Raw genomic sequence first — 144179 nt, 5'->3', positions numbered from 1 at the left:
TCCCTTCGGAGCCGGCTTCATTGTTGAAGGGGCTTTCCTGCTGGGCCGGCGGGCGGCCTTCTGGCAGTCGCCCGCTGGCCCAGTGGGAAAGTCAGAATGACCGCCGCGGTCATTTGACCGCGGTACGGTCTTTTGGCGGTTCGGCCAGGCAGGCGGCTTCCGCCGCCCGCCGGGGTCGGAATGATCCCCAAAGTGTTTTATTTACCAAAAATTATACTTGGACTTGAGTTCACCGATGAGATACTTATGAAATAATGAAATTGCTTTTTCAAAACTCATGAATGTGCCGGCCTATCTGCATGCATATGTTTCATAATTAGGGTGCACATATTTACGGTTTTTATCAGCAACAGAAAGTTTACAATACAGAAGCCAGAGAGGAGATACAATCACAAGAAGAGTACTTGAGACAGGGAAGAGGAACGTTTACAATGAGATGACCCATTTAGGTACTGTGACGTGGAAGAACCTCTTGTTACATTCGGTATGTAATTGATGCTTTTCTATATAAAATGAGTGTTTACCTTTCTCACACACCATTGTCCATTGGGCAATTGTAAATACAGCTTCTACAGGGCATAATTTAAATGCTTACATACAATACTAAAGCTCAGCTGAAGTGGTCACTAAAGTATACTTTTGTAACTACATTTCTCAAGAAAATTACATTGCAAGCTTTTGGATAATGTTACCATATAATTACATTGACACAAACATTTAGCAAGAGTATCTTTTATGGTATTTTAAGTAAACGAACATAGACAACCAAAATTTGAAGTTCTCGCAAAGATGAACCACCAAGATACAGCTATCCCCATTAAGCGACTGTTTTAGAATTGATGAACATCCCAATATATGAAAATATTCCCTATTACAACATATCACATAAATGCTATTAAGTTGGGTAAGAAAGCTATCACACATATGTCAATGAGCCATTGAGATCTCGGAGGATGGAATACTCGTCACAAATGTGATGGGTGTCCCATCTGCCGTATTATGATGTCCGTATGATACAGGTATAATGAGACATGGCGGACGGGATATCTGTCACGTGTGTGACAGAGTATTCACCTCCGCCGGGATCGAAATCAGGGCAAATATGTTTTGTTTGTAATGCTGGCCACCATTTGTAACTACAAATTCATTTTCAGCTGGTTCCTTTCACCCGAACTGACATCTTTTTAGCACAAAATCCATCTTTTTTCGTTTTTTCAGAGGAAGTGCCATAGAGAGTGATGCTCTGAAGACTCCTCCCTCACCTTTGTTGATTACCTGGTCATTTTAGATTTGGGTTTTTGAGGGAAAGCATCAACCTGTCTTTCTTTGTAATTTCTTCTGCATCACCCGCCCTTGAGTGTTTTGCATTTTGTTTTAGAAAATCATGTAAGCTCAGATCAGTACTTTACAAAATATTTGATGTTCGAGGGAGAGCATGCACCACCATTTATGGTTATCTTTTTTTCATTTTATAATTGTGTTTGTTGCTGGATGACCTACAGTTTGGATCTGGGGATTCAGAGGAGGCTAATTTAGGGAATAAAGGATGAGCGTTTAAGGTCAATAGGTATTTTGATTTATGTCAAAATATCAACAACAGGAACATTGGACCAGTTGAAGATCATGGACAAAATATGGATGAAAATATTGTGACGTGAAGGTGCATACATTAAGTATAGATTTATAATTTTTTACTCCTTATTTACGTACCTTAAAGATATGTATCATCAAGTTACATGTACGTGGAGTTAAGTAAGGTAAATCTATACTTATCTATGTAAACCTACCTTCACAATAATTTGGTTGTGGATATTTTGTTCTTGATTTTCTGGTGGCAAGATTTTCTGGAGTCAAAATTAAGGAGGAATTAAAGGTATTTTGGGGTGGTTGAGAAGCCTAGGGACACATGTTCTCCTTTTTCATATACTTATGTCCAGATTTGTCATTATATTGACATATACTGGAGGGTTGTAAAGTGGAGTACAGTATAGCACAGTGAAGGAAAGTGTTGCAGAGTCTAGTGTCGTAGAGTGGAGTATTGTAGAGTGGAATAGAGTGAAGTTAAGTACAGAGGAGTGACATAGAGTACAGTGGAGTAAGGTATTACATAGTGGCGTGGCATGGTATGTCATATTGTGGAGTGGAGTATCGTAGAGTGGAGTGGTGTGTTGTACCATTTAGTGAAGTGTTGAATAGTAAGCTGAGTGTTCTACAGTGGAATGTCATTGACTGGAGTGTCATGAAATGTAGTGTGGTGGAGTAGAGTGTTATAGAGTGGCACAGAGTGTATCAGCGTGTTGTAGAGTGTACTGACATAGAGTGGAGTTCACTCGAGGAGAGTGTTAAATAGTTCAGTGTTGTCGAGTGTAGTGTTGTGCAGTAGAGTGGCTGAGAGTCTTGTACAGTGTCATTTTGTACAGTAGAGGATAGTTATTTGTAAGAACACAGTGCATAGTAGAGTGACAAGTTATAGTTAGTGTTGACTGGCTAGCGTGCTGAAAAGAATGTGTAATGAGGTCCACTACTTATAATAGTTTGAAAGTGGTGGATAAATTGTAAATGGAAATTATAATTTAATAAAAATGTTCAGCAAAGCCTAGAGTTCAGTGGAGAGTTGTTATATGGAGTGTCATACAGTACTGTGAAGAGTGTTGTTTTAAAATATATTGTCTTAGACTGGATTATTGTAGATTGGAATTGAGTGGAGTGGAATAAAGTGTATTAGTGTATCGTACTGTGCAGTAACATGTTGTATAGTATAGTGGTATGGTGTATCATATAGTGGAGTCAAGTGTCGTAGACTGAAGCTTCAACTTGTACAGTGGAATGACATGTCAAACAGTTGAGTGGGGTGTCATAGACTGCCATAGAGTGGAGTAGAGTGTTTTAGAGTGGAGGAGGGTGATGTAGAATGTCATAGAGTGGAGTATCACCAAGTGGAGTGTCGGAGAGTACAGTGGAGAAGAGTGTCATACAGTGGAGTGCCGTGTCATATAGCTGAGTGGCGTATCATAGACAGAAGTTGAGTAACGTATCGTCAAGTTTGATACAGTGCAGTACAGTGACGTAGAGTGGATGGGCATAGAGTGAAGTACAGTAGCATATAGTGTACTAAAGTGTTGTTGAGTGGAGTTGCATACAGTGGAATAGAGTGTCGGGCAGTGGAGCGGTGGAGAGCGGAGTATAATATAGTGGCATAGAGTGGGATAAAGTGTAGAAGAGTGGGGTATAGTGACGTTGAGTACACTGGAGTGGGGTATTGTACAGTGGAATAAAGCGTCATAGAGTGGAGTGGCATGTTGTAAACCATAGGGATGTGGAGTGCAGTAGAGTGGAATGGTATAGCATAAAGTCAATTAAAGTGTCATAAATTGGAGAACTGTATTATACAGTAGAATGTAGTGGGGTGTAGTGCTGTGATATAGTCTTCAGTAGAGTACAGTGTCATACAGGCTAGTTGATTTTTGTAGAGTGGATTGGTGTACAGTACAGTACAGTGTTGCACAGAGTGGTACAGTGGATTGACATACAGTCCTCTGGAGTACAATGGCAATGAGTGTCACAGAGTGAAGTGGAATACAGTGGAGTAGTGCACTAGAGTGGAGTGCTGTGTTAGACTAGAGTAGAGTAAAGTGGTGTGGGGTAGAGTGTAATAGTATAAAGTGCACTGCCATACATTGAAGTGAGGTCCAATCGAATAGCGTAGAATGAAGTTTTTGTAGAGTGGACATCCATTCACTGGAGTGGTGCAATGGAGTTGCATACAGTCAAATAGTGGACAGTGAAGTATTGCAAAGTGGATTGAGATATTGTGGAACAGAGTAGAGTGGAGTGACGTATAGTAAAATTCCATAGAGTGAAATAGTGTATAGTGGGGTAGTGTCCAGTAGAGTGGCATACTGTGGGGTGACGTAGACTGGAGGGCATAAATTGGTGCTGCATACAGTGTATTAGAGTGGAGTGGCGTCTGGTACAGTGGAGAGTCAAAGGGTGAATTAGCATATAGTGGAGTGGCTACAGTGGCGTGGCATACGAATGTGTGTTACAGCAATGTAGATTATGGTATGCAAAGTAATGCAAAACAGTGAATTGCGCTTTTTTACGTTTCTCCAGATTTGCCAATCAATTCAGGGCCACACATGGTGGCTTTGCATTTCTTTGTAAATCTGAATTGAGTATTGCATTGCCCGTGTGACACCATGAGTGATGCAAGATTATCACAATTCAATAACACGGCTAGGCCTCAGTCAGTTATATTTTGGGCCATAGTATTTTGTGATAACTTTGCAGTATACCATGGTACATGGTAATGACAAACCAGTATACAATTGCCCAATGGCTGCTTTTTGAGAACGAAGAGGCTGCCATATTGTTTTTACTACACTTTGGCTGTGTTCAATGTTAGAGCCTCAGATATAGGTAAGTAGTAAGTCCCTACCAATTACCACTTTACTAACTAGCAATCTGCAGATTCTTCTGACGTTTTAAAGAAAAAAAAGCTTTTAATGCTTTGAAGACCGGGCGGGGTCCCTCTCGGACCCCAGTTGCAGAGCTAAGGGGTGAGGGTGTCCCTCCTCTGGCCCCTTTACTTTTTTAAAATCTTTTTTTCTTGGATTTGGCTGAAGCCAAGTCCTAAGATGGCTGCCAACACTTCCTTGTTCAAGTATTGCCACCCAATCCGATGTCTGCACAGGGAAAGTCGGATCTGTGTAGGATCTGCGTCCCTATATCTCTATACTTTTCAAACTCTTAACTTGTGAAAAACTACACTAAATCAAAAAAGCTTGCTTTTCGGGACCAAGACCTAGCTTTCTGCCAAATTTGGTGTAATTCTGTTCAGCAGTTCAGGCTGTAGTCTTTTAAAAAATCCCATTGATGTAGAATGGGGAAAAAGTGTTTTGGGACCCCCCTTTTTCTTGGCCCCCGTTCAACAGATCACTCCGAACCGTTCTAGACATCAGGTGAAATGACCAAAGAATACATTTGAAAATTACCTGAAGATTCATCCGGCGGCACCAAAGTAATTGGCCCAAAAAAAGGATCCATCTATGGCAAAAATGATCCTTACTCTAACTACCAAGTGGCGACACATGCACATATACATATATGTATGTGTATATTCTGAACTTGAGATTTTGAAGAAAAAAAACGGAGAGACTGATTTTCCCTATTGTCTTACTTTAAAAAGAGGAAATTTTAGGCAGGAGATAGATATAATAAAGGCCTTTTGGACTTAAACACATTGATCGGGTCTCTTGACATGTTTGCTTGGACTGCCAGTGCCTCCTCCTTCTTCCCTTAATGGTCTGTTATATTGCCACAACATCTCTTCCTGGTCCTACATGGTTGGTTTTTTGCTCCTGCCACCCTCTCCCTAGCCCTCCATTGTCCGTTGTGCTGCCACTGCCCCTCCCACCTGCCCAGTGTGGTCAATTTGTGCCTCTCCATCCTCCTCCCTTCCCTCAATTATCCAAGTCCATGCCCCTGACCTCTGCCTCCTGAGAGTGCTCTAGAGAACAACTAGATTATTTACATTCCATATTTAATATATACATGTGGCACAACTGATGTCATCTTGATGTAATAAAAACTGTAATGCCTAAAGTATTTCCTTTAGAAATTATAAAAATGAGAGGGTCTTATTCCCATAGTAATTATGTTTAGTGCTCTAAAAAACTAAAATGAGGACATATCTTCTGAGTTGTGAAATAGTGACAAATTTATTATCTTTTTGTTTTTTTATCCAGTTGATCACTTGATTATATGTTACAGTTAGGGTAGAGGATGTGGCGTTATGGCCAGAGCTGCAGACTTTGCAACTGGGGAACAAATTTCGGTGTCACCTCGATATCCTGTTATTCTGGGTAAATCACTTAGGGGGTCATTCCAACCTCAGCGGTAAAAGGTGCTTACCGCCGTTCAGAAGACCGCCATAACACCACCGCGGCCGCGGTAAACCGCCACGGTCATTCTGACCCACAACAGTCAAACCGCCAAAATACAGACATCCACAAAAGTCCGCCACACCAAAGGGCAGCGAGAAACTGGCGATGACCAAACCTCCACTACCACGCCAACAGAAATACGCCCACACTATCACGACACACGAATCCACGCGGCGGTCTTTCAACCGCGGTATTCCATTGGCGGTTAACACCGCCGCGCTCAAAATACACACACACTTACAAAATACAACCACATTGGACAATTCAAAATACACACACCTGAGACACATACACACACCACTCCCACACACCCAATTAAATATAAAATACACACCCACATCACCCACAAACCTCCACTCCAAGAGATTCGTGAACACGCACCGAGAAAAGACATCCGAGCACCCAGACGCCCAATTCACTGTCACCCAGCAATATTTGCACGCACTTCACACAACACAACAATACACATCACCACACTTAGCACCACACAATCCACCCTACACATCACCCACACCACCCCATGGCACCGCAAAGACACCCCAGGTTCTCTGATGATGAACTCAGGGTCATGGTGGAGGAAATTGTACGAGTAGAGCCACAGCTGTTCGGGGCACAGGTGCAGCACACCACCATTGCCAGGAAGATGGGGATATGGAGCAGAATAGTGAACAGGGTCAACGCTGTGGGACAGCACCCAAGAAATCGGGACGACATCAGGAAGAGGTGGAACGACCTACGGGGGAAGGTGCGTTCCATGGTATCCAGGTACAACATCGCGGTGCAGAAGACTGGCGGCGGACCCCCACCTCCTCCCCCAGAATTTACAACATGGGAGGAGCAAGTCTTGAACATCCTGCATCCTGAGGGCCTCGCAGGAGTAGGCGGAGGAATGGACTCTGGTAAGGCAAATCTTAACTACTTCTTCCCCCCACCCCACCTGCATGCCAACTCATACCCCCACCCTCACCCTCACCCACATCACATCCTACTCCTTGCAACTGTCTCACCATCACAACCCACCCATCTCAACACCTAGCCCTGCATGCGTCCACAAAGCATGAACACCCATCACCTAAGCATGCCCACTGCACATACACATACAACCCCCCCCCAACCACCGTCACAACAGCCCCCACAAAGGAATGCCAGCACTGGGGTACACGGGCACCCACCCATTGCACGCTATGACACACACAGAAGCAATAACCATACTTTTATACCCCTGCAGGACCCGAACGCCACGTCACCGCGCAGGAGGGTCCACAAATGTCCCCTCCACCCCCAGAAGAAGGCCCACAGTGAAGACAGCAGCTCTGTCTCCCTGGATCTAGATGACCAGCCCGGTCCATCAGGGACCTCGGGACAGTCGGTTCCCCTCACACAGCCACAGGCCACAGTAGACCTTCCCCCCTCTGGGAACACCAGCACAGCACCCACCCAGCGGGCCCATACCTCTGTCCCCAGGACACGTCAATCAGCGGTGTGTCCACCACTACAGGGAACCCAGGCTAACCCACCACCCCAACAACAACAGGGACCTGGGGGCAGTGGTAGTGGGCACACGGTATAGGGGACAGAGGCCCAGGGAAACAGGGGAACTGGGAGGGCTGCTGTGCGACAGTGGGGGGACAGGCCCAGGGAACCCACTCTCCACGAGGCCCTCTCCTCCATCATGGGAGCATACCGCCGCTCCCAGGAGACGATGGCGACGGTCCTGGCCAGGCTTCAGGAGATCCAGCTTCTGCAGGAGCAACAGTATATGGGGTTCAGGGAGGAACTAAGAAACATCAGTTCCGCCATGGGTACCATCGTAGTGGCCCTGAATGAGGTAGTCACGACATTGCGGGACACTGTGGTACCTCAAAGGGCCCCTGACACTAGCATGCACCAAGAACTGCCTACCACCTCCGCCCACGCTAGTGGACAGGAGGCCCCGACACAAGACCAACAGGCCACCAGAACCCCACCCCCTGCAGAAGGAGAACCACCCCGCAAGCGGGCCCTGAGATCCAGGAAGAAGGCAGAATAAGATGTCATCCCACTGTCCCACATTGTCACCCTGTCCAACCTTAAACTGCCCCTGCTCCACTTCCCACAGGCATTTGGACAATGCACCTGTGAAACTGATAGTCTGGACTCTGCCATGGACAATCCTCCACCATCACCCCTCACCGATTTGCAACCACCCATCCAATTTAGAGCACTTGAATAAAAACACTTATTGCACAAAACAATCTGGAGTCTGGCTGTGATTTAGAACAAATGTATTAGACATGACCGTGCCAAAATGTTCATTCACATTGTGATGCTAACAAACCGCTGTCACACAGCTGTAGTCCATGGGGAAACAAAGCAGATGTCACGCAGTGGGGCCCACATCTCTGAAAACGGAAGGGAAAGTCACAACACAGTTACCATACACTGGGGGAAAAAGTCAGACAGTAGAGAGGTAGGAGTCATTAAGTAAATGTAATATGCCGGTGTCTACTCTTACCTGTGTGTCACTGAAAATACTGCTGTATTACTGTTTTCCTGTTCTCTATGTCGTCCTCTTCGGCTTCCTCCTCTTCACTCTCCACAGGCTCCACAGCTGCTACAACACCCCCATCTGGACCATCCTCCTGCAGAAAAGGCACCTTGCGGCACAAAGCCAGGTTGTGAAGCATACAGCAGGCCACGATGATCTGGCACACCTTCTTTAGTGAGTACATTAGGGATCCACCTGTCATATGGAGGCACCTGAACCTGGCCTTCAGGAGGCCAAAGGTTCGCTCGATCACCCTCCTAGTCCGCCCATGGGCCTCATTGTACCGTTCCTCTGCTCTTGTCCTGGGATTCCTCACTGGGGTCAGTAGCCAGGACAGGTTGGGGTAACCAGAGTCCCCTAATAGCCACACCCGGTGCCTCTGGAGTTGACCCATCACATACGGGATGCTGCTATTCCGCAGGATGTAGGCATCATGCACTGACCCAGGGAACTTGGCATTAACATGGGAGATGTACTGGTCAGCCAAATACACCATCTGTACATTCATGGAATGATAACTCTTCCGGTTCCTGTACACCTGTTCACTCCTGCTGGGGGGGACCAAAGCAACATGTGTCCCATCAATGGCACCATTGAGGTTGTGTATATGTCCAAGGGCATAGAAATCAGCCTTCACTGTAGCCAAATCCCCCACCTCAGGGTAGACGATGTAGCTCCGCATGTGTTTGAGCAGGGCAGACAACACTCTGGACAACACCTTGGAAAACATGGGCTGGGACATCCCTGATGATATGGCCACTGTTGTTTGAAATGACCCACTTGCTAGGAAATGGAGTACTGACAGCACCTGCACTAGAGGGGGGATCCCTGTGGGTTGGCGGATTGGTGACATCAGGTCTGGCTCCAGCTGGGCACACAGTTCCTGTATAGTGTCTCGGTCAAGCCTGTATGTCAGTATGACATGTCGTTCCTCCATTGTCGACAGGTCCACCAGCGGTCTGTACACGGGAAGATTCCTCCATCTCCTCGCATGTCTCAGCGGACGGTGCCTATGAAGGACAACAGCGAGCACAGAGTCAAGCAACCCACAGGTACGTAACCACAGCTTGCACATAACACGATTCCCAATGCATTGAATGGCTTGTATGAGTGTTGGTGCATGGCCTAGGTATGTGTGACGCAGTTGGTAATTAGGCCATGTGGGCCCTTGAAATGGCGGCTGCCTGACCTGTGAAGTGCGACAGTGGGATGTGAGGTCAATGCGCTGGCGTGGCACACCGCAGCGGTAGGCGGTCGAAGACCACGGCGCTAAGCCGCATTGGTTAACATTGAACCCTATGGGTTTCAGGAGCCAATGACGATGTGCGCCGGCGGTCGCGGTACGCACCGCCGGGGTACGCACCGCCGTGGGCGTGACCGCCATTTTCTATCTGCATAATCACTCGATACCTGATCTTCGACAGGAGAGGACCTACAATGCAACTTCGGCTGTGACCTCTGTCTGGAAGAGACAATGGCTCATGCGACTGGGGAAAGGGCCCCTGCCTTCACTGCGGAGGAGTTGGAGAAACTTGTGGATGGGGTCCTCCCCCAGTATGTGCTACTCTACGGTCCTCCAGACCAACAGGTAAGTACACTGGGACCATGCTTAGTGGGCAATGCCTGGGTTGAGTGGGGTGGATGAAAGATGGTGGGGAGGGGAGCGATTGAGGCATGCATCAAACGACAGATGAGAGCATGTGCCTCATGGCAAGGGTGGGGATGGGGGCCCACTCACATCGAGCATGCATAAGGTGATGACAATTTTTCTCTCCCTGTACATGTCACATAGGTCAGCGCCCACCAGAAAGTCGCGATTTGGCGTGCCATCGCCAAGGACGTCTGGACCCTGGGGGTCCACAACAGACGGGGCACCCACTGCCGGAAGAGGTGGGAGGACATCCGACGCTGGAGCAGGAAGACGGCGGAGGCTCAGCTGGGGATGGCCTCCCAACGTAGGAGGGGTGCCAGTCGTCATTTGACCCCCCTGATGTCCCGGATCCTGGCAGTGGCCTACCCCGATTTGGATGGGCACGTGAGGACATCACAGCAGACACAAGGGGGTGAGTACAAATACATTCTGCTGACTTTGCGCGCAGTGGAGGTGTCTGGGTGGGGGAGGAGCCCTTCATCTCAAGCACCGCTGAACTGGGCCCTTCATCTCAAGCACTGCTCCGCTGGGCACCGCCGTCTCAAGCACTGCTGAACTGGGCCCTTCATCTCAAGCACCGCTGAACTGGGCCCTTCATCTCAAGCACCGCTGAACAGGGCACCGCCGTCTCAGGAACCGCTGAACTGGGCCCTTCATCTCAAGCACCGCTCCGCTGGGCACCGCCGTCTCAAGAACCGCTGAACTGGGCCCTTCATCTCAAGTACCGCTAAACTGGGCCCTTCATCACAAGCACCGCTGAACTGGGCCCTTCATCTCAAGCACCGCTGAACAGGGCACCGCCGTCTCATGCACCGCTGAACTGGGCACTTCATTTCAAGCACTGCTGAACAGGGCACCGCCGTCTCATGCACTGCTGAACAGGGCACCGCCGTCTCAAGCACCGCTGAACAGGGCACCGCCGTCTCAGCCACCGCTGAACAGGGCACCGCCGTCTCAAGCACCGCTGAACTGGGCCCTTCATCTCAAGCACCGCTGAACTGGGCCCTTCATCTCAAGCACTGCTCCGCTGGGCACCGCCGTCTCAAGCACCGCTGAACTGGGCCCTTCATCTCAAGCACTGCTGAACAGGGCACCGCCGTCTCAAGCACCTCTGAACAGGGCCCTTCATCTCAAGCACCGCTGAACTGGGCCCTTCATCTCAAGCACCGCTGGCCCATTGGCGGAAGGGGCAGGCCCGCATCTGTGTCGGGCAGGGCTGCACGAAGCACTCTGGGCACTAGTCCCCCTCCAGTACCAGTGGAGACTGTTATCCACTTGAGAGACTGTGGCTTTGCACTCCCCAGGATGGCACAGTGGGCAACCCACCCACTGTAGAGACTTGAGAGACTGTGGCTTTGCACTCCCCAGGATATGGCAGTGGGCAAGCCACCCATTGTAGAGACTTGAGAGACTGTGGCTTTGCACTCCCAAGGATGGCACAGTGGGCACCCCACCCACTGTAGAGACTTGACAGACTGTGGCTTTGCACTCCCCAGGATGGCACAGTGGGCAACCCACCCACTGTAGAGACTTGAGAGACTGTGGCTTTGCACTCCCCAGGATGGCACAGTGGGCACCCCACCCACTGTAGAGACTTGAGAGACTGTGGCTTTGCACTCCCCAGGATGGCACAGTGGGCAACCCACCCACTGTAGAGACTTGTGAGACTGTGGCTTTGCACTCCCCAGGATGGCACAGTGGCCATGGAGGCCCCTCGTGGATCTGGCGTCGTGGACTCATCTGGCTGAGGTGCCCCCCCTTCCCTTCCCCCTGAGGTGCAGCTAGTTTTCCTATCTGATGCCCCTGCAGTGTTCTCTCCGTTGGAGGCAGGTATCCTGTGTGGGCTTTGCCCATGTGTTTTGGCCCAGTGGCCCACGAACAATGGCTGATAGACATATCGGACTGGACAATTTATGTATATAAAGTTATAGATGTGTGATATATTTTATACTCAGTCTTACAATATAATTCTATATTTATAATCATTTCCTTTTGGCTTTGCATTCTTCCGGGGGGTTTGGGGGTGTAACTGTGATGTGTTGCTATGCATTGTTGTGTGCTGTAGTGGTTGAGGGTAAGGGTAGGTGTGTCGCATATGTGTGTCCCCGTAATTTTTTGCCTCCCCCTCCCCTGTGTCGTAGGTGCAGTACTCACCGTTGTCTTCTGCGCCGGCGTTCGTGCTCCTGGTAGAGGAGCAGGAAGACAATGGCTGGTAGGATGTGTAGTTCGGGTTCCATGCTGTCCAGATTCTTCGTGGGGTGTATGGAGGTGAGCGTTTTCCGTTTGAAATGGCTGTTTCCGCCGTGTTTTTATCGGCGGGGCTACCGCCCCGGAAAAGGTGGCGGATTGGTGGGTTGTGATAGGGTGGGCGGTACATTGTCTCCCGCCTGTCTGTTGGCGGTGACCGCCGCGCTGTTTGTTTGTCCCGCCGTGGCGGGCGGTGTGTTAAAGTGGCGGTCTCTGTTGGCGGTTTCCGCCAGGGTCGGAATTGCATTTTTTTTACCGCCAGCCTGTTGGCGGTTTGACCGCCACTTTAACACCGACCGCCAGGGTTGGAATGACCCCCTTAATCTCCCTATAACTAACACCAAAATGAATATGTCCTTATGTAAGGTAACTGATGCTCATGTAATGCACTCCAATACCTTAAGGTCAAGTCTGTGCTATATAAAACTGCAAAACACAAATAAATAAGTGTTTTGCACACTTCTGTCATTCGGCTATACTTGGGCTACATTTGGGTGATATTTGTGTTACAATTGAACTCTTTTTTTCTCTGGTGACCGTCTTGGGAGACTTATTTGTTATGAAGCTCTCTAATTTCCTAAATTACTGCAGTGTCCTAGGTAGAAAATGCTTTCACTTTTTGACTTCCACTCCATCAAGATAGCATTCAGATGTGCCACACTTTTGGCCTAAATTCATAATGTTAGCCCTCTAGTCGCTCATTAGAACAGTGTAGTAAAGCTGCTGATCACAAGAAAGTTATCTGGCAGTCTGCTGCAGGTGTTTCCGCAGTGGTGTAACGAAACTTGACGGGCTCCTCCTGCAAAGTACATGGAGGGGGACCCCTCCAAACTCACTCAGGAGCTCTCAGGCCAAGGTACTGTGTTGAGGGTCCCCCTGGAGCTTGCGGGCCCACCAGCATCACAGGAGCTGCGGGGGCCTTTGTTACGCTACTGTGTGTCAGTCTGCATATCAGAATGTTTTAATGAAATAGAAAAGGAAAGTATTTGAGAACTCACTCAAAACATGTCCTAATTGTTCTCTCTACAGCACTAACCAAAATTTCTATGACAAAATAAACCCCCTCAATTTGTTCCTTTCTAAATAAAATGTTTTAAGTTTGACCAGTTTGATTCAATCAAGATGGCCTCAGGTGTGCCAGCCTGTTAGCATTCTAGTTGTTCTTTAGAACACTCTGGGAGACTGCAGTAGAAGACAATGGAATCAACTGGCAGGCTGCTCCTGTTGGAAGTGCATGTTTTACTGAGAATGTCAGACTTCATTCTCATATGGCTGAGTATGATAGAGTGAATTTACAGAACATATGCTCTCATTTTAGCTTCTGGAGCATCTTCCATAACCTCTATGGGAATATCATGAGAAAACAGTTTTCTCTCAAGCGTAATTTATGAAGTCCCAGCAGAATGCTTTTCCACACGGTAAAATCACATTAGAACACACCACAATTCTTAAACTTAGTATGGTACCATCAACAAATAATTTATATTGTCACTAAAATCTGTTGTCACCCTTAGCACGTTTGCCTTTTTTGGACCCTCAAAACCTGCCATTCACTAGACTACATATTAATGGGGAGGCTATCATGTATATTGGTTCCAAGATGGCTGCCTTCACTTCCTGGTTGAAGTGCTGACAGCAAAACAAATCTTACCTTGAGATCTGCGCTTAGGCTCCACCCAGATATACACATTTCGTCTTCCTTTGATATCTCAAAACCTACTCAACGGATTTGCACCAAGTAACAAAGAAGGCATTTTTTGGACCAAGAGCTAATATTCTGTCAAATTTGGTGTAATTTCCTCCAGCCGTTCGGGCTGTAATCATGTCTAAAAAGCCCTATGGAAATTGCATAGGGAAAAAGTGTTTTGAAAACCCCCTTTATCTCGGCTCCGGCTTGATGGATCACCATGAAACGTTTAAGAGAGCAGCTGAAGTGATTGGCAAACTCATTTTCGTGAAGATTCGTGAAACGGCACCAAAGTTATTGGCAAAAGAAAAAATGCTTTTCCAATGCAAACTAGGCCCTAACCTATCGGAGACTACTAGTAGGTTTTTTATATAAAAATCAGCGATGCGTCGATTTATTACTCGCAAGTGAGGTGGTGCTTCATTTCTTCACCGGTTATGTAGGTGATGCGTTGTTTTTTCTCTCGCGCTAGTGAGCGATCTGTTGATTTCAGGAAGGGCACCTCAGGTCTGGGCAAGTTCCTGTTAATTTTGACACCCAGCGACTATGCGTGCGAAATCCGGCCACACAGTGATGAGGATCTGCCCTGCGTGGGGCTTGCGACAATTTCAGCAACCACAAGCAGGTGTTGCGTCGTTTTTCCAGCCACTATGCAATCGATGCATCAATCAATCAATCAATCGCATTTATAAAGCGCGCTACTCACCCATAAAGGGTCTCAAGGCGCTGGAGGGGGGGGGGTCAGTGCTCGAAGAGCCAGGTCTTGAGCTGCCTTCTGAAGGAGAGGTGGTCAGGTATGGCGCGAAGGTGGCTGGGCAGAGAGTTCCAGGTTTTCGCTGCTAGGAAAGAGAAGGATCTTCCTCCGGCGGTGGCTTTGCGGATGCGGGGTACGGCTGCCAGGGCCTGTCCGGTCGAGCGTAGAGTGCGCGGAGGGGTGTAGAAGGAGACGCGGTTGTTGATGATTTTGGGTCCGAGGTCGTGGAGGGCTTTGTGTGCGTGGGTGAGGAGTCGGAAGGTGATCCTCTTGTTGACTGGGAGCCAATGAAGTCTCTTCAGGTGTCCGGAAATGTGGTGGTGGCGGGGTATGTCCAGGATGAGTCGTGCGGCAGCGTTCTGAATCCGTTGTAGTTTCCTCTGCAGCTTGGTGGTGATGCCGGCGTATAGGGTGTTCCCGTAGTCCAGGCGGCTGGTGACGAGGGCGTGGGTGACGGTCTTCCTGGTGTCTGTGGGGATCCAGCGGAAGATCTTGCGGAGCATGCGGAGGGTGTTGAAGCATGCCGAGGTCACCGAGTTGACCTGTCTGGTCATGGAGAGGGATGAGTCCAGGATGAAGCCGAGGTTGCGTGCGTGGTCGGTGGGTTGGGGAGTGCTGCCTAGGGCGGGGGGCCACCAGGAGTCGTCCCAAGCGGCGGGAGTAGGGCCGAGGATGAGGACCTCCGTCTTATCTGTGTTCAGTTTAAGCCGGCTGTCTGTCATCCAGTTCGCTACTTCCTTCATTCCTTCATGTAGTCTGGTCCTAGCTGAGGTGGGGTTGTTTGTGAGGGATAAGATGAGCTGGGTGTCGTCGGCGTAGGATATGAGGTCGAGTCCGTGTTTGCGTGCGATGTTCGCCAGGGGGGTCATGTAGACGTTGAAGAGAGTGGGGCTGAGGGAGGATCCTTGGGGTACGCCGCAGATGATCTCCGTGGCTGTGGATCTGAAGGGGGGCAGGCGGACTCTCTGAGTCCTTCCGGAGAGGAAGGAGACGATCCATTCCAGGGCCTTGCCTCTGATGCCGGCGTTGCTGAGGCGGTGTATCAGGGTGCGGTGGCAGACCGTGTCGAAGGCTGCAGAGAGGTCCAGGAGTATGAGGGCCACGGTTTCTCCCTTGTCGGTCAGGGCTCGGATGTCGTCCGTGGCTGCGATGAGGGCGGTTTCGGTGCTGTGGTTGGCCCTGAAACCGAACTGTGTGGGGTCGAGGGAGTCGTTGGTTTCCAGGGCGGTGGTGAGTTGAGCGTTGACGATTTTCTCAATCACTTTGGCGGGGAATGGAAGGAGAGAGATGGGCTGGAAGTTTTTGAGTTCGGTGGGGTCTGCTGTAGGTTTCTTTAGGAGGGCGTTGAGCTCTGCGTGTTTCCAGCTCTCCGGGAAGGTGGCGGCGGTGAGGGAGGCGTTGATGACGTCTCGGAGGTGCGGTGCGATGATGTTGTCGGCCTTGTTGTAGATGTGGTGCGGGCAGGGGTCTGATGGGGATCCGGAGTGGATCGAGTTCATGACGCGGGTGGTCTCCTTGGTGGTGGTAGGGCTCCAGGTGAGGATGGTGGTGATGTCGGTGGCGGGTTCCGGGTGGGGGTTTGCATTGGGGGTCGGGAAGCTGTTGTATATGTCGATGATCTTGTGGTGGAAGAAGGTTGCGAGGGAGTCGCAGAGGTCCTGTGAGGGGGGAATAGGGTTGTTTTCTGCGTCCGGGTTGGAGAGCTCTTTGACGATGCCAAATAGTTCCTTGCTGTTGTGGGCGTTGTTGTCAAGTCTGTTCCGGTAGGCTGTTTTTCGTGCGGCGCGGAGGTGTTGGTGGTGTTGGCGGGTGGCGTCCTTGAGAGCTGACATGTTCTCTTCGGTCTGGTTGAGGCGCCACGCCTTCTCGCGGGCGCGGCATTCTTTCTTGGAGTTCTTGAGGTCGGGGGTGAACCAGGAGTTTTTCTTGTGGTTGTTGGTGTTGGCTTGAGTCTTCAGGGGGGCCAGGAGGTTGGCGCAGTCGGAGATCCAGCTTGTGAGGTTGTTGGCAGCTTCGTTTGGGTCGGTGGTGCTGGTGGGTTGGTTCTGGGGGAGGGTTGATGCGAGCTGTTCAGTGGTGATACGATTCCAGTGTCTTCTTGGTGGTTGCTGGGTGTGGTGAAGCACGGTGGTCTTCTTGAAGCTGAAGTGGACACAGCTGTGGTCCGACCAGGTGAGTTCGGTGGTATGGCTGACGGTGATGTGTTTGCTGGAGGAGAAGATGGGGTCGAGCGTGTGTCCGGCGTGGTGGGTGGGTGTGTTGACTAGTTGTTTCAGTCCCAGGTTGGCGAGGTTGTCCAGTAGGGCGGTGGTGTTTTTGTCGGTGAGGTTCTCCAGGTGAAAGTTGAGGTCTCCTAGGAGGATGTAGTCGGTGGACAGGAGTGCGTGAGGGTTGACAAAGTCTGCGATGTCTTCGCTGAACTTGGCGCGGGGTCCTGGTGGTCTGTACATGAGGGTGCCTCTGAGGGTGGTCTTGGGGTCGCTGTGGATCGTGAAGTGGAGATGTTCGGCGTCGGGGAGTGAGTCGTCGGTGTGGGTCGAGATGCGGATGGAGTTTTTGTGTGCGATGGCGATGCCTCCTCCGATGCGGTTGGTGCGGTCTTTCCGGATGATTTTGAAGCCGTCGGGGATGGCTATGGCGATGTCGGGTGCCGAGGAGGGGTTCATCCAGGTCTCGGTGAGGAAGGCGATGTCCGGGTTTGTTGAGTTGATGAGGTTCCACAGTTCGATGGCGTGCCTGTGGATGGATCGGGTGTTGACCAGGATGCAGTGGAGATTGCTTCTGGGGGGGTTGTTCTTGGCGGGAGCGGAGTGGGCCCGAAGGCAGGTGAAGCGGCAGTTGTTGCAGGTGAAGGATCCGTGGGTCCGTTTCGGGGTGGCGCGATAGCAGCCCGGCGTGCGGCCAGGGTTGAGTTTGGTGAGCGTGGTGGAGTCGTAGGTCAGGCGGGAGGCGCGGGGACCAGGGGGTCGGGCGCTGGGCGTGGTCCAGGCGCGGACGGGCGCAGACGGGCTTGCCTTAGGCGCGCCTTTGGCGCGCCAGCGGCGCGCCCGCTGCGCGCGTCCGCTGCGCGGCCTCGCAGCGGCCGCCATTTAAGGGGTAGCCGGGGAGGCGGGGTTAGCTGGGAGGCGGGAGGTGAGCGGGTAGGTGAAAAAGCGGGAAAGCAACGGCGGGAAGCCTCGAGAGTGGCGAGGAGGCCTATAAACGAAAAAGTACCGAAAAAGGTACGAAAAACGTGAAAAAAACCGCGGAAAAACGAGGAGAAAAGGCGGCGGAAGGACGGGGGGGGCGGCGGGGACACTCGGCGAAGGCAGGCACTCGGGGTACACGGAGAGAAGGGGGGCGCGATCACAACAAGCAGGCAGCGAGGGGCACACACAGGCAAAACCAAGCAGGCAGACAGCAAAGGGCACACACTCGGGGTACACGGAGAGAGGGGAGCGCGATCACAACAAGCAGATAGCAAAGGGCACACACAGGCAAAACCAAGTGGGCAGACAGTAATAGGGAGAAGGCACACAGGTCTGGTGGCGCTGTGAGGACGGGGGAGCGACCTACCCTGGGGTCAAGGGTCGCTACTACGGCCTCGCAGCGGCCGCCATTTAAGGGGTAGCTGGGGAGGCGGGGTTAGCTGGGAGGCGGGAGGTGAGCGGGTAGGTGAAAAAGCGGGAAAGCAACGGCGGGAAGCCTCGAGAGTGGCGAGGAGGCCTATAAACGAAAAAGTACCGAAAAAGGTACGAAAAACGTGAAAAAAAACGCGGAAAACGAGGAGAAAAGGCGGCGGAAGGACGGGGGGGCGGCGGGGACACTCGGCGAAGGCAGGCACTCGGGGTACACGGAGAGAAGGGGGGCGCGATCACAACAAGCAGGCAGCGAGGGGCACACACAGGCAAAACCAAGCAGGCAGACAGCAAAGGGCACACACTCGGGGTACACGGAGAGAGGGGAGCGCGATCACAACAAGCAGATAGCAAAGGGCACACACAGGCAAAACCAAGCGGGCAGACAGTAATAGGGAGAAGGCACACAGGTCTGGTGGCGCTGTGAGGACGGGGGAGCGACCTACCCTGGGGTCAAGGGTCGCTACTACGGCCTCGCAGCGGCCGCCATTTAAGGGGTAGCCGGGGAGGCGGGGTTAGCTGGGAGGCGGGAGGTGAGCGGGTAGGTGAAAAAGCGGGAAAGCAACGGCGGGAAGCCTCGAGAGTGGCGAGGAGGCCTATAAACGAAAAAGTACCGAAAAAGGTACGAAAAACGTGAAAAAAAACGCGGAAAACGAGGAGATAAGGCGGCGGAAGGACGGGGGGGCGGCGGGAACACTCGGCGAAGGCAGGCACTCGGGGTACACGGAGAGAAGGGGGGCGCGATCACAACAAGCAGGCAGCGAGGGGCACACACAGGCAAAACCAAGCAGGCAGACAGCAAAGGGCACACACTCGGGGTACACGGAGAGAGGGGAGCGCGATCACAACAAGCAGATAGCAAAGGGCACACACAGGCAAAACCAAGCGGGCAGACAGTAATAGGGAGAAGGCACACAGGTCTGGTGGCGCTGTGAGGACGGGGGAGCGACCTACCCTGCATCAATTTCCCAGCTGAAATGCAGGTGGTGCGTCGATTTCTTAGCCATGATGCAGGTGGCACATCGTTTTTACATCTGCGTTGCAGGTGGTGCGTTGAAATTTTCCCCGACCCGCTCCTGTGTGTGGATTTTCACCTTGGTTCCACCAGCTTCTCCTTTCAAGGGCCTGGAGACTGGATAGGGCACCACTTGGCAGGGTAGGAGTCTCAGCAGAGAGTCCAGGTGCTGGTAGAGGAAGACTTTGATGGCCCTGAGACTTCAAAACAGGAGGCAAGCTCAGTCCAAGCCCTTGGAGACACTTCACAAGCAGGAATATACCACAATGTCCTGTCTTTGTCCTCTCGCAGGCAGAAGCAGCAACTGCATGCCAACCCAGAAAAGCACAGTCACAGGCAAAGGGGCAGTACTCCTCCTTGGAAGATAGAAGATATTTAAAGGTAGAAACCCAGTTAACCTATGAGGGAGATAGGCATTGCAACAGTGAAAACGAATTTGACAGTATTTCACTGACAGGACATTTAAAACACATCAGAACAGGTCCTACCTTTAATATACACTGCACTCTGCCCATGGGGCTACCTAGGGCCTACCTTAGGGATGCCTTACATGTATAAAAAGGAAAGGTTTGGGCCTGCAAGTGGGCTGAATTGGGAGTTTAAAACTGCACACACAGACACTGCAGTGGCAGGTCTGAGCCAGGTTTACAGGGCTACTGATGTGGGTGGCACACCAGTGCTGCAGGCCCACTAGTAGCATTTGATTTACAGGCCCTGGGCACCTCTAGTGCACTTTACTAGGGACTTACTAGTAAATCAAATATGAGCCATCTGTGCTAGGAGGGAGGGGAGGAATGGTCACTTACACCTGAAAGGGCTGTGCCTGCCCTCACACAATGCAGTCTCCAACCCTGTGGTGAGTGTCTGGGGCCTGGCCTTGGCAGGATTTCACATTCACAAGAGACTTTGCTTTGAAGTAGGCATACTTCAAAGGAGAAATTGGGTATAAGAAGGGCACCCAAAACTACAGACTTTAGAACACTTCTAGAAACAAGAGGAACCTCTGCCTGGAGAAGAGCTGAAGAGCTGAGGAAGAAGAGCTGCCCTGCCTGTGACTGTGCTTTGTGGAGTTATCCTACAGTTGCTGTTTCTGCCAGAGTAAGAGGGCAAAGACTGGACTTTGTGTGCCTTCCATCTTTTGAAGAAATCTCCAAGGGCTTGATTTAGAGCTTGCCTCCTGTTTTTTGAAGTCTCAGGGACAGCAAAGACTTCTTTCTGCCAGCACATGGAGTCTCTGGAGAGACTCCTGCTCTGACAAGTGGTGCCCTATCCAGTCCCTGAGCCCTTGAAAGGAAAAGCTGGTGAAAATTCAAGGAAATCGACTTGGGATGACTCCAGACCGACGCCGCTGCTGAATCCGGTGACGCTGCCTGCAACCGACTCCGTGATCTTCGCTGGAACGCGACAACCTTCGCAGGTCCGACATCGCTGCGGCCCTGCTGAAGTCCCCGACTCTGTGGAAGTCACCGCACCACGTTGTGACCGACGCTGCACGAAGTGCGCAGATTCAACGTTTCGCACAGACGCCGCGATCCCCGACTTCACGCATCGGCTCGTTTTCATTTCTTCACCAAGGTACTGTACCTGGGGGAACGCCACTAGGTTAAATGTATATATATATATGTGTGTGTGTGTGTGTATATATATATATATGTATATGTTTATATTTATATTTATATATATTATTATATTATATACATATACACATTTTATTGCACTTTTTGAGCTGAGTTTAGTAAGCTGTGGAATCCATAATTATTATTTTTTATTTATTTTATCAATTTTTGCCAGACTCTCCCAGCTCCTATAACGATTCCATGGGCTCTGGATGGATACTACGTATTATTTCCCATTTACATTTTCTTCAATATTTTCTAATATGTTGACTTGGTCCCTTGTGTTACTATTTTAACTTTAACCTATTTAATTGATTATGCCAGCCTTTCCAGGGCTTCCATAAAGATTCCAGGGGCCCTGCAGTGACACCATTTATCACTTAATATTTTTTAGAATTGATTTTGTAATTTTCTACCATGTGCAATGCTCCTTGTGGGCCATAGTTATTATTTTTAATTAATTTAATATTTCTTCCATTTTCCTGTGTTCTCACAGAGTACAAACGGACCATGGGACGACACTGCATATTATTTCACATTTTTAATAGATTTCTGGGCATTTTCTGCTAAGTTGCTTGAGCGATCTGATGCATAGTTATAATTTTCAAACATGGCAGATGCGCACCAGAGCCTTAGGGCCTTCACCAGAAGCTCCGATGAAGGCAGAGAGAGATCACAGCACGGCTGGCAGTAACCTCCAGATATCCCAGATGGTAGTCTGGCCAGAGGGCTAGAAGTAAGGACTGCTGGCACCATGATGGACTATGGCCCACCTGCTATACCTTTCATCATATCTTTTGGGCCCCATTATGAGTTTGGCAGTCATGAGACTACCAAAGGACCTCTGTCCCCACTGGGAACATAATTCCCGATTGCAAGACAGCAGTCGAGCTTGCAACCAGCCGTGGTGGCATTGAACTTAGGGACGCCTGTCTGAGTGCCACTCTGGGGGGCCCCTGCACCATGCCATGGGCAGTGCAGGGGCCCCTCTGCCCAACACCTTTGGAATGCACACTGTCTGCTTTGCCAACAGTGTGCTTTCCGAGAATGCTGGAGTGTTAGGATATTGGCCTCAGCTTTCTTGTGGGAACCAAGGCTAATATCCTAACACTCTTCACGCCGGTCAGCTCAGTGGAAACGTGTATAACAATGTTCCCGCTGGTGACCTGGCAGTAAACATTGTAATACACTTGGGTTGAACGTCTCCGCTATAACGGTGGCGTCCTCCTCTGGAGTTTGGCAGTCCCATGGTGGGACAGCCAAACTTATAATCAGGCCCTTCGTTTTTGACTTACTAGATTTGTTACATAAAGTTCTGTCTGTAGCTGGTACGAGAAAAGGTGTTCAACAGCCAGAAAATACCTATAAACTTCTTTGACCCTGTCACCAGGCAGGTCGCTCCCCCCATCTGCCACGCAGCCCCCTGTGGGTTGAACCTCCGTTGCCGCTTTTGCCGCCTGACTGCTTGCTCCCTTTTTTCTGTACCCCTGCGCTTGCCTTCTGTGCCACTTTGTTTTTTCATTCTGTGCCCCTGTGTTTTGCTTTCTGTACCCCTGTGCTCTGTTGTCCCTCTCCCGCCGTCTTTTCCCGCCGTTTTTTCCCCGGGTTTTCCCCCGGGTTTTTCCCCAGGTTTTTCCCTTGCTTCTGAGCCCCTGCTGCCCCGCCCCCTTCACTCCCATTGGCCGCCCCGCTCCCACCTCCCAGCTGCTCCTCCCTCTGCCCTCATATGGAGGCCGCTAAGCGGGCGCGCCGCTGGCGCGCTGAAGGCGCGCCTGAGGCAAGCCCGTCTGCGCCCGTCCGCTCCTGGACCGCACCTAGCACCAGAACCCCTGGAACCCGCACCCCCGCAACGCCAGACTGCACTACGACGCAAGCACCCTCCACGCACTCAACACCAGACGAGACCACCCCTGCTACCGGGCCACCGGGCCAACCCGAAACGCACCCAGGGGCCTTTCACCTGCCGGAACTGCAGATTCACCAGCATCCAACCCTCCACACCACCAGCCAGAGAACCCAACCACCTCAGCTGCATCCTCCTCAACACCCGCTCCGCTCGCAAGCACGCCATTGAACTTTGGGACCTCCTAGACTCCACCGCCCCGACGTCACCTTCCTGACGGAGACCTGGCTGAACGCCACCTCAGCACCAGACATCGCCATAGCCATCCCACAGAGCTACAAGATCTCCTGCAGAGACTGCACCAACGGAGTGGGAGGAGGAATCGCCATCATCCACAAAGACTCCATCAAAATCTCAACGAACACCGATGACACCCTCACCACCGCCGAGCACATGCACTTCCAGATCCACACCGACCCCAACACCACCCTCAGAGGAACTCTCATCTACAGACCTCCCGGACCCCACCCACAGTTCAGTGACACCATCGCCGACCTCATCAGCACCCACGCCCTCGCTTCCATGGACTACATCCTCCTCGTGGACCTGAACTTCCACCTCGAGAACAACAACGATGCGGACTCCACCGCCCTGATCGACAACCTCGCTAACCTCGGACTCAAACAGCTCGTAACAACACCCACTCACGCCACTGGACACACGCTTGACCCCATCTTCTCCGCAAGCCCCCACGTCTCCTTCAACCACACCACCGAACCACACTGGACCGACCACAGATGCGTCCACTTCACCTTCAGAAAACCCACCACACACCACTGCACCCAACAGCTACCACGCCGCTGCTGGGGCAAGGTCACCGAGGACCAACTGACTACCGCCCTCGCCCTGAGACCACCCACCGACCCAGACACCGCTGCGACCAACCTCACACAGTGGATCAACGACTGCGCCAACACCCTCGCCCCTCTCAAGACCTTTACAACCAACCACACCAACAAGAAAGCCGTCTGGTTCACCGAGGACCTCCGGATCTCCAAGCACACCTGTCGGAAGCTGGAGAAGAAATGGCTCCACAACCGAACACCAGACAACCACACAGCCCTCAAGAGCGCCACCCGCAGACATCACCAACTCATAAGGACCGCCAAGAAGACCGCCTTAAAGGACCGCCTAGACAACAACGCACACAACACCAAAGAGCTCTTCAGCATCGTGAAAGAACTCTCCATCCCCAGCTCCATCACCAACGGTATCCCGCCATCTCAAGACCTGTGCGACTCCCTGGCCACCTTCTTCCACCGCAAGATCACTGACATCCACGACAGCTTCAAGCCCGACCCCCCCGAACACACCACCGAGTCCACCACCCCTGCGACTACCACTCGCACCAGTCGCCTGACCGTCTGGTCCAGCGTCAGCGACGAAGACACCATCAAAACCATGAACTCCATCCACTCCGGATCCCCATCGGACCCCTGCCCTCACCACGTCTTCAACAAAGCCAGCGCAGCCATCGCGCCCCACCTCCGGAAAGCAATCAACTGTTCCTTCGAGACAGCAACCTTCCCAGAAAGCTGGAAGCACGCCAAGATCAACGCCCTTCTGAAGAAGCCCAAGGCGGACCCCAAGGACCTCAAGAACTTCCGGCCCATCTCCCTGCTCCCTTTCCCGGCAAAAGTGACCGAGAAGATTGTCAACAAACAGCTGACCCGCTACCTCGAAGTCAACAACATCCTGGACCCTTCCCAATCGGGTTTTCGCAGTAACCACATCACCGAGACCGCCCTCATCGCCGCCACTGACGACATCCGGACCCTGATGGACAAAGGAGAAACAGCCGCCCTCATCCTCCTGGACCTATCAGCAGCCTTTGACACGGTCTGCCACCGCACCCTATCAGCACGCCTCCATGATGCCGGTATCCAAGAGAAGGCCCTGGCCTGGACAACATCCTTCCTCTCCAGCAGAACCCAGAGCGTCCGCCTCCCACCCTTCCGCTCCAAAACCACCGAGATCATCTGCGGCGTCCCACAGGGATCCTCCCTCAGCCCGACACTGTTCAATATCTACATGGCCCCACTCGCCCATGTCGCACGACAACACAACCTCAACATCATCTCCTACGCCGACGACACCCAGCTGATCATATCCCTCACCGAAGATCCCCACACCGCCAAAGCTAACCTCCACTGAGGAATGAAGGCCATAGCCGACTGGATGAAGGACAGCAGACTGAAGCTGAACTCAGACAAGACGGAGGTCCTCATTCTCGGACCCACCCCATCAGCCTGGGACGACTCTTGGTGGCCCACGTCACTAGGCACAGCCCCGGAACCCACGGACCACGCACACAACCTGAGGGTCATCCTCGACTCCACTCTCTCCATGACCAGGCAAGTCAACGCCATCTCCGCGTCCTGCTTCAACACCCTCCGTATGCTCCGCAGGATCTTCAAATGGATCCCCCTTGACACGAGAAAAACCATTACCCAGGCCCTCATCACCAACAGACTCGACTACGGGAACGCCCTCTACTCAGGAATTACAAAGAAGCTCCTGAGACGACTCCAACGCATCCAGACGCCTCGGCCCGACTCATCCTCGATGTCCCCCGCCGCAGCCACATCACACTCCACCTGAGAGGCCTGCACTGGCTCCCCGTCAACAAAAGGATCACCTTCAAGCTCCTGATCCACGCGCACAAAGCACTGCACAACACAGGACCCACCTACCTCAACAACCGACTCAGCTTCTACACCCCCACCCGAAGCCTCCGCTCAGCCAACCTCGCCCTCGCCACAGTCCCCCGCATCCGAAAAACCACCGTCGGCGGCAGATCCTTCTCCTACCTAGCCGCCAAGACCTGGAACACTCTCCCCACCATCCTACGACAGACCCAGGACCTGCTGGCCTTCAGAAGACTCCTCAAGACCTGGCTCTTCGACCAGTAGCACCCCCCTCTCCCCAGTGCCTTGAGACCCTCGCGGGTATGTAGCGCGCTTTACAAATGCAGTGATTGATTGATTCTCATTTAAAGATGGTTTTGAAAATGATGAAAATTGGTCCAAATAATCTATACACAGATACAGGGAGACATTCAATATCAGCTCTTGATATTAATCATTCAGGAGTAAGCCGTTTGTTACAATTACAGAATATAATCTTGAGTTGTAAGTCATCCTTCACTTTTGGTAAGGATGCTACTTGATCACAGCTACAGAAAGGGACAGAAACAATCATAGTTAAAGCTCAGCCCAGAATGCGAAAGGGAGATCAGTTTGGCAAACAATGGTAGTTTAGACAGCCACTCAAATATCTCTAATATGAGAACAGAACTAGTGGGAAGTTGTTTATGTTGATAGATGGGTCATTAGTTGTGTGGCCTTCACAAGTAGTGGGTCCGCACACGACCACCACTAGGAACCAAACACCCCATTGTAGTGCTTGACTCACATAGGGTAGCGTTGCAGAGCAGTCCAAGGCTTCCTCAAGAGAGGTGGTGTGGGGTAGTAATCCCCATTCACGAGCACACAAGCATGACATTCAATAACTGGTTGCTCAGTCTGTGCTTTTTCTTTTGATAAGGTAAAAGTACATTTATTACATACACACTACTCAATACTATGCAACAAATTACAAATAAACACAAATTGATGGCTCCCTAAGCGCAGTTCTTGGGATGCACATGCCAGGAACTCTCACCACGCAGCCCTTACATGAGTGCAGACGTGTGTGCACACATGATCTCGTGAAGCTAGCCCGGGGCCTCCTACTATTGCTGCATGCACCACAGTAGCTTTTCCTTACTGTGGGGGGAGTCCCTGACTAGTAGGCCGAATCACAGTAAAAGGTCAAAAACCAGGTGGTCAAAAAGCAAAAAATCAGGGTGGACCAGATGGTCAGAACCGTCCTCTCCCACTTTAATATCCAGATATTTTTTCTGGCCATATGACAAACGTATCCTCAGACCATTAGTATTATAAATTCTTCCCTTTTGCATCTTGGTGTTCTCTATGAGCAGCTAGTAGGAACCTGGAAACTATTGGCCCATTAGCCTAATAGCCTAATAGACAATATGCAAACTCTCCAGTAAAAAGATTCTAAATAAAATAAAACCCTGGATGGCTGAACAAACGTTGTCCAATTTTCCAGTGGAATTCATGGCAAAGATGAGCACCACTGATTAGGTCATATGCTTTGTTCTTCTTTTAGGGAAGGTGAAGAGGGAACTGCTCTATGTCTTGTTTAAATTATTTGAGATCCACCTTTGATATGGCCCTTTGCAAATAACTATGGGAGGTTTTAGGTGGTGTAAGGGAACTGAGGGACTTATTCTCATTCTCATTAATAATCTGCCTCTATTCTAACAACATTGCAAAAGTACACTGGGGGTCAAATGGAGAAAACAGAGAAACAAATTACTCTATAAAGATCAATAAGGGAGTTTGATAAGAAAATTCTCTACCATACTGCCTTTTTAAATTTACATTAATGGAGCAATTGACACTTATCTAACTGCCAGAATTCTTCTTCTTCCCTGGCTGGATAGAAAATGCCTGTATTAATATTTGCTGACAACATTTTATTAATGTCTGAAACACTGATGGACATCCAAATTCTGGGTACAAGATTTCATTTAGCTCAGCACATATTTTTGGAAATTGATGCCTCAAAAAGGATGTTTATGGCCTTCAACCCTCACAGATCCTTTTGTGGCATCTAAGTTACGGATACAATTCCTCAAGAAAAGATAGTTGAATTTGACTAGCCAGGATTAAGGTAGCCAACTCATTATTTTGGTCACCTAAATATTAAAAAGCCCACTGATATTACTACATGAAGTCGCTTCTCTATACCTTAAGAGCTAACTTTGTGAAAAGGCTTAAATTTCATACCATTCCTCAAAATGGATAAAGCAAAAGTGGTGGCAGCTACTCTATATGGCTGGGAGATATGGTCTGCCTAAATTTGATCTGGGGCCACTTAAATTTGAAAAAGTCATTTGTCATACAGAATTGTTTCATTAAAACTCTTCAGAAGTTTATTCCGAGTGAGCCAGTACACATGGATCTGGCCTCAGATTTATATATTTTACTGCTAATCTTAGACCAGTTCCATATTGTGTACTGATAAGGTCTAATTAAACATTGGACCCAAATAGAAGGACACTCTCTGACATTGTCCTTGCTTTTCCCTCATTTCCACTGCTTTCTTCTCGCTTTTTCTACCTGTTTTTTGTGTGCCTTCTCCTTGCTGTCCCTCATTTTCACTGCTTACTCCGTGTTTTTTCCCTCATTGCTGCTCCGCCTGCTGCCTGTTATTTCCCATCTGCCGCCTAGCACTGTCCATCACCTCCCTGGGCCCCTCCCTCCTCCCAGGATCTACTTAATGGAGGGAACAGCATGACCACACAGCATATGCGTGCAGTGACCGTGCCACCAGTGGACTGAAGGCATGCAACAGGAAAGCCCATCTATGCCTGTCCGAGCATAGACCGCACCCAGTGCCAGGACCCTGGTTCCTGGCCCACCCACAGCTACGATGCTGCCACCCTCCAAGCCCTAGACACAGAACGACCCCACATACGCTGCTGCCACGCCACACCGCACTCAAAGGTAGGGCCGTCTTTTGCACCTGATGCACCTTCTCCTGTACGACCAACATCATGCCAGACAGCTCCATGCTGAACTCTCACCACAACATGCCAGAAACAACACACCAACTTCAATGCCTGCTCCTCAACACACGCTTGCACTCCACCAAACTATAGGAACTCATCACTACCCTCACACCTGACATCCTCTTCGTCACTGAAACCTGGATCAAACCCACGTGGACCCCAGACATTGCCACAGAAATCCCCGATGGATATAAAATCACTCATAAAGACCACACCAGCAACCCAGAATGAAGAACAGCCATAGTCTACAAAGAAACCATATAGTGTACAGCCTCCACCAACAACACTACCACCCCAAATGAGCACCTCAACTTCAAACTTCACAAGGATAATAATACTACCATCAGAGGTACCCTAGTATACCAGCACCCCCCAGGCCTATGCGCCAGCTACTGCAACACCATAACAGACATCATCGGGCCCCTAGCCTTAGAATCCAAGCACTACATCTTTCTTGTGATCTTAACTTCCACATCAACTACCCCAACGGCAACAACACAGCGGACCTTCTCAACAGTATGAACCCAGATATGTGGTGGTTTTATCATTGTTTTTAGTGTGTAAAGTGGGGTTTTATTTTATAACTTTATGTGTTTATATTAATTAAAATTATATTGTTTATCATTGATTCCTTTATTTAGATTGATCATTATAGGCATTAAGTGGTTGAGACTGTGTGCCGTGTAAGGGTGAGTTTAGTTTATCCGATTGGGGAATTTCCTTTTTTCACCCCTGAAGTGAGAACAGCTAAACAAGACAACAAACAGCTGGAAAGGAAGTGGTGTGCCATCAAAGACATGGCAGCTTTCAAGACCTCCCTTAACCTCTACCACCTCCTGCTGAGAGCAACAAAGAAGGCAGCGCTAGTCACGCATATCAAAAACAGCAGCAACAGCACCAATGAACACTTTTACATCATGAAGCAATTCTCCAACCCGGCTGTCAGTGAAAACAACATCCCACCCTAAAAGGAGCTTTGTGATAACCTTGCTAATTTCTTTCGTAAGACTGCAACCATATACAGGAACTTTGAACCCCAACCTACACCTACGGTCTTCATCCACAGAGTTGCCACCACCACGACCAACACCCACCACACCTCTCCACCAAGGACCCCAACTCCCCCATGAAACCCATCAACTTAGGAGACCCCACAGACCCCTACCCGCACCACATCTACAACCTCAGAAACCGAAGGATTAGCCAGGAACTCACCATTGTACTCAACACCCCCATCACAACCTCAACTTTCCCTGACATTTGGAAACATGTCGATGTCAAACAACAACACAAAAAACTCACCGCAGACCCCACCATACTCAAAAAATACCAGCCAATCTCCCTGCTCCTTTTCCCAACTATGGACTGGAAAAAATCATCAACAAGCAACTCATGATCTACCTGGAGCAGAACCAGCTACTCAGCGCTTCCCAAACTGGCTTCCAAAGAAATCACAGCACTGAGAGCACCCTGATCGCAGCCATGGATGACATTAGTACCCTCCTTGACTGGGCAGAAACAGCAGCCCTGATCGTCCTCGACCTCTTGGAAGCCTTTGATACTGTATCCCACCACACGCTGATCAAAAGACTCCACCACATCGGCATCCAAATGGACACGCTCAGAGGGATCACCTCCTTCCTTACATGAAGATCTCAGAGGATTCACTTACTTTCTTTCACCTCCGAACCAAAAAACATCACCTGTGGGGTCCCCCAAGGATCATCACTCAGTCCCACACTTTTTAATGCATATATGATCCCACTAGTCAACCTTGTCACATCACACAGCCTCAACATAATCTCTTAAGCAGACGGCACCCAAATCATTTTCTCGCTCACCAATGACCCCACCACAACCAAAATCAACTTCCACAGATGCATGTGAAACATCGCCAACTGGATAAAAGAAAACTGTCAAGAATTAAGTTCTGAGCTTCAGCAAGAGCAGCAACACTCCTAAGGTCTTCTGGTGGCCTTCAGAGCTAAGACCCCACCCACTCCCTCCGAACACACCAAAAACCTCAAAATCATTATTGACAACAGGCTCACTATGGAATCACAGATTAACACTGTCTCCTCTGCCTGCTTCCTCATTCTTCACATGCTACATAAGATCTTCAAGTGGCTACCCCTGCACACAAAACACACTGTGACACAGGCCCTCATCACCAGTCGATTAGACTATGGCAACACCCTCTTCATGGGAATTGCCTTGTCACTCCAACAAAAGACTTCAGACCATACAGAACTCCACGGCCAGACTCATCCTCGACCTTCCCTGATCATCCCACATCACACCACACCTCAGGCAACTCCCCTGACTCCCAGTGTAGAAGAAGTGCGTATTCAAGCTGCTGACACAAAGATCTACACAACCAAGGACTCACATACCTCAACCCCACCTGAATTTTCACTAACCATCAAGAAGATTATACTTTGCCTCGCTATCACTTGCCCACACTCCACGCACACACTGAAGCAGAAGTGTAGGACGTGCCTTCTTTCACATAGCAGCAAAAACCTGGAACAGCCTCCCCTCACATCTTTGGATCATCACCTCTCATCCAGAATTCTGTAGAGCCCTCAAGACCTGGCTATTTGAACGAACTGCTGAGATACCTTTGAGGCTGATTAGTTTACTTTAAAAATCCTGTTTGCAGTGGTGACTGGGGACATTTGAAAGTGGTGGAGTTAAAAAGTTGCTGCTGTTGACTCAGCATCTATCTATCTATCTATCTATCTATCTATCTATCTATCTATCTATCTATCTATCTATCTATCTATCTATCTATCATATATATATATATATATATATATATATATATATATATACCGGCTTGCTCCTAATGGCTAGTGGTGCAGTCGGAAAAAATATTTGATTCCGTTTTATTTTGGTACAGGCATCAATCAGCACAGGACATGTTTCAGGTGTTTAAGTCATTGTCACACTTAAAGAGCACCCTATTTAAAACAGTACATATTCTCTGCATATGAGTGAAACTAAACAGCGTAGACAATATTATTCTGCATTCTTGTACCCAGCCCATAAAACGGTAATTCTTTTAAAAGAATGCTGCATTGGGGCTTGTGTGAGTGCAGCTACAGTGCTTAATTTTAGCTAGTCGTTTCCGGTGAGGGGCACTGGCACTTTTATTTCAGAGCCAGGCCGGAACTGAGTTTTCTGCATCAGGCATTTACTGCAAGCAAAAGACACACATGGGAAAGGCAAAGTAAGAGAAAAACGAAAAAGCATCACAGAGGGAGAAAGCAGAAAGCTGCAAGAGTGAGCTCAAGGGGCAGGGAGTGGCTGTAAATGGATAGAGACCGGAGACGGCTTTAGGATTACTTGCTTAGCAGCATTCAGTGCTCATACTTTTAAATTCAGCAGGTTTCAAGGGAGAGCCTTGGGCACAGGCACGTTTTTATTTACAAATTAAGCACTGGGCACCTATACTGGAGAAATACCAAAACACTGATTCCACTTGGGGGGTACATAAAAACAGATAAACAGATGATGTTGGCTAAGTTCAGAGGCCAATATATTTACATTATAAAGTCTGAGTTACAGTTTAAAATAAACATTGCCCAGTGGGTTGTATCTTAAACATTAACTAAAAGTAATGCAAACATTCTCAAACGGTAGAGCAAAAGGAGGGTGAGATTATATGTTAGCTGTAGGTGATTCCACTGAATCATGCCTCACACTTTGAGTAACAGTGAATGGCCCACTGAAATGTACCTCTCAAAAAAGTGCGCAGTGCAAACACAGTGAGTTCACGATGAGAATGGCAAGGTCATGCATCCGAGAATCCGTGGGTGTATTTATGTGTGCCTGCTCAATATAGTAAGGCCTAATGAAGTCCTCTAGGAAAAGTTAGTTTTGAATGCACACATGTCTTCCAATTTCTGAAACACTTGTAATTCCAGTAGGAAACAGAACACTGCCAACTACAAATCTCTGGACCGCAAAGTGCTACCAACCAAAGCACTGCCTGCCAAGCACATGATACAAGAGCAGAGTGGATAGTGGAACACTCCACACTAGATACATATTATTTCAGGGTGCAATCAACGATAATTCACCACTAGAACCATCAGGGTTTGATTCAAATCACTTGATTCACTTGCTAACGATGGTAATGATGGTATACGTGAACTGTTGTTGATTAAAACCTTACTTAACTTTACTCATTTTATTTTGGCACGTGCCTTGAAAATAACATTTCTATTTCAAAGGTGTGGCCCATCTGCCTCTGGTGTGCTGAGGGGGAGTGCAACAGGGTGGCCGAGAGGCCCAGCAACGGTAGAAATGGCCAATCACTGCAAGGCTTGACATAAGCCATTGCAGAGATTGGCCATGCTCTATGGACACAGCCTCCCACTTCCATGGTACCATATGCACAGGTCTACACCCAAGGACTAGACTGACTAGGCCCAGCAACCACATCACTGAGCCAATCCAGACACTGCTCCGTTGCTGTAACACAGCTTAAGAGCAGCACCAAGATTGGCTTGAGTGGGAAAACTCACCACTCATTAGGAGACTGGGGTTCTGTGATTTTGAGCAACCCCGACTCCATGGGAGGTAGAGAGAAGCATCTAGTACACGGCTAGAGAAAGGCAGCCATCCAACCCAACATGAGCACTTTGTGGCTTAGATGCCATTCGCTGGCTGCTACTGCAAGCGTGCCTGGTCCTTAGTATGTAAACTTACAAGGGGACACGTATAGGTCGATGAACCTTTTGAATCACATGGAGTATCCTAGTCATGCAGTGATTAATGGAGACAACAATAATCAGCATAAACTACCATTAATAAAACATCTCCTCATGAATAACCACAACTCGGTAAAGAGTTAAACAATTTTTATTTCCCTATTGATTACAATTCTAAATCATCCATTAGCTCAACCTTTATTCAATCCACTCAATTATTTTTTTGTTAATGAAAAACATCATCACATAATTTGAAGAAAACCATATGCGTAAATGCACTTACATATGCCAAGAATACCAGCATTAATAGCAGAGTTCAGCAAATACCTTGTCGATCAATTGTCACTGTCAACGTCACCCTTAACAGCCTACCTAACGAAGCATCGGCATGTGGGGCTTCATGCAAAACAATTTAGAAAAAAACATTAATTTGGAAAATATCTATCTAAGTGAGAATTCTCCAATCAGCACAGTTGGTACGTAGAAGAAAAGGCACAAATTTGTCAGTCATGAGCCCAAGGACAGAACCTCGGACAGCATCTCCTGGCGTCATCAATTCTCCCCTCACATCTGAAGTTTTTAACCCCTTGTCATGACTTTTTATTAGGGTCTCCCAGTATATCCCCCTAATTCCTAATTGGTCAGTCAGTCAGCAGATATGACTTTAAGATATAGGCCCTCATTTCAACTTTAGCGGGCGGCGGTGAGCAGCTGCACTCCTGCGGTCTATTTTGAGGTCCCCGCTGGGCCGAGGGGCAGAAACCTGGTTTCTGCCCGCCGGCCCAGCGGGGATCTCGGCCGCAACACGGGAGCCGGCTCCAAATGGAGCCGGCGGTGTTGCGGCTGTGCGAAGGGTGCAGTTGCACCCGTCACACTTTTCACTGTCTGCTATGCAGACAGTGAAAAGCTCCATGGGGCTGTGGCAGGGGGCCCCTGCACTGCCCATGCCAGGGGCCCCTGCGACTCCCCTTTCCACCAGCATTTTCATGGCGGTTCATACCGCCATGAAAAGGCTGGTGGGAGGAGGACTCGTAATCCCCTCGGCAGCGCTGCAAGCACCGGTGCCCTGGGGGAATTACAACCGGCAAGACAAAAGTGGCGAGAAACTGCCGGTCCCGGCGGTGCGACCGCAACTGTCAGCCTGTTGGTGGTACAAACTCCAAACAGCCCTGGCGGTCTTTGACCGCCAGGGCTGTAATGAGGGCCATAGTATTTGTTTACCAAATCTACCAATTTCAATATCAGTCTATTCACAAGATGCGGATTGGTCCGCTATACGATGTCCTCATCATCCGGCTCTTCAGGTATCAAAATTGTTGCATGTTCCTCTTCAGTCAGTACCTTCATTGTTCAAGTCCTGAGAAAGTACATTTAGCCTACTCTACACACAATTGTATCAAATGGTCTTCATCATGTCCTGTCTGCCAGTACATTGCAGAAAATTCCAGCGAAGCAACTTTAACATCAGGTGAGTCAAGGACTGGTCGTAGCTGGTCGGTTATTATGTCTGCTCTCAGTGTGCGAGGTCTAGGAAGAGTAGGCCTTAAATTCAGCTAAGTTAACACTACAAATTAAAGTAAAACATAGGGTATACATTTCAATATGACATATTACTACATTTTTCACATATATTTTCATTATTTTATACAGTTTCAGTTATTTTAGTACAATCTTGAATACATGGCTGACATGCCTCGAGGGCACATTTTCAAACGTGCACATTATTTGTTCTACGATTAATTTCTCTTCACACTTTTCATTATTTAAACACATAAACATCATTAATAATTTTTTTCATTAGCATATCTGCTTCAACAGTCCTCTTCTGATGACTAAATATGTCATCACACCTTTCTTTACCAACACTTCACAATTCCGTCTCTGCTGTATTTTGTCTTCTTCTTAAATTTTTCCTATAGATTCTTCCTCTAGGTTGTTCTTCCCTCCTCTGATTAATTTTAGATCTTCTTAATTTTACTCTTTGCCATAATTTGCATATGCTTCATAATCCTAATATACAAGCAATCACAATTAATATTCCCTGTAAATTTTTTAATAATACCACATTCCAAATTTTACTAAACCAATTACCCAGTGGGGCAAATCATTTTCCAACCTTTTCACAAATCCATGGTTCCTTCAATTCTTTCAAATCCTTACTTGAATTAGTTAAGTTAGTAAGTAAAGGCCAGATGTATCAAACTAATTTGCATTTGCAAACGGTGCGATTCGCAGAAATCGGCCGTTTGCGAATGCAAAAACGTGATTTGCGATGTATGAAAGGCATTCGCAGGCCAAAAACAAAGAATCACAAAAATTGGAAATTTTTGTGAAGCAACATGGTTTTGTGTGTCGCATTTTGCGTATCGCATTTTGAGACATGAAATACCAAATCGCTATTTGCATATCTCAAATTGCGAGTCCGAATAGTGACTCGCAAATACAGATTTGGTATTTCTTATCACAAATTGCGATACGCACATTGTGACACGCAAAACCATGGTGCAATTCGATGCATCAAAAATTTGCAAATTGCAAATATTCGCAGAATGGCCTTTTGCGCATGCAAATTACCACGTATTGAAACCAGGTGGTAGCTAGACGATTTACAGATCTGCAAAAGCCATTGACCATTCCCATGAATTGCCTTTCGCGCCTGCGGTGGCTAACTCGCTCATGCCTGATCTCAGTACAGAGTTCCTTAATGGCACTTGTCAGTTCGTTGGTGTTCTCCGCAGCTGTTTTTCTGTCCCTCATGCAGCTTGCAGATGTTTGTATTCAGACACTCCAAATGCTTGTGCAGCCCCCCCATATTGGCATTGGGTGACTGCAACTGCCTGTGTATTACCCTCATGTTTTTGTATTGCAGGCGCTGCACTTTGAGCATGGATGCTTCAAGGCCACCAAAGAATGATGGGCCCTCACCTCCATCTGTGTGCTGTGTGCCTGCATCATGAGGCCTCCTGCGGGGAGTTGAGTGGCACTGGGGCAGGGACTGCTGCCTTCCAGTGGATCTAGCTTCTGGGGATGGTGTGTGGCCTTCATCCGGCATGTCATCGGAGTCCTGGTTCAAATCGTGGAGAGGTAACACCCTTGCCCTGCGTCTGATTGGTGCTATATACAATGACTCGCTGGTGTTGGAGTTGGACAGAGGCTGTGTTTCTGCATCCCCCACATTGGCACATTCTGCTGCTGCTGGGCCTGAGCCTTCTGCAACGACAATGTGCAGCATGTCATTTATGTATGTATCACCAAATGTGACACAATGGCAATAAATGTACACTTACATCGTATCACTATGAACTGGGGCCCGTATTTATACTTTTTGATGCTAAACTGCGCTAACACCATATTTATACTTTGGCGTTAGACGCGTCTAGCGCCAAAGTATGAGGAATGAGCGTAATTTTTTTGCGTGAACGCCTTCCTTGCGTTAATGAGATGCAAGGTAGGCGTTCCCGTCTAAAACAATTACTGCGACGCAAATGCGTCGTATTTATACTCCCGGCAAAAATCACGCCCGAGAGTGGGCGGGGCAAAAAACCCCGCATTTGCGCCTCTTTTTAACGCCTGGGTCAGGGCAGGCGTTAAGGGACCTGTGGGCTCAAAATGAGCCCACAGCTGCCCTCCCATGCCCCCAGGGACCCCCCCTGCCACCCTTGCCCACCCCAGGAGGACACCCAAGGATGGAGGGACCCATCCCAGGGACATTAAGGTAAGTTCAGGTAAGTATAATTTTTTTTTTTTTAATATTTTTTTTTGGCATAGGGGGGCCTGATTTGTGCCCCCCTACATGCCACAATGCCCAATGACCATGCCCAGGGGACATAAGTCCCCTGGGCATGGCCATTGGGCAAGGGGGCATGACTCCTGTCTTTACTAAGACAGGAGTCATGTAAATGGCGTCTGGGCGTCGTTAAAAATGGCGCAAATCGGGTGGAGGCGATTTTTTTGCGTCAACCTGACTTGCACCATTTTTAAGACGCCCTAACGCCATTTTCCCCAACGCCGGCGCTGCCTGGTGTACGTGTTTTTTTTCCACGCACTCCAGGCAGCGCTGGTCTGCTAGCGCCGGCTAACGCCATTCAATAAATTCGGCGCCCGCATGGCGCTTCAGAATGGCGTTAGCCGGCGCTAATCTTTTTGGTGCAAAACTGCGATAGCGCAGTTTTGCGTCAAAAAGTATAAATATGGCCCTTAGTCTCTTATCTCCTTCTCATTATTGGGAATATATGAACAGCAATACCTAGCATTAATCATCCTACAGACTCCACCATCTTTCACAAATAATACGGCTAAAGCAAACCAATTTTGAAGCGTCATAGCTCTGTCTGCAGCTAATTCAGTATCTAACAGGAGTATTGCCCCTGTAAAGTTTGCCAGCATGTTATCCACAATAGTAGACAACTTTTGTATCTTGACTGCATTCAAAATAACTCCTACAGAAGGAATTACTGCATCAAAAATATCTCCCACAATTGCAGAAGAGGTTTCCCTCCTCTGTCGCTTATGATGTAATTCAGTCACTTTCGGAAACTTCTTTAAATCATCCATCTGATAAATTTCAGGGAAAACTATCCCCAAATAGCATGTCCCATACCATCCTCTAGGAAGACGGTAATAAGTATTGAGTCAACAAATATAGTAGATTCCAGGAATCGCAGGGTCCTGACCATTCAGCATAAATGTCCATTTAGTCTGAAACAGAAACACATGCCTACATTCACTCACAAATAAAGTGTCAGTGAATGATTTTGGCCTATATATACAAAGCTTCCCTACATGTAATGCATCTAAAGCGAATTTCCCTTGCGTTTTAAGAGCAGTGTGAGCATACACATTCTTATAAGTTCTCTTTACTAATCCTTTCTCTAACTTCTCCTTCAATGCCTTTCTTCTGTCATCAGTATGCCCTATAAAGCTCTTTTCTATTGGTGTAAGTAAACATGTCAAGTTATTCCTGTGTGCGTATGCGGTGCCAAACATTAATGTTGATTCAAAGAAGCCTCTAACTAATACTACATCATGCGCTTTAGCTATTTTACTTAGATATCTAATAATGGGAACAAAAGAAAACACTAAATCATAATTAGAATAAAAGAATGATATGTACTCTTGGTTATAGAGTCTTGTTAGTAGCAGACTACAGCTTATGCCATATGTTAATGGCAGACCATGGTACGTAACCCTTTCTTCCACTGAGGAAGGATTTTGTGTACACACAAGACAATTCCTTGCATCCATCATCTCAACATACTCACTCAACAAGCAATAGAATACATTAGAAGAAAGCTCTCCTTGTGCATTAGTATAGTCATGCAAGTATTTCTCATCTAACTTAAACCTTTCTAAAGCTGTTAATGTAGTAGTTTCAGGAATAGAAACAATAGTAGCCTCCTTCATATCATGAATAGTCATTCCCACAATCATTATTATAAACATTATTCCACACATAATTGCTACTCCAACACTCAAATACCTACAATGCCTAACATTCCTAACTTGGTTATTTGGCTCAACCATGATCTGTAAAGAATCAGAAAGTAGAAGCAACTCTTAGATAAAGTGCAACAGAAAAAAACAAAAAATGAATAAAATATCTCTCTTCTCACAGTTCAGTTTCACATCCAGGAACCCTTTCTCCTTTGTCAAAATCGATTAGCAGCTTGTCACATCCGGTTTTCAATTGTCATATCAGGTTATCAATGTCTTTTCCGGTTTTATTTCAGCAGTCTCTCTTTTCAGGTTTTTGTTTAGATCAGCTCAACAACTCAGTTTCTGGATCACGTTCAGGTCACATCAAATTACTGACTCAGAACTTCTCTATCAAAACAAAAGGATATAACTCGTGTTGCCATTCATTTGTAGCTGCATATGCCCACTCAGGACCTGCGTATCTTTGACTTGCTATTCTCGTCCTTTTCAACCTTCGTTCACCACCTAATTCTCCTTCACTCAATTCTTCCTTTCTCGTAGTATCCACTTCTTCTTCTATTGTTTCTTTTATGACCAATTCCTTCTTCTGCCCAATTTGTGATTCAGGCCAATTATCTCCTTTTCTTGTTCCTTCTGTCAATATTCTCCTCAGGATTGGACTCTTTTCCTTTTCTTTTTCTATGGTGTTTTATCTTGATAGACTTGCAACGGGTTCACGAGTAGTCAAATCACTTTGGCTTTGATCTGTCTCAACTCTTTCACCCTCTTGATCTGGCACTCGCTCTGTTTGATTTTCAGCACCGTCTGCTTCTGGGAGAACCTCTGCTGTGCTTGGTTCTCCTGTTGTCTCCGTTGAGATAGGCTCTTGCACACCGTCCTGTAACTCTTCACTCTCATCTCTTACAGGGGTAATACACAAGCTCGGGTTTAACCTCAGGTTCAGCTTACTTTTGTTCTGGTTCATTTGTAGCCACTTGTTTCACTGCTGTTGGTGCTCTCAACAACACTTCTTCATGATCTTGCGGACTCATCACTCTCTTTGTATGACTTGCATGTATCCAGTTTGGCAGTACTGCACACTTTACAGCTGTCGTAGTTGTTATCATTACCTGGTAGGGACCTTTCCAATGCAGTTCCAAACAAGTCTTGCGAACATGTTTCTTAATGACGACCCAATCTCCAGCTCTCAGATTGTGACCTGGGTCATGGATGGGTGGCAGGGTGGTGGCCTGCACCTGCTGAGAGAAAGAGCAAACCATATCAGCCAGACCTTTGCAGTAGTCCAACACCATATCATCTGTAATATTGACAAGTGCATTGGCTGGAATTGCTGGCAATCTCATTGCTTTGCCCATGAGGATCTCATGGGGCGACAGCCCTGTCTTCCTTTCAGGCATGTTTCACATTGACATCGACACCAAAGGTAATGCGTCCGGCTATTTCAGATTTGTAGCGGCACACAAATTGGCAATTCTTGATTTCAGTGTACCATTCATTTGACCACTAGTCCTGATGCTTCAGGGCGATAGCTACAATGCAACTTCTGCTCAATGTTTAGTGCTGCACATAAGAGTTTAATCAGCTCATTATTAAAGTGAGTTCCCCTAACTGATTCTAAAGAGATCGGAAATCCGAACCGCGGTATTAACTCTCTAAGCAACAGCTTTGCTACTGTGAGACTGTCATTCCTTCGTGTGGGATATGCTTCAATCCAATGACTAAAGACACACACAATCACCAACACGTACTTCAGACCACCACATGCAGGCATCTCAATGAAATACAATTGCATTCTGCTGAATGAACCTCCTGCCCTTCCAATGTGGCTCAAATTCACCACTGTCCATTTTCCCACGTTTAGTTGCTGACAAATTACACATCGATTACATACTGCCACTGCTGCTTGCCTGAATTTAGGATTGAAACAATCAACCTCGAACAACCTGACCATGGCATCCGTTCCAATATGTGTCTGCCCATAATAATAGCTGCCATCTGAGACAATAAACTATTGGGCAACACCGTCTGACCCTCCTCAGAAATTTAGATTTCATCAGGCCTTTGAATGCACTTCAGTTTTATTCACAGTCGTTTCTCCTCCGTATCTGCATTTTCCTGCAATATTTTCAACTCCTCCAGAGTATCGATCACTTTTAAGGAAAAACTTGTGCGATTGATTTCTTCCTCAGGCATCAATTCCCACTTGTCCTTAAACGATATACAGTTCAATGTACAAAACCTTGCGACTTGATCCGCATATCCATTCCCCAATGAAATGTAATCCTGCGTCTTTTGATGTGCACTGCATTTAACCACTGCAATTTCTTCAGGTAACTGTATTGCGTACAACAACTCTTTTATTTTGTCACCATTTCTCACTGGTGTTCCAGTAGAAGTCAGGAAACCTCTTTACGACCACAACTGACTAAAATCATGAAAAATTCCAAATCCATATTGACTGTCTGTATAGATTGTGACTCTTAGTCTCGCAGAAACATGGCATGCTCTAGTAAGAGCTACCAATTCTGCCACTTGTGCAGAATGTACACTTTGAAGCCAGGAGGCCTCAAGACAATCATGCTCAATTTCTTCTTCTTTTTCAATTTCAACAATATCACTTGGAAGCAATGTTGCTGGATTCAGCACTGTACATCTTTTTAAAGTTACATTTGGAGCATCCAATATGCTCGTCTCATACCTTGTCAGTCTTGCACCAGTCAAGTATTGCGTTTTCGTCCTTGTCAGTAAAATTTCAACAGAGTGTGGTACCATTAACGTCAAAGGGTATCCCATGACTACCCCCTCATATTGAGAAAGCCTTTGACCAACTGTGGCTACTGCATGCAGGCAACCTGGTAAAGCTGCTGCGACCGGGTCCAAGGTAGCTGAAAAAGGTAGCTGAAAAATAGGCTACTGGGCGATAAGCACTTCCATGGACCTGTGTCAAAACAGACAAAGAACAAGCATCACGTTCATGACAAAACAATGTGAATGACTTTGGGTAATCAGGCATTCCCAATGCTGGAGCTCTGCACAAACTCTCTCTCAGTTCAGTGAACGCTTTTATCTGAGCTTCATCTAGGGAAATGGGATCTGTAACTTCCTTATTTGTTAACTGCTCAGGGGTTTCGCAATCTCAGCAAAGTTTGGAATCCACTGTCTACAGTACCCCACCATTCCCAGAAACATTCTGACCTCTCTCTGTGAAGTCGGAGGACTTCTTTGCAATATCATGGTATTTCTCTCCCTAGAGATTCTCCTCAACCCTTTTTTCAATCTGATGTCCCAAGTATTTCACTGATTTCTGACAATTCTACAGTTTTACAGGTGACACCTTATGTCCAAAATTTCCCAAATGATTCAACAGGGCAATCGAGTCGTACTTAGACTTGTCCCTTGTTTTGGATGCAATCAGCAAATCATTACTGCATTGCACTAGAGTCGATTTGTATGGTAATTCCAATGACTCCAGATTCTTTTTCAAGATCTTATTAAACAGTGATAGTGACTTCATATACCCTTGTGGAAGCCTGCACCAATTGTAGACTCTGTCTAGGAAATTGAAACTAAAAAGAAACTGACTATCCTCATGAAGAGGCACAGAAAAGAAAGCTTGTGACAAGTCAACCACTGTGAACCACTCTGCATCGCAAGGAATCTGAAACAGTATCACTGCTGGATTTGGCACCACGGGACAACACTTGACCACCAGATCGTTCACTTTTCACAAGTCCTGCACAAAGCGCACTTTCCTACACGGCTTCTTTAAGCCAATTATTGGTGAATTACATGAACTGCTCAACACTTCCTTCAAAACCCCTTGTTTTAGAAAAAACTCCAATTATTTGTGCCACCTTCATCAGAACATCTTGGGGCATGTTGTACTGTGGAGGTTGCGGTAATACTGCATTCGGCTTCAAAGTGATCTTAATCAGCTCCACTCCTTTAATCAAACCCAGTTCTTTACCTGTCAGGTCCCAGACATATTCTTTCACTGTTCCCTGTAAATCTGCATGCAATTCTCTCACAGTAAACATTGGGAAAAACTCAATCAATGGGTATTCCTCACTAGCATTGTTGATCACCGCTTCAGCCACCTGTTCTTCTTCACCATCACTATTAGTTTGAACTTCTATTCCAGTGTCTGAACAATTAATGGAGCATTTTGTCTTACACAATAAGTCTCTTCCCAGTAGGGATACTGGACTCGAGTCACATACTACAAACCTATGTAGACCCTGGTAATTACCAATTTCAACCGGCACTGGATCTGTGATTGGATTTGTCAACTGTCTGTTCTCCACTCCCACAACTTGAACTGTTGTGCCTGAAAGAGGTAAATTCGGAACTTCCACTTTTCTTACTGCAGAGCGTGTAGCTCCTGTGTCCACCAAAAATGAAACCTTATGACCCATCACCTTTCCTTTCACAAAAGGACCTGTCTGATCTACTTCTAAGGATGCGGCAAGCATACATGGTCCCTCATCCGAACTGTCACTCATCCATTCTTCGTTTATTTCATCCTCACTGTAAAATGGAAATTGGTGTACTGTGTCATGACTTCAGTCTTTTGTCTGACCTGTGACCTGCTGAGTAAGCATCACCTGTTGCTGCTCCATCGGGGCTTGAAGTATCTGCATTTGCTGTCTAGATACCATGGGAACCTGCTGCTGTATTGGTTGCAACTGTGTTAGTTATGCACGGGTTGGAAATTCTGTACTCAGTTCTGAACATTGGGAATAAATAAATACATTCTGCAAACGCGGTTATTATTTCTGCTCTCAGTGTGCGAGGCCTAGGAAGACTAGGACTTAAATTCAGCTAAGTTAACACTACAAATTAAATTAACAAATAGGGTATACATTTCAATATGACATATTACTACATTTTTCACATATATTTTCATTATTTCATACAGTTTCAGTTATATTAGTACATTATTTAAGCACATAAACATAATTAATAATTTTTTTCAATTAGAATATCTGCTTCAACACTACCATGTTGTGTGTCTATCAAATGGAGGCCCGCCCCCTTCAGAGCCACCACAGCACCCACAACTGGAAGGTTAATTGACATGTTAATCTGAATGATGATGGCTACTGCTGCACTGATTTCAAAGTAAGGTAGTGCATATAATTTCTATGTAATGGGGGTCAAAATACCAGGAGGTCAATGCCCTAAGGCAGGAACCCCCCCTGTCTGTTTGATTGATTGAGGCAGCCAGGCTGCTGGATTGTCACTCTGGCCTGGAACCCCCGAACACATTGGTATGAGACTAATTGCATTATTCACTACTGGGATGATGAGTTGAAACATGCTAGCCCAGTGGTTCCCAACCTGTGGTCCGGGGACCCCTTTGGGCCCACGAAGCTTCCACAGTGGGTCAATGACTCCTTAGAAAATTAAATATTATTAAAAGATTAGTAAAGTGTATACAAATAAATTGGCTTAATGTACAACTAAAAGTTGTAAAAAGTACAGAAAATGTTAAGGAAATTGAAATTGGAGGCTAAAAATGAAATTAGTATTGATTGATTCGTGGGAGCAGCGCAGGTGCATCAACAGAATATAGTATGGACTATGTGTGGCTTCAGTTGTATTAAAATTGTTATTTTTTAATTTTATTTGTTTGCAAGTTAAATTAAATGTGTTATCATTTGTGTATGTTTTTGATGGAATGATTGTTTCTGTGTTTTTGTTTTTGTTTTGCTGTTCAAATCATTAACAGTGTTTAGTACTGGGTCCCCAGCTTCCAGCACTGACTCAATGAGGGGTCCTCAGATTCCAATAATGATTCAGTGGGGACCCCAAAGTTCCAGTAATGATAACATGGGCGTCCACAGAAGTCATGAGGTTGGGAATCACTCTGCTAGCCAATATCTGAAGGAAATTAACACTACTGTTACCTTGTACATAGGGGGAACTAATGAAAAATATTTTACTTTTAAAAAGAGAACATCCTAAAAGAGTCTTTCATGACAATAACAAGAAGGCCATGACTATATGTCTTCTCCAGAATTCAACAACCACTGATGATCGTATGCACTCAGTATTGTATTTATTGGGGCATTCTGCACTGAGCTGGCAATGGGGCCAAGCACAGGAGAACGACCTTCCCAGCTATAATTTGCAGCAGAAATGCAGTTCTGGGAATAAGTTATAAAATTCAGAACTACAATTATAATTATAATTTTGAGCTTGACGCAGTTTTCACCTTCCTTGTATTTTGGTGTCTTTATCCGTATTTTCTGTGAGGCCTTACAATTACATTATATATACAGAATGCAAGACAACAACTGACTTTATCAACGCTTGTTAACACAGATTTAAATTTTACACAACATCAGATAAACGAGTAACCACTGTTTTTCACACCAGTTTCCTGTGTGATATTCCTCTCACAGATAGTGCCTTATGATCTTTTTTGACACATCTTTTAGTGTGACTCCTTCACTTGCTTTTTGATAGAATTGCAATTACATGTGGCACATATGTGATCATCGCTCTTTGCCCTCTGCAGAGGCCATAGACTGAATGAGCATATAGTCAGAAAAACTGAGCTCTGAATCCTGCCCAATCATGAACTTCCATCCACAACTTGACTCACTCAGTCACCTAGATGCAACTCAATTCACTGTTACGTGTGCTATACAAGACTCAAAAGTTGCACGAAGGGGCATGGCTTGGTGCCGAAACATGATGGCCGCGATTTGATTTCTTTTTTAAATGGTGGCGCTGCTGCTTTGATTGGGTGAAAGACGTGAGATTGCCTCAGCTACCTGCAGGTTTGTTTGGCCAAAGACACTCTTGGCTGTATCTCCCTTCGATAGAGTGGGTGTGCTGAACCTATGATGGTCAGATGGAAACAATTTTGTACATGAGACCTACTCTTTATTCTCTCAATGCAATGGCCTTTTTCATCCATGTTCTTTTAAAGGAACTTAGAAAAATAAAACTACTGTATATAAGGACACCAAAGTACTACATTGTTTTCTCAATAATGGTAGGGGAGAAGAGATGGACACCTCAAAACAATTGTTGACTTGAACTCAGTTAACTGTTCCATTTAATTCTAGACAAATCTTACTATGCCTAATTTCGATGGCATTATTAGTACACACAATCTATATATTTCTTTCCCCATGTAACATACATTTTTTAAGAACCTTTTGTTTTTATCACCTTATTCCAGACACTGGGGGTCATTACAACTCTGGCGGACGATGTTAAAGGTGCGGTAATAAAATAAAAATAAAATAAAAAAAAGGGAATCATGACCCTGGCGGAAACCGCCAACAAAGACAGCCACTTTAGCACACCGCCCGCCACGGCGGTACAGACAAGCAGCGCGGCGGTTACCGCCAACAGACAGGCGGGGGACAATGTACCGCCCACACTATTACAACCCGCCAATCCGCCACCTTTTCCGGGGCGGATGCACCGCGGATAAAAACACGGCGGAAACAGCTTTTGCTATGGGAAAACGCTCACCTGAACACATCCTACGAGGAAGGAGGACACCATGGAGCCGGAATTAAAAATCCTACCTGCCCTTGTTTTTCTGCTCCTTTACGACCAACAGCTACGTAGGCGCAGAAGATACCGGTGAGTACTGCACCTACGACACGGGGAGGGGGGAGGCAAAAGTTAGGGGGACACCCACCAAACACCCCCACCCCCACCCTCGCATATCACAACATACACACCAATGCAGTCACAAAAATCACAGTAACAACCCACAATCCCCCCGGAAGAATGCAAAGACAATGCGAAATTCGGGCAAACATTGTAATGTGCCAATATACATGTCATAAAAAAATATACAGATATATATATCTCAAAATCACTCTTATTTACACATACAATCCGAGAAGTAGTGCAGATATGTACACAACAATGTCCGTGCACCAACAGTCCAAAAATGCATGGGCGAGGCCCACAATAGATACCTGACCAAAATCGGAGAGAACACTGCCGGGGCATCAGATAGAAACACTACAGGCACCTCAAGGGGAAGGGAAGTGGGGGCACCTCAGCCAGATGAATGCGAAGCCAGATCCACGACGGGGCTCCATGCCCATTGATGTATCCTGTGGAGTGCAAAGCCACAGTCTCTCAAGTCACTACAGTGGGTGTTTTGCCCACTGTGCCATCCTGGGGAGTGCAAAGCCACAGTCTCACAAGTCTCTACAGTGGGTGGGTTGCCCACTGTGCCATCCTGGGGAGTGCAAAGCCACAGTCTCTCAAGTAGATGCAGGTCTCCACTGGTTCTGGAGGGGGACTGGTGCCCAGACTGGATTAGTCTCCACATGAAAGTACCTGTCCTGGCACTGTCCCAGCTGCACATGGGATAAGGATGCCTGATGTGGCGATCCATTCATTCCTACACGGTGCATGCCCTGTTCAGCAGTGCTTTGCCATGGCGGTCTTTGGCCTGTTCAGCGGTGCTTTGACATGGCGGTCTTTGCCCTGTACAGCGGTGCTTTGCCATGGCGGTCTTTGCCCTGTTCAGCGGTGCTTTGACATGGCGGTCTTTGCCCTGTTCAGCGGTGCTTTGCCATGGCGGTTCTGGACAGTTTAGCGGTGCTTTGCCATGGCGGTCTTTGCCCTGTTCAGCGGTGCTTTGCCATGGCGGTTCTGGACTCTTTAGTGGTGCTTTGCCATGGCGGTCTTTGCCCTGTTCAGCGGTGCTTTGACATGGCGGTTCTGATACGGACATTGGTGTGTGGCATGACGATCTCTACACTGGGCATTGGTGTGTGGAATGACGATCTCTACACTGGGCATTGGTCTGTGGCATGACGATCTCTACAATGGGCATTGGTGTGTGGCATGATGATCTCTACAATGGGCATTGGTGTGTGGCATGACGTTCCATCATTGCCCAGCGGGGCTGTGGCATCCTGGCCCCTCCTGGGCTGTGACTCCGGCGGTGGTCTCTGGACCAGAGACAATACTTGCGCCCTCCTGGGCTGTGACTCCGGCGGTGGTCTCTGGACCAGTGACGATACTTGGGCCCTTTTGGGCTGTGACTCTGGCGGTGGTCTCTGGACCACTGACGACGGTGCTGGCGGTTGTGTCTGGACTGCCGGAAATGATGGCGCACTTCTCCGCCGTGACACTCACAACAGGCTGGGCAGACTTCCTCTGGACCTTCCCCACCTTTGTTGGAGTTACAGCTGACTCACCAATCGCCTTCGATCCCATGTCACTTGTTGTCCCACCGGGGTCTTAAGACGGTCCCGTCGTCCACTCTCCATTTTCAAAGCCTTTACAGGGGGTGGGCTGCCAGTGCCTTGGCTCCGGGTCCTACTGCCTGCCCTTGTGGCCGGTGCACTCCAAAAACCTGGAACACGCACCACTGGTACTGGAGGCTTTTTGGCTGAGGCGCTACGACGGGACAGATTAATTGGAGGGGGGGCAAAAAGGTCAATTTGACAGAGGGACAGTTTCTGACGAACACTGGGATGGGTAGCTGGAGGGGGTCTGGGAGTGGAGGAAGAGGAGGTGGTTGTAGGAGGTGTCACTTTAGCTGTTTTGGGTGCAGGTGCAGGTACTGGAGGCTGTCGTGAGGTGGATGGATGTTGGGTGAGTGATTGCCGGCGTTTGTGTACTTTGGGAGGGGGCGTCACAGACACATTGGGAGAGGACACAGGGGACGTGTAAATGGCAGTGGAGGTGGTGAGTGCAGGTGAGCGGCTTGTGGTGCTGGGTGTCCTGGTGCGAGTCCTAGTGCCTGTAGATGTGGTGCATGCAGGTGTGTGTGTAGACGAGACTGGGAGGGAGAAGGGAGAAGAGGAGGAGAGGGACACAGTGGAGACAGTGGATGTTGCTGTGTCTGTATGTGGGTGAGGCTTGCGTGAGTGCCTGTGGTGTGTGTGGTGCCTATGTTTGCTTGAGCTACTTGTTTGTGTTGACTTGTGTGCATGCTGGTCTGTAGGTGTGCTTGGGATGGGCTGGGGTACAGGAGATTGGGTCTGGGTGGAGGAAGTTGGAGGGGGGAGGCTAGACACAGGGACAATGGCTGCCATCAGTGCTGAGGCCAGAGATTGCAGGGTTCGCTGAAGGACAGCCTGGCCAGAATGAATGCCCTCCAGGAATGCATTACCGTGTTGCAACTCCCTTTCTACACACTGGATGGCATTCACAGTGGTAGCCTGCCTAACAGTGAGTGACCTGAGGAGGTCAATGGCCTCCTCACTGAGGGCAGCAGGGGTGACTGGGGTAGGGCTTGAGGTGCCTGGGGCGAAGATGATGCCCACCCTCCTGGGTGAGAGGGCACAGGGCGAACGCTGAGGGGCTGCTGGGAGGGCGGTGCTGGTAGGGGGGTGGCGGCTGTACCTGTAGAAGTGTGGAGCACAGGTGGTGCCGCCACCACAGGGGAGGTCCCATCGGCGGACGAGTCCATGTCGCTGGTTGGTGATCCGGTGGCCGACGTGAAGCTCCCCTCGCCCTCCGTCCCACTGGTGCATTCAGAGTCTGTGGTGTGGCCCTCCATGGCCATGTGGGACGCAGCTCCCTCGTGCTCCGGTGCCACTGTACCTCTGCCTGATGATGCTGATGTACAAAAGGACAGGGAGAGCAGGAAAAGGGGGGGAGATAGAACAAAGAGAGTTTTAGTGCATGGCATGCCGCTACCGTTGGCGGACAAGACAGACGCAGCAGCCCCCTGCATTACACCGTGCTCCTGACCTCTGCACATGCAATTTCTGGGACATGGCCTACATGGCAATGGTGGAAATCTGCGCACATGGATGCCACAGGGGCAACTATACCTCAACTTGGCACTCTGCTGAGGTGGGGTTGAGTGCCACATGGCCTATATTACGGAGGGGCCTTGCCTACCCAACTCGCCCTGGCCTAGGGACACCCACAGCCCACCTCCCCCACCCAGAACCCTACACTGCACGCAAAGTCCGCTGAATGAGGTTGTACTCACCCCCTTGTGTCTGCTGTGATGTCCTCAAGTGCCCATCCAACTCCGGGTAGGCCACCGCCAGGATCCGGAACGTCAGGGGGGTCATGGTACGATGGGCACCCCTCCCACGTTGGGAGGCCATCCCCAGCTGAGCCTCCGCCGTCTTCTTGCTGCAGCGGCGAATGTCCTCCCATCTCTTATGGCAGTGGGTGCCCGTCTCTGGTGGGCCCCCAGGGTCCGGACCTCCTTGGAGATGGCACGCCAAATGTCCCTCTTCTGGTGGGCGTTGACCTACATGACAAGCACAAGGAAAGAGGAACAGTCATTACCAACTGCACCGTCAATGTGAGTGGCCCCCTCCCTACTCTGGCCATGTGGCCCATTCATTCCCATGCATAACTGTTCTATGTACTCTGCCCCCTTCCACCCAGCCCTCTCCACCCAGGTCTAGCCCATACAACGTGCTCCCTGTGTACTAACCTGTTGGTCTGGAGGACCGTAGAGTAGCGTTTACTGGGGGAGGACCCCATCCACAAGTTTCTCCAACTCCTGTGCAGTGAAGGCAGGGGCCCTTTCCCCAGACGCAGCAGCCATCGTTGCTTCCAGACCGAGGTCACAGCAGCACTAGCAGTGTAGGTCCTCTCCTGTCGAAGGTCAGGTATCTAGTGAGTAAACAGATAGAAAATGGCGGTGAAGTCCGCGGCGGTGCGCATCATCACCGCCGGCGCACCTGTTCATTGGCTCCTGGGACCCATAGGATCCAATGTGAACCAATGCAGCATTGCGCCGCAGTCTACGACCGCCTACCGCAACGGTGTGCAATGCCAGCGCAGTTACCCCACAATCCCATTGTCCCAGTTTAGAGGTCAGGCAGCCGCCATTTCAGGGGCCCACATGGCTTCATTTTCTACTGCGTCACGCATAGCTAGGCCTATACTCTACACACATACAGGAAGGGTTTTTTGTCTGGTGTAGTCTTGTGTGTAACTGTGGGTACATACCTGCAGGAATAGTGACTGGTTCTTCGCTGTTGTCCTTCTTAGGCACCGTCAGCTGGGACATATGAGAAGATGGCCAAATCCTCCGGTGTACCGATCGCTGGTGGACCTGTTGACAATGGAAGAAAGACATATCATCGGCACCTACCGGTTTGACCGTGCCACAATCCAGGAACTATGTACCCAGTTGGAGCCAGACCTGATGTCACCAATCCGCCATTCGACTGGAATCCCCCCTGACGTGCAGGTGCTGTCAGTGCGCCATTTCCTTGCAAGTGGGTCTTTTCAGAAAACAGTGGCCATGGCATCAGGGATGTCCCAGTCTATGTTTTCCAACGTGCTGTCCAGAGTGTTGTCTGCCCTGCTGAAACACGTAAGGAGATACATCATTTTCCCTGAAGTGGAGGATTTGCCTACAGTGAAAGGTGACTTCTATGCCCTTGGACATATCCCGAACGTCATAGGTGCCATTGATGGGACCCATGTAGCTCTGGTCCCCCCGCTGGAGTGAACAGGTGTACAGGAACAGGAAGAATTATCATTCAATGAATGTCCAGATGGTCTGTTTGGCAGACCAGTACATCTCGCAGGTAAATGCAATGTTCCCTGGCTCTGTGCATGATGCCTACATCCTGCGGAATAGCAGCATCCCTGATATGATGGTTCAACTCCAGAGGCACCGTGTATGGCTATTGGGGGACTCTGGTTACCCCAACCTTTTCTTGCTATTGACCACAGTGAGGAATCCCACGACCAGGGCAGAGGAACGGTACAATGATGCCCATGGGCGGACTAGGAGGGTGATCAAACGCACCTTCGGCCTTCTTAAGGCCAGGTTCAGGTGCCTCCATATGACAGGTGGATCCCTATTCTACCCACCGAAGAAGGTGTGCAACATCATTATCGCCTGCTCCATGCTCCATAATTTGGCATTGCAACGCCAGGTGCCTTTTCTGCAGGAGGATGATCCAGATGACGGTGTTGTGGCAGCTGTGGAGCCTGTGGAGACAGTGGACAGTGATGAGGATGAAGCTGAGGATGAAGAAAACGACAACAGGGAGTCAGTCATACAGCAATATTTCCAGTGACACACACGTGAGAACATTTTCTGGTTTAACATTACATTAACTTTCTCACGTCTACCTCTATCCTGTACCTACATTTCACTCACTATTTGTTAATTGAGTTGTACCCTTCCATTTCAGTTTCACAAGTGTGGTAACCTACGTGTCAACTGCTTGCATCCTTCAAGGGCTTTTGATGTGTGACATGGTATGTTAGCCTTACAATGGGTAACCCATTATGACACTGTAATTGATAATACAAAGTTCCAAATCATAGACTGACTCCAGATTTTTTTGGCTTTCAAGGGTGTTTATTTAAGTGCTAAAAGAATCAAGGAAGGTTGTAAAATGGGGATGGGTGATAGTGGAGGAATGTCCATGGCAGAGTCCAGTCTATTAGTCTCACAGGTGCACTGCCCATCTGGGCATTGGAAGTGGAGCTGGGGCAGTTCCAATCTGGACAGGGTGACAATCAGGGTGGTCTTATTTCCTGGTGGGGGTCTTGCCATCTTGCTCTGTCCTGTTCCTGGATCTCAGGGCCCGCTTGCGTGGTGGTTGTCCGTCTGCAGGGGATGGGGTGCTGGTGTGTTGGTCCTGTGGCGGGGCGTCCTGTCCACTAGCGCCGGCGGAGGTTGTGGGCAGTTCGCCGTCCTGGCTAGTGTCAGGGGCCCCTTGGAGTGCCACGGTCTCCCTCAAGGTCTTTTGAATGTCCGTTAGCACCCCTACGATGGTGCCCAAGGCGGAGCTGATGGTCCTGAGCTCCTCCCTGAACCCCAAATACAGTTCGTCCTGCAGACGCAGGGTCTCCTGCAACTTGTCCAGGACCGTCGCCATCGTCTCCTGGGAGTGGTGGTATGCTCCCATGATGGAGGATAGAGCCTCGTGGAGAGTTGGTTCCCTTGGCCTGTCCTCCCTCTGTCGCACAGCAGCCCTCCCAGTTCCCCGGTGTTCCTGTCCCTCCGTCCCCTGGACCGTGTGCCCACTACCACTGCCCCCAGGTCCCTGTTGTTGTTGGGGTGGTGGGTTAGCCTGGGTGCCCTGTAGTGGTGGACACACCGCTGATTGACCTGTCCTGGGTAGGGAGGTTTGGGCCCGCTGGGTGGGTGCTGTGCTGGTGTTACCAGAGGGTGGCAGCTCAGTGTTGGGCTGTGGCTGGGCAAGGGGAACCGAATGTCCTGAGGCCCACGATGGTCCGGGCTGGTCATCAGGATCCAGTGGGGCAGAGCTGCTGTCGTCACTGTGGGCCTCTTCTGGGGGTGGAGTGGTGTTGTCTGGACCCTCTGGTGTGGTGACGTTCCTTCGGGTTCCTGCAGGGGTATAAGAACATGGTTATTGCATGTGTGTGTTTCATGGTGTGAAATGGTTGGGTGTGTGTGATCCCCAGTGCAGGCATTCCTGTGTGGGGGCTTGTGTGGTGATGGTTGGGGGGGTGTTCTGGGTATGTGCAGTGGGCATGCTTTAGTGAGGGGTGCCCATGCTTAGTTGTGTCATGCAGGGCTTGGTGTTGGGATGGGTGGTTGGTGTCATGGGTAAATTAGTGAGGATTTGGGGTGATAGGGGAGGGTGGAGGGGTGTGATAGCATGCAGGTAGGGTGGGGGATGTGATAGTTAAGATTTGACTTACCAGTGTCCCATCCTCCACCGACTCCTCCGAGGCCCTCAGAATGCAAGATGGTCAGGACTTGATCCTCCCATGTTGTTAGTTGTGGGGGAGGAGGTGGGGGTCCACCGCCAGTCCTCTGCACCGCGATGTTGTGCCTGGACATCGTTGAACGCACCTTCCCCCGTAGGTCGTTCCACCTCTTCCTGATGTCCTCCCTATTTCTTGGGTGCTGTCCCACGGCGTTGACCCTGTCCACTATTCTGCACCATAGCTCCATCTTCCTGGCTATTGATGTGTGCTGTACCTGTGAGCCAAATAGCTGTGGCTCTACCCGTACGATTTCCTCCACCATGACCCTGAGCTCCTCCTCGGAGAAGCGGGGGTGTCTTTGGCGTGACATGGGGTGTTGTGTGTGATGTGTGGGGTGGTGTATGTGTTGATGAGTGTGGTGAGTGTAGTGGTATGTGGTGTTTTGTGCGTGGATGTAGTGTGGGTGATGGTGTTGTGTGCCTCTGTGTGATGGGGTTGTCAATAGCTGTGCTGTCTCTCTGGCCTTCTCTCAGAAATTCTGGTTGTAGGGGTTTGTGTGTGATGTGGGTGTGTGTTTTATGTTGTGTTGGGTGTGTGGGAGTGGTGTGTGTATGTGTATCAGATGTGTGTATTTGTAATTGTCCAATGTGGCGGTGTTTTGGAGATGTGTGTGTATTTTGAGCGCAGCGGTGTGTACCGCCAATGGAATACCGCGGTTAAAAGACCGCCGCGTGGATTCGTGGGTCGTAATAGCATGGGCGTGTTTCTGTTGGCTGGAGGTGAAGGATTTGTTTCCGCCAGTTTATCGCTGACCTTTGGTGTGGCGGTGTTGTGTGGGTGTCTGAATTTCTGCAGATTCCGTGATGTGTGTGATAATAGCTGAGGCGGTCTACCGCGGCGGTGTATTGGCGGTCTTCTGCACGGCGGTAAGCCCCTTATACCGCCAATGTTGTAATGACCCCCACTGTGTCATACATGCCCAAGACTATTATGGGGGTTATTACAACTTTGGAGGAGGTGTTAATCCGTCCCAAAAGTGACGGTAAAGTGACGGATATACCACCAGCCATATTACGAGTTCCATAGGATATAATGGACTCGTAATACGGCTGGTGGTATATCAGTCACTTTACGGTTAATTTTGGGACGGATTTACACCTCCTCCAAAGTTGTAATAACCCCCTATGTCATTATTAGTGTATGTGGTTTGATTCCTCTTCTGTCGACTCCGTTGAAGTTCCAGTCACGCCATCTCCCTTATGTGGTGTCACCACCCTCAACTTTTTATGTGTTTTATAGGTATGTTAATTTTGTTTGTTTCTGTTTCATGTCTTTTATTTTTTCCTTATCACTGTTCGTCTCAATTTCCTTTTCTTCTTTTCTTTTTTCTCTTCTTTCTTTCCCTTCACATCCTTTTCTTTTAGAGTTCTTTTAGTTATATATACTGTTCTTTTTTCCTTTTTAATAATAATACCCAAACATTCCTTCCTTTTCTCATATTTTTTTAACTGATGTATACTGTTAATATATGCCATTTTATGCAATTATTATGATTCAATGGTATTTTATGTACATGTTCTTTCTTTTTATTCTACTGTTAATCTAACTGTTACTTCACTTGCTCATATAAGTATCGAATATAGATATAACGTTAATCTTAAAGACTTTGTTAGACCTAATCTACACTATTATTTATGTCTCTCTGAGTAATTACATGGAACATTAAGGGGTTAGGTTCACCCGTTAAAAGAGAAAGAGTACTTACAAATTTAGCCAAATTAAAGGCAGATGTTGCGTTATTACAAGAAACACACATAGGGGGTCATTACGACCTTGACGGGCGGCCGCAAATGTGGCCGCATTCTCGCTGTGGCCATTAGGAGATCTCCGCTGGAAACCTGGTTTCTGCCCTCCGGCCCAGCGGGGATCTCAGCTGCAACACAGGAGCCGGCTCCAAATGGAGCCGGCTGTGTTGCGTCTGTGCGACGGGTGCAGTGTACCGTTTGCACCTTTCACTGTCTGCATGGCAGACAGTGAAAAGCTGCACTGGGCCATGGCAGGGGGCCCCGCAACTCCCTTTTCCGCCAGCCTTTTCATGGTGGTGCAAACCACCATGAAAAGTCTGGCGGGAGGGGGACTCGTAATCCCCTAGGCAGCGCTGCAAGCAGCGCTGCCCCGGAGGATTACTCCCGCTGAACTAAAGTGATGGGAAACCGCTGGTCCCGGCGGTGCGACCGCGCCGCTTACGCCGCAGTCGTAATACCAGGGATTTCAAAGCCAGCCTGCTGGTGGTGAAATCTGCCAAAACAACCCTGGCGGTCAAAGACCGCCAGGGTTGTAATGACCCCCATAGTTGACTAAGATGTTTGAAAATATATCCATAATTGGGTAGGGTATACTTTTACATCCCCAGGGAAGGTTAAATGCAATGGATTGTAAAAAGAAACTTTAGATATTAAATTGCTATCACAAGAAATTTACACAGAAGGTTGATGGCTACTTTTACAGCTTACTATTAAAAACAGACCAATAACAATATTCAGTGTGTATGCATGCACTTGTTTGGATGAAACCTTTTGTCTAATTATTACAAATAAATTGATGTCTATTACAGATGACTATTCATTTTTGGAGGATATTGTAACCTTGTCTTTGATTCATTTTTAGATTGTTCCTCTAAAACTAATTTTACCCCTACTTCCATGCATAAACAGTTTACTGCAACTATTTCACAGGGTGCCCTTATTGATCTGTGGAGACTTAGTAATCCTATTTTACGAAAATATACCTTTTTCTCTCCTGTCCACTTCTCCCAATTTAGGATTGTTTATTTATTTGTATCCAAACCATTATCGCAGTACATTTTACGTGAAGAGATTGGAACTATTTTAATTTCAGATCATGTCCCAGTTGCTTTAGATTTAGAATTGCCTCCTGTTACTCCCAAAATTAAATGCTGGCAGTTTAACGCTTGTTTTAATTTTTTTCATCAGACATCACTTTTACTAAAACTTTTCCAGATTTTATACACAAATATTTTCTTTTGAATGATTCATCTGAAATCTCCTTTCATATAACTTGGGACAATTGTAAAGCAGCCTCACATGACTTTATTTTATCATAGGTCTCTAATAAAAAGAAAACAAATGCTAAAAAGGCCCTTGACATTTTCAAACATATTAAATCCCTTCAACATACTTATCACACATCAAAATCCAAATCCTGTCTAAATGAATTAGTTAAAGCTAAATTACAATTCAATACATTTTCCACAGACAAATCTGCTTTTATCTCCTTAGATCAAGCACTAAATGTTATGAAAGACAGAATAAAGCTGGCAAATCCCTAGTGAATTATCTGAAAAATCTAAAAAGAACAAGCTAAAATCAAAACAATTCTGCTTAGTGGCCAAACCCCAGTAGCTAATGATAAAGACATTTTGCAAGATTTATCTGATTAATATAAAAATGTATATACACCAGAAAATATTCCATCTAGTTTAGATATTGATAATTATTTAACTTTTCCTCTCTTGATACAAATATCTCTACCCAAGACATTCAGATAGCAATCAGCTCTATTAAAAATAAATAAAGCCTCCGGACCTGATGGTTTCCCTGTTGACATTATTTATATTTCTCAAAATTATTAGTCCCCAAATTACACACACTGTTTACCTTTTTTGCAACAACCAATTCAGCATCCGGCATCTTTCAAGATGCTTTTATTTGTCTGTGGCATGGAAAAGGTTTATTATGGATCCATCAACTAATATATAATCATTCAGTGCTCCCTTTCACACAAGCCAAACAGCTATATAATTTCCCTAACTCATATCAGACCAAGTATCAACTTTTAATTGTAGCTCTTTCACAATCATACAACTTTCTCCTTCTCCTATCTATATCTTCCCAAACTCCTACACATTCCCTTTTATTACAAAAATTACCACCTTTCCCTCAGCTTCCAAAATATACACTCATCTTATCTCCTCACCTCAACCCAGACAGAAAACATCCCTGGAGCTACATTGGGAAAGTGATTTACAAACGTCTTTCTCTATTTCTTTGTGGAATAAGATCTGGACTAAAATTTGCAAGACTTCATGTGCAGCCAGCACTACTCAAACATTATTCTTCATATATAACAGACTAATGGTCACACTACATATTTTAAATAAAAATAATTCTAACATGTTGTCAATGTGCTGGATGTGTCAAATTTTTATTTCAATATTAAAATATCTGTTATTTGAATGTCCGCTTACATATCAATTTTGGCTTCAAGTTTGGGCACAAATTAATTGAATCTTTTATACTTACATACTATTTTCTTTCACAAATATATTTTTAGGGAGCCTCTCTGAAGCATGGGCAAATTGTGAAATTAATGTACAAATTGTGGGCTTATTAATTGCTATAGCATTTAAACAAATAAAAAAGAATTAGAAAAATTCACTCAACATTTCTTTTCAAGCATCGTGGTAAGGTGTTTGTTATAAGCATAGATCAGATAGCAATTTTGTCACTTCAATATCCTTGGCTACCAAAAGACACGCCCTTTGGTCACTAGTAATTAATATGCTGAACTCATGTTTTAACGGCTAATTTACAACAACCCATCATTGAAGAAGTTTCAAAACCTCCTTAACTTTCCTCCTTTTACTTATTCTAATGTTAATTGTTATAATTGTTTTTTTAAATCAAATTGTATCTCAGTCTATAATACCAATATATCTTTATATTATAAGGAATGTTAATTTTTCTTTCTATTTTCTCCCCTTTTCTTTTCCTTTACTTTCATACTACTTTTTGATTTGTAAAATCTATATTGAAACATATCACTCATATAAAAAGTAATTGTATTATCTTAAACTTCATACCATTGTTTATCATTGTTCCCATTATTCTGATGCTGATATTTATATCTTAATAAAATGTGTTTAAACTTAAAAAAAGGTTGCACGAAACACAAAATAACAGAAGCATCTGTGAGAAGAAGCATCAGAGGCACGTACACCATGCAACATGAAGATAAATATTAAAACAATGACTGAATTCATGACTTTGATTATATTAGCTGTTTTTTGCATAACTCTTTGAGAATGAAAAAAGGGTGAAAAGTGAGGTGTTTGTATAAGGGGTGGCTCCACCAAAGTCCATGGGGGTATTTGACATGTGTGAAGGGATGGACACAAACATTCCAACGCATACTTACTTGAAGGGTTGCCCTTCCAACATGGTGGCTGACTCCGTTTTCTACCATCTGAAAGATACAAGCATGCTTTCAATAGGGCCTGCATGATATTGTGTTTTTTAATATTTCATCTTGATAACATTCTAGGTTAGAGCAGAATTTATAAACTATTTCATAGTCATATACGTTTTAGAGGCAGTTTAGCTTCTGTTATCTCAGCTTTCATGACATGGTATTTTTCACACTTTACGATACCCTGTTTACACCAATTGAATTCAGTATTTTTTCAAACCTGCTTAATGTCTGTGTTCATATTCCATAGAAACACGTCCAAAAAAATATCAAATGTGTTAAGCTTGCAGCAATTATATTGAAGGCAATTGGAAAGTGAAGCATGCATGATCTGAAATAAATGTACGTAGAGTAAAGGAACAAACTACCGTATTTGTAAGGGAATAAAACAGCAAAATATCTTACCTGGAAAAGAATGGAAATATTCCCTTTCTGTTGGATTTGTCAATGTTCACAGCTCTCCTGTACAAAAGACTGTTAAAAACACATCCACCACCTCCACCACCTCCACCACTATCGTTTTGTTCTTTCTGAACCGTATGAACTAGTGTCCAGCCCACTATTTTGAAACATATTTAAGTTTCCAGTCAGACACTTTCTCTGAGCATCAGAACTAATATTTTCATGTGAACAGCATTGATTTAACTGGTTTTGGACTTATCTAAATGAAACATAATGGCAGTTCCTCTCTATTATTTATCAATCTATCCTAGAGACGTGTTGTTTGGCTGACCTTCTGAATATAGTAAGGTACTAAAATGCTAACAACTCATATTTCAGAATTGTCTTACTACAGTGAGTTTCATATAATACTGCAATTTCCTTATTAGAACATTGGACTGTTGGGAGCTCCATTGAAGACAGTGGAGTGCTCTGGGTCTCAAATGGCTGGTGGAAGCCCGGAGCACCAACATTCCAATGTTTTTCACACAGCAACAGCAGTGAACAAAAAGCCCAAGGGAGTTTCAATCCATTAGGCTGCATGAAGAGCTTGTTTTATTCATTAGAACAGTCTGCCCTCTAGTGGTGGAATATTCTAATAGCCTTGTAGCCCTTTCTAGCTGGGCTATACCGGCCATTAAAGTCATGCTCCCTTGTTAAAGACCCTCACCACTGGAGCAGGCCTTTAGTGGCCGGTATAACCGCTACGGCATCCAATGGCTAAAGCCCACTGGGGAAATGTCCAGTAGAATAAATGTCCTGTCCGGTCCTACCAATTAGTTGTGTAACACGTCCACAGGCCTGTTCCTTCATTACTGCACTGATCGTCATCATAGATTTATTTTCACTCTTCTGACGGTGATGAAGATGTAAATCACAAAGCAAAAAACACGTTTATTCCCCTCCTAGCAAACTACAAGCAAAATCTAGTCACAGCCCCATTCTAAGAAATCTTCCAACCGAAATCCATGAAGAATCGAAGGCAAAGACCCTGGGGTTGGTTTATTAAAGGTTATTCCAGCATGTAATCACACAAAAAATTGTGCAGTGAGAAAAAATGCACTTCAGTCTCACAATGCTAGTTAGCAATAAGTAATTATTTAACACAACTTCAAACAAATCATGATCATTTTCCATTACTGTGATTTTTATGCAAGCACTGGTTAACGCATTATAAAAGGTCATGCTTTCAGTAGAAATTAGGTTACATTCTCATTTCTTCCAACACACTACCGGCTGTAGCCTCCTTTTTAAGTCAAGTATAGCAGCACACAAGTGCTGCTTTTCCGATATGTTGTTATCTATTTGGGCTTTTAACCATGCCCACCGAACCCCCATCACTATCACTGGTTCATGGGCTTGCCCTTCAAAAATCCTTTGATTTCATTGGTAAATGCTTTAGTTTGTCCCTCATTGGGGTGGTTTGGTTACGTCTTGGACATAGACCCTGTTACATGGCCAATTGCACTTTTGGCAATACGTTTGCCTGCAAATTTCATTTTCCTTTCCTGTGTCTCCACTCTCAAGCGCATGGGGGCCGTGGCGCTTTGAATCTGCTCGCTTATGTAAAACTGTTTTACTTTTAATTTATTTCCAATTTACGTGACAATAAATGTCTGGTTAGGAGTTTACAACGCTAAAATCTATAACTAGAGCAAATGCGAGACCCAGAGCATTGCAAATGCCTTTTCTATGAGGTGCCAGCCTACTCCTTATTTTAATTAGGGCTTGGAAAAACCCTCATATATTTCCTTAAGTAAACATTCGCTTTGCATGTCTTATCTTAGTTTCCACTTCACCTGTTAAGTGAGGCACATAACACCCATTAACAGCGACAGCTCAGAGTGGTTTTAATTCTTAATATTATTTCCACTCACTGCCTGTATTCAACAGACTGCCTCTCCCTCAACCACACGTGCACCAATTCTGTATGTGCTACATTAAAAGTGAAGGGTAAATAGCACATGATGGCTATTCAGACAGCTCCACACCGTTTGAGCAGGTGAGCATGCGCTTCTCTGTTGAACATAAATAAACACCGAGCTGCCTCATGTGTTCACAGTTGTGCCCGAGGCACATACTAGATGAGTAATTTACTGAAGTGCCATTTAAAATGTAAAACTGCAGCAGAAGGCCACACACATTTTACACTTAATGCATTTATAAAGGTATCTAAGAGCCCCTAATTCTGCGAATATAGATATATGAAACTATAGCATTTTTAAAGCCAAGATGCACCGATTTTCTGCCTGACAAGGATAAGAGTAATCCCCTGTAGGCTGCACTTCTGTGTCATATCACAACCATAGATTTTAAATACCTACACATCCTAAAGTTATAGCTGGATGCCAGATCTCTCTCACCCTAATTGCCGGGCCCGAAGAGCACACTGAACACGACCTCTAAAAGGTTTTAGCATTTGTTCCAAAATATGGTAATTCATCACCCTGCAAAATCATACTCTCCCCATAGATCTCCAAGTTTGGGGGTTCCAGCCATAACTAGGTTTTCTATATGTTTAGGTTGCACACGGGCAATAAATTGGGTGCTGTGCATTTTGGAAATTTGGAAAACAGCTGTAAGTAAAATGTCAGGTTAATCTATCAGCCCTTTGGTGGCAGGCATCAAACCTGGTTTGTATTGAAACTTACTTCAACCCTATATTTTTAACATATTAATGTTTTATTTAATGGGCCCTAGACAACCCTATTGCTGATTGACTGGCTGGGAGGTTGCAATAAACATGACCTTTCTGAGATTTGTATCAAAAACAAAGTGATGGATGGACTGCTTGAATTCATCTCAGCCACTGACAAACACTAGGGCACGATTCCACTCCATCGTTTTTTGTCCACCATGCCACTTCAGTTTGGACCCAGCCATATGCAAATCAGTCTTGACCCTGCTCCAATGTGAACCGTTCAGTTCTCAACCATCAGCTCAGCACTTTCTTGCACTGGAACACAAGCAACCTGTGAGTGGTTTTGCCCCAATTAGAGCTCATCTGCCAGGTGTTGGTTAGTTTCAGTGGTACAGTGAGCATGACACCCACATCTGGGATACATGTCACTCTCAGGTCATCAAAAAACAAAGAGATGGGTGGAATGATTGATTTAATTTCTGCCACTGGCAATCACTTGGGCTGCATCCCAGTCCATATTTTTTGCTCACTAAGCAACCTCACTTTGGACCTAGCTTTGTGCATGTCAATCATGACCAATGTTTCCTGTAAGGCGCGCACGCGAGCGCGCGCGCACCTTTCCTTCTCCCATCGCGCAGGCCCCTTCGGCAAGCGCGCACATTAATAAATAAGCCTTTTAGAGTGATAGTCGTGCTCTCCTATTGCAGAAAATGCTCATATTTGAATCTGCATTGAAGTCAATGAAAACAGCGTTTAAAGGCCGCGGGGTGTTTTAAACATCATTTGGAGTACTTTAGCATACAAGCGAGCAAGTGATATTTATGTTGAAAATTAATGGTTAATGAGCTAGGAAATGCCTCAGAACAGTAGGAAATGTGCTGTTATCAACTTTTCCATCATTGTCATACTTCATAGTTGTTTATATGCATTCTCACTTTCTCAGCTCAAATAAGCCTTTTAGAGCGATAGTCGTGCTCTCCTATTGCAGAAAATGCTCATATTTGAATCTGGATTTAAGTCAATGAAAACAGCATTTAAAGGCCGCGGGGAGTGTTTTAACCATCATTTGGCGTACTTTAGCATACAAGCGAGCAAGTGATATTTATGTTGAAAATTAATGGTTAATGAGCTGGGAAATGCTTCAGAACAGTAGGAAATGTGCTGTTATCAACTTTTCCATCATTGTCATACTTCATAGTTGTTTATATGCATTCTCACTTTCTCAGCTCAAATAAGCCTTTTAGAGCGATAGTCGTGCTCTCCTATTGCAGAAAATGCTCATATTTGAATCTGGATTGAAGTCAATGAAAACAGCGTTTAAAGGCCGCGGGGAGTGTTTTAAACATCATTTGGCGTACTTTAGCATACAAGCGAGCAAGTGATATTTATGTTGAAAATTAATGGTTAATGAGCTAGGAAATGCTTCAGAACAGTAAGAAATGTGCTGTTATCAACTTTTCCATCATTGTCATGCTTCATAGTTGTTTATATGCATTATCACTTTCTCAGCTCAAATAAGCCTTTTAGAGCGATAGTCGTGCTCTCCTATTGCAGAAAATGCTCATATTTGAATCTGGATTGAAGTAAATGAAAACAGCGTTTAAAGGCTGCGGGGAGTGTTTTAAACATCATTTGGCGTACTTTAGCATACAAGCGAGCAAGTGATATTTATGTTGAAAATTAATGGTTAATGAGCTAGGAAATGCTTCAGAACAGTAGGAAATGTGCTGTTATCAACTTTTCCATCATTGTCATACTTCATAGTTGTTTATATGTATTATCACTTTCTCTGCTCAAATAAGCCTTTTAGAGCGATAGTCGTGCTCTCCTATTGCAGAAAATGCTCATATTTGAATCTGGCTTGAAGTCAATGAAAACAGCGTTTAAAGGCCGCGGGGAGTGTTTTAAACATCATTTGGCGTACTTTAGCATACAAGCGAGCAAGTGATATTTATGTTGAAAATGAATGGTTAATGAGCTAGGAAATGCTTCAGAACAGTAGGAAATGTGCTGTTATCAACTTTTCCATCATTGTCATACTTCATAGTTGTTTATATGCATTATCACTTTCTCAGCTCAAATAAGCCTTTTAGAGCGATAGTCTTGCTCTCCTATTGCAGAAAATGCTCATATTTGAATCTGGATTGAAGTCAATGGAAACAGCGTTTAAAGGCCGCGGGCAATGTTCCTCTGTTTTCTTTAACTGAGGTGTAGGTGGCACTTAACAGGTCATGTCCTTGGGGTGTGCAACCAGGTCACAAAACTGCCTTGATGCCCTATTGCATGGAGCAATGATATCCCTTTTTTGCTTTAGTGGTATGGAGAGGCTAATGCCAAAGATCTTGGCTAGTTATGCGCTGCGTGCGTGAATGGTCAATTTCTTGGCGCACGTATCCTTGGCTGTAGCGCACAGAGACCGCACACTGCCGCACACAGTGGAAAAAAATTAGAGGGAACATTGATCATGACCATGCTCTTATGGGAACAATGCACCCAGAACCGCCATGCAAGGTCCTCCATGAACAAAACAACACAAGCAACAGAGGACTGGTTACACCCTTATTATGGATCATCAGCTAAGTGTTACTTGGTTCCAGTGTCACGGTGAGCATGTGACCCATGTCCACCTTTGCTCTTTCTTTTGCTTCAATTTCTTTCCCAGTGTTGACACTCTGATGCGTCTGATTTCTTTTGCTATCATAAACCTGCAGGTCTTAGAAGTTTTTCAGCGTTATAGCAATGTATGACCCAGCGCACTGGTATATACACCCATACAATCCTGATCATCAATACACCTCACCAGCTCTCATCAACAAGACCCCAACATAGACAAAGCTCACCTATCATTTCCCACTCCTGCTCTCAAATGTGGCTCTGAACAAAGGACCTGGGATCAATTTATAGTCATGAGAATATCAAAAAGATTAGTTCTGTGCAAGAGAGGGCAGAAGACCTTGTGGCTATCCAAGCATATGCAAGAACTACTCAGCACTTCCAAAGCTCATGGAACTCCTGAGTGCTTCTCCACACAGATGATTAGGTTGTAGCTGAAAATTTGGTTTCCAGAACTCACATGACCTTGGGGGTGTACGTCAAAGTGGACTTCTCAAACAATGCATTAGTACTTCACTGAGGTAATCAGCACTTGCAGTCTTACACAGGGTGGCCAATAACATAACGTTGTCTACATAACACTAATAATATTAATAGCTCAGCATGATTTTCATCGAACCTAAGTAGCTTTTTTTTATTACAGAAAAGGTTGGAGACCCCAGATCTAGCTGATGCATTACGCAGCAGTCACACCGTCATTATGGAAGATTACCGGGTGTGCAGCCTTCAAGCTATTTCAGTCGATTAACTTTCAACATGGGTACGTTTTAACACAAACCTGACATTTGTAAATCATCCATTGCCTGTAGAGTACCGTCGAACAGAATAAATACAAAGAAGAAAAGACCAAATTACTACATGTATCTGCCAGAAAGCTAGTTCAATGATATCGTTTTTAATACAAACAGACAGGCCTTTGTTGAAGCAACGCGCGCGCATCACATGGGTTGTTACATTTGCTGGAAGCTTGCCTTAGGTAGGGACACATCTGCTTATGTCAGGAATTCAGTCAAAGCATGGAGCCTGGCTGAATCAATTCACTGGATCTTATATACGTAGAAGAAGAGAAACATTCAGTCAGAATGGTTGCCTCAGGTCCTTTTACTACAAGAACGCTCTTCAGTTGACCTTAAAAGATGAGATGTGCCCGCCTCTTCTAATAGCGTTGCCTATTATAACTCCAAACACTGATTCATAGAAATAGTACGTTTCAGAAGGAATGTTGTAAACTCTGATCTCAGCCCTGCAATGTGGAGAACAGAGTTAATCTGCTGGTGACTTTTATACGCTCCTCTGTGGCTTATCAAAGTAGAACTAGCAATGGGGAAGGGGTGAAACTACAAACTACAAACAGATGTGACTAACAGACACTGGGTTTATTTTCAGTGGAATATCTAGTTGATCCAAATGCATTCTTTTTGCATAAAACAATGAGGGCATGGGAAATGGCACCCATATCTGGCGATCCGACGTAGTTGTTTCAGGAAAGGTTACACCCCTCTGACTTTGGTTCCGCAGTTATGTTGGCCTTCACTTGGAGAGAGTCATAAAAATAATACCAAAACCTAGAAAAAGTATTACTGCACTCAGTATTCACAGTACTGACAAAAGTATTACTTTAAACATGGAATGACATGGATGAAATTGTATTTCCATGTATTTTTCCAAGCTTAAATGCTTATAGAGTGCATCAGCTTTTTGCAGTTATGCATAGGCTCTTTGTCTCGGGCAGTGGTATTAGCCAGCGTAAACAATGATACTTCCTTTCCCTTGGTGGTATTAACTCCTCTTCCCAATGTCCTCAGGTTAGAATTAGGAACAAGGGACAATTCGCTAATATCACAGATTTTTCCTATTTTGCAATTACACTATTCAGAATCTTGCATGATCATTGCAAGCTTTATGCTCAGCTGGCCAAATTTTCAATAACTTTAGAACGGGTTTACGTTACTGTTGTAATGCAAACCGAGCAGAAAGTGTTGTCATGGTGTTTACTTTCTAACACAAATTAAGCTTTGCATTGGGAAGTTAGCCAGAGTAATGCTAACTAGCACTATGTGCTACTTTGCATCGAGAGGACATATAATGAGTAGGACATTGGCATTCCCATGCAACCACCCATGGACTTTGATACAAAGCCCCATCTACTACTATTGGAAGATAGGGATTTTTGCCTTGAAGGATGCGTTAACTGGGAACCAACTTTTCAAACTATGCATTCTTTTCCAAATTTGCATGTGTGCTCAGTACTGTACAGCACACATACAAAGTGGGAAACTTATTAAAGTATAGTTTTTGTCCTGCATAGGGCCCCTTCCAGTATACAACCTATGCTTGATGGAACGTGAACACCCTTGAACAACAGTGCAAGGGTGTGTGCATCAGTGCACAGCAGCCTTAAGTGTGCCAATGCAGGGAGTGAGGAAAACAGAACTATAACTTAGTAGATATGGCACTGTCCTGCCCTCTTGATTTCACACAGCACAGAGCAGCAATTTTGGTAGCTGTGCTGCATTGTTTGAAAAATTAGTAAACCCGACCTACATGTTATCCCTATTCAGATCCAATCTCCTGTTTGCATCTGAATCAGGTTTGGTAGGTCACTTGGAATGATTTCCTGAATTTAGGCCCACATTATGCTGCTGGATGTGCAGAAATAATTGGCATCTGCTTTCACATCCAAAGATTCACGTTACCTAAATAGACTGTTCTTTTTGACCACCAGTCAGAATCATGCAAATTGATTGTGATTTCACATTCCTGGATTAGCAAACTGGAATTAGATGCTGACTGCACACCACCTGATTTGCTCACTGATAGAAATAGCTTTTTTGGTTGGCAGTCAGGTTACCCTCTGTCCAAGCAAGAACCCTCACTCTAGTCAGGGTAAGTCACACACAATCCAAATTATCCTGTGCCCACCCTCTGGTAGCTTGGCATGAGCAGCCAGGCTTAACTTAGAAGGCAATGTGTAAAGCGTTTGTGCAGTAAATCATAGAATAACACAATATAGCACCACAAAAATACACCACACAGTGTTTAGAAAAATATATAATATTTATCTGGGTATTTGCAGGTCAAAACGATCAAAGATGCAATATGAATTTGTAAAGATATCACTAAAAGGTGATATAAAGTGTCTTAAGTCTTTAAAAAGTAAACAAAGGGGGTCATTCCGACCCTGGCGGTCCATGACCGCCAGGGCCGGGGACCGTGGAAGCACCGCCAACAGGCTGGCGGGGCTTCCTGGGCCATTGTGACCGCAGCGGTAAAGCCGCGGTCAGAAAAGGGGAACTGGCGGTTTCCCGCCGGTTTTCCCCTGGCCCAGGGAATCCTCCATGGCGGCGCTGCTTGCAGCGCCGCCATGAGGATTCCGACCCCCTTCCCGCCATCCCGTTCCTGGCGGTTTTTACCGCCTGATACAGGATGGCGGGAACGGGTGTCGTGGGGCCCCTGGGGGCCCCTGCACTGCCCATGCCACTGGCATGGGCAGTGCAGGGGCCCCCTAACAGGGCCCCATAATGATTTTCAGTGTCTTCAGTGTCTGACCCGTCGCACCCCAGCAACTCCGCTGGCTCCATTCGGAGCCGGCTTCATCGTTGCTGGGTCTTTCCCGCTGGGCCGGCGGGCGGCCTTTTGGCGGTCGTCCGCCGGCCCAGCGGGAAAGCCAGAATGGCCGCCGCGGTCTTTTGACCGCGGTGCGGTCATTCGGCGGTTCCTGCCAGGCGGGCGGCGGTAGCCGCCCGCAGCGGTTGGAATGACCGCCAAAGTCTCTTTCAAGCACAAAGTACCTGGTTTGGAGTAGAAAAATGGTGTGTGCGTCGGTTTCGCCCCTTCACACACGGACTTGCGTCATTATTTTTCACTCGGGGAAGATGTGCGTCTCCTTCTATGGATCGCGGGGTTGCCAGATGTCCCAGGGTCTGTGCGTGGATTCCTCGGCTTGTTATCCGGCTGCACGTTGTTCGGGGAGGCTGTGCGTTGAATTTTCTTTCTCACGGCAGGCTTTGCGTCGATTTCCCTTCTGGAAGTCGGGCGGCATTGTCCATGCGAGGCCGTGCGTCGAAGTTCCGGTCGCACCGCAGGCGTTGCGTCAAGTGGCGTCTTTCTGGATTGGCGTGCGGTGAATTTTTCACCGTGGAACAAGCTGTGCGTCAACATTTTCGGCGCACGAAGAGTCCAAATGAAAAAGAGAGGTCTTTTTTAGCCTGAGACTTCAGGGAACAGGAGGCAAGCTCTATCCAAGGCCTTGGAGAGCACTTTTACAGCCAGACAAAAGTTCAGCAAGGCAGCAGACCAACAGCAAGGCAGCAGTCCTTTGTAGAAAGCAGACAGGTGAGTCCTTTGAGCAGCCAGGCAGTTCTTCTTGGCAGGATGTAGGTTCTGGTTCAGGTTTCTTCTCCAGCAAGTGACTGAGGTGGTAGGGCAGAGGCCCTGTTTTATACTAAATTGTGCCTTTGAAGTGGGGGTGACTTTAAAGAGTGGCTAAGAAGTGCACCAGGTCCCCTTTCAGTTCAATCCTGTCTGCCAGGGTCCCAGTAGGGGGTGTGGCAGTCCTTTGTGTGAGGGCAGGCCCTCCACCCTCCCAGCCCAGGAAGACCCATTCAAAATGCAGATGTATGCAAGTGAGGCTGAGTAACCTGTGTTTGGGGTGTGTCTGAGTGAATGCACAAGGAGCTGTCAACTAAACCTAGCCAGACGTGGATTGTAAGGCACAGAAATATTTAAGTGCAAAGAAAAGGTCAATTTCTAAAAGTGGTATTTCTAGAATAGTAATATTAAATCCGACTTCACCAGTCAGCAGGATTGTGTATTACCATTCTGGCCATACTAAATATGACCTTCCTGCTCCTTTCAGATCAGCAGCTGCCACTTCAACAATGTATGAGGGCAGCCCCAATGTTAGCCTATGAAGGGAGCAGGCCTCACAGTAGTGTAAAAACGAATTTAGGAGTTTTACACTACCAGGACATATAAACTACACAGGTACATGTCCTGCCTTTTACCCACACAGCACCCTGCTCTAGGGGTTACCTAGGGCACACATTAGGGGTGACTGATATGTAGAAAAAGGGGAGTTTTAGGCTTGGCTAGTACTTTTAAATGCCAAGTCGAAGTGGCAGTGAAACTGCACACACAGGCCTTGCAATGGCAGGCCTGAGACAAGGTGAAGGGGCTACTTAAGTGGGTGGCACAACCAGTGCTGCAGGCCCACTAGTAGCATTTAATCTACAGGCCCTAGACATATATAGTGCACTCTACTAGGGTCTTACAAGTAAATCAAATAGCCAATCATGGATAAAACAATCAACAGTACAATTTACACAGAGAGCATATGCACTTTAGCACTGGATAGCAGTGGTAAAGTGCCCAGAGTTCAAAAGACAGCAACAACAGGTCAGAAAAAAATAGGAGGAAGGAGGCAAAAAGTTTGGGGATGACCCTGTCAAAAAGCCAGGTCCAACATGACCCCCCCACCAGCCTAAGCCAGGGGAGAACAATCACTATCCTGATGTACTTCCCTGTTTGAGGCGATAGAACAAGGACCCAGGCCCACAACAGCAGGGGCATGCTCCAGTTCTTCGCCTTCCTGACTCCAATTGGATCCCTCTGTCCATACTCTCAGGGCCCACTGAGCCAACCCATGGGGAACCTTTCTCCTTACCTGCGGATACCTTCTATGCAGCACCTAACCTTACTTTGCTCACAGACGTATCCCAGGAGCAGGATAGTACCACCAGGCCCAACACAGTGGTGTTGCCCACTCTACCCCTGGGGTGTGACACTTGTCCCCTCCCCAGGGATAAGTCTGTCCACTCGGACAGCAAGTCACAGTGGTTACGGACAGCTGTCAGGGATGAGAGCCAGACCCCAGGCCTCTCAAAGCTCTCCAACCACTGTGGCTGTGGAGAGTGGGGCGCGGTAGCCCCAGGTGCTGGGCACCCTTTAACCACTCTCCCTTCCACCAGGTCAGGGATGACAGTCTGAACCTGGTCCTCCCCTCTGGGGCTCTGTACCCTCCCTCCTGGAGTGGTACCCCCAGAGTCCAACATGGTCAGGGTGCTTATAGAAGCTGCCCTGCACCACTCCTCCACCAGTGCAGGGCTGTTAACCTGCCACTGGCCCTCCAACCTGTGGTCTGTACCTTCAGGTTGGACTAGGGCCTGGGGTAAGGCTTCCCTCCCCCTGCCCTCCCTTCTGGGGTCCAGCATCCTCCAACTAGGAGTGGCCTCCTCAGAAGACAACATGGTAGGGGCACTGTTATCAGTAGCCCCTCCCTCCAGGTCCGGGGGGACACCCTGAACCTGGTCTTCCAGCCCAGGGTCTGTGCCCTCAGACTGGAACACTGCCTGGCAAACAAGGACTTTCTGGGGGGCACACCTACCCCCCACCAGGTCAGAGTTTAACCTCTGAACCTGACCATCCAACCCAGAGTCATCACCCTGAGGTTGAACAATTGCCTGGCACACCAGGACTTCTTGGGGGGCACACTGACCACCCACCAGGCCAGAGTTTAACCCCTGAACCTGGTCATCCAACCCAGAGTTACCACCCTGAGGATGAATAATTGCCTGGCACGCCAGGACTTCCTGGGGGGCACGGTCACCCCCCACAAGGGACACACCATCCCCAAAGGCAACACAAGAGCCTGGTTGGCGCAGGCCTCCTGACCTCTGCCCATCTGTCAGAGCCTGGATCTCCCCCAAACCAGAAACGGTTTCACCTGGGTCATTCCTGGGGGGCTCTGCTCTCAGAGCGGACCCCTGACTCTCCAGGACCTCCACTGGGGTCCACAACCCCCTCTCAACCCTCTGTCTGGACTTCTGCACCCCCTCACTAGGAGTGGTACTGCCAGACATCAGAACTGGTGGGATGCTGGATACAGTCACCCCCCCAAGTTCTTCTGACACTGCGGGCCTCCCTCATCAGGTGGCCCTACGGTACAGGCTAGGCTTCCTGGCGTTCCCTCATGGAACCCTCTAGGACCTTGGACCTACCTGGGACACTACAATCCTCACCCACCTTACTTGGTTGGGGAACACCTAGACCACTCCCTTCTGGAGCACCCCCAAAAGCCTCTTCAGACTCTCTGGTATTCACCCAGAAGTCTGCCTCCATTGTATGCTCCCTGTGGTCAGAGAACTCACACTCCACCTGGTGTTGGCGTAGCTCTGGAAAATAAGGACCAGACATATGCTCTCCAGCAATTACATCACTGTGCCCTTCACATGTATTAACCACAGTACCCTTCACCCAACCATCCAGTGACTCAGCCTTGAAAAAAAAAGAACTCTACATCACCCTCCTGAGACTGGTGAGACAGTATTTGACTGTCCCTGACACTCAAATCATACTCTTCTGGGATGTCTCCACATTCTATATCCAGGACGTCCACCAGGGGGGAACCCTTTTCCCTGTCACTCTCTTCTAGAGCCAGTAAAGTGTCCCTTCCCCCAGTAGGAATATGACTCCCTGTGCCAGTTCCCCAATCCTTCTCAGGGACCCTGTGCATAACGGGAACTACCTCATATTCTTGAACCATCTGGGGTGTGTCAACTCCCTTCTTCAAGTTGGGCACCACATCTCTGGGCTTGTGCACTTCTTCAGCAGAACTGGATGCAAGATTGTTCCTGCCACCATCTGAACTGGACTCAGCCCTTCCGGCCTCCAGTTTCAGCTCTTCACAGCTCAGCTCCTGAGCTGCAATCCTTTCTTTTTCCGGGGCTAAGGCTCTTGCTGCCTCAGCCCTTTCAATAAAGTCATCTAACTCCTCCAGCGACCGCTCTGCCTCTAGGAGCCATTCATCTCTCACTGGTTCTCTTTCCTCATCTGAGTAGTCCTCCTCCTCATCTGAGCAGTCCTCCTCCTCATCTGAGGAGTCCTCAGTCGTTTGTTTTTTTGCTGCCTGTTCCTCTGCCCATCTTTCTTTCCCCAAGGCTATGAAGATATCTAGCAGTTCCATCTTAGTGGATCTCCTTAACATAGGAAGTCCCCATTTTCTGCAAAGCCTCCTTAGGTCAGCCTTAGTGAGGGATTCAGTAGGCACAACGTATGACACACGGTAGATACCCATTCCCAATCTGATAATGTATCACATACAAAACCAAAATCCAAAGTCCAAAATATCAATAATATATCCAGGAGGACATCAGAGAACCAAAAGCAAAAAGATGAAAAATCAAGTTGACCTTCAACTGTGGGTAGGTAGTGAAATACTTAGCTACTGTATGTCACTGCACAAATACAATTCCTATCCTCACCGCTGATCACCAATGTTAGAAATGGGGTTTTTGGTTGGCAATCAGGTTACCCTCTGTGCAAGCAAGAACCCTCACTCTAGTCAGGGTAAGTCACACACAATCCAAATTATCCTGTGCCCACCCTCTGGTAGCTTTGCATGAGCAGTCAGGCTTAACTTAGAAGGCAATGTGTAAGGCGTTTGTGCAGTAAATCATACAATAACACAATTTAGCACCACACAAATACACCACACAGTGTTTAGAAAAATATATAATATTTATCTGGGTATTTGCAGGTCAAAACGATCAAAGATGCAATATGAATTTGTAAAGATATCACTAAAAAGTGATATAAAGGGGGTTATTACAACTTTGGAGGAGGTGGTAATTCGACCCAAAAGTGACGGTAAAGTGACGGATATACCACCAGCCGTATTACGAGTCCATTATATCCTATGGAACTCGTAATACGGCTGGTGGTATATCCATCACTTTACCGTCACTTTTGGGACAGATTAACACCTCCTCCAAAGTTGTAATAACCCCCAAAGTGTCTTAAGTCTTTAAAAAGTAAACAAAGTCTCTTTCAAGCACAAAGTACATGGTTTGGAGTGTAAAATCTCCGCAGAGGGCCACAGAAGAGGAGATGCGTGGAAAAATGGTGTGTGCGTCGGTTGCGCCCTTTCACACACGGACTTGCGTCGTTATTTTTCCCGCAGGGAGATGTGCGTCATTCTACGGGAGGAAAAATGGTGTGTGCGTCGGTTTCGCCCCTTCACACACGGACTTTCGTCGTTATTTTTCACTCGGGGAAGACATGCGTTGTTTTCCGGCACTCGGACCGTCTCCTTCTATGGATCGCAGGATTACCAGATGTCTCAGGGTCTGTGCGTGGATTCCTCGGCTTGTTATCCGGCTGCATGTCATTCCGGGAGGCTGTGCGTGGAATTTTCTTTCTAACGGCAGGTGCCGCGTCGATTTCCCCTCTGGAAGTCGGGCGGCGTTGTCCATGCGAGGCCATGCGTCGAAGTTCCGATCGCACCGCAGGCGTCGCATCGAACGGCGTCTTTCTGGATCAGCGTGCAGTGAATTTTTCACCGCGGAACAAGCTGTGCGTCAAAATTTTCGGCGCACAACGAGTCCAAATGAAAAAGATAAGTCTTTTTGGTCCTGAGACTTCAGGGAACAGGAGGCAAGCTCTATCCAAGGCCTTGGAGAGCACTTTTACAGCCAGACAAGAGTTCAGCAAGGCAGCAGGCCAACAGCAAGGCAGCAGTCCTTTGTAGAAAGCAGACAGATGAGTCCTTTGAGCAGCCAGGCAGTTCTTCTTGGCGGGATGTTAAGTTCTGGTTCAGGTTTCTTCTCCAGCAAGTGTCTGAGGTGGTAGGGCAGAGGCTCTGTTTTATACTAAATTGTGCCTTTGAAGTGGGGGTGACTTCAAAGAGTGGCTAAGAAGTGCACCAGGTCCCCTTTCAGTTCAATCCTGTCAGCCAGGGTCCCAGTAGGGGGTGTGGCATTCCTTTGTGTGAGGGCAGGTCCTCCACCCTCCCAGCCCAGGAAGACCCATTCAAAATGCAGATATATGCAAGTGAGGCTGAGTACCCTGTGTTTGGGGTGTGTCTGAGTGAATGCACAAGGATCTGTCAACTAAACCTAGCCAGACGTGGATTGTAATGCACAGAAAGATTTAAGTGCAAAGAAATGCTCACTTTCTAAAAGTGGGATTTCTTGAATAGTAATATTAAATCCGACTTCACCAGTCGGCAGGATTTTGTATTACCATTCTGGCCAGCCTAAATATGACCTTCCTGCTCCTTTCAGATCAGAAGCTACCACTTCAACAATGTATGAGGACAGCCCCAATGTTAGCCTATGAAGGGAGCAGGCCTCACAGTAGTGTAAAAACGAAATTAGGAGTTTTACACTACCAGGACATATAAACTACACAGGTACATGTCCTGCCTTTTACCCACACAGCACCCTGCTCTAGGGGATACCTAGGGCACACATTAGGGGTGAACTATATGTAGAAAAAGGGTAGTTTTAGGCTTCGCAAGTACTTTTAAATGCCAAGTCGAAGTGGCAGTGAAACTGCACACACAGGCCTTGCAATGGCAGGCCTAAGACAAGGTGAAGGGGCTACGTAAGTGGGTGGCACAACCAGTGCTGCAGGCCCACTAGTAGCATTTAATCTACAGGCCCTAGGCACATATAGTGCACTCTACTAGGGTCTTACAAGTAAATCAAATAGCCAATCATGGATAAACCAATCAACAGTACAATTTACACAGAGAGCATATGCACTTTAGCACTGGTTAGCAGTGGTAAAGTGCCCAGAGTTCAAAAGCCAACAACAACAGGTCAGAAAAAAATAGGAAGGAGGCAAAAAGTTTGGGGATGACCCTGTCAAAAAGCCAGGTCCAACACTCATCAAGCACCATTGCAAATGACTTGGAGTGCAATCTTTACCTCAGTTTTGTAGGCATATCATGATCGGTTTTAAGTGCAACTCAGGGCTATGTTATTCTTATCAGGAGGGATTACAGAGGCAGAGTTGGACACCATTTGAAAGAGATGTACTGCTGAAGAGGCTCTTTTGTTTAGTATGCTGCATTTTGTTCTGTAGGGTGACATATTGTGCTGCTCTTCTATTCCCACCACAGGTTCCGCTTTGCAAATCAGTTACCACCCTAACCTGGATATCTGTAACTAATAAATGATTGCAGACACACAATATAGACACATAGCTTTGTGACTTGGAAATAGCAAGGGGACCCCTTTCACACCCTTTCTATATGGGATTAGAAAAAGAGCACAAAAGTCCTTTTATAACTTTGAAATACTTTTCTGATTTGTTAAAGGGCTTTTGTACACTGCGAAAAGCCCTTCTGCAGCCACAAGCCTGTGATTTTGGGAATTCCACGGATTGCAACCGCAGAAGAGCTTTGTAAATCTTGTCTTAAATGTACAAAGAAAATTGGGGATTCAGTTCATGAATGAATTAGGAATGGCCCGGAGCATTGCTCCATCAGTGAGCTGTTCATAATGCTGCAACACAAGGCGACTGTCGTTTTAGAGTGCATTTATCTGAGACATCAAAACAGCATGAACATTAGCCATTTCTAGCTGCCCTGTGTCATACGACTAAAGAAACAAGCATTGGCAAACCTGGCCTTGGCAAGCTGATTACATTATTTTTTATTATTTTACGTTGCAATCAAATGCTATAATTATGTAGAAACATAGAGAACATTTAGCCACCTATACCTGATGTATGCTTACAATTAATAGTTTGAATTCTGAGAAAAATAACTATTCAAAATAATTTTAATAGAACAGTAACATTGCTTATGAGCATGCTGATGTACTTAGAACATGTAAAAGAAAAACCTCTTCACTTCATGCACATAGCAAAAATCTGATTTGTATTAGTACAATTAAAGGTACTGCGGCCCTGATTTATAGTTTTTTTGCGCTGTATTAACGTAATTTTTTTACGCAAAAGCAGCATAAGGTTGCAGCGCTTTTGTTTAAAAAAATGACGCTAATACAGTGAAAAAAGTATAAATCAGGGCCTGCATGCCTTAAATTACTGACACCTGGAGACATAGTTTAAACAGGCAAGGGTGACAAAAAGTTTAAAAAAAATTGATAAATGGAAACAAAAAATATTGACAAATTAAACTTTTGGCCTACCTGCACTGGCACTGAACTGAATGTGTGCATGTGAACAGTCAAAATGTCATCATGTTCAGTGCAGAAGAGCAAAAGGTACCTTTCCAATGCAAAATACATAGGGGCATATTAAAGTAAAGTGGAACTTCAAAACAAACAGATGAGATTAATGAACAGAAATCTACAACAGATAAAACACACTCTAACACAGGGATTGGGGAATGTGCAAACACAACTGGCCCCCAATGAATGGTGTGATCTATGCAGGGAAAAGATGGCAGATCGTGCCCATGTATACGGCAGGAGCGCGGCACTGCTGCACGAATGGACCGGCTAAGTCAGTCCATTGGCCGTCTAGCCACGACTACCACATGCCTGTCACGATGCACAGTCACCGTTCAGGTGGAATTGGGACATTTTGCTGGAGATGTGGCCAGGGGACTAGGCCGCATTATTGCAGCTGTGGGCCTACTACAGACTTCCCAGGCAGCAAGGTGCACAGATGACACCCCTCAGGACAGTGAGGAAACGTCCAGTGTGAGCAGCATTTCTGCTCCAGATGCCCACATCCTGCAGAGCAGCAGTGCCCACCAGACATCTGTGGGCCAGCCAGGCACAGGCCATGGTGGTTGTAGCCGTAGAAGGCTGTGATGTACAGAGTTTTTCTACATGTACATGCACACGGCTTGAATTTGTTAGGTGATGTAACCACATTTTGTTTGATGGCTATAGCAAGATGCATGCCACTGTATTCCTATTCACATAATGCAATCCTGACATTAAAGGATAGTTGTTAACAAGAACATGCCTATGTGTGCTTGACATTTGTGAGGGCGGTCTCAGTTGTCACTTACCTGCCAAAGTAATGGATTGCAATGTGATCACGTCACCGTCTGCCCTCCATCGCAATTATACCATCCCCAGGCTGTCGTAGTGGCACCTCCTGGTCCTGCTCCTCATCCTCGGATTCCGCCTTATCAATGGTCAGATACAGCCCACGTCTGGTTGCAATGCTGTGGAGGATGGCACATGCGGCCACAATCTTGCATGCAATCTCCGGGGCATCCTGGAGTGCACCTCCACTTTTATGCAGGCATCGGAAATTGAATTTCAGCAGGCCAAAGGTCCATTCAATCACGGTTCTGGTGTGTCAATGTGCAATGTTGTAGCACCTCTCATTTTGATTTGCAGGTGTTAGGTATGGGGTGAGGATCCATGGCCTCAATGCATATGCACTGTCACCTGCGGAATGAAGAAACAATTGTGAGCATGGTTTCCCATGAGTATCCACTGACACAGATTCATGGCATTGGTGTGGTACTACACAGTACCTAGTAAATATCTTTCATCAAACTCCCCATGTTCTAGGTGCTGCTGTATTCCACTGTGCCTGAAGACATATGTGTCATGTGTGCTCCCTGGGTATTTTGACACAATATTGGTTATGACATTGTGGGCACCACATACCACCTGGATATTTAGAGAGTGGGTACATTTCCTATTGAGGAACAAATACTCCAGATGTAAAGGTGGTCATATAGGTACATGTGTCCCATCCACACACCCTAATACATGTGGGAAGTTGGCAATTGTATAGAAGTTCAGATTGGTTTTGTGTATCTCCCCCACATTCCTAGGAAGGTAAATGTATTTAGACATGTGTGCAAGTATGGCATCTACGAACCCTCTGAAGAACCGTGACAGGGCACTTTGGGACACCCCACCAGTGAAAGCTATCACCCCCTGGTAGCTACCTGAGGCCAAGAGGTGTAGTGAGCACAGCACTTGCACATGTGTGGGGATAGAGCATCTGCTCAGGTTACGGCTTTCTAGCTGGGGTTTGAGCAGTTCTATGAACTCTAAAATGACTCTGCTGCTCAGTCTATATTTGTCGTAAATTTCCTCCTCTGTTTGTTGAAATATGGTCTGCCTGGTCCTGTATATCCTCTCCTGTCTCTGCCTCCTCCTTCTCTGCTGGGCAGCTTGGAATCGCCTCTTCCATGCAATCACGTAGAGTGCATCCATTTTGGAAAACACTGATGCCTTCTGGGTCTGCTTTTATGCTTTGGGTCTGCTTACCACCTGTTCTGAATCAGTGCTAATCTGGCTGTGCAAAATGACCTATTTGCAAATACTCACAATTTGCGACTGCCTTGTACATATGGTTTATGAGTCGCAAATTGCGATTTCATATTTGCAACTCGCAAAATCGAGTCGCAAACATTAACGATTCGATAATGGGTTGAAATGCTATTTGGGATTCACGAATGGCAGTTGTACATACCATTTTGCTTTTTGCACTGTCGCTAATAGCGCTGCGCCCCATTTGCGTGTCGCAAAACCTTTGTACATCTGGCCCTAAGTTCTTTAACTGCTCTCAGATTTTCTGTTTCTCTTCACATACCTGCATCCTACTGTAATTGCGACTGAAAATGATTTGGTGTGGGGGCAGATGTTTCGTTCAAAAAGGTGTTCATTGCATATGATGCTCAGTTTTTCCAGTACTCATTTTCTTGGGAATTCAACAGCAACCAGGATCTCCGAGGTCTGTGTAAACTTACAATTGGCAGGGCTGCCGGACATTAGAAGTTTCGAAATCAAATGACTTGCAAGCGTGGTCGCTACAGACATGGTTACAGTCAATGCTGCAAGATCATGGATTCTAAAGTGAATGATGTCCCATAAATAAACGGTACACATATACCGAAAACACACTGGTACATAAGTAAAAAAATAATACTTAAAAAATAAATAATTTAAAAAAAAATGTAATTAACAAACAATGCACCAAATGGCTTGGGGTAAACCAAGCGTGACAAAAAACACGGTTTTACAATTGTTTCTCGATACAAGTATTATTGAATAACATTTAATTTGGATTAATTTCAATTGTCAATATAATTGTTAGTTTTCCATGCACTTGCTGTACATTATGTTGAGTTGAATCTACCTTTATCTTGTCCCTTAAGCAATTTATTTTTTCTTTGTGAAGGTATATGCATATTCATTCTTGTATGTGTACTTATTGATATAATGTAGAATAGTAGGTATCATCGCAATCGAAACACTTCAATTTTTTATCAGTCACAAATCTCCTCTCACATTTTGGGGCTGTATTGTCTTGAAAATATCTGCACTAGGCAACTGCTTAATACTCGAAATAATGTTGTGTATCTTTATGTCTTTCCGTTGACCATTTTGCTATGGTTAGTAGCAGTTGTTGTAATATCTTGCTTTACTTAAGTTTTGACTTCTCTTTTGTCATCACATACTTAAGGGGCTCATTTACAGTTTTGAAAAGTCCCATTGGTTTAAACAGCTTCAGCCAGAGTGTAAACCGAATTCAGAAGATAACACTCTTTGAGAAGGCAGCTGTGTCTTGAAGGGTGGTCCAAAGTAAAACAATGCAGACTTATATGAGCCGTTAAAATCCTGCTCCAATGTTATTGGCATGAGTTGCAGGTAAGGGCCTATTCTAAGGAGTGTGACTTAAATGGCCAGTATAGGCTATGCCAGTGGCCACTTTTAAAACATTAGTCACCTCAGATTTTTTGCCTTTTTCTTGGATCCTATTTTTGCTAGTATTTGACCTTTGTGCACCAGAGGTGTGGAGTTTAAATGTCATTAGTGGTCTATAGTGTTTATTTACAACACCGGCAAATATGACAAAAATATATGGGCACCAGAGTGCCACGATGCTCTGACCCGGCTCCAGTTTAAAGAATTGCACTGGTACATGGTAAGGGAAAGTGCCTTTCTCATATAAGAAAACAAAAAGTGTGCCTTGCAAAGTCACATGACAGGGTGCCTAAAATATGAAAAAAGGTAGCGGCACACTATGGGCCTCATTCTGACTTTGGCGGGCGGCGGAGGCCGCCCGCCAAAGTCCCGCCGTCAGAATACCGCTGCGCGGTCAAAAGACTGCCGCGGTTACTCTGAGTTTCCCGCTGGGCTGGCGGGCGACCACCAGAAGGCCGCCCGCCAGCCCAGCGGGAAACCCCCTTCCATGAGGATGCCGGCTCCGAATGGAGCCGGCGGAGTGGAAGGGGTGCGACGGGTGCAGTTGCACCCGTCGCGATTTTCAGTGTCTGCTTGGCAGACACTGAAAATCATAGTGGGGCCCTGTTAGGGGGCCCCTGCAGTGCCCATGCCATTGGCATGGGCACTGCAGGGGCCCCCAGGGGCCCCACGACACCCGTTACCGCCATCCGGTTCCTGGCGGCGAACACCGCCAGGAACAGGATGGCGGTAAGGGGGTCGGAATCCGTCGCGATTTTCAGTGTCTGCTTGGCAGACACTGAAAATCATAGTGGGGCCCTGTTAGGGGGCCCACGACACCCGTTACCGCCATCCGGTTCCTGGCGGCGAACACCGCCAGGAACAGGATGGTGGTAAGGGGGTCGGAATCCCCATGGCGGCGCTGATTCCCCAGGGCAGCCGCCGGTTTCCCATTTCTGACCACGAATGCCCCGGAAGCACCGCCAGCCTGTTGGCAGTGCTTCCTCTGCCCTCTGCCCTGGCGGTGAGACACCGCCAGGGTCAGAATGAGGGCCTATGTATTTGAAATAGGTGTGTCAAAATGCCCCCCCACTGACTCCCACTGAGACATTCGTAGAGCAGTAACATCTTAAGGATTTAGGGGGCGCTGGGTCAAACATATTTTGGAGGGCCCTGTTCAGAACAGTTTTGAATTTAGGATCCAGCTTCAGCTCTTTCATCCACTCTTTGGCCAGGTCGCTGACAGTGCACAGGCACACTCCCCTAAATTCTAAATGCATTTATATCTAAAATTAAGGGATAGTGACCTGTGTTTTTAATACTGTTACACAGCAGCAGCTTACTGATATTACTGCAAATAACCTCTATAACACGCTCCTGTTTTTCATATGTGAGGTCCCGTTTTTATCTAAAAGAACATTTTTTTATGAATATTGCATGAAACATAACAACAACATTTCTCAGCAAAATGTCTGTCATAGCCTCTCCTATCAAATCTTCTCCTGTCTCTCCCTTGTTCTGTGCCTCAAAGCCTAAATTCTCATCCTCCTGCTAGAATGTACAAACCCACCATTATGAAAGAGCCTGATGCAGTTTGGGTGTCTTTTTATAGTCTTGCCCCCGGTTACCACCTGATACGTTGCAATGGTCATTACACTTTCTAAATATCTATGTTGTGACTAGTCACAAAAAGAAAATCCTTTGCATATGCAGTCAGTGATTCACTATTTGGAAATCCCTTTTTGGTATTTCCTAGTTAGCGATTTCCAAACTGCGATTTCTTCATGGTACAAACGCTTTTTGGACCACCACAAATGTCTTTCGTACATACCTAAATGGCATTTTGCAATTCATAACAGCCCAAAATAGTGATTCCCACCATCAAAATTGCAAAATGCCTTCATACATATACGCCTCAATATGTTATCTTCACTTGGGAACATGCTAGCAAACCAAATCAAAGTTATTTTCCACTTAGTGTTCAACATCTGATTTATCAGTGAAATCAGTGAAATCAGATTTTTGATAACTTTAGTGGAAAAGTAAATTTATAAAAATAAACTTTGTGCTTCCTCAGCCAAAACTGTCTGAGAACCAGTTTTGTCACTTACCTCACCCCCAGATGCAGAATATATGTTCCTGGTCACCAAGATTTTGCTTCCACAGGAAAATAGCCTGGTATGTGGATTTCAGGAAGGCAGACCGTGTGCTGGACTCTGTTTTTGCTGTTTTTGCTACTCTGGGCTCTTTACCACTGCTAACCAGTGCTAAAGTGCAAGTGCTCCTATACAAAATGTGTATGCAATTGGTTCATCCATGATTGGCATATTTGATTTACTGGTAAGTCCGTAGTACAGTGCACTAGAGGTGCCCAGGGCCTGTTAACCAAAGGCTACTAGTGGGCCTGCAGCACTGGTTGTGCCACCCACAATAGTAGCTCTATAAACATGGCTCAGACCTGCCACTGCAGTGTTGTGTGTGCAGTTTTAAACTGCCAATTCGACTTGGCAAGTGTACCCTCTTGCCAGGCCTAAACCTTCCCTTTTCTTACATGTAATGCACCCCCAAGGTAGGCCCTAGGTAACCCCATGGGCAGGGTGCAGTGTATGTTTAAGGTAGGACATATACTAATGTATTTTATATGTCCTAACAGTGAAGTACTGCTAAATTCAGTTTTCACTGTTGCAAGGCCTGTCCCTCTCACAGTTTAACATGGGGGCTGCCTTTAAATATAATTAAAATATAGATTTCCTTTGGGAGAGGATAGACATGTGAAGTTTGGGGTGTCTTTTAGTAAAGTTGATTTTAAGATTGTGTGTTTGAAAATGCCACTTTTAGAAAGTGAGCATTTTCTTGCTTAAATCATTTCTGTGACCCTGCCTGTTTGTGGATTCCCTGTCAGTTTGACGGTTGGGCTGGTTGCACCTCTCACTAGACAGTGACACAAAGGGAGCTGCAGTGTAGCCTGCATATCCTGTGCTAGGAGGGAGGGGAGGAGTGCATGCCCTCACGCAATACAATTTCCAACCCCCTGGTGTGTGTCTGGGGCCTGGCCTGGGAAAGGCAGGATTTCACAAACAAGAGAGACTTTTCTTTGAAGTAAGCCTACTTCAAAGGGAACAATGGGTATAAGAAGGGCACCCAAAACCACAGACTTTAGAACCCTTCTGGAAACCAAGAGGAACCTCTGCCTGGAGAAGAGCTGAAGAGGTGAGGAATAAGAGCTACCCTGCCTGTGACTGCGCGTTGTGGAGCTATCCTGCAGTTGCTGCTTCTGCCTGTGCAAAAGGACAAAGACTGGACTTTGTGTGCCTTCCTTCTTGTGAAGAACTCTCCAAGGGCTTGAACCCGAACTTGCCTCTGTTGTTTGAAGTCTTAGGGACAGCAAAAACTTCTCTCTGGCAGCACCTAGAGCCTCTGCTGAGACTCCTACCCTGCCTAGTGGTGCCCATCCAGTTCATGGGACCCTGTAAGGAGAAGTTGGCAGAACAAGAGTAAGAAATCCACACACAGACCATCGTGCGGGGAAAAGATCGATGCAACTCCGAGACGTGGCTGAAAAATTGACGTGCCGCTGGCTTTGCGGCTGAAATGGATGCTCGCCTGCAGAGCGGCTGGAAGATCAACACACACGGCTGGAGAAATGATGCGCAGCATCAATGATGGAGGCCGGAGAGATCGCAACCCGCGCTTTGTGGTTTTCAAATCATCATGAGGCAGGATTTCTGACGCAAACATCGCTGGGCGTGTAAAAATGATGCAAGGCCTGCCCGGACCCAAGAGTGCTGTTTGGATCAACGCATCACTCTCCTACGGAGAGAAGAAACTACGCACGCCATCCCGACCGAAGGAGAAACGGCACACAGTCTCGCTCGTGAGTGATATCGATGCATCACAATTCCCTTTTGACACAGGTACATTTCCACGCTAACAACGTTAGCGTTGTGTTTAATATCACATGAAGACTCTTTTTGGTTTTTAATTGATAAATTGACTTGTGTATTGTGGATTTTTGTTATTTTGGTATTGTTTTGTTTAGATAAATATTCCCTATTTTACTAAAGCTATGTTGTATCATTTTGTAGTGTTTTCATTATGTTACTGTGTGTGTTGGTACACAACACTTTACACCTAGAACTCTGAAGTTTAGCCTTCCTGCTCGTGCAAAGCTACCAAATGGGTGAGCGGGGTTTAGCTGAGGGTGATTCTCTTTTACCCTGACTAAAGTCAGGGTCCTTGCTTGGGAAGGGGGTAACCTGACTGCCAACCAAAGACCCCATTTCTAACATTGGTGATCAGCAGTTGGGATTGGACTTGTATCTGTACCTGACATCCATTGATTAAGTGTACACTACTGTTTTGAGCTCAGACCACTACATGACCACATACTTCTTGTCTTGTGATTTTTGCTTTTCTCTTTGAGACTTCTTTTTGTTCTACTTCTTGCTGACCCCTTGATTGAATTTATTTTTTAAACAACATTTGGGAACTTGTTTTTCTGCCTTTGGAACTTTGCACTTTTTAAACTCTTCATTATGTCTCAATCTGGAGATGCATCAGCTGGAGCTGCTTTTGACATAGAGAAATTGGAGAGCTACACAGTGGCTCAGTTGAAGCAGTTCTGTAAGGATTTTGCCTGTCCCATGAAGAGCTCATCCAAAAAGGAGGAGCTGCAAAAGGTGCTGAGGGCCTGGGTGACAGCCAAACAAGCTGAGGGGCACAGAGAGGAGGAGCAGGAAGGGTAGGAAGGGGTGTAAGTCACTCACAATGATGTGTGGGTATCAGTAAATACGACAAATCATTATAGGAGAGCTTTGTTAAAATGTGAGAGGCAGGGAGGGCAGAAATTTATGTATAAGTTTGGTCACCAAAAATGTTACAAACAAGTTAGGCTGAAAACGTTACAAGCGGCTGCCTTATTGTGGAAGCAGATAAGGAGCACCACAAATCTATTTTATTATAGCATTTATGCCCCAATATAGAGCTCCCCAGCTACTCCAGCATGCCTTAAGGACGCCTTATCATGGTCTCTACAGGACGCAGGTATTGAGGAGTGGGGACAGTTACTTCAAGGGGGAAAATTGAGATCTTGGAAGGAATTAGAGATAGAAACACAAAATCCAGTATCCAGGTTTAAATATTATCAGTTGCAAAGCTGGGTTAGGTCATTGCAAGAAAAAGGAACAGATACCAATGAACTAGAGGAAGTATTGGTTAAGGATTTACCCGGTAAAAAGGAAATAACAACCTATTATAGACTGCTTTTGGATAGCTTAGATAGGGATCTTAGTTACCCAGGCTCCCTATGGGACGATTTAGTTAATAGCGATGAAATCATTAGGTTATGGCAAATGTCCTGGCAACTTCTATACCAGGTGGTAAAACCGGCCTTTTTGAGGAAGAACCACCTTTTTGTATTACATAGGGCTTATTATACCCCACAGAAAATAGCTACGTTTAGTTCTAAGGAGGACATTGCTTGTAGGAAATGCGGCTTATTCAAGGCGGATGATATTTACATATTCGTGTCCTGTCATCAGATCGTAGGTGTTTGGTCAGAGGTGTTTGAAATCTTATGTAAAATATTTCGGACTCGATTAATTTGTACTGCAGTATTAATTTTATTTGGTTGGTCCCCAGACGTACATTATCTGTCTAGTTATAAAAGAAAGTTGTTGTTTTATTTGATTTTTCTGGGAAGGAGGGAGATATGTAAAAACTGGACATCTGAAGCATCACCTGTTATCTGCGTGGTTGAATGTGATTTCATGTATATGCAGGTTAGATTTGAACCGGTCCGGGGCTAACCTGCAAAAATTATGGGAACCTTGGGTAAAGTGGGTGGATCAAGGTACCCATTTTTCCATAAGTGTCCGATGATTATTTAAGAGCATTCCGGGAAGGTGTCCCGGGAGTAGCCTTACTCCTTTTTTGACGTGACTTTCTACTCTGATAGCTGGACCCATCCAGAATTCGGGCGTGGCTTAAATCAGTCTGGAAGTGAATAAAGTAAATAAGGACACAAAAAAAGAAGAAAAAAAAGTGTGTGAGCGGGGGATAGCTGAGGGTGATTCTCTTTTATCCTGACTAGAGTGAGGGTCCTTGCTTGGATGGGGGGGGTAACCTGACTGCCAACCACGACCCCATTTCTAACAAAGACGTGTTGACCACAATTAGCCAGTTAGTAGAGACTAGCCATCCAAAAGTGATACATTACTGATGCTCTCATTATGACTTCGGTGGTCTTTTTGCAAGACCGTCGAAGCCGCTGCTACCAACAGACCGCCAGTCCGAAGACCACCATATGTGGAGTTGCTGTGGATTTTCACCCATTTACGGGCAGAAATCCAACCCTGTCGGCCTGGCCGATGGAGGAAGAGAGGCCGTTCCACTGCCAGCACTGTCACGCCAACAGGACTCCGGCTGTCATATTGCAATGTGTAATAGGGCTCAGAGGTGTCCTGTATCGCAGTGCAGTGCTGGCGGTGGAAGATGCCAGGACCCATCCCCTCCCGGGCGACCACCTTGCCGAAACAGGTAAGTGGACCTCCCGAAATGGGGGGATGTTGGGTGGATGTGTGTGATGCCTGTACGTGTAGCGGAATGGGTATGCGTGAGTGCATGTGTGCATTCATGTGTGCGTGGACGGTGTGTGTGTCCGAATGGAAGCGAAGGGGACAGGGACTGTTGGGGTGCGAGTGTGTGTATGTTTGTATGAAGAGGTGTGGGGGTATCTGTCTGAGTGCGTGTATGTGTGCAAATGGGGGTACCTGAGGGTGTGTTTGTGTGCGAATTAGGGTATCTGAGAGCATGGATGGTGGTATGCAAGGGTGCAGATGAGGGTGTGTGTGTGCAAGTGTGCGGATGAGGGGGGATGTGTGCATGTATGCGTATACGGAGGGGGAGTGTGTGAATGTATGTGTGTGTGTAGGGGATGGGGGTGTGAATGACTGTGAAGGGGTGCATATGTGTGAGTGCGAGTGAGGTGTGTGTATGTCGGTGTAAGAGCAGGTGGGAGGGTTTAAATGGATATGTGCGGTTGGGTGAGGGGTGTTTGCAGGTGTATGGACAGGTGTATGGAGGTGTGTGGACATTTGGGGGTGTGTGTGGAATGAGGATTCCTGTCACCGGGTGCGTTCCTGTCGCCAGGTGTGTTACCACCAGGCATTTTGTGGCGAGGCAACTGCCTTGAAAAGCCTGGCGGTATGCTTCCTCCCAACACGGCTGGCAGTCTGAGGCCTGCCGCCGTCCCGGAGAAGCTCACTGCCGGACACGTCAGTGCAACCACATTGGTGGGCCAGGGGGAGTTAGGGCTGTTTAGCTCAGGCCTAACACCACAACTCGTAATGCAGCAGTCTTTACCAAACTCATAATGAGGGCCCAGGTAAAAGAACATAGGACAGCCTTAATAGTCTTGACACTATTTCTTTTTGACTTGAAGATGCCAGATAGACTGACATGATCTGGTGTCATTTATTCCCGGTGCCCTCCTAGAAACTTTGGCTCTAAATCAGCAGGGAGGAGAGACAATTTTGACCTAGACAAAGTGAAGGGTATTTCATCTAAATAGGGAGTGATATCCAACCACCAGTGAGTGCACACAACAAGAATGGCACCTCACCAGCACCTTTTGTGAACATTTTTGGACCTGACGATGAAGGATCTGGTGGAAGAAGGACAACTCAAGGACTCCTGACTACTTCTGGAACATAGGGCCGCCTGGAACTGTACTTGAAGGGTCAGGTGGATCACATCCTGATTGCTGGCTCCATGTACTCCAAAAGAAAAGCGGTAATGAACCCAAAAGGGCCTAGCTGATGAAAGATTGGTGGTTCCTACAAATTTGCAGGCTGAAGAGAAACCTGGTGCCTAGAATCCTGTCCACAGGAACTTGAAGACTATGGTAGTGAGTGGAAAATACTTTCCCAGCAGTGAAAGTGTGACTTAGTAATTTTTCCATTTCCTACAAATGACTTGGACAAGGTGATGAGGCTTACATGGAAAAGAAGGTAATAGCAAGAAAATCAGGTTTATACTGCTCTGAGCCTTTTGCCACACTCAAATTAGGTTCAACAGTGCAATGCAATGAAAGTATCTGGTATCACGTAACCCTGCCTGGCTATAGCTTTCAGCCTTACCCTTTTGAAGGATTTGAGAACCAAGAAAGTGTCACCTCTGAAGGTAAAGCCTGGAAATGGGTGATGTGGTAAATCTATTCTAGCGATAAATCAACCTACTTACTTCAGAGCATAAAGCACCACTGTTATGCGTAATGCATACTGCCCATGTATTTGCTCATGTACATTCCATACCATTGTCATGCTAAAATGCACATTGCTCTGATCAGCACAACATACTTTTTATGTCAGAAACCAAATTGTCTCAGTTTGTAAAGTCTTGTGTTAATTCAAGCACCACTGCCAATATTATGCTGACCTTTCATCTCTTCTCCATACATCTGGTCTCCTCACCCTCATACACTTGGGGTATCTGGGGCTGCCGGATGTGGCTCCATGTACCTTGAGCTACAGGGGATGACTCACTTCTTTTTTTGTTGATGCAGGAGGTTAAGCTAGCCTTCTTATACCCTTTTTGTCTCACACAGTGGAATTTTAATATGAGCATTTCCATTCACTAATACTCTAGAACCCTTTCATAGGTTGATGGTTCTTCAGAAACCTCAGTCCACCTCTTAAACGATTATGCTCCACGAGCAAGGACTAGGTGAAAGCCTGTGAACAGTGCTCATAATTGGTCTGTGGCTGTAATTAGGTCATGTGCACTTTAAGTGCTGGATCATGACTTGATTATGTCAACTCATCCAGAACTGAAGGCAGCCTCTGAAAAAACACATGAATGGTCAGTTCCCCTGCACACACAGACACACGCAAACACACATACACACACATGAACACCAACACTTAAATCACTGCATTCAATTACAACATTCACCTCTCAAACACTACACACACTCCATTGACCGACTTAGTCCACCTTCCATAACATTGAAGAAATTGCAACTTCCGAGTGCACACTTCAGGCACTATTACATGAAAGTTCCAGAATCATGTTTACCTTATTAGAATGAACTTTAACAACAGGACAAGTGTTTCTTGTTTGTTGCCTTATCAGGCGGATGCATTAATCCACGCTTTTTCTGATTCTGTATTGAAACCATTGATAAATGGAAAAAGATGGCAGGTTGCTGATGTATAAAGGCAGCAATGTGAAATGCTACTTATCGGTAAAGAGAGTGATGATGCTAATTCATATTAAAATCAAAATTACTCCAGTGAACCTGTGCAAGGTAGTGAATTTCTAAGCTTTGTGTAGTTGATAGGTTTGTCAACATTACACACTTTCTCATATGGGTGAAATTTTCCATAAACATATTTGAGGAGCTTTTCCTGTCAAATGTTTGTTTTCTGGAAAATCCCACTTGTTAGTCCATATTATTATGATTTTTTCCCAAACGTCAACCAAGATTTTTGATTGTCATTTTTAAATTTCACAAACTTAATTAGGATGTTAATGGTAAAATGAAAAATAGCAGAATAGATTAAATAGCACGGGGGGGGGGCGTCATGATATTCTAAGGGAACATTACCTGAATTGTAGTGAGTGAGTGAGTGAAACAAGTGAGTCTGTCTCCTTCCATGGCGGGATCGGGGACAGGGTTTCCCCGTTCTAAGATTTTTTCTTTTTAAATGGGGATTAATAGTGCATTTCAAAGCCTAGTTTCTAAACGGCTGCATGTTCTGTAAAAACACTCAATAAATATTCAAGTGCTTTCATGGTGTGCGTGCCAATCCAACAAACCTGAGAGTTAAACTCATTTGTTTACAAGTGTGCTATCGGAGCTCCCATATCTCAAAAAATTAACTCCATTGCCAGGTCTAGCATTTTTTCGAAGTGTCTTAGTCCATACATAACATACAATTTGCCACTGCAAGAACTTTGCCATTACTGCATCCATATACTATGGGTGACACCTATGTTAAAAGTTACTTCTAGTATACTCATGACAGCCTTTTGTCATTAATCCCCCAGCACCCACATGCCACAGTTCTCCTCAATTATGCTAATATTTTTCTCCAATGTGCCAGCAAAAGCATTTTGCCTCAATTTACCTCTAGTGTGCCAGCATTTTGCCATGGTTATCAAAGATGGAAGTATTGGGTGCTCAACTGATGCCAGCCAAGAGTCCAGGACCTGAAGGATACCTCTTGGAGATCTTTGAGATCAGCAACTCACTCTAGAAGAGGCCATCAGGCAGGTCCAGTTGCAGGTCAAGCTAATTTCAGTGCAGCAGGTCAGCGGGGCAGTTGCAGGGAGTCCTCTGAGTTTGTTGTGTACCTGTAACTCAGAAAAGGAGGTCAGTCAACTGACCCTTGGAGTCACTTGAGCCTGGGATAACGTTTGGAGGCCTAAGTAAGTAGAGCAGGCCTCCAGCAGCAGGGCATCTAACTGCTGTAGTATCCACAGATCCAGGAGTGTTCTGAAGATTGGGTTGAAGGGTCCGTTTTTATATACCTGGTGCCCACTTTGAAGTGTGAGGCATCTGGAGCTTCCCTCTGCAGAGGTGTCTGGAATTTTCTGCCTCCCTGCCCTGGTCCCAGTCTGTCTGGGGGCACAATAGGCTTGTGAGAAATCCTTTGTGTGTGAGCTGTTTGCCTAGGTGACACCTCCGCCCCCATCAAGTCAAAGATAGTCCATCCTGTCAACACCCAGACCTATGTGTTGTCGTCTGGGAGGAATACACAGAGGCCACCTGGCAACTGCACCTAGTCATGTGACCCAAAAAACAGGCTGCAAGCACAAAATGTTTAGGACAAGAAAATGCCAACTTTATAAAGTGGCATTTTCAGAATTCTGGCCTAAAAATGTACGTTACCATTAAAGAGAGCTTTAAATTACAATTCATTAGACACCAAACAGGACTTTCCTACTTGCTCCCAATCAAACTCTATCACTTATTAAATGGAATTAGACAACACAAACTTATCTTATGAAAGATGTAGGCCTTGCAAGAGAGTTTTTCACTATCAGGACAAGTACAACTTAAAATACATAGCCAACTATTTAAATACAACACACCCCACTCTTTGGGTTGTTTAATGCCTACTCTAGGGGTGACTTATATGTATTAAAAAGGAAGATTTAGGCCTGGCAAAAGGTTGATTTTGCTAGGTCAAATGAGCAGTTCAAAATTACACACACAGGCTGCAAATGCAGGCATGAGACATGTTTCAAATGGTTACTTAAGTGAGTGGTACAATCAGTGCTGCAAACCCACTAGTTGCATTTGATTTGCAGGGCCTGAGTACACGTAGTACCACTTTACTAGGGACTTATAAATAAATTAAATGTGCCAATTGGGTGTACGCCAATTTCACCAATGTTTAAATTAGAGAGCACAAGCATGTTACCACTTGTTAGCAGTGGTAGAGTGTGCAGAGTCCTAAAGCCAACAAAAATGTATTCATCAAAAAGGGCTGGATAAAGGCAAAATGTTTGAGGTTGACCCTACCCCTGCACTGCACTGATTTTGTGAACTCTGAGGCCACAGGTCACACAGTCAGTGCCAGGGATTGCAAGTGGCAAACCAGATGTCACAGCTGAGACCCCACCTGTCAATCCCTAAATGGCGTCCATAATCTCAACTGAAACAATTGGATAAGCACACCTGAAATCAGGAGAGAAGACTGATGTTCCTGATGACAAATAGTCATCTGGCAACCTGTTTTAGTGTGTGCATTGGAACAAGTCACATTGCTCACCTTATATTATTGCCAACTAGTATCAGTGTCCTTTGAAAAATAGTTGTGCTCTCAGTTGATGTCTTTGGGGATGTGCAGTATAAGTGATGGGTGTAATGGCGTTAGTTTCTCACAATGATTGCATCTTCTTGAGGCTGTGGGAGTTAGTCATATGACAAAACGCAGGTGTCCACGCCAGAATTACAAGTAAAATCAGTTAAAGTGCAGTGTTAGCACCAGAGGTCCCACTCCCAACACAGTTCATTTGAATACATTCTACATTAAACTGCAATAGCCAATTCATTAAAAACAGTCATAAATCTATACTCATATGCATGTATGAGTGTAGATTTAGCACTCTAGGCTTACTCAAAACTTACCAGAGGAATGTTTGAAAAGCTTCGTCAGATTCAGCTTCCAGGTGTATTCTAGGAAAATACATGTGACTCCCAAATCTTGTACTATCTTGGTCCTTACTTTTCCCCAAAGTAGAATTGTGTGCCTGGTATAATTCCACATTATAGAAAGGCAGCAATCTGTTTGATTCCTCACCTTTTTAGTTTTTGCCCCAATGAGAAACCCCTTTTGCTACATACCCACATCACATGATGTTTGTGAGTGTTCTCGTACCCTAACAGGGAATTTTCTATGGCCCTTGACTGGTGTACATTTCCTACTCATTCCTGGTGGGTGCTATATCACGAACGTTCAGTTCTACCGACGCCTTGAACTGCTCTCTCCCCACCGATTGAGTGGGATTCACTAATGCATATAATGACACTAACACAAGGCAATATTAATTTTCATTCTTATAAGCATTTTAAAATCGAAATGGTTTAGTGATTTTGGCCATGTTTTTAGGCCCTGATTTATACTTTTTGCCGCAAACCTGCGGTTAGACCTGACATGCCTTAGGGTGGTCGCCCCTAACTTTTTGCCTGCCTCCCTCCACTTATTGGACCCTGTTTTGCTGGCTTTTAGACTCTGCACACTTTACCACTGCTAACCAGTGCTAACGTGCATATGCTCTCTCCCTTTTTTAAACCTGGTAACTTTGGATTATACCTGATTGGACTATTTAATTTACTTATAAGTCCCTAGTAATGTGCACTATGTGTGCCTAGGGCCTGTAGATTAAATGCTACTAGTGGACCTGCAGCACTGGTTGTGCCACCCACTTAAGTAGCCCCCTTAACCTTGTCTCAGGCTTGCCATTGCAAGGCCTGTGTGTGCAGTTTCACTGCCACTTCGACTTGGCATTTAAAAGTACTTGCCAAGCCTAAAACTCCCCTTTTTCTACATATAAGTCACCCCTAATGTGTGCCCTAGGTAACCCCTAGAGCAGGGTGCTGTGTAGGTAAAAGGGAGGACATGTACCTGTGTAGTTATATGTCCTGGTAGTGTAAAACTCCTAAATTCGTTTTTACACTACTGTGAGGCCTGCTCCCTTCATAGGCTTACATTGGTGCTGCCCTCATACATTGTTGAAGTGGCAGCTGCTGATCTGAAAGGAGCAGGAAGGTCATATTTAGTATGGCCAGAATGATAATACAAAATCCTGCTGACTGGTGAAGTCGGATTTAATATTACTATTCTAGAAATGCCACTTTTAGAAAGTGAGCATTTCTTTGCACTTAAATCTTTCTGTGCCTTACAATCCACGTCTGGCTGGGCTTGGTTGACAGCTCCTTGTGCATTCACTCAGACACACCCCAAACACAGGGTACTCAGCCTCACTTGCATACATCTGCATTTTGAATGGGTCTTCCTGGGCTGGGAGGGTGGAGGGTCTGCTCTCACACAAAGGACTGCCACACCCCCTACTGGGACCCTGGCAGACAGGATTGAACTGAAAGGGGACCTGGTGCACTTCTTAGCCACTCTTTGAAGTCTCCCCCACTTCAAAGGCACATTTGGGTATAAAACAGGGCCTCTGCCCTACCTCATCAGACACTTGCTGGAGAAGAAACCTGAACCAGAAACTACATCCTGCCAAGAAGAACTGCCTGGCTGCTCAAAGGACTCACCTGTCTGCTTTCTACAAAGGACTGCTGCCTTGCTGTTGGCCTGCTGCCTTGCTGAACTCTTGTCTGGCTATGAAAGTGCTCTCCAAGGGCTTGGATAGAGCTTGCCTCCTGTTCCCTGAAGTCTCAGGACCAAAAATACTTCTCTTTTTCACTTGGACGCTCCGTGCGCCGAAATTTTCGACGCACAGCTTGTTTCACGGTGAGAAAAACACGCACATCGACGCTGATCGACTCAACGCCTTCGGGACGACTGGAACTTCGACGCACGGCCTCGCAAGGACAACGCCGCCCGACCTCCGGAGGAGAAACCGCTGCGACGCCTGCCGTGAGAGCAAAACTTCGACGCGCAGCCCCGCAGAACGACACGCAGCCGGAAAACAAGCAGGAAAATCCACGCACAGACCCGGGACATCTGGTAAACCCCGCGATCCACAGAAAGAGACTGTCCGCGCGCCGGAAAATGACGCACGACTTCCCTGCATGAAAAATAACGACGCGAGTCCGTGTGTGCTGGGGAGAAATCAACGCACACACCATTTTTCCACGTATCTCTTCTTCTGTGGCGCTCTGAGGAGATTTTCCACTCCAAACCAGGTACTTTGTGCTTGAAAGAGACTTTGTTTGCTTTTTAAAGATTTAAGACACTTTATATCACTTTTCAGTGATATCTCTACAAATTCACATTGCAACTTTATTAGTTTTGACCAACAGTTATCCTGATAAATATTACATATTTTTCTAAACACTGTGTGGTGTATTTTTGTGGTGCTATATGGTGGTATTGTATGATTTATTGCACAAATACTTTACACATTGCCTTCTAAGTTAAGCCTGACTGCTCGTGCCAAGCTATCAGAGGGTGGGCACAGGCTAATTTTGAATTGTGTGTGACTTACCCTGACTAGAGTGAGGGTTCTTGCTTGGACAGAGGGTAACCTGACTGCCAACCAAAAACCCCATTTCTAACACCTGCATTAGCGCCATTCCTATACTCCGGCTAGGCGTCATATTTAAGGAATGACGCTAGCATGAGCAAAGGGAGGTCTAGCGTCAAAAAATGGGACGCTAGGCAGGTGAGGGTAGATGTATGAAAGATGGGGGTTTAGCACCAAAAAATGATGTGAGGCTAGTTAGAGTAAAAAGAAATTACACTAACCAGATTAGCGTCATTTTATGGCGCTAAACCTACCATGCCACATGACTCCGACCTTAGAAAAGGCAGGAGTCATGCTCACCACCCCAATGGCCAGCACAGAGGACAAGGGTGCCCTGGGCATGGCCATTGCACCTTGTGCCATGTATGGGGCCCATTTCAGGGCCCCCTATGGCACTTTAAAAAATAAAATGCAATACTTACCTGTACGTACCTGAGATGGGGTCCCCCATCCTCCACAGTCCCTCTGGTGTGGGTGGGGGTGTCCCTGGGGCCTGGTAAGGGCACCTGTGGGCTTATTGCATGGTGTTCCACCATGGAAATAGGCCCACAGGTGCCCTGACACCTGCCCTCACCCAGGCGTTAAATAAAATGGAGCAAAGCAAGCTTTGCACCATTTGTTTGACCCCTCCTCCCTCCCATGCACCATTTTTGCACAGTAGTATAAATATGGCGTTAATGCCATAAAGTAGTTTTTTGCACTGGAACGCCTACCTTGCATCCAATTAAGGCAAAATAGGTTTCCACTTCCAAAAAATGACTTTATCTCCATAAATTGGGCGCTAGACGGGTCTAGCGCCAAAGTATAAATATGGAGTTGCACCGAATTAGAGAAATACAAATTGACGCTAATTCGGTGCAAACAGATTATAGATATGCCCCTAAGTGTTTCATTATTGGCATACTTAATGCAGGAAGTAGACAACATTGCGAAAGTGAAAATCTTTTGTCGTCCTGGGACAAGAATGTTTGTGCATTTGAAGCAGGTGAACTACAGTTGAGGTGGAGCAACACCACAAAACCACATCACATCTGAATAACACACTTCTACAACACCAGAGCACGAAAATGCAATAGAACAATACAATAAAGCAACAATTATACAATATCACATACTTTGCGAGAACACAATACAGTGCCCAAACACAATGCAACAAACTGACAACACAATAACAACACAAAACACTAGTCAACTGTACATGAACAAGTCAATGTGTCACAGCATACCAAAATGGCAAGCCTACACTGCACAACACTAAATTATAGTAACATGAAATAACTGAATAGCAAATATATGCACTTCCGTGTCGCTACATTTCATGTGGTTTTTGTCCTGGTGTTGTGGTGTGTTATTTTACTGAATTTTGGCTGAGTAGTTTTTGCACTGTATGGTGGTGTTGTGCCCTGTTGTGTTGTCATTTTTCTTTGTGTTATACAATTGTGTTTTCTTCTGTAGTTACATCAACAAATGCTGCTACAGTTAAAATTTTTAAAAACAGTTCATTTATGGTTGAGTGATTTACCACAGTCTTAAAAGGGAAAATACCAAGGCCCATATTTAAACTTTTTGACGCAAACCAGCGTCAGCGCTGCTTTGGGTCACAAAATGTACCGTCGGCTAACGCCATTCCTACGCACCATGTGGGCGCCTTATTTAAGGATTGACATTAGCTGCCGCTGCGGGCTGGTCAGAGTAAAAAAAAATGATTCAAACCAGGCAGAGCCGGCATAGGGGAAAATGGAGGTTGTGCGTCAAAAAATGGTGCAAGTCAGGTTAGAGTAAAAAATCATGGCTCTAACCGGACTTGCGCCATTTTTTGATGCACAACCCCCATTGAAATTACTCCTGTCTTAGCAAAGACAGGAGTCATGCCCTCCTGCCCAATGGCCATGCCCAGGGGACTTTTGTCCCCTGGGCATGGCCATTGGGAACAGTGGCATGTAGGGGGGCCCAAATTAGGCCCCCAATGGCACTTAAAAAAAAAAAATACATACCTCAACTTACCTGTACTTACCTGGGATCGGTCCCCCTATCCAAGGGTGTCCTCCAGGGGTGGGCGAGGGTGGCAGGGGGTGTCGCTGGGGTCGGGGAAGAGCGCCTCTGGACTGCTTCCATGGTCAGAGACCATGAAAGTGAGCCCACAGGTCCCTTAACGCCTGCCCTCACCCAGGCGTTAAAAAACGGCGCACAACAGGCTGGGCGCCGTTTTTTAAGGCCCACCCCCTCCTGTGCATGAAAATGACACAGGTGTATAAATAAGGCACACAGGCCTTAAAGTCATTTTTTGGACGGGAACGTCTACGTCGCATGTCATTAACACACACAGAGGATTTGTGACATCCGCAGGGTCAGGTGTCAAAGTATAAATATGGGGCAAGGTTTGCGCCGAATGTGCGTCAAAATTTGTTTGTTATGAATTTATTTAATTTTGGTCCTTCTGCCCAGACCCTGTCTTGCTGCCAAATATAGGGGTTCATTTACAAGCCCTTTGCGTTGACCTAGTGGAGTTTTTTATGCTACAGGGGCACAAACAGTCCACCACACCGTGCCATGTTTACAAATTGGTGCAATGGTAACATTGCCCCAGTTCCTAAAGCCTTGCGCCACATTATATCTGCTCCAGGTATACAGTAATGTATACAAGGTAGGCATTCCCTGCAAGAATCTTCAAGATTTCACTGTGCCATTCTGGAAGGCAGGTGTTAAAGTGAGGCTGTGCTGTTTTCAATGGCCAGTCCCTAGCATTGCTGGACTTGTGTCAAAATGTTGACGCTAGTCCAGCAGTGCTACGGTTTTGCACCACAACTGCATCATAATTTCTGACGCAGATGGGACACTGTGTGCCATCGCTCCCTTGACATCATTAGGGGGGTGCAGGGCAGATCACGATGTGCCAGTTTCTTGGAAATGAGGCCCTTAATGTTTGTAGACCATGACAGACCCTCAAATTGCGGGATTTACTCTGAAAGACAGTTAACAAAATACTGAATGGTGAGAAAAATACGTTTCCCCTTCGAAAACACAGAGCTCAATTCACATGAAATCTTCAATGTTCACCAGTGCAGACTTTCTTTTTTTCCCTCCTCACATAACTCAGAAATAGTACATCTGGAAATCAAAGATCAAAAGAAATGAGAGAAAAGTATTTCCTGCAAAAAAAAAAATGGAAGTAGGTTTGGCTATTTCTTAGCATGTATGAGGTGTTGTGGTAGAAACGGATATGATCAGGTTCTGTGCTATAGGAACTATACAGTGATAGGCTGAAGTGATTTTTTTCCAACCATAACTCGAAGTACTATTCAACAATTTAGAGATTCACTAAATATCAGAGTTGGCTTTCAAAACGACAAACACTGTTAATTGTGCGGTTGCAAAAACTTTTGCATTTCTTATTTTTTTTCCATAGGGAAAACATAACTTCCAATATCTTATCCCCATGGGATAAACCCTTCTTCGAAACCCGTACGACGTTTGTGGGTGTCTGGTTTCCTTTCTACACTACAAGAGACTTTATTCCAGCCCTTTGCTGGCTGGAATGATCTGCTGTGTCCATGTTCATAGATGAAATGGTCAGAGCCGGAATCTTGAAATTCCAGAAACTCACAAGTTCGTGGACATTCACAGACTCTGAAGGTAATCAAGGTAAACCATGTCATCCACTCACTCTCTATCCCTTCCTTGTGGATTTCTACTGTGCAGTTGCCCGTGGTCATGGCTTACAACTGTGCAGTGGTAAATTAATTTACATCAAGTAGCTAGTCTTTGGTAATACCTGACAATCGTAAAACGAGCCACGTTTGTCCAGAAATGATGGTTAGCAGCTAGAAAGGTTTTGTACATTTAGCCTATGACGTTTAGAGGAACACACAACCATCTTGCGAATAAATTGTACGTATTAGGCTTAGACATCATACTTTAGGCTATGCACAAATAAACTACTTCCAATGGAGAAAATTACAAATCTAAAGAATGTTTTCATCCTTCTTTTGTGATGCTGAAATCCTCCAACCCCCTTATAATCAACTCAGGGTCCGGTTCAAAAATATGTTACTGAGACTTTCTGTTTGAATTCTCCAGGCTTATTCCTTGAATTTAGACCTCAGGAACACTACATGAGTAAGTTACCTAAATCCCAGCAAAATCTTTGTGAATCAAGTTCAGTGTTCTTTTTAGAGTGAGTGCACCATCAGCTTGGCTCTATGGAATAATACTAGTTAATTGAAGGTGTTCCTATTCAAACACGCACTTTGAAGGTCGATTTCTGACTGCGAATAGTTGCCAACTGTTTAGCCAATGCTCTACTTTGAAGACACGTTTAGGCCCATATTTATACTTTCTTAGCGCCGCATTTGTGTCATTTTTTGATGCAAAAGCGACGCGAACGTACAAAATACAATTCAATTTTATGTTTCTGCCGCTTTTGCGTTAAAAAGCAGCACAATTGCGGCGCTAAATAAGTATAAATATGGACCTTAATGTGTGTATCAAAGAATGTAGAAAGGCTGCAGTCAAAGTCAATGTGTGGCTATTAAATGAGGTTTAAAATAGAAGAGGAAGAAGTTGTCCAGTGACTAAAATACATGACAAAATGCACAATAAACACATGATAAGCGGTATGACCAAGAACAGAACTGCACAAAACTTTCTGACTCTCTTGTATTTCTCATGAATTCCACACTGCAGCCATAAGAAAGTCAGAAATATTTCTGACTTACTCCTGAAATTCAAAGAGATTAAGGGGGTCATTCTTCCCGGACGCCGGCTCAGAATTGAGCCGGCGTAGTGGGAAGGTGCGACGGGTGCAGTGGCACCCGTCGCGTATTTCAGTGTCTGCATAGTTTCCCGGGTTTCCCGGGTTTCCCGCCATGAACAGGATGGCGGTAGGGGGTGTCTGAATCCCCATGGCGGCGGGTGACCGCCGGTTTACCCTTTCTGACCGCGGCTGAACCGCCGCGGTCAGAATGCCCTTCGGAGCACCGCCGGTCTGTCGGCGGTGCTCCCGTGGCCGGTGACCCTGGCGGTCACCGGCCGCCAGGGTCAGAATCAGGCCCTAAAAGTCACAATTACTCAAAGAAAAATCTTTGAGACTCGAGCACACCTACTTGAAGCTAATTTGCTAGATATCACAAGGGTATTTTATTTAAAGTTATTTATTTTTGCAGGGCTAACTACTGCTTGTAATGAGCAAAAATCACTGTTGACAGTATTAGCTCCAGGTACTAAGGAAGGTTGCCATTTACTGCTGCCACATAGTAGTGGGCAAGGTGGAACAAGATAATCAATCTAGATTCCTTGCATGCAACCCTACAAGTTTTGAGGGAGAGAAACTGATAATTTTTCTCCTCATGTATCATGTCTGTCTGCTAACTGAAAATGTAATTGCTATATTTTTCCCCAAAGTCCTGCACCATGCCCCTCGGTAAATAAAATAGCTGACGCCTGATGTGAAAAATGTTGTTCTGGTGCTTAGTACTTTCTACAGGATCATCCTCAAACTTTTTGCCTTCAGTCTCCTGTTCTCTGAACCCGTTTTTGTTGGCTTTTAGGACGCTGCACATTTTACCTCTGCTAACCAGTGCTAAAGTGCTTGTACTCTCTCCTTAAAACATGGTATCATTGGCTTATTCCCAATTGGCATATTTATTTTTCTTGTAAGTCCATAGTAAGGTGGCGCTACATGTGCCTAGGGCCTGTAAATTAAATGCTACTTGTGGGCATGCAGCACTGGTTGTGCCACTCAATTAAGTAGCACTTCAAACATGAATTAGGCCCACCATTACACCCTCTGTGTGTGCAGTCTTAAACTGCCAGCACGACCTGGTAAAGTAATCCTTTTGCCAGGCTTAAATCTTCTTTTTTAAATGAGGTAGGCACCCTTAGGGTAGGCCATGGGCATTCAGAGGGCAAGGTGCAATGTATTTAAAAAGTAGGACGTGTACTTTCAAATTTTACATGTCTTGGTAGTGAAAAACTCTTAAATTTGGAAGGCCTTCCTCTCTCTTTGGATACTATTGGAGTGACCTTATTACATTTTAAAAGGAAATTTCCAAATGGGAACAGGTAACCAGTTCATGTCTGGTGTCTCTGGTATTGTAATGAACAATTCCAGCTAATGATGAAGTCCAATTTTAAATTACAATTTTTAAAGTGCCACTTTGATATAATTGGCATTTTTTGCCTTAGCCATTTGGTGCCTGCAGCGTGTCTCTGGGTCACATGTCTGGGCATAGGTAACAGTTGGGCTTTGTATATTCCTCCTAAACAGCCACACACTGATGAGCTTAGGTGTGACTGGATGGGCCATCACTGGCAGGATGGGAGGGAGGAGCTAGACCCAACCCCACTAATACTAAAATAAGGTGTGTCCTATATCCACACAAAGGGCTGCATACCACCTGTAGTTTCTCTGGAGCCAGGACCAGGATACAGTACCAGGAAGGCAGGGCACTTCTGCACCACCTAGGCATGCCTCTAGGTTTATCTTCCCACTTCAAAGGCACAACTGGGTATACATTCTGGATCTCAGGCACTAACTCTTCAGTGCACTATGCTTGGAAGAAGGAGAGCTGTGCTGCAACAAGGACTTCCACTCTCCTGCTGCTCTGACTGACTGCTGCCCTGCTAGGGTGACCTGCTGCCTGCTACCATTTTGCCTTTGTGCCTTAGTGAGACGGACTGAACCTGCATCTCACCAACCCTGAGCCCAGAGTGACTCTAAGGTCTAATAGGCTTCCAACAATCTTGGTGCTGCTTATGGACTCTGCCATCTGTGGGTCTTGCCAGCCAAGTGGTGCCACCCCAGTTTTAGACCCTTGGAAGTGGGCTTAAAGAGCTTTGCTAGCCTCTGTGGATCCAGAAAAGCTGACGCATCTCCTCTGCTGTGTAGCACAACCCCAGACAGGACCAACACATCATGGCTGCTGCGTGGATTGGACCCATCGCAAAGACTTCCATCACTGTCACAACCCCATGGGAACTGCTGCAGAGTGACTCATCCTCGACACATGCCCTCACATCTCTCATTGACTGCAGGACTTCGCATCGCATCCTCGTATTTCCTCCAAACCGATACATCACCAGACTGGGCGCCACATCCTTGATGCCAGACTTTGCATGGGATCCTCAATGACGATGCACACCCTTGCATCACAGCCTTGCAGCATCTCAAAACCAACGCATCAATTTGGCTGCACAATGCATCTTCAGTGCAGACTCTCACAACGCTATGCAACCCTATGCAAACCAGGATTTAAGATACTCTGTTCAGCTCGCCTGAATGGGTCCCTATAGCCAGCCAGGGCTCCATTGTGGTTGGCCTGACCTTGACTTTGTCCCAGGTCATGGGGGGACGAGATATCCACTGTTGGCGCTTTGTGCTTTTTGAAATCTTTGAATTTGCACATCTCCGGGTTGCACTGATTGGATTTTTGTCTTTTCTGTCTTGTTTTATTTATTAAAGAAAGTTATATTTTTCTAACCTGGTGTGGGATCCCTTTTTGTGGTGCTTCACTTTACTACGGTTTGAAGTGTCATACAAATTTTGTTCACTTCACTCTTGCTTTTTCTGCCTTTTTCACTCAATTTTCCTTTTCTTTTCCTTTCTCCCCTCCTTTCCTCTGTCCCACCCAACTCCCCACGAGGCACCTTAACCAGCTTACCACTCCCCCCGCCTGGGATCAACTGAGAGCCTCCTGACTCTCAGTTTGAGGCCATCCTCCACCTGCAGGCTCATTCCTGCGCCTCATCCCTGGTGGTCTAGTGGCCATCACAAGTAAGTATTTCTCTCTGTCACTCTTTCACTCTTGCTTTTTCTGCCTTTTTCACTCGTTTTTCCTTTTCTTTTCCTTTCTCCCCCCCTTCCCTCTGTCCACTACTCCTCCCTCACAAGGTACCTTCCCGCACTCCCTCCTCCCACCTGACCGCTCCCCCCGCTGCCCACCCCTTCTAAATGGCAGCCGCAGCACTGTGGGAGGGCAACTGCACTGACCTCCTAGTTAGCATCTGCTGCCCTCCCCAGCTCCTCCGGCTGCTGCTGCCTCTGCCTTTTGCCTGGGATGAACTGATAGCCTCCTGACTCTCAGTTCAAGGCCATCCTCCACCAGCAGGCTCATCCCTGCGCCTCATTCATGGTGGTCGAGTGGCCATTACAAGTATTTCTCTCTGTCGCTCTTTCACTCTTGCTTTTTCTGCCTTTTTTCACTCGTTTTTCCTTTCCTTTTCTTTTCCTTTCTCCCCTCCTTTCCTCTGCCCCCTCCTTCCCGCAAAGCACCTTTCCTGCCCTACCGCCTTCCAGCTTCCCAGCTGACCCATCCCCCCCCCTTCCTAATGGCCACCGCAGGGCACCTAAGGCCCGCCAAAGACAAGCCCATCTGTGCCCAAACGCACCCAGACTGCGCCCAGACCGCGCGCAACGGCAGGAACACTGGATCTCTGTTATACCACCCCCTGGCCTGCCTCCATTACGACACAAAGACCCTCCTCCACCTCAACACTGGACGTCTCAGCAACTGCTGCATCATCTCCCCCAAGGACACCCACGGACCTTTCACCTGCAGGAACTGCAAATTCAGCGCCACCCTCAACAAGCTGAAGGTAGTCTCCGCACACAGAGATACCAACAACCTCCACAACCCCATCAACTGCTTGCTTCTGAACCTTTGCATCCTCCACAAATACTCCACCAAAATCTGGGATTTAATCAACACCATACGACCGGAAATCGCCTTCCCAATGTGGACCTGGACCAACCGCATCTCGGGACCAGACATCGGCATTGCCATTCCCGATGGGTACAGCATCCTAAGGAGGGACCGGCCCTCCCATCCAGGTGGAGGACTCGTCATAGTACGCAAGTCCTCACTACGTGTCAAGGCCTTCCCAGAAGAACAATGCACCACCATGGAACACTTTCACTTCCTGGCCCACTCTAACCACAACTCCTCCATCTGCGGCAACAGGCCACCCAGCCCCCGCCCTGCTTTCATAGACAACGCTGTAGACATCGCTACCCCCGAGGCCGTGGTGTCAGACGACTACCTCCTCCTCAGAGACCTGAATTTCCATCTTGAGGACTGATCCAAACACTACCGCTCTACTCGACAACATCACCACCCTCAGCCTCAGACAGCTGGTCTCCGCACCCACACACATCGCAGAACACACACTGGAGCACATCCTTACCTCATTCAACTTGATAACCATCAAGACCAACTCCACCTTAGACTGGACCGACCACCACTGCATACACTTCACAATTATCACACCCAGCAGCCGCACCCGCACCCCCAGGACCCAACAGGAAATGGAATGAAATCATCAATGAGCAACTCACCTCATCACTTGCCAAATCCCTCCCTCCTCCCTCCGATGATACCAACACAGCAGCGTGCAATCTCAATGCATGGATCGCCAAATACGCCAACACTCTAGCCCCCATTCGGCTGACATTGGCCAAATGTGTACCTAAGAAAGGCAGCTGGTTCACCACCGAACTCCAAGACTCAAAACGTACCCGCAGATGTTTAGAGAACAAATGGAGGAACAGCCAAACCAGCGAAGACCTCGTCTCATTCAGAGCCGCAACCGCCACCCACCTCCGAAAAATCAAGAACGCAAGGATGGACGCACTCTGGGAGCACATCAACTCCTCTGCACACAACTCTAAGGAACTCTTCTCAGTTATCAACAAGTTCATGGATCCCCCCTGCGAAGCCACCAGCATCCCCCTGTCACAGGACCTCAGCGACAATCTTGCCACCTTTTTCCACCGCAAGATCCAGGATATCTACGTCAGCTTCCTCCCGCAAAATCCTGGCACCGGAACCCGTGACCGACCCCCCCCCCCCCGAACACACCCAGACCTTCCACAGCTGGTCCATGCTCCCCACAGAGGAAACAGTCAGTATCATGAACAGCACTCACTCTGGAGCCCCCACGGACCTCTGCCCTCACCACATATACATCAGAGCCAGCACATCCATGGCCCCGAGCTCCGGAACACAATCAACTGCTCCATCAACACTGGCACATTCCCTGAGGACTGTAAACATGCCAAAATGCACCCTCACCTGAAGAAACCTTTGGCCGCCCCATCAGAACTAAAGAATTTACAACCCATCTCGCTGCTACCCTACCCCGCCAAAGTACTGGAGAAAGCAATCAACGTACAACTCTGGATTTTCATCAAGGCCAACAACTGCCTGGACAGCTCCCAGTCCGGCTTCAGCAGCCACCACAGCATGGAGACAGCACTCCTGGCAGCCACCAACGACATCCAATTACTCCTAGACTGGGGCCACACCACAGCGCTCATACTCCTTGACCTCTCAGCAGTGTCACCGATGGTTGTCATTTTAGCGTGAAGAGCAGACTGGGTGGCACGAGCTGTCATTGCTGAGGCATGAAGAAGCGGTGGGGTGTTATGGACAGTTTAGCTGGGGCATTGTGATGGCAGTCACAGCGGGCTGTTGATCCTGTAGGCTGAAGTGCAGAACTCAAGTTGCCAGTCATTGCTGGTGGGTGCTTCAGCACAAAGCACAGCTCTTCATCAGAGCTTCATGTTGGTTAGTGGTATGGGCCACATAGTCTCTTTGTGAAATGGGACATTCACATTTGTGAAAAGCAGGTCCACACAGGTCAAGTTGCAGCATGTCAGCTAGGCAATTGCAGGGAGGCCATTGGAGCTTGTTCTGTCCCTTGTGCTTAAATAGGAGGTCAGCCAACTAACAGTTAGTCACTCAGGTTAGCCTCAGATGAAGGTAAGCAGGTCCAGTCTTTGTTTTCAGACAACAGCGCAGTCCTTAAGCGGCAGGGCAATCATCTGGCAGCATGGCAGTCTTTCAGAACAATTCCCTATATTACCCCCACATCTGGTTCTGGAAAGTTCTTCCCCTGTCAAGACTGCAAGAAGCCTGGGGTGACAAAAGGGTGGTATCAGATTTCTTTGTGTGTGCTGGACGCAAGCCCTTTGAAATGCAAGTGGGGCAGGGCACAGTTCCACGTCCAGACATCTGGGAGAAACACACCCTCCCCAACAGAAGATTAATTTAGTCATGTGACCCAGGACACTGGCATAAGTCACAAATTGTTAGGACAAGAAAATGCCAACTTTCTAACTGTGGATTTTTCAGATTTGTGACTTAAAATTCAACTTTACCATTAAATAATATTTTAAATTACAATTATTTGAGTGTAAACAATATATTTCTATATGCTCTCAATCCAATATTATCACTTATGAAATGTGATAAAGTAACCTAGCGTTAGTCAATGGGACAGGCAAGCCTCACAACAGGGAAAAATGACTTGAGGCATTTTTTCACTGCCAGGACATGTAAAACTTAAGCACATATGATAATTTTAAATACAATGCATCCTGCCCTCTGAGCCTTTATGGCCTTCTTTTGGTGTGAATCAAACATATTGAAAAGAAAGGCCTAGGCCTGACAAAAGGTTTAGCTGTCAGGTTGAAATGGCAGTTTATGACTGCACCATAGGCTGGTAAGGCAGGCCTGAGACATTTTAAAACACTACTTTAGTGCATAGCACAGTGAGTGCTTCTGACCCACTAGTAGCATTTAATTTACAGGCTGTGGGTACATACAGTTCCATTTACTAGAAATGTATAAGTATATTAAATGAGCCAATTAGGTGTAGGCCAATTTTACCATGCTTGAAGAAGAAAGCACCTGTATCTTAGCACTGGATAGCGGTGGTAAAGGGCACAGAGTCCTAAAGCCAACAGAAACAAATACAGCAAAAAAGGAGAGGTGAAGGCAAACAATTTGAGGGGATACCCGGCCAAGGATGTGAAGTCTAATAGCATGGCATTAAAAATGTGTCACTCCTAAAGGTGACCTGCAGAAAACATTGGTGCAAATCACTTACTCTAAATATCCATTACAAGAGTCACCTAACTAGTACCTTAGCCCTTGTCTGCTCCCATTATCTGTGAGGTACAATCTGAAAATGGTCATGCATGTTGGCCCTTACATTGAAAACCAGCAACACCCCCTTCCAAGGCCATTATTTATTTTATTATTTATTTCTTTGCTGTTTGTTGAGCGTGCGATTACCCAACAAATGTCTTGGCGCTAAACCAAACATGCGCGCTCCATACCAGTCAGGGAACTAAGTTAAAGTGAAAAGACCTTTACGAAATTTTAGAACGTCAGATTAGAGGTGACGTTGTAAAGGTAATTTATTCTAGGCTTTAGCTGTGATCACAGCAAAAACCTTACCCTCTGAGAGAGCTCTGCAAACTTTAAGTATAATAAGAAGTCCAGCCGATGTAGAGAGGAGCAGCCTAGAGGGACAGTTTATTTTATACATCTCCGAGATTTAAGAACCGTGAGTTGTAGGATAAACAGTTTTGTGGGCCATACTTAAGGCTTTAAACTGGCAACTTATCTTAATGGCAGCCAGTGAAGCTTTCTAATAAGGGAAGAGGCACTAGCAAATGTTCTTTTCCCGAAAATCAGCCTGGCTACTGCATTATGTATGAGCTGCGACCTCCAAAGTAGGTACTCGATCAGTGAAATACAAATAAATAGAGCATTGCAGTAGTCCAGTCAGCAAAGGACCAAGATCTGCACCAACAGCAGTCCAGGAGAAATTAAGGATAAGCCCAAAGAGGAGTCTGCTGTCAAATAGCGCTCCCAAGTTCTGAATTAGGTCTCAACATATGGGGGAAATGGAAGGATTCCCATAAATTAGGACTTCCGTCTTGTTCAAGTTGGGGTGATGTCAGCTGTTATTCATCCAGTTAGCCACAATAATCGTACAACTCCTGATTTTTTCCTGATGTAATGAAGTATTGCCCTCCATATTAATGATTATTTGGGATCATTGGAGTACCCATAAAATTGAAATCCAGAAGATAGGATGAGATGTGCAAGAGGGGCCACATATATATTTAAAAACAGAGGTCTGAGAAAGGGACATCACAAGAGATATCCGAAAAAGCAGAATGGAAACATTTCAACTGCACAACCTGCGTTCTGTGTTTCAGAAAAGATTCAAACCTTGCAAGTGGTTTATCCTGTAAGCCAATAAAATTAAGCTTTTCCCCATAAAATAGCATGCAAGATTGTGTTGAATGCAGCCGATAAGCCCAAACGTATGAGTGCAGCCGAGCTACCTTCATCCAAAATCATCTGTATATCACTGGTAGTGGATGTTAACCATTTTTCTATGCTAAAACTACCATGAAATCCGGATTTATACTTATTACTGCTGCTCATTACTCATTGCTGTTTTCATGTCATGGGCTTTTTACAGTAAAAAAAGCAAGTCCCACTGGCTTTGACATGTGCTTCTTAATGCAAAATCAAAGTATACTGACTTTGTAAACACATTTTCACAAGTACGTTTTCACAAGAAGGTTAAACAAGCCTACCAACTTTGACATTGTTTTGAGGTCTCTGTCTGAGCTATACAGCAATTTCAATGGCTAGACAAAAAATGCATTCTACATTAATATTAAGTTCATCTCTGGATACAGAGCCATTATATCTGGACAGATTTAAAAAATAAACTGTTAACATGAAACCGTAACTCCTACCAACAGCTATACTCAATATTCTTTTATGGGTTCTCCGACTTCATCCTCCAATCCTCCTCATGGTTCTGGCTGACTGACACCCAAAACACCTTCCCATTGCAGTGTAATCTTCTGCCCTTTGCCTTTTACCTGTTAACATGGCCCACGTGGGATTTTAGCTTATTAAACATGTATGTCTCTGCCCTTTCATGGGATACATGATACACACTCACTTCAGATCGCAGGACGAGCCCCTGGGGATATGAAGGCCAGTTGGCTCAAATCAGGATTTATATGGTGCAGCTACTCACCCGTAAAGGTCTCAAAGCGCTGAGGGGGTTTGTCCTCTGTGCTTCAGTTGAAGATCCAGGTCTTAAGGTCCTTCCTAATTAATGTAATGATGGTGACTGCCTGATGTGCAGGGGCAGGGTGTTCCAGCTCTTTGCCGTGAGGTAGGTGAAGAATCTTCCTCCAGCCGAGGTCTTCCGTATGCAGGGTATGATGGCTGGTGCCTGTTGAGCAGAGCAGAGAGTTCTGGTGGGGGAGTAGAAGGTGATGCAGTAGTTGAGGTAGGTGGGTCCTAGGTCGTGGAGTGCCTTGCATGCCTGGGTGAGGAGTTTGAAGTCGACCCTTTTCTCAACAGGAAGGCAGTGAAGGTCTCTTAGGTTATTGGTGATGTGATCACAGCAGGGAACGTCCAGAATGAGTCTGGCGGAGGCGTTTGGATGTGCTGTAGTTTCTTCAGGTTCTTCTGGATGGTGAGGGCGTAGAGGGCATTGCCATAGTTGAGTCTGCTGGTAACCAGGGCATGGGTTACGGTTCTAGGGCAGTCCATTAGGATCCATTTGTAGATCTTCCGGAGAAGTCGGAGTGTGTGAAAACAGGAGGATGTAACTGAGTTGACTTGGCGAGTCATGGTGAGCAATGAATCCAGGTTGAAACTGAGGTTGCGTGTTTGGTTTGTTGGGGGGGAGTGGTGACGACGGTGTCTGGCCACCAGGAGTTATCCCAGGCTGAAGTGGAGGGTCCCAGGATGAGGATCTCAGTCTTTTCAGAGTTGAGCTTGAGGCAGCTGTCCTTTATCCAGGTGGCGATGGCTTCCATTCCTTCATGGAAATTCTTCTTGGCAGTTGTCAGGTTTTCGGTCAGTGAGATGATCAGCTGGGTGTCGCCGGCAGAGGAGACGATGTTCAGCCCGTGGTTCCTGATGATGGATGCGAGCGGGGCCATGCAGATGTTGAAAAGTGTGGGGCTCAGGGAGGAGCCCTGTGGAACTCCGCAGCTAATCTCCGTAGGATCTGATAGGCAAGGCAGGAGTTTGGCTCCCTGTGTTCTGCCGGACATGAAGGAATGTATCTATTTTCCACAGAGGCCAGCTGCGTGGAGTCTGGAGTAGAGGGTGTGATGCGAAATTTTGTTGAAGACGGCTGATACGTCCAAAAGGATGAGGGCTGCTGTATGGCTGCGGTTGAGGAGCGAGTGGATGCCATTTATGGCAGCAAAGAGGGTGGTCTTCGTGCTGTGGTTGCTCCTGAAATCTGATTGGGAGATGTCCAGGATGTTGTTGTCCTCTTTGTGCTTATGGAGCTGTGTGGTGATGGACTTTTCAATGAACTTGGCTGGGAAAGGCAGAAGAGAGATGGGGTGGTAGTGCTTGAGATCCAGGGCGTCTGCTGTGAATTTCTTCAGGAGCGGGCAGATCTTGATGTGCTTCCAGATCTCGGGAAAGGGCAGTATCTATGGAACAGTTGAGGGTGTGGCAGAGCTCGGGTGCAATGGAGGCTTTGTTGAAAATGTGGTGAGGACAGGGGCCCCTAAGGGCTCCAGAGTGGATGATGCCCATGATGGAGCGGGTCTCGTCTGTGGAGAGTGTGGTCCAGCAGTGCAGGATCTGTGATGGTTCGAAGGGTCTGAGCTGGTGGGGTTGTTGGAAGGCTTGGAGGGTCTTGGGGTCCAAAGCTGTTATACATGTCTTTGATTTTTTGGTGGAAGAAGTTGGCTAGTCTGTCTCAGAGGTCTTGAGATGGAGGGATGTTTGCCATTTCCGATTGGGGTTTGGTGAGCTCCTTGACCACAGTGAAGAGCTCTTTGGTGTTGTGTGCAGTGGTGCTGATACGGTCCTGCAGCGTGGCTTTTCTGGTGGCTTTTCTGGTGGCCCTGATGAGTGATGGTGGGATTTGATACCAGCTTTGAAGGCTTTGAAGTCCTCCTGGGCCTTGCTGTTCCTCCATCTTTTTTCTTGCCATCTGCAGGTGTGCCCGTGGTCCTGGAATGCATAGGAGAACCAAATGGCCTTCTTGTGGTGGTACTTAACTGAGGTTTTTCGGAGAGGTGATATGGTGTTGGCGCATTCAGAGATCCATTGGTGGAAGTACCGTGCTGAGATATTAGTGTCTGTGGTGAGTGGCAGGAAAGACTTGCTGAGGAACTGGTGAGTTGTTCCTTTGTAATCTGGTTCCACTTTCTGCTTGGGGCTTGGAGTGTGTGGAGGTGAATGGTCGGTGTGGTGATGGTGAAATGAATGCAGTGTTGGTCAGTCTATTGAGGCGTGGAGGTGTTTTCAACAGTGATGTTGTTGGTGGAAAAGATGGCAATGAGAGTGTGTCCAGCGATGTGTGTTGGCAAGTTCACCAGTTGCTTTAGTCCTACTGTGGCAAGGTTCTTGAGAAGGGAAGCTGTGTTGATGTTGTTGCAGTTGTTTATGTGGTAGTTGAGGTCGCCGAGGAGGAATTAGTTTGTAGAGGCAAGTGCGTGAGGAGAAATGATGTCCACGCTGGAGTTGCTTAAGGCTGGGTGGTGGGCGGGTTGTCTGTAGGTGAGGGTGCTGCAGAAAGTAGACTTAGGGGTGGCATGGATCTGGAAATGGAGGTGCTCCAAGAGGGGGGAGGTTTCTTTCATGTTGGTTGTAAGGCTCCTCCATCCCAAAACACTTGTTTCTCTGTGTCACTATGGACCCAACACTTTCCCCTCTGACCAACTGCTTGTACTTTGCTCTTCTTTGAGTACAAGCAGAGGGAAGTCAGGCAGCGCTGTTTGTTCCCTCACTGAGTGTAGGAAAACAGCCTCTTTTTAGCTCAGTTACCCCCACTTTTGGCCTGTTTGCCAGTGGGTTTGACTGTGTCTACTGGGATCCTGCTAACCAGGAGCCCAGTAGTTATGCTCTCACCCTTAAATTTGATTGTTGCATTCTGGTAACTCAGTATTTCACCCACAATTGGCATACTGGTGCCCACTTATAAGTCCCTAGTATATGGTCCAGAGGTACCCCGGGCACTGGGGTTTTCAGGGGATGCCTATGGGCTGCAGCATATATTTTGCCACCCATAGGGCAAACACCCTTTCATTGCCATTAACATTGCACCAGGTCACTTATAAGTCACCCCTATGGCAGGCCCTCCAGCCCTGAGGGTAGAGTGCAAAGTACCTGTGTGCGAGGGCATCCCTGCACTAGCAGAAGTGCCCCCATGAACTCCGGGACCATTTTCCTGGATTTCGTGAGTGCAGGGACCCCATTTTACGCGTGCACTGGGCATAGGTCACTCACTACCTATGCCCAGCTACATAATGGTTAATCTGAACATAGGCATGTTTGGTATCAAACATGTTGGAATCATACCCCAAGGCTTTTGCAAGCACTGGTTGTGTGATTCCATGCACCCAGGGGCTCATTGGAGGAACTCCAGTATTGCCATTACAGCCTTGTGAGGTTTTTAAGGCAGGCCCTGCTGCTGCCACCTCAAAGGCAGGTTTCTGCCCTCCTGTTACTTGAAAAGCTCGAGCCCAGGAAGGCAGATCAAAGGATTGCCTTTGGGAGAGGGGTGTTCCAGGCTTGGAAGGGGTAGCCTCCCCAAGCTAATGGAAATACTTTGAAGGGCACATTTGGTGCCCTCCTTGCATAATCCAGTCTACACCGGTTCAGGGACCCCCAGTCCCTGCTCAGTCACAGAACTAGACAAAGGATAGACGAGAGACCACTCCTCTGTCCATCACCACCCCAGGGGTGGTGCTCAGAGCTCCTCCAGAGAGCCCCTGGGTTTTGCCATCTTGTATTCCAAGTTGGCAGGGAACTCTGGGAGCATCTGAGTGGCCAGTGCCAGCAGGTGATGTCAGAGCCCTCCCCTGATAGGTGCTTACCTGTTTAGGTGACCACTCCCCGTTTCAGGGCTATTTAGGGTCTCTCCTTTGGGTGGTTCTTCATATTCGGATTGCAAGACTCCAGCAGGAATCCTCTGCATCCTCCACTTCAACTTCTCACAGAAGAACTGCAAACGACTTCTGCAACATTGTATCTTCAGCTCCTGCCAGCAACTGCAACTGTTTCCCGGTCGTGCATCCTCTGAGGACAGCCTGTCTTCAGCCTGCATCAGAAGAGCAAAGAAATCTCCCTTGGGGTGAAGGAGTCATTCCCCTGCTTCAGCAGGCACCAACTGCAGTGACCACCAGCTGCTTGGATCCCCTCTCCTGCTGAGCTGCATGGATCCTGCATCACAGGTTGTGGACTGAAGTGGTCCTGATGGTCCTGACGTCCTACTGTCCAACTTTGAGCTTGCCTCCCCATGCCAGACAGTACCCCCGTGCACTGTGTGTTTTGCAGTTGCCAAGGCTTGTTGGCATCCTTCCACGAAGTTCTTCTGCATCTTGCAGCTCCGGACCCCAGCACTCTATCCTGTGATGCACATCTTCCTGAGTGGTTCTCCAGCAGCGTGGGAGCCTTTGCCGTAGTACTGCAAGGGCCTCTTCTTGCACCACCTTTGTCTCCATGCTGTGGGACTCCTGTGCATGCTGCCTGGTCTTCTGTGGGCTCTCTGAGTTGCTGAGAGCCACCTCTGGCTCCGTCTCCTGGGTAGGGTCCACCAGGTTCCTCCTGGTCCCGGGCAGCGCCATTTTCCGCTAACTGTGAGCTTTGCGTGTGCCAAGGCTTGTTGGCAGACTCCAGCAATGCAAACCAGACTGCAATCTTCCTCCCGGCGTGGGACATCATTTGCACCAACCAGGAACCTCACTCCATCTTCTTGGGTGTAGTACTGACTGTTCTTCACCGGTGGTTCTTCTTTTGCACCTTCATCCGGGTTAGCAGGGGCTCCTGTTCTCCCTGGACTCTGTTGTGCTTGTTGGACTTGGTCCCCTTCTTCTACAGGTACTCAAGTCCAGGAATCCACTATTGGTGTCTTGCAGTCTCTTCTGGTTCTTGCATAATCTTCTTTCTCGTGTTTCTGTGTGTTCTGGGAAAGTTACTGTGTTTTACTCCTGCTTTCTTGGGCACTGGGGTGGGTTCTAGAACTTACATTTGGTGTTTTCAAGTACTCCTTTCGCCCCTCTACACACTACACTTGCCTAGGTGGGAAACCAACATGTGCTTTCCACTTTCTTAGTATGTGGTTTGTGTTCCCTCTAGGCCCATTTCTAACTATTGTGATTTTCAATAGTTGCACTGTTTTCTAACCGTTTTTATGCACATTTCTGCATACTAGTGTATATAATTTGTGTATTACTTACCTCCTAATGGAGCATAGTCTCTATGGTATTTTTTGTATTTGTGTCACCAAAATAAAGTACCTTTATTTTTGTTACACTGAGTGTTTTCTTTCATGTGTGTAAGTACAGTGTGACTACACTGGTATTGCATGATATTTGCATGTCTTCTAGATAAGCCTTGGCTGCTCAGCTACAGCTACCTCTAGATATCCTGGCTTCTAGACACTGCCTACATTTCACTAATAAGGGATTCCTGGACCTGGTCTAAGGTGTAAGTACCATAGGTACCCACCATAAACCAGGCCAGCCTCCTCCACTGGGTGACTACACTGGTGAGAACCCAGGGATCGCCTGAGGTGGGGTGCAACTTTCTTTTCCTCTACAGGTAGTAGAAATTGCAATAAAGCACAATTGTACTCTGTGGTGACTGATTGTAAGAAGGTGTTTGCTTGTCAAACAAGCAATTGTTTTCAAGATTTTCTTTCTCTAGCTTGTGTCCAAAGCACCATATCCCTGGTTGAAACTGTAGAGAGAACCTGATATGAGCAGCCAGAACAAAATCAGTTAACTTGTTCCTCAGTCGAAGGATGGGAATGGGATTTGATTTGTTGTTCTCTAGGGCCTGTCACATTCAAACGAACAGCCATGAGGAGCCTCTGGGACTACATCCTTAATTGAAGATTCTTTCAGACCGTCTGGCAGCACTGCTCCCTCCTCCTGGCAAAACAGCATCTTAACGCCTGACAAGTGCTGTTGCCTCCTGGCCTGGAGTTCTTCCTCAGCAGCACTTCACAAGGCCTCCATAGCAGACAATCCACTTACAAATGAGGGGCTTGTAAATGAGCCCCTACATTTTAAAGAAAAATAAACGCAGCGGTCAGGTATATTTTCCTGTTAAAAATAAACTAGGTATAAGGAGTCATATTTAGAAAATTAGGGGGCTCATTCACAACTCACACATAGAAGTAACAAATCACCATTATTGATTGCTAATACACAGGAAGGGACACTTTCCTGCACATTAACAATCATTCCCTGCAAAGCAGGCACCCTTGCACTATGGTGCATTGCATTAGCGCTAGGCAGATAATTTTAGCACCAGCACTAGGGAAAACACAGGAGTGCGCCAAATCATAGCAAATACGGTGCATCCCTGTATATCTGAAATGATGCAGTGCAGGTCTGCAAATTTTGCCGCAGCCATGCACAACTTCAGTGTAAATGAGACCCAAGGTTCCTTTTAAGCTGTTTCACAATACCTTTACTCCATTGTTTGCCTTGCTGCTATTATTTATTTGTATGTGAAAGAACTGGAGCAAAACACGTTTGCCTAATTTCCAGCTAAAGCAGATAGTAAACGTACTATCAGGGCAATTTTCTCCTGTTCTTGGCACATTTGTAAGCATAACAGAATCTGAAACCAATAGAGGAAAGCTTAATAATACAATTATTTTGTTTATTTACATAGCAATTCGTCTCTGTTATCCTGCTCCTCAGCACTGTCAGTAATTGCAAATACAGGAACGTAGGCACAAGAAGATACATCGATTTGCCGAGGATCACTCTTTGGTCAAGAGAGAAGGAAATCAATGATTATACAAGACATTTTACCTACTGATGACTGCTGCTGCACCACTAAAACCAACTGAGTAGAAGTACATATCATTATGTAAGAGACAGTCTTTTTCACGTTTTTCCCTGATGGAGAACAAGGAAAGCACATTTTATAAAACTGCGTATGGTGTCCTTTTTAAGCTGAAATGTAAATTTATATTGGAGTCCTTATCCTCTTATTGCCTGCAGATTCTGTGGTAGAAAAGAAATTGAGATGCTAGTCACACAATTCCAAATCCAGATTTATCTATTTAAAGTTTTCTTGGAGTGGTTAAAATGGCTGTATATTTGGATACCATTATGCTTATCCAAACGGACCCTCAGGTTTACATTAGACACCTGTACAAAACATCTGGCACAAAAACTCGTGAGTGCTTGTGCGTAATTTTCAGTTTTTCTAAAAAATGGGGGATTGAATGCAAAAATAGCAACAGCACCCAATTAAGAATTTGGGGCCATATGTACCAAGGCATTTTCCCATTGACACAGAATGGGTAAAACACTTTGATACATCTGGCCCTTGGTTCTACGAGGTAAAAGGTACTGTCATGTGCAAGGGCAAAAGTTGAGAGTGCACCTGGAATTATCTTGCCATGCCTGGTGCATTTTAGTTGTATATGTTTCACCTAGTGTAATGGGGCCTGTTGTACAGACTTCACCTGGAGTTTTGTGCCGGTTCTAACTGCTTCATCTGGTTAAGTTCGTCAAGCTGTGTAGCAAAGTGTAATGTGGTTCTTTATGTTGTAGATATCACATATCCAGTATAATAAAGGTACACCTGAGGCAGACAGAGCTCCTTCAAATGAAGCCTGGACATGTCCAAATTTGCGGCTAGAGATTAGAGATAGACACTGCTTAATTTGAGCCGGTGGACAAAGATGAGACCCATCAGCGCTTATTTTTTCATGACTGAAAGACATTGGAGTAATAGTTGCTCAATTAATAATCACAATCCTTGTCAGCGTAACACATAAAGGTTGCTAAATAAACCTATGTTTGACTTGCCGGAAGATTGGCACAAAGCAGTCGGGCTTTACTACAGACAATGTGTAATATATTTATGTAGCATGCAAACAGTAATAACGTGAAAACACAGGACAATAAAAATCCCAATTTGGAGAAAAAGAGTAATTTTGAATAATGAAAATTGCATCAAAATTAACAAACATCCTATCAGTAGAACCGAAGATATGATTTTTTGAATTTCCAATCAAAATAGAGCTAAAAATCACAAAGCTCTGACTGCGGTAATCTGGTCGCACTAGACTTGGTCAAATTCCAAATTTAAGGCCAATCATGGGCTGGATAAAGAGGACAGGCCTGTTTCTTTGAAAAGTTGACCCTTCGATTTAGAAAGTTTCATAGAGAAAAAGTGGTTGTCAACAAGTTGTTGGCTGGGCAAGCTGGAATTGGTGCTGTGCTCAATAATAGCAGGTTGATGAAGAATGGGGTCCCAGAGTCTGTTCCGAGGAAGGCCTCGATGTCAACATGTTGCTTCTTGGCATCAGTCCTGATGATGTTCTCTATCTTTGGGCTTGGAAACTTTTCTGTAAATCAAGCAAACCAGTGGGGCAAACCAGCAAGCTGAGGCTGCCTGGTGATTTGATGTCAACGACTTCAGCTGCAGTCCTGGTCCCACGATTCTCCAGGTACAAAGTTGGAAAAAAGTCCTATATCTTGCAGTTTGGGGACAGGAGGAGTACACTGTAACACCAGCCAATGGTCCAGGACCCAGGGGAACCACTTAGGGGTTAGGACTCACTCCAATGGAGGCTAGCAACAGGGTCTAGGGCAGGTCCCGCTGGAGCTGGTCAGCTGTGCAATTGCAGAGAGATTGAAAGATTGTTGTGTCCCTATTGCTCAAACAGGAGGTCAACTGACTGACCCTTGGAGTCAATTTTGGGGTTCTGGTATTAAGGTAAGTAGGTCCAGGCTTCCTTCAGGTTTTTCAGACTGCAGCACAGTCCTTCTTCTAATTCTCCACAGGTCCAAGAGTGTTCTGAAAAGGGTACTGCGGGTGCCGTACGTATGCCCAAGTGCTCCAATGTGGATGGGGGAAACCCCTGACCAATGAGGTAAAAGTTATCAGGGTTGACCCTACCCAATTTTTTCAGCACTTCCTGTGTGTTTTATTGTATGCTATCTCACAGTACCCCTCTTTCCCTAATACCAATATGGTAGAACACTTCATCCCCTAGTCAGCTCTGCCCATGCCTACCCAGAGATCTGACTATGGATATGGGCATACACTCCCTTGTGGTCACTCAGAACCAAATCTGGGAAACCTTACCATCCCACTGTGGCTGGAACCAAGCTGTCCAGAAAGACAAATGAGAAGTAGGCCTAGGTGAGATCTACGTCTGCCAGCGACAGGTTAGGTATTCACTGAAGCTCAAAAAGAGATTGGGCACAACCATACAGGCCATCCTGCTCAAGGAAGCAAAACGCCTCTCCAAACCCAAGCACTTTGTCCACAGCATGGGTGCAATGCACATCTTACCATGAGAGAGCCATCAGTTGCCAGGTGACACTGGACACTGGTAGAAAGGCCCAATTGGTTTAGGCAGGAAAATAACAAGTTTCTAAAAGTATCACTTCTAAAACAGTAACATAAAATCTAATTTGGCCATTGGGTGGAATTTTAAATTACTCTTATGAGGAGTTTTTGAATTGTTTTTCTACAGCTCCAAAACCAGAACTAGGCACTATAATTTGTTGTAGTATAAACTAGTGTTTTCCCATTGAGAGAGCCTTGCCACAGGAAAACATTACTTTGAACGTTTTCGGCTGCCAGGGCTTATAAAACAGTAAATATACATGTCTTACTTTTGTAATACGGTGCACACTGTGCTATGAGCCTTTAGGGCCTAACTTTGAGGTGACTCATTTGTATCTAGTCTAAATAGTTATAGTTCATTTGGGGACTGAAAGGAACATTATTTTATGTTGGGTAAAGTGTATAATGTGTGTATAATGTGTGGTAGTTTTCACTTTTGGCCTCATTCACAAAGGTGAACTTACACGTTTGTATAAGTTTACGTTTGTTTGGGAATTCTCAAAACTGCATTTTAATAGTAAGTAAAAAAATTATGACCTGCCTATCTTTTCCTGTACAGGGTTGTCTGCCCCGACTACAGATGTTCGCACTCATAAACTTCCTATTAAAATGCAATTTTGTGATTCCAAAATAGACGTAAACTTACACAAAAGTGTAAGTTTATGTTCTTGAATCAGGCCTTATATGTTGACACTGTAGTAAAGTTGTAACATTAGATTGGCCTTGACATAAAGTCCCTAAGGTCTGACTCCATCTTCTTTAGGCCAGACTCCATCTTAGTCCATGGAGGCCGCCATCTTCCTTAACTTAGACAATGGAAGTCGCCATATTTCCTGATTTATGCAGAATCATTGTCATGTCTGCCTGTAAACTCAGATGTTGCCAGACCTTATCTTACTAGGAACTGTGATACTGTCAAGTTCTTTGAATAATGACATAGCTACATATAATGCTACATTTGTCTGAACCATGTCAAGGCTAAATAAGAACATATACAGGCATATAACCAAATTAAAGAAGTCTGAATTGACTTCCTTTTGACCAATATGTTCATAAGTAAAACAACTGGGATGCATACCTTGAGGAATATAATCTATGCATATAATCTATGTCACGCATTCCTAAATTTATGTCAGAAATTCAAATTTCTGCTAAAATATAGGCCCTCATTACAACCCTGGCGGTCGGTGCTAAAGTGGCGTTAATACCGCCAACAGGCTGGTGGTATAAAAAATGGGAATATGACCCTGGCGGTAACTGCCATCCAAGACCATCACTTTAACACACCGACCGCCAGGGTGGTAACAGCTGCTGGGCTGGAGACTTTGGTCTCCAACCAGGCGGCCGCCACAATCCCACCCTCGGGATTACGTCCCGGCCTACCGCCATGGTTTTCGTGTCAAACTTACCGCACGAAAACCGTGGCAGTAGGCACTATTAGTGTCAGGGAATTCCTTCCCTGGCACTGATAGGGTCTCCCGTATCCCTCTCCCCAGAGTCACACTCCACCCTCCCGCTCCCTCTCTTGCCCCGCAGATATACACACCCATGCACGCAACCCATATAAACACATGCACACACGCATACCCACCACCACCCACGCATGCACACATACATACCCACACACCGCAACACACACCAACATACCTTGTCACAACCATGCATTCACAACACACAACACTCACAATCACTCATTCATGCATGCATCCAATGCGACTCACACCCGCATGCACGCATACCAAAACATACACACACACACCCCCACATACACACAACAGCCCTCACCCCCCCTCTCCGCTTGGAGAACCCGACTTACCTGCTTGCAGGGGGTCCTCCAGCTGGAGACAGTCCGCGGCGCTACTGTCAGCAGCAGCATCCACCAGCAAAACACCTCCAGGCGGTATCATTGGTCATGATATGGTCAGAGGTGTTTTGCTGGCGTGGCGGTGCTGCTGTCAGCAGCGCCACCTTACTGCTGTCCGCCGCCATGACCATCGGCGGTGTTCCGCCAGCATTCTGGCAGTATACCGTTGGAGGTCATGATACGCGTAGACGGCTGGTAGCCACGGCAGCGGTGTGTTGACGGCTGTCGCTGTGGCGGTAGGCAGTAGTTACCGCCAATCCTGTAATGAGGGCCATAGTGTATAAGGACTGCCACTTGACCACTTGTCAGTAGAGGTTCATCGCCCAGATTATTTCCTGAGATTCTGCCAGAGATGGTCTAACCTCCTGCTAGCACACTTCACACTTCACAGATGCTACATCTCACCTAAAGCTGATACAGCCAAGTTCCAGAGGAAGAACAACTGACTGCTACTGCAGTCGGTGTTTGCCCATCACGGGGAACACTGTCTTCACACCTCCGCTGATAAAAATAGCTTTGCTGTCAACAAGGTATGTAGTGTTTTTATTCTCCCTAAGAAATCATAGACTGCAAGTTGTTCTGCCTTCCATGCTCTCATAGTATACCAGGAGGTAGTTTCTAGATAACATTTTAAGTGACATTTTAACAATGCTTGTTAATTTTATTCTTGTTATTCATAACATGTCTAGTTGCTGTTTTTATAATCTGTGTAGTTGTTTCAGATGTACTGAGAAACAGATTTTTCCTGTAGTTATTAAATACTTTTAACTTAAGAGTGTCAGAATAACTTTATTCGGCTTATCAAAAACCATAAAAGTATAGAAAAACTAAACAGTCAGTTAAAAAACATACACAATTACGGTTTTGTCATTTATTCAGTAGGCTTCAACCAGCGTAAGCTCACCAATACTTTAAATATTTCTAGTACATAGATCTCTATTAAAGGTCATTTTGGTCATTCTCTGTATTTACAAATTCATTAAACACTATATCGATAAAAATACATTCATGTCATAAAATTACAGGCGTACTACGTAAAATATTAAAATCTCTTTAAAATGCTTAGACATATATTATTCTGATTTTGCCTTCTGTTTTTAATTTAACGATTATCAAAACCATGCTAGATTAAATCTCTCAGCTCAACTGGGTGACATAACCGCATAAAGAACATGTATATATAATTAAGGAATCATTAAAAGTCTAATAGGGAGTCTAATGACAAACAGCACCATACAATAAAATCGTAAATGAGGCTACTCAGATTAATACCCTACTAGTTGTCCCCCATTGTTCTCCTACTGTGGATAGCATGTTTAAAAAATCTACACACCCCAATGCAGACATCTGTATTACCTAACAGCTGAAGAAAAGTTAAGGCCTCTTTACACATTCGAATAGCTGATTTTCTTAACAATGGTTTAAGGTATGTCTGGAAAAATCTCCTATAAAAACCACAAAAAACAAAGTGAAGTAGGGATTGCTTTGCAGCATCATTGCAAGGAGAAGGTGGCAGCAAAGTACCCCACACATTATTTCCACCATTAAAACAGAGTAGTCGCCATACAGTACCTGACCTGAATCTAAAAATATTGATCTCTCCCATCTTGTTAACCGTAACGTAAGATACAAGGGAGTATCATCAACCGCCTGGGTAGAATAAGAGTTGCAGATGCTTGGTTTACTAAGAGCATCATGAATTCTCTGTTGGGTGGTGTACTCCTCAAAAACCAGCCTCACCACCATCTTATCTGATTTGACAATCACATCAGAGTTGTTAAACAAGTCTGGGAGGCCAATGTTGGTCAGGGAATTAGCTATATACTTTAGTCAAGAAATAGTGGGCCCTTTATCCAATTTCAAACAATCCCTAATTATTTCCCTACTAAGGCTCACCTTATTATTACACCACACGCTAACCCAGTCCAGGAGAGGAGCCCGCTTTATTGCGTCTGTGAGGTATTCCATGTTCAATTCAGTAATCACCTTAGGATTCTGTTTTCTTTCACCTGAATTGCTGTGGAATGTTGATAACCCCAAACTCCTGCACAATAAGTTGCAGTTGGTATACATTGAATTTTGTAGAGTTTTATAAATGGTATGATCGTGGACTTTCCTTCTTTCCTTACTAAGTTCAGTAGAGAACTAGCAGATCTACCCAATTTCCAGCGAGCTATAGATACCTGATTTGACCAGAAATTGTTTGAAGAAAAATCCAATCCTAGATAACAAAACTTTCTGACAGGGCAGAGGGATTTTTTTCCCATTCTCAAGGCCACTGCTGATCTTTTTCCATGACCAATGGTCATAATATGCAATTTATAAAAATTGGTGGTCCTGTCTAGATTATGCATAAAAGTCACAAAAGCATCAATTAAAATTTGTAAGGTGCACGGCGTTCTAGCCAACAAAACTGCATTGGCGTAAACCAGAGCTGGCACCGGGAGATTAGCAATTATCCGTACATCCTGGGCAGAGCTAGAGAGGTAGGCATTTAAATAATTTATAGAAAGAACAAAAAGGAGAGGTGCTAAGACACACACCTGCCGGACACCACTTTCTAAAGAAAAGGTGTCCGATAATTCATCCTGCCGGCCATAACGCACCCTAGAACCTACATTTTCATGTAGGCCATCCAGTAAATTTACAAGTTCGACATCCACTCCTAAGTTTATTAACATCATCTTAAGCTACTTATATTTGAACCCTGTCAAACGCAGTAGACAGATCCAAAAATGCCAGGTGCATTGGGCCGAGGTTAGCAACAGTATATTTAGTTACCAAGAGATGTAGATTCAAGCACTGCTCTACAGTTCCAAGCTCTGGTCAAAAACCAAATTGAAAGGGAGACAATACTTTGTTCTCTGTGGTCCAAGCCTGCAAACAATTAAAAATGACTCTCCCTATTATCTTAACAGAACTGTCAACTAAAGAGATGGGCCTGTAACATTTAGGTGATCCCCTGTCTCCTTTTGTGAAAATTGGGACAATTGTAGAGAGCGACCTTGACTGAGGTATGTTATTGCAGAAACAATTAGTAAATAGGCTCGCAAATAGAGGTCGCCAGAAACCCGGATGACATCTAAATAGATCTATAGGGATCCCATCTGGGCCTGGCGCCTTTCCACCTGCGCTCAAAACAATAGCAGTCTCAACCTCCTGAGCTGTTTCTTGCAATGGACCCACAGATGCAAGTGCCTTCCGCAATACGATCTCTAATTCTCTATCGGCTACCTGTGAGTAAATATTTTTAAAGGTGTATTACCCAACCATGACCTAAAATACTGCTGCTTAGATGGTTTGTTTGTTGCACGTCCCTTTGATAGATACTGTTGACTTTCTCCCAAAACACCTTACTATTACTTTGAGCAGCAGCCTGTTCCAACATTTCACAGTCCTTATTACATAGAAAGGACTTCCTTTCTTTTTGGGCTGCATTATAAAAGCATCTTGCCTACTGAACCTCTTTTTTATCTCTGGGGAGCTTCACTAACAGTGATCTCAAATGGTGATTAGCTATAGAGTATTTTGCATCAAACCAACGGGGACTATTTATTTCGGGTTTAAAAAGTTGTAGTAACATATTCTTTACTGCTTCGCACAATAGCATATAGCACTGGAACAACTCAGCCCCAGAACCTTCCTCTAAACATCCTAAAATAATAGAAAGATTGTCTCTTATGAGGCCAGTTAGTATTGCTACAGGGTCTTTTAAGTGCCACACTACCCTTAAGCCATCCCTTATATGTTTATTAATGCCATCAGACACTTTTGGGTTGGCGTCCTTATTCAAGGGAAAACAAGCATCTAAGTAGAAGGCATTATGATCACTCCATAAAATTTCTAACAGCATGCTATTTTTACACCACTGAAGATAGTTTTCTGTGGCAAATATATAATCAATAACAGAACCATAACTACTCCTCTGTGCGTTGGCTTATCTGAACCAGAGCCTTGAAAGAAAATTAACTACATCTGTCAAATCATATTGAGCAACTTAATTCCGCAGGTACAATCCTCTTGCATCACAGGGCACTTCAGTGACCTTACTCCTTAGCCCTAAATCTTAATTATCAATGCCCATTTTAGCATTAACATCACCACAAAATAAAATGCTTGGTTGTTGAGTGATACTCTTCCTGTAAAGCCTTAGGCCTCTACTAAAGCTAAATAGCTCCTCAAACAAGTAAGGTGTGATAGGCAGAACTGCAAAAACAACAAGTGATGGACGGAATGCTGAACATTGTCAAACATTCACCCCCAGTCACAGATCTGGGTTTAATCCATCGTTTTTTTGCTGCCCATGCCATTCCAGTTTGGACCCAGCCATATGCAAATCAGTCTTGACCCTGTTCCCCATGGGAACAGTCCAGCCCGAACTGCTAGGCCAGGTCTTCCCTGGACTGGAAACAAGCATCCTGGGACCGGTTTCGAACTGCCTGTATCTATAACTGTAACAGTAATTCTGAAACTAATCTTTATCCAGATAGCAAGACCGGCACTAGCTCTTCCGAATTGAGCAGCTACAGCAGGGCAAGAATAACAAGAAAAATTATTTAGAACTACAGGAGTGGTATCCCAAATTTCTTGGAATGCAATAGAATCATAACCCTCAATAAAGGAAATCCACTCTGGGTTGGCAATTTTGCTTCTTAAGACTGCCACATTCCAGCTTAAGAGGGAAAACTGGCTTTCTCTAACCTGGCTATTACAGTGCATCTCACTTCCTTGGCCCCTTTCCCCAGATAAGATATTTGACACCGGCAAAGGAGTGATGGAAGAGACCCATTCTGAAGCAGGCTCGTGAAAGCACACTATGATAAGAAACGGGTCTAAAGGGAACATCCCTATCCGATCCCCTATCCGACATGTGGAGCTACCTTTTGCAGGCCCCTATACTGTCAGTCCATTTTATTAAGATCTACCAATAGGTCGAAATGGTTTTCACACATAACATTGGAAACACCTAAGGAGGGATGTGCTAGATAATTCAAGAAAGGAATCTCGCTAGTATCTGCCAATGGGGCAAAAACAGTTTTTACACATAACTCTGGTAGCACCTAAGGGGGGCTGTGCTAGGCAAGTCAAGGAAGGAGTCATGGACTTTCGGGGGTTATTTGGGCTGTAGAAAAAGCCAAGAGGTAAAACTCTAATTTTACCTGAATTGCCAGGAGCCTCAGGGGGCTGGGAGAGAATTTTATTTGCCAGATATGGATACCTAAAGTTAATAATAATGCAGTCGCCAGGAATACATTTACCGGAGGGACCGATCCAAGCAACATGTCAGATAAGCAAGATATTACCATAATCACGGATATCACATTTAAAATGATTAACTAGCCAATGACAGACCTTGTTTTGTAATTGAGAGGTAGATTCTAAATGTGAGTTTAGCACAGAAAGAACACCAGCCAGAACAACATATGGACAGCAAGCAAGAGGGAGATTAATGACTGCTAAGTATGGGGGTGATGCAACAGCTAAAGATTCTTGTAAAGGAAAAGGCAACCAGGGCACTCCTGAATCATGAAACCAAGATAGGTAAGTTCTCAGAGGAATTTATTAGTCAAACCTCCAAGGTAATAGTTTTAAATTTATACAGTGATAGAAGTGTCCATTAATTATAATAAATGCAAGAAAAGTCGGTAACAGCCACTTTGTATGTATACAGTGATAGTAGTGTCCATAAATTATAATAAATGCAAGAAAGTTCGGTAACAGCCAATAAATACAAGAAAATTCGGTAACAGCCAACACGTGTTTCGTCCTCAACGGACTTCTTCAAGGCTGGAAACAAAAACAGATTGGAGCTCTTAAACAAAAAATATTCACTACCATCGGTAGGTACATATACGAATTAAGACCTTAATTGTAAATTGAAAATAATGGGAAACGAACATTCTTTATCGGTCAAAATTACAGACCCATTATGAGTATTTTATAATCAAACTAGAGATAACCCATTCGTACGTAGTGTGTTGTCTCCAAAGAGTATTCCTTTGAATGACGAAAGTAGAGCGTGACAGTGAGAAAAGCCCAGACGTAATAGTTTGTGAATGATGAAGATAGTGACAACCATCACCAGGGAACGGAGTATGCTTTAAGGGGTGTAAGTTATTTCCAAAAGAGAGGGTCGTGCTAGAATTAAAATGGCATAACAATATGAGTGATATGACATGGTAATCATAGATGAATAAAATTACCTCATGAGCTAAACTGTAAAAAGGAATCAAAAAGTTTCCAATTTGGGTTCCATGTGAGAATTCTAGAAACGTAAAGAAAGCCCAGAGGAAAACACATTACTAGTGTAAAGGGCTCAATTGGATAAAAAATAGGAAAAGTAAAAGGGAAAATAAATTGAGGTCAAATATAAGACCTACCAGGGAGGCCGATGAGTTCTCTATCATAGTAGAAGTCCCTTAATCTTCCAGAAACGAGTATTATTTAAGAAGCTAGCAAGCTATCATGTACAGTGTGTTCATGGAAGGAAAAACACTCGGAAAGCGGCCTAGGTAAAGCCAGGCTGTATGCGTTGAGCTAGAGAGAGAGGGGAGAATGAAATTCGATTAAAATAATAACATCGGACCGAGAGCAAAGCTACGGTGGCTATAGGGGAATTCATGTTAACTGAAGTAAAGATAAGGGAGAAGACAAAAAAATATTTTTTGGTTTAGAGTATGTCCAAAAGTGAAGGGCTGACTCCCCACAGAAAACAGAAATTGGTCCCATGTTTGGTAACCGAAGTCAAAAGACTTATATTTCCGTGCGCCGGGGCATGTGGAAAATAGAGTAAAGCCCACTATTTTAATTGGGTTATGGTGCGGAGCCAAATAAACTAGCGGGATTAGTAGTAGAAGCACGTACCCGTGTTTCCCCAGATCCGGGAAACTGCACACCAGTATGTGTGCGCGATCGACAGCGCGTGCTAACGCTGCCGTAAACAGACCGACAACAGTAAGTTCGAGGAGTATCGGCGTATGTATATGCGTACTCCGAAAACAAAAGAGGGACTAACGTCTAGTCTGCATTGAAGCATGGGAATGAAGGCTCCGTGATAGGAGCACTCTATGGAAGCCATATTGGAAGTAGTAGAACGAACAGTACGTATCTATGTGCAAAAATGGTTGTGCACGAGACCATGATCATATAAAATTAAAAAACAGGCGAGTGGGTGCCACTATTGGATATAGGAAACAAGGGAAGTGGTAGTGCATGGAGACCAAATTCACCAGACATTATTGATTGCTTATTAGAGTTTGTTTGATAGGTAAGTACTGATTTAATGGAGGTGGGAAAATAAAATGAGTGCATACATAGTGAATTACGTAAGAGAAAAGAAACAGAGAGGGATGTACAATCAGAGTACACATTAAGTGCATGAGTATCAATTAAAAGTCTATACACATATAGAGTACATTTTGTTGAAAATTTAACATGATGTTTTAACAAAAACTACTATATTCACATACTTGTACAGCTATATGGTAAATGGCATAAACAAATAACACTCCAGAGGTTTATAGAAAAAGACAACAAAATAGGAAATGTTGAGAAGATTATTCCAGCAGAATGTAACAAGTTGTTATTGTTAATGTCAAGTGCTTTTAGTACATTTGCGGTAAAGACCAAGTATAATGTGAGGATTACAAAAGACATTACAATGTTGCAATAAGTATCGAACATATAGGGGCAGGTACATAATTTTGAGTTATCATATTTTTTTTTTTTTTTTTTTTTTTTTTTTTTATACATAGCCTAAAAGGAAAGCTAACCAGAACTGCGTAGAGACCAAAAACTGGATCCTATTGATGAGCAGATGAATTAATAATAGTAGGGAGGTGGAATAATGCACCTTTGTTAGAGAAAAACATGCAGGTCCTTATTTATGTTAAGGCCCTGTTCTACTGCTCGTAGCTTAATGATCCACCTACTCTCAAGGCGTCTTAGGGCCAAAGTACGGTTACCTCCTCGGGGCATCTTTTTTACAGAGTCAACCCCGTGGATATGAATGTCGAGGACTTCTCTACGTCCATGTGTCTCATTGTAGTGGGTCGCAAAGGGATAATTAATGTTCGAAGATCGAATGGCCCTCAAGTGTTCTCGGATTCTCTCTTTCAATGGTCGGATGGTACTTCCCACATAAATGAGTCCACATGTACAAACAATACAATAGACCACAAAGCTCGTATTACAGTTAATAAAATGCTTAAGTTTGTGAGTGATCTGTGTATTATATTGGAAATTTACTGTCTTATCTTTGATGTATCCACAGATGTTACAGTGTCCACATCTGTACGTACCAGGTGGTGGTTTGGGCATCCAGGTATCCCTATTATCTGGTGGCATAAAACTGTGACATAACTTATCCCGTAAGGTGGTACCTCTCATGTAAATGATGCTGGGGTTAGTAGTAAGTCCATTTTTAAGAATGTCGTCTGTTAGTAGTGTAGACCAATGTTTACGTACAGTCTTGTAGATTTGGGAGCTCAGTGCACTGTGTTTTATAACCAAGGAGATGTGTTCCTGTGATCCATTCTTTTTAGTATTGGTAAGTAAGTTGGAACGTTTTGTTTTCATGATCTTATTGACGGCTTTGTTAAGGGTCTGAGGATGATAACCCCTTTGCCTGAAGCGTTGTTCCATGTTGTGTAATTCTTCACGGAATGTCAGTTCTTCGCTACAGTTACGTCGAATCCTGGTAGCTTCCCCATATGGAATGGCAACAATTTGGGATTTCGGATGTGAACTAGTGGCATGCAGAACCGCGTTGCATGCTGTAGGCTTTCTAAATAGTTTGGTACATATTTTGCCATTCTTTATGTAGATGGTGAGGTCAAGAAAGTTGATGGAAGATTGGCTGGCCTCATGTGTGAACTTCATGTTGAAAATGTTGTTGTTAAGATGTTCCGTGAATAATAGGAGTGAGGGTACATCGCCTGACCAAAAAACTAAAATATCGTCGATGTATCTGCCCCAATATAGAATGTGTTGTGTAAGGGGTGGAGGACAGGCACGCCACACATGTGTTTTCTCTAGGTAACCCATATAAAGGTTAGCATATGAGGGGGAGAATTTAGCTCCCATTGCTACTCCCTGTATCTGACGATACCAGCATCCATTATGTAGGAAAACATTGTTGTCTAAGACTAAACTTATCAGGTCCATGAGCATGTTTGTATGATCTAGTAAGGCAGCATCCCTAGTATCTAGGTAGTGTAGGATGGCAGTAAGCCCCTCTGTTCTTGGAATACTCGTGTACAATGAGGTGACATCCAAAGTGACTAGATAGTGACCATCCGTCCAGTCATAGTCAGTGATATTGCATAGTAAGTCTTTGGTGTCCCTAATGTAAGACGGTAGATTCCGCACAAATGGCTGTAGGAAGATATCAATATATTCTGATAGTTTCTCCGTAGGAGAGCCAATGCCGGAAATGATAGGTCTTCCTGGGGGAAACGTGCCTGGTTTATGTATTTTTGGTAGGATATAGATGCACGGTGAGGTAGGTGTGTTATTGTATAGGTATTTAAACTCCATATCAGATATCAAAGCCTTGTCAAGGTATATCTGGAGTTTGTGTAGGATGCATCTATTAACTTCCGGCATGGGGTTGGAAGTGAGTTTGAGATAAGCAGAGTGGTCTGATACCTGTCGATCTAATTCTGATATGTAGTCCGCCCTGTCCATAATCACGATGTTTCCACCCTTGTCAGCTTCTTTGATTATTATATCATTGCAAGTACCAAGTGCGATTAAGGCTTGCTTTTCAGCCAAGTTAATGTTGTGCACAGGAATAGATTTATGTCCTGACAAGTATTGTTCCTCCATGTGGTATAACTCACTGGTAACCTTATTGCAGAAAGAGTCAATTGCAAAATCCCTGGGTATTATGGGTGTAAATTTAGAGCTTATCTTCAGATCACTGTAGGTCCTGGGGTTAGTGTCTATGTTTAGATCAGTAAGGATCTCTGTAAGAGTAGGTATGTATCCCTCCTGATGTTCAATTGAAAGCAGCGTTTGAATGTCTTTAGCGTCCTTAATGGTCATTGTGCTGGGAGTATGATGTAGGGTAGTAGTAACCCCAGCCCGGGTGTTAACATCGTAAAAATATTTGTAGAGTTTACATTTACGAATAAATTTGAACAGACTGATATGGAGTTCTGTAAAGTCTGGAAGTGTGGTAGGCACAAATCCTAAGCCTTTTTTGAGCATGTTAGTTTGGATAGGTGTCAGGACTCTAGAGGATAGATTGACGATAGAAATGGTACTGGAGATATCATTCTTGGGGTCAGGGGTATTTGTCACTGTTGAGCACTGCGAGTTGTTGAACGCGTGGCCACTCCCTCTTGACGTTTGTTTGGGTTTGTACTTGTGTTTCCCCCGTCTAGTGGCCTTGTAGTTGTGTCTTCCCTTCTTTGCAGTAAAGATTCTTGTAGCACTGAATCGGGGACAATTGAAGACATATTTGGAGCAGATGGATTACCGTTATGAGCTAAAATGGGTGCAGGTCACTTATCATGCAAACATAGGCCAGGGCACTGTTGACTGCTTCCTGCTATCTCTTCCTGTTTAGTGTTTGCAGGGGGAATAACATTCAATAAAGAAGGGTGTCCCTAAAGGGTCTTCTCAGGATCATTTGTAATATTTAAAGGGCTCCTCAAGGGGGTGACAACCATTGTTGACTCTGACATAATCCTACAATTTTCTCTTTTGCTACTTTTAATTTCCCCAATCTATCTCTCAGAGGGGTTAAACACTTGTTCAAGGAAATTATGAACTTTTGGACAACTATATCCCAATCCGGTATTTGTAACATACCCTGATTGGCTATTTCACCATATTCTCCTACAGTTGGTCCTCTTATAGGAGGTAAAAGGGCATCAATAGTCTTAGCTTTCCTCTTACGCTTAATGACAGGTTAGGCTGTAGTTATAGATTGGTTTGGGTGCTCCACATGAAAATTAAGTTCCCTGCTACTGACCTAATTACAGGGATAGAGCCATTTGAGGCAATGATAGCCTGCTCTCCTATCTAAGTTTCTACACCAGGCGTCCCTATAATATCAGTATGGGAGAACCTGCGCAACCCAAAGGCAACTGCCTTTCTGCCAAATCAATCTCCTTAGAGACAATACTAACTGCTTGAGCCAAAAAGGGATCTATGGTTGTAGGATTGCACCCTATGGGTGTTTTACTGCAGGCTATGCTCCTCTTGCCATTGTCTACTTTATAGTCTGATATAGCTCGTTACCAATGGACATAATTTATAACAATACTTATTGTGCACACTTTTATACCCACTACTATCTATACTATATGAGTGAACATTCAATAGCTATGCGTAAAAACCTAAAACAAAAAAGAACAGAAAACCCAAGAGGGTGGGCCCAGCCCAGCCTCTTCTGGCCGCAGGACGGCTTCACCCGGGCACGGCTTGCGGGTGTCCCACGCTGCGGTGATCTGGCCTTGCTTTATAGCGCTCGTTGGTGGACTCTAGGATAATGTGTTTTTTTACGAGGCATAGCATATTTACTGATTCCGGCATCAATACTTTGTGTTTTTAGGGGTTACTATATTGCATATTTTGTCCCCTATTCTAGTTTTAAATAAAATATTTTTCAATATGCTAATAACATTTTACCCCTGCCAGAAGCTATAGGCTGGATCGTGCTACCCACTAAGGGGCCCCCCAAACGCAGGGGGCGGGTAAGCAAATGTTCTTTATGTGTTTGACACTACTCGATGCACAGATTCACATTGGGGGTGAAGGTCATACTACCGTGTTCTCAGAATTGTTTGTATTATATTCTTTGTTTTCTAGGGCAACCTTTTTTTGTTTCAGACTATTGACGAGACAGTTCACGCAAATGCTGTAAGTGACTGCAATTTTCCTTTCATACATGCAATGAGATAGTGTCTTCTTGTATATACAGCCAGGAGAAGTCTAGTTAGTTATAGGTCCTGATGAAGCGTTAGAGGATCTTTTACGACCAATATTACGCGAAACATGTTGACCAGACCCTAGGGGGCAGGTGACAATTTCCCAGTACTCCAGGCTTTCTAAAGTGGTTGAGCATCATTCTCATCTTCCACTTAACTATGTTTTTAATCTTGATCGTAACCCCTCTAGTTAGATATTAAATTAAAACATGTTCAGGGGTTGCTAATCAATCTTAATTTTATTACTCTCCTGCCATTCAGAGTGCCTGACCTTTATAATTTAACGGCAGCTACCTCATATCAAAAAGATCTCCGGCAAAGAGCCCCCGAAAGGGGAGCCCGTCAGACATTGCACCAACCGGTCTGACGAGGAGCTTCCCGATGATGAAGCATGACACCCTTTCGGGTGTGTGAGGGTTCTAGCTCCTAAACTTTAATTGTTCACCCTAGAGTTAGGAACAGTGTACTTTTCGCTATTGATTACACGTATTGGGAGTATGTACACTGGACCTTTAACCCTCCCAATCCCTCTTTTTGTTGATACTTCTGCACAGTTTCCGCTGTGGGATTAGTTAGTAATACTCACCCAGTGTCGTTGACACTATGGATACTTTCCAGGGTTTGAGTTTTGACGATGAAATGGTTGCAGCAATCCTGCAAACGCCGTCAATTCTAAATAACGACGGATCAGCTCCAATGGGTAGTCTAAAAGAAGACTGGGACAAATTGTCTACCTTGAAGCGTGATCTTATAAAAACGGTTATGCACGGGACTATAATGACCGAATATTTAAGAGCCAACATCGCTCCCAATGGCCTTTTAGTGTCTAACATACCCAGGATTTTCCTGCAGGATCTTGCTTTCAGGAAAGACTGGGCACAGATAGCGTGGAAATGCACCAGAGACTGGTTAGTACTTATCATCAATACTTCCAGACGATTGGCAGATTCTATTACCATACAGATCAACTCCTTAGAAGGTACATTAAGAACCACCGTCACTCTGGCAGCATTTAAGACCCGACTAGCCGAGATTAATACTGAACTAAACGAAACAAAAACCTTCCTTACAAATCAAAAGATTACCAAACTTCAAAAAGATATCTCTAGGTTTAGCCGGGAAAAAATCTACCCCTACACCCTTGAGGATTTTGAGACAGATGGCCAGTCACGTTCATCAGATGATTCCCAATCCTCCTACAAAAAATCACGCAAAACCAGCTACAGTTCCTCTTCTGACGGATGGAGTACGGATGATAACTCACCCACTCCACCATTCTATAATTATCCTCCTTACCCTGTCAACCAACATGTACCCTGGCAACCACCCTACCCCTTCTACCAACCCCGCCCCTTTATGCCATTTAGTCCTTTTTTAGGCAGAGGCCGGGGCAGAGGGAGAGGCAGAAGAAGAGGCAGAGGCAGACGTGTTCAATGGGCCACGGAAGAACCACAGATGATCACCAGAAGCCAAGGGAAAAATCAACCTGCGAGAACTTAGTAGTAAATCTTTCTACTAAGCAACTCTCTGTGATAGAAACCAGGGTGCTCAATCGAGGTCTTGGCTTTGTCCCCACACCGACTGAAGACTTGTTTAGGCTGAATTGTGAACTATCACAATTTTTCCGGAAAATTAGACTACACTGTTACTTCTCAGATACACCGTCCGACATGATTCAGACCGATTCGGGACTTAGGCCCAAATCTACATTCACTCCACCATCTACAACCATTCCTTGTGAGGTGCTAGCCTTTGAGAAAGCAGTCCTATCAGACATAGCTACAATACACCCTAAGTGCCCTTTCATTAATATCCCTACAATTGAAAGACAAGCCTTAAAGACATTGAGTGAAGATACAACCATCGTCATCAAACAGGCTGATAAGGGAGGGGCAATAGTGATAATGAACTCTGGAGACTATCGACATGAGTGCTTACGACTACTAAGTGATGATACTTACTATGCCAAGATCACTAGGGACCCTACCCCTAGATTAGAATCACAGATCAGGTCCATGATTCTGGAAGCAACCAACAATACATGGATTTCTCCCAAAGAAGCAGCCTTTCTAGATACTCCTCACCCAAAGGTCCCATACTTTTATTGCCTTCCTAAGATTCACAAAGGCACGTCACCACCACCGGGACGACCCATTGTGTCAGGCATTGGATCTCTATTAGAACCACTGTCTATATTTTGCGACCATTTCCTACAACCATTGGTTAAAAAATCGTCAACTTATATACAGGATACCAAGGATGTATTAAATCTGATCGACTTGATCAATGACACAGTCTATGTCCACGGTTTGATCACCTTGGATGTTGAAGCACTGTATACAAACATCCCACAGGATGCGACCTTACGGGTAGTTGAAACTACACTTCTAGCAAACAGTGAAAATCTCACGTCACCGGTCTCTTTTATCATGCAATGTGCTAATCTAGCAATGACTGAGAATTTTTTCCAGTTTGAAGACAACTTCTACCACCAGATAAGGGGCACATGTATGGGTAGTACCTTTGCTCCCAGTTTGGCGTGCTTATACATGTACAATTTTGAGAAACAATTTATTTTGCCATCCACAAACCCGTTTTTTGCTAACATCAAAGTATGGCGACGCTACATTGACGATATTTTAATTGTATGGCATGGTCCCCTAGAGAATGCGTCAACCTTTACAGAATGGGTGAACACACTCAACCCTTTCTTGAGATTTACATCGACAACGTCGACCACTGAGATTAGCTTTTTAGATCTACTAATCACTATCCAGAATGGCAAACTAATTACCAGTACATACCAAAAACCAACGGACCGTAACAGCCTCCTGACGTATGACAGTCATCATCCAAAATCATTACGTGATAACTTACCATTTGGCCAATTCTTAAGACTAAGACGCAATTGTAGTTCAACACACACCTACAATACACAGGCCAACGACCTCCAAAATAAATTATTGGCACGTAACTACCCCCGGGAAATCGTCAATCGAGCCCGGAAAAGAGCATGGAATAACAATCGTGAGGCTTTACTTGAATCTAATACCAGGGATACCAACAAATTAATGACATGTGTGACTACTTTCACCCCTCTGTCCAATAGAATCAAGAGATCTATTTTGAAAAGGTGGTCAATACTCGGCAGTAGTGGCTACAAAATTCCTAGACCACTCTTTGCCTTTAAACGATCACAGAACATAAAAGACTTGATAATTCACACTCGCCCGAGGAAAATCACCCAGACCCAGACAACTCTCTGGAATCTCCCCCCAGTATTAGGACATTATCCATGTGGACAATGCAACGTCTGTTTTTTGACATACCACACGAAGACACTTGATCTGGTACCCATCGGCCGATGGAACCTGAGGAAACATACCAATTGCAACACAAGGAATTGTGTGTACATGATAACATGTCCATGCGGCCTATGATATATAGGAATGACCAACAGACCTGTCAAGATAAGGATTAATGAACATAGAAGTAACATCAGATGTGGCCGAATAACTACTAAATTATGTGCCCACTTTCTTGAGAAACCCCACCATCCAGACGATTTGCGCTGGGTAGTGTTGGAATCCCCCGAGTTTATCAATGATTCCTCCCAATCATTGTTCAGACTTGAACAACGCTGGGTGTTCAAATTACATACTAACATCATTGGGTTGAATGATGACATCCCCTGGGTATCTTTGTCTCGCTAAGAGCATGGCCCATTGACGTATCTGCATTAAATGAGGCTAATCTTCCCATAACCAATTTTATGACCCCTAACGATGGGTATATTTATGAACTTTCCAAAATAACAATGTATCTCCCTTTTTTTTATTTCACTTGTTTGATTTACTACCTATTATCTGGTGCCATCACCTCATATGCTGACATTATATACCATTTTTATATAAAGTCATTGTGACGATTGACAAAATGAATACATTTTCTCCAAACGTCCTTCGTTTGCATTCTTCGATTCCAACTAGAGATCAGCCATCCAAACCCCTCACCAAGATGGCCGACACTATTTGGCATTTGCTAACTACTCGGACTTCGTTAAGTCTGTTTTCCATTTCTATGAAGAGACGCCGTCACAACGCGGAAGCAATCAGCTTTCATACCGCGTTTAAAATGTGCCGATCGAGTACCGGCTCGCTGTCTACAGGGCAAGCACGACCGTGGGTAGGTGCCTCGAATTGAGGACGCCTATAGACAAGTAAGTGTGGGTAATTGAATGTTAAGGACATTGCCTGACAGAGACTAACTCTGAAAAAACGTTTTCATTATGCTAAATATACCTCCATCGAGTGGGACTGCTTCATTTTCAATGATGGTTAGATGGGAATATGCCTCGTTTTCAGATGTAGTATGACTGTTAACTTGGTGATACAGTTACTCTGACAGACATTAGTTAAAGATAAGGAAGAATTGAAACATACGGCTATTTTTACAGATATAAGATTGACAAAAAATGATGATGTCAGGATAATGTGTTTTTTTACGCTGCATAGCATATTTACTGATTCCGGCATCAATACTTTGTGTTTTTAGGGGTTACTATATTGCATATTTTGTCCCCTATTCTAGTTTTAAATAAAATATTTTTCAATATGCTAATAACATTTTACCCCTGCCAGAAGCTATAGGCTGGATCGTGCTACCCCCTAAGGGGCCCCCCAAACGCAGAGGGCGGGTAAGCAAATGTTCTTTATGTGTTTGACACTACTCGATGCACAGATTCACATTGGGGGTGAAGGTCATACTACCGTGTTCTCAGAATTGTTTGTATTATATTCTTTGTTTTCTAGGGCGACCTTTTTTTGTTTCAGACTATTGACGAGACAGTTCACGCAAATGCTGTAAGTGACTGCAATTTTCCTTTCATACATGCAATGAGATAGTGTCTTCTTGTATATACAGCCAGGAGAAGTCTAGTTAGTTATAGGTCCTGATGAAGCGTTAGAGGATCTTTTACGACCAATATTACGCGAAACATGTTGACCAGACCCTAGGGGGCAGGTGACAATTTCCCAGTACTCCAGGCTTTCTAAAGTGGTTGAGCATCATTCTCATCTTCCACTTAACTATGTTTTTAATCTTGATCGTAACCCCTCTAGTTAGATATTAAATTAAAACATGTTCAGGGGTTGCTAATCAATCTTAATTTTATTACTCTCCTGCCATTCAGAGTGCCTGACCTTTATAATTTAACGGCAGCTACCTCATATCAAAAAGATCTCCGGCAAAGAGCCCCCGAAAGGGGAGCCCGTCAGACATTGCACCAGCCGGTCTGACGAGGAGCTTCCCGATGATGAAGCATGACACCCTTTCGGGTGTGTGAGGGTTCTAGCTCCTAAACTTTAATTGTTCACCCTAGAGTTAGGAACAGTGTACTTTTCGCTATTGGTGGGGACTCTAGTGAGCAGCTGGTCCCCAAAATGTCCGTCTCCTGGGGCAAAGAGGAGTCTGGGATATGCAGTCTCCCACAGCTAGATTAGCGAGACATGCGCTAGTTTGATCTGGTCGAGATTTATAGCGCTCGTTGGTTGGCTCTAGTGTGAGCAGCTGGTACCCAAAATGGCCACCTCCTGGGGCCAAGAGGAGTCTAGGATATGTAGTCTCCCACAGGTAGATTAGTGCGTCCCCTTAAGGGTGTTCTTTCTTCTTAGAGCAGTGTGTGTGATACTGTGAAAAACAAAATAAGGTGTGTTTCTGTTTCCATGGTGTTAGTGACCTCAAAGCAATACTTCTATATCAATTACATGTTGAATAGTGTCTTCTGGGGCTAAAATAACTCGTCTTTCACATTCATCACGGTGCATTGAATCAAGTTCTCCTGTGCAACCCGTGTTCACCCAGGGATGGGAAAGCACACCTTGTGGAGTTAAACCAAAGTCGGAACTTGCTTATGCTTTACTGGGGTTGGTATTCACATATAAGGTCAGATTTACCCTGTATCAATTGTATAAGAAAATAGTTCTCTGAGCCACTTTTTACTTCACACTTTGAGCTGACTGGAGAAGTGAGTTAATTACTATTCTCATCACATGGCAGAAAAATCCCCCCATGGTCAACAGGTCAATCCAGAGAGATGAAGATTAACGTGCTGGGGGAAGGAGATGGGGTTGGGATTTTCATTGCTGTGCACTAGTAACTACTTGTTAATTAGGGTACAAGAAGCTCCAAATGGGGAAATTGCAGACTTCTCTGTCTGCTGATAAGATTTTGAAGGTAGGAGACCAGGCATGCTTCAGTGGAGAGAAATATATAGAATGATGTGCTCTGTTTTTGGAGAGGGTTGTCATTTTGTAATTTACCCAGAATGTTTCACAGGGGATGGACATGCTGTGGGCTTATTCTATGAGTGTTAGTGAGCGGTAAAGGATATGACATCACTGGATTAGATAGAGACCTCACCAGTAAAGAACCTCCTCCCTACTTAATACATTGTGAGGGAAGGAAGAGCTGAGGAGCCTGAAAAGATGCTGTTCATCTATTAGAAACCATTGGGGTGTATTCACTGCTGATCTGTACTCAGAGCTCTTTGGACTTTCGTAGTGCCTGGACAAAAAGGACACTGTGGAATCTCAATGTCGACAGCCACCCTGCAAGAGCCTCAAGTTCATGGTGGTTCAAGAGTGCATGGTGGCGTTAGAGTGGTACAACAAGGAGAAATACTTTCATTTCTTCTCGTTTCTGCTTTTGTAATGTGTGCTGCATTCTGCAGCACACATAGAAAGAGCAAAATGCCATTAATGATTGTTTATGTGCCGAAGGAGTCCCTACCTGCACATAAACAATCATTAAGTAATGACGATTTGCTACTTTTGTGTGTGCTGCATTCTGTAGCACACATAGAAGTAACAAATCACCATTATTCATTGTTTAAGGCAGGAAGGGACACCTTCCTGCACATAAAGAATCGCTCTCAGCTACACACTATGGATTTTGGTGCAAGGGTGCCTGTGTTGGCGCTAGGCAGCTAATTTTAGCACCAGTGCTAGGGAACACACAGGGGTAGGCAGCAATGTTGTAAATACGGCACATCTCTATGTTTTACGGCCAGATGTATCACATTATCCAATAGCGATTACCTAATTGTGATTTTTTGCGAATCGCAATTAAGTAATTGCTATAGGAATGCATGAAACTCCAAGAGTTTCATATTGCGATTCGCAAGGGCTCGTAAATGGACCTACCTCATCATTATTGATAAGGTAGGTTGCATTTTGCAAGCCATTTCGAATGGCTATAATCACAGGGATGGTGGCCTGCTGTGCTCAGCAGACCACCATGTCTCTGATTGCTTTTCAATGAAGCAATCTTTTTTTTTAAATGCAGCCCGTTTTCCTTAAAGGAAAACGGGATGCGTTTAAAAATGAAAAATGAAAAGTTTTCTTTTCATTTTTTAAGAGTAGGCAGTGGTCCTTCTTGAAGCAGGTGGTAACTGCGATTGTATTGCGACCGCATTCACGGTCAAAAAACAATCATGCATACCTCTGCGATTCGGTATTAGGAAGGGATGCCCTTGAAACGCCCCTTCCTAATACCGAATCGGTATGTAGTCGGAAATCCAATTTGCAATTCGGTAACAAGTTACCGAATCGCAAATTGGACTTGTTACATACCAAAACGCATTTTTGCGATTGCAAAAATGTTTGATACATTTGGCCCTTTGAATTGTCGGAGTGTGGTGCTGCCAAGTTTGGCTCAGCTCTGTGTCTGACATTTCCTTTTAAATGGGGCCCTTGGTTAAACAGTCAAAACCTGCTAGGGTGCAGATTTTGATGTACTGGTGCAAACCCCATTTTGTTGTAGACTTTGAAAGGAAAAGAAAAGCATCATCAGAAAAAGCAAATGTTACATTTTTAATTCTAGTCCAGTCTTTATGTTCCTTGTTGGGGTTGAAAGAGTAAAACATTTCTTTTCTCTACCAAGGGTTGTTTTAAAGCAGTCACATGTACCTCAATATTGAGAGCTAGAGCCACATGTACAAAACTCATGTTTTGCGACTCGCAAATTGCGATTCAGAGCGACTCGCAATTTGAGAGTCGCAAAACCTGATGTACAAAAGTGTCAATGACACTGTTTGCAATTCCCAATGGGGTCGCAATGACCTACCTCATGAATATTCATGGGGTAGATCGTAATTTGCGACCCCATTGGGAATGGTCGTCCTCACAGGGATGGTGGCCTGCTGGAGACAGCAGACCACCATGACTGTGACTGCTTTTAAATAATTAGATGCATTTCAAAATAAAAAATGAAAAGTTTTCTTTTCATTTTTTTAGAGCAGGCAGTGGTCCGCTGGACCACTGCCTGCTCTGAAAAAATAGTTTTGCTACCATTCACAAAGGGGAAGGGGTCCCATGAGGACCCCTTCCCATTTGCGAATGGGTTAGCACCAATTTGAAACTGGTGCTAACTGCGATTGTTTTGCGACCACATTCACGGTCACAAAACAATCATACATACCATCTGGATTCGGAATTTGTCCCTTGTCTCGCCCCTTCCTAATACCGAATTGCAAAACCCAAACTGCGATTCGGTAATAAGTTACCGAATCGCAGTTTGGGCTTTGCACATCCCAAATAGCATTTTTCAAGTCGCAAATGTGCCGATTTGCTACTTAAAAACTGCTTCGTACATCTGACCCTAGTGTTCGTTTCTGTATAGCATACACCGGAAACCTGATCACTTACTGTCATATTCAACTGGAATACACAAGGAGCTTGACTCATTTCTCCAAGATGAAACAATTTGATCAATTAGGGAAGCTGGGTGTAGAACCAAGGTTTTCTGATTCCACCATCTGCAAGGTAGTCACATACCATAAAGTTGGGAAGTTGTGTAGTAGTCGCCAAAATATGTTGATGTCCAGTCCTCCCCACTTACATGCCTCATGGGCCATGAGTTGTCATAATTCAGACATTAATATAAAAAAAAAAAACTGAATGACAGGTTTCAATGCCAGATAGTTTGGAGATTCACTTCATCTGGCTAGTGCCTTTTGGGGCTGCTTCCCTGCTGGTTCTTCCGAGTGGATTCACTGCAGGTACTCACAATCTTAATTCCCTAAATCTAGGTGTATTCCTAATGTTCTTAAAATGGGAAACAGCCATTGCAACGCAACCGTTACCACATGTTACGTTTACCACATGGCTGGTACCACGCAGGTACCGTTACAATACGTAACCTATACCATGCATGTTTTTACAATGACAACACCAATACCACGCATCCCTATACAACAAGTTTCATTGTAAGGGCATGAATGTTAAAGGCATATACGTGGTAAAAGTTTTGCTTGAAAAGGTAAGTATTTTGCAGAGAAGTGTTAAGGGGCTTATTTAAGAGCCCCTTATGCCGCCTTAGTGCCATTTTTTGATACTAAAGCGGCACTAAGGTGGCCTTTTCCCTGGACCATATTTACAAAGTAGTGCAATGCATGCATTACATAACGGATGCAAGGGGGTATTCCGGCGCTAGTAGGCCCACAAAAATGGTGCAGTGAAATTTAACAGATTTGATTGCTCCATTTTTGGTGTTACTTTTAACACCTGCTCAGAGCATGCTTTTTAGATCTGTGAAGGTCCCTCTGGGACCCAGCACCAGAGCTAATAGGTCGGGATGACCCTAAAACTCATGCTCTAAGATAACTATCACTCAAGCCCTTGCCATGCACAGTTTTTTCAGCAAACATTTTATTGCAAATATTACATTGTTATTATCAATGATGTTATCAAAGATGTCCAGAGTCCCGTAATTTGTGGGTTAATTAGCAGTGTGTGGTGAGTACGTGAGTTACAGTTACCTTAAGGCACGAGTTACAATTATTTGAGGTAACTCTAACTATAACTTGTGAATTTCTATGGTTTTGAACATTTAAAATGTGAGCCTAACTATAACACCCCTGTAACCTTTGTTTTTTTAAGTGAATTTCGATGTGTAGTTTTTTTTATTCTACTTCTTAACTATAAAGACCCTGTAACCTTAGTTTTTTGAGTCAATTTCGATATTTTTTTGTAACATATTGTAATTTTATTTACTATACGTTAATCCAACCAAGGCCAAGCACAGCCTTTGGCCATGCGCGGCGGGGTTGGCCACAGGGTCGGGCCTCTGGCCAACCCCCTATTAACACCCAACCTTGCACCATTCACGGCATTCACCCATTCGGAGGAGAGGTTGCCAGACCCTGCAGCCAACGTGTTTGCTGGGGCTGCAGCCAAGCCACAGAAAACAGCTATGTCCAGGAGGTGGGCACCATGGAACAAAACAGGAGCGGGCCCTGGTGTGACAGTCCCCAGGGCCATTAGTGGTGCCAAGAGGGATGCCATGCGCCCCCCTCCAATGTATGTATAGCCCCAGGGGGTGGAGGTCCCAGGGGTCCCATAGGGACACCTTTTATTTGTTTAAAGATTTGCCCCAGAGCGGTGGTCCCTGGGGATAGGAGGGTGGCAGCCCCCGCTACAAATACAGTGTTGCCCTGTGGGATGGTGGTCCCCCATGCATATCAGAACAAAGCCCTGGGGAGGTGGTGGTTCCCAGGTCAGTGGCGGAATCACAGGCCCCCCTACATACAGCTAATAAGCCCTGGGGAAGGGGAAGTCCCCAGGGCAGTGGGAGGGCACCGCGGGAGGGCCTCCCTCCACTTTTATACACATAAGCCCCTGAGACTTTGGCCCACCAATGGGATGATACTAACGAAGCGTGGGAGCCCGTACCTAGTTTTTTTTTAAATGTTACAGCGGAGTCACGGATCCACCACGTATCAGTCCGTAAAATAAGAAAATGCTTTTTAGCCCTGGGGGTCCCCCTTTGGGATCCCACCACCAGAGCTATTTTTACCTACCTGTACTTTTTTGCCAAGCATGTGCCTATACAATGCATGCATTTAACATGTTTTCATGTTTTTTTAGAAAAGCATACACTCTTTGTATATACAGTATACGAGCTCTTCGGATTTGCAGCACATGGGAAGATTATCAGAAAGAAAGCGAGAGCATGTGTAGGAGATTTCAAGAGAGAGGGTACAATAGCAAGATTATTTTACAAGCTAATAGAAAGGCAGACAACATAAAGAGGGAGGATTTGTTATACACGAGGTCGGAAACAGATAGAATTGAGCAGAATGTGAGCTTTATCACTACATATTCTAATCAATCTCAGATTATTAGACAGATTTTGAATAAGAGTTGGCACATATTACACACAGATTCTATTTTGAGCAATGTAATATCCAATATGCCCTTGTTCACTTTTCGTAAGAGTATATCACTAAGTGAAGATTTAAGTCACAATATGGTCACAAGTGGTCATGAGAGTGCACTAGCATCAGATAACCCAGCATATTAGAGCCATTCGCAATTGTGATCGAAACTATCCGGTAGCAAGGCATTTCCATGAGAAACATAATGGGGATGACCGGCTGCTTAGTTTTGTGGTCATTGATCAGATCAAGTCTACCGCTCAGGGTGATAACAGAGAGAGCAAAATGAGGATTCTAGAATCCAAGATGATAATTAGGCTCAACACCCTGAGCCCTGTGTGTCTCAACTCAAGTGAGGAAAGAATGTACATTTTGGGTTGAAATGAGTTGCTGGCTACATTTTGCATTTAATATTTTTAAGTATTTTTGCACTTTATGGGCTATGTGTTTATATATGTAGATGTGTTGGACTGGGGTTTGCTCACATGTTAGCATGAAATAATGGGGTATGTCACTAGTATGTAGATTCATTGGTATTTTACAATTATAGAGATAGGCGTTGCAATTGAGTGATCCATGTAGTAGTCATAGTATGTAGGTCATGATTTAATTTACATTATTGGATTAGTATTATGAATTGTATTAATTTTATTCTCAAATAGAAATAGAAATATTATCATGATGTACGTATTTATACAAGATGTACACAATACAATATGCATACCTGGGCATTTAAAAATGGCGCCTGTGTTTCCTGTGGATTGCAAGTATTTGTCCTGTGTAGTCCTTTGTTTGTGTTTTATGTTTGGTATTGGTATTTAATATGTGTAGCAAACTACCAGCCTATACGTGAACAAGGCTATGGCTGAAACGCGTTGTGTGTGAGGAGGCATTTGGTATTAAATAATTTTTGGACTTCATTTTGCTGTCCGAGCAGTTTTCTATAATATATTTGGAGGAACTGCTGTAATATTTGTGGAGAGCTGGATCCACGCTCGGACCGCCACCGTTAAAGTAGCCTCAGTTGTCTGGCAATTGTGAGTGTTATATATATATATATATCCTCCAACACTCGATTGATATATCAGGAGAACCAGGACACCTCTGATGTGAGAAGCCAATTTATTTCAGCAAAAACATCCAACGTGTTTCAGCAACAGCCTTTATCACGGATAGATTGTTACTACAATGCTTCAAATAAATAATCCAAATTCATCATAAACATAGAAAACGGACAACACCTCAATTCACCCACCATTAAACAAATACAGCGGCAGCCATCTTTAAGGTGTTCACTTAAACCTAAATACACAGTAATTTATAGTAATTTACACCACAAAGACCTTATTCATCAAGTTTCTCATTGATAATTGTCATAATGCTCGTCATGTTATTATTAAACCAACAAACCAGCATGTCTTCTACTCTCCAGCCTCTGCCTCCCAGTCACCTTGTCTCCTTGTTAACAGAGACTGCCCCTCATAGGCATGCCTGGACAGTTTAGT

The sequence above is a fragment of the Pleurodeles waltl genome, chromosome 10, assembly GCF_031143425.1.
Source record: "Pleurodeles waltl isolate 20211129_DDA chromosome 10, aPleWal1.hap1.20221129, whole genome shotgun sequence".
NCBI lineage: Eukaryota > Metazoa > Chordata > Amphibia > Caudata > Salamandridae > Pleurodeles > Pleurodeles waltl.
This window is presented reverse-complemented; position numbering follows the sequence as displayed.